The sequence below is a fragment of the Salarias fasciatus genome, chromosome 2 (genome assembly GCF_902148845.1).
Source record: "Salarias fasciatus chromosome 2, fSalaFa1.1, whole genome shotgun sequence".
In the NCBI taxonomy this organism is placed as follows: Eukaryota; Metazoa; Chordata; class Actinopteri; order Blenniiformes; family Blenniidae; genus Salarias; species Salarias fasciatus.
This window is the reverse complement of record NC_043746.1, coordinates 43868-188046: the sequence shown is the minus strand read 5'-3', so window position 1 is coordinate 188046 and position 144179 is coordinate 43868. Positions and strand designations below refer to the sequence as shown.

Here is a 144179-nt window from a genome sequence, read left to right as displayed (position 1 = left end):
AGTGGGAGGACCGCCGAGCTGCTCTAGAAGAGACAGCCGCTCCACAAAACTCAGTTTTTCACGTCCAAATGAAGAACAGGGACCAGGAGTGGCAGACCCGTTGGCCTGCTGAAGTAGAGACAGTGGCACCAGGAATGTCAACTCTGAATGTGAAGGACTCAAAGGAGTGGAAAGACCGCTGGAATGCTCTAAAAGAGACTGAGACTGAACTAAAGTCAGCTCAGAATGTGTATGTGAAGGATGCCATGGAGGAGTGGAAGGCCCTCTGGGCTCTGCAAGAAAAGTGGTTACACGAAAATCAGCTCGGCATGTGAAGGACACCGTCAAGGAATGGGAGGACTGCTGGGTTGCTCGGCAAAAGAAAATCGCTACATGAAATTCAGCTCAGGATGTGAAGGACTCTGTCAAGGAGAGGAAGGATCGGTGGACTGCTCCACAAGACAGGGCCGCTGCATGGAAGTCAACACTGCATGCGCATAAAACAGATCCCAACAAGGAGTGGGAGGATCACTGGGCTCCACGAACAGAGATACTGTTTGCAAAAAACTCAGCTCTGGATCGGAACAATTTGCCAAAGAGTGGGAAGATGGCTGGGCTGCTCAAGAGGAGACAGTGGCTGCACGAAAGTCAGCTCTGCACCTGCAAGTGAAGGACTCTGTCAAAGAGAGGGAAGACCGCTGGGCTGCTCATGAAGAGAAGGTGGTTGCACAAAACTCAGCTCAGTGTTGTCAGGACTCTGGCAAGTAGTGGGAGGCCAGCTGGGCTGCTCAAAAGGAGACAGCAGCTGCATGAAAATCAGCCTGGCATGTACATATGAGGCTTCCGATAAGGAGTGGAAGGATCAGTGGGCCGCTCAAGAGGAGAAGGTGGCTGCCCAAAAGTCAGCTCTGCATGTGCACATTAAGGACTCCACCAAAGAGAGGGAGGATCACTGGGCTGCTCAAAAAGAGACAGCAGCTGCACGACAATCAGCTCTGCATGTGTGTTCGAAAGACTCCACCAAGAGGTGGGAGGATCGTTGGCCCAAGAAGGGCGGCTCAATGATCCTCGAGGAGAAAGCACAAAAGATGGGTTGGTGGTAGTGGATTGGCCTTCTTGCCTCACAGCAAGAAGGTCCTGGGTTCAAGTACTGGCCGGGGCTCGGGCTTTGCTTGTTCTCCCCGTGTGCACGTGGGTTCCCTCCGGGTTCTCCTGCTTCCTCCCACGGTCCAAAAACATGCATGTCAGGTCAACTGGTCACTCTAAATTGCCCCTAGGTGTGAATGTGAACGTGAATGGTTGTATGTCTATCTGTGTTAGCCCTGCGACAGACTGGCGACCTGTCCAGGGTGGACCCTAGAAGACAAAATTCAGGTTCCAGCAAATGACAGTGATGAGATATTAACAGAAAGAGACTCAGACTCAATGTTCCTCAAAGCCACTGATGAAAAAGAAATAACTGTTAAGAAATGTAGAAACAGAACCTCCAACGACTGTGATGGAATTGATATGTTAGTAATAAAAAAGTCATTCTGGGTATTTCTAAACCTTTAACTCATATCTTCAATCTCTCATTTCAAACAGGAAAATGTCCAAATAAAATGAAAACAGCAAAGTTATCTTCTGTACAAAAACAGTGACAGACACCACTTCACAAACTGCAGACCTGTTTGATTCTCCCACAATTCTCTAAAATCCTCCAATTTATTTTTTTATAATAGATTACATAAATCCATAGAAAAATTCAAGTTGCTCTCAGACGGTCAGTATGGATTGAGAGATAACCGGCAGCGCCACTGGCTTTAACTGAAATCAGTGAAGAAATTACAAATTCTGTAGACAATAAAAAACTCGCAGCAGGAGTTTTCATTGGTCTGAAAAAAGTCACTCGATGCTATAAATCATGACATATTAATCAGTGGAGCCGGCTAAGGCCCGGCCACCAGGCGCTCGCTTGCGAGCCCCAAGCCCAGGCCTGGCTCCAGGGTGGGGCCCTGGCTGCGTCATACCGGGCCACGTCACGACCTTTGTTCTTTTTCTACTCATAGGGGGTTTTGAACTACTCTCAGTCTGGCCCGTCACCCAGGACCTGTTTGCCATGGGAGACCCTACTGGGGGGCATAAAGCCCCCCGGCAACAGAGCTCCTGGGATCATGCGGCCTCTCAAACTCCCCCACCACGTTAAAGTGGCAGTTCTAGGGGGAGCTATACAGAAGTGTGTTTTTCAATTTAACCACTCTGCTATTCAGCTCATCGTGTGAATTCTCCTGTGTGCTGCACTTTCACTGTTGCAACAAAGCAATGTCCCCACTGAGGGACGAATAAATACTTTATCTTATCTTCTACTGTGAAATCAAAGTATATTTTGTCTGGAGTACCTCCTTTCTGGGTGATATGATTGATAAACAGAGTCCAGCTCTGCATGTTGGAGAGAGACGGTGTGTTCTCCAGCATCTGGCGTCACTGTCAGTTCTTGTTAATCAGAAACTGGAGGAGGGCTTTCAGGGGAGGAATCTAAGAAAAACATGGATTATCTTTCTCTGGTTGGGGTGGGTTCATTCTTTCAGGTTTCATTTCAGGTTGACAACCTGCAAAAATCATACAATTTTAAAGTGAAATCAGTTTATAGGAGCTTTATGCAGGATCTTAGTAAATCAGGTCCACAGTTTACGATACACACAATAAAAGATCTAACATGGCCAAATGACCCTCATTTCTATTCACACACACTCACACACTCTTCTAAGTGTTGCAGCACAGATTGTTGAAAACTGCTGACTGTTCTTCTAAACACTGTTTTCCCGAAAGTGTTTCTGGCTCAGTAGTGTGTCACACACACGCACGCACGCACGCACGCACACGTTTACGGTTGCATTTCCTTCCATGACAGATGAAGCCACTGACACAGATTACAGGGATTATGCCGACAGCCGTCGCTCTGACCGAGGCGGAGGCGGTAAAAACACTGCCGAGCCCAACGAGTCCAAACGCTTCCATTTCCACACACTGTGGGGACTTTGGTTTGGTTCCGGCAGCAACGGAACCCTCAAGCTGAGGAAGGTTTCTGAAACTAAATGGTTTGAGGATGAATTCACGTCTGATGTCTGGAACCAACCTGGATCTGCCGCTTCATCTGAAGACCAGATGGACTAAATACTTCACTAGTCACTAAAAAAGCCTTTCAGTTTGACAGAAAACATAGCCTCGCTCCACAAAACATCCCCTGGAACAATCTCATCAGTCATGTGAAGTTTTCCTGCAGCTCATTTCAGAAAATCATCGGCTTGGTGGCAGAAGTCCCAACAGGGTCCTCACAGACTCCCCTGATGGAACGGCGGCCATCCTGGACTTACTGTCAGGACAAACCAACGTCAACTCCTGTTTCACTCGGAGGCTCGTGTTTTCTTTTCAGCGGGCGGGAGTTTAGAGCAGGCCGGCTCATATTTAAAGGGAAACAGCAGAGGCTGGTTTGTCAAAGTGTCCTATCGGTCTCATGCTGAGCTACACACTGAGAAAGTTTTGAAAGAGTGTGTGTGTGTGTGTGTGTGTGTGTGTGTGAGAGCATGTGTGTCCGTCGCTGCCATCCTCCCTCACAGCCTCCATCACCTCAACAGCCGTGGAAATTGAACCTGCAGTCGGGGTTTAGTCATCGATTTACAGTTTGGACAAAGTGCCAAAGGTACAGACTGCCAAGAAAATATACACTCATCAGCAGCTCCGGCGCCAGCAGAGAGTTAGAAGGAAGCCGCTGTCTGGTGTCGGCACAGCGTGTGCACCGACGTAGAAAAGTAACTTTATACGACGCACAGCCATTCCAGAGGATTCCAGCCTATGGGTAGAGCATGCACACACACAACACACACAACACACACATGACTTCTTTTATTGTTTCATGCTTCTGATTTGTGCTCTGGGCTTCATGTTCAACAACCCAGTGAGTAAAGCTTCATGTATTGACGTACAGAACATGAATGTCAAGTTTATTGAAACATAATTTCCTGAAGTTCAATCGGCCTCTTGTGGTACTGTGCGTGAGGAAAACATTAATGCACCTTGTTGATTGAGAAAACTGTCTGGAGAAGCCACCGTGCCAGCCGACACTTGAAAAGGCCGTATGACACATGACTGAACTGGCCTCAGCTGTTCTGTTGATACCAGAGGCAGAGAAGAGACCAGAACCTTGTGTTCGACATGAGCAGCGTTCCATCTGCACCACACACTCACAGCATCCACATTTCTGTCCAGGTGTGGACAGGTTGCTGCAGTACCACAAGTAGCCATGAGGGGGCAGCGCTGAGATCAGAACGAACTAATGGAAAAAGTGTGAAAAACGTTTTGACAACAACTCCCAAGGTGGAACTTTTTAAATCTGCGATGACTCGGTCTGCCCAGAAACAGGAAGACACATCTTGCCTGAAACGCTGCTGCTGCCCATGAGCACTACGGTCACAAATACTTATTCTGCACGTGTATGAGTGGACGAGCAATAACAGCGATGGTGGCGGCCTCCAGACTGTTATGACTGCCAGATTTCACTGTCCATCCAGGAGAACATCTGTGAACTTGCCGTTGTTCATGTTTAAAGCTGTTCTTCTCTTGTGAGTATTGGTAACAGCACCCACTAGTGGCCCAACATGAAAACTACACTGTGAGCAGATATTGCTTTCAAAACACTGCAGTGTATGCGTGAAACTTTTCCAAAACAAACACGTGAAAATGATGCATTTTCACTGTAGATGTCATGTAAACAGGGACTGAGGCTCCTTCCTCCCTTCTTTATACTTTACATTTACTTCCTCTTTCTTCTTGTTTTTTTTTTTTTTTTTTTTTTTTTTTTTTTTTGTCCAGTATGAGCAGCGCCCTCTAGTGGATTAAAGTACTCATTCTATTTTATTCAGCTTCTAAGTGGTGGTGCTGACACCTACTGCAGGGTGCTTACGTTTCTGGATGAAGGAGCCTTCACTGGGACTCTGAGTTCTTTCCTACCGGTCTCAGTTCACGTGTCTTCAGCTTTCAGAGACCAGAGCTGCGTCACCTCAGTGCTGGTGAGAGACCATTAGCCTTGAAGCTAGCACAGAGGGCGCTAAATCAACTCACTGCATCCAGGTCAAACCAGATCTGCTGCTTCACTGTAGCATCGTCACAATGGAGTGCTGTGATTGGACGTGATCCCGTGTCTTTGGACTGAGCTAATGGTGAAGTGGAGATCTGTGTGCAGCCATGCAGAGACAGCGGTTCGATCCCCGTAGCGGAGCAAACCCAATCAGAATGTTGGCAAATGAACTCATTAGTTTGGCTTCTATCCATTTTAATCTAATTGTGGAATGTTCCTCACTTCAGAGCAGACTGTGGCACGTTTCTCCTCTCCCACATGTAAAGAAAACATCTTATTGGTTATGGCGTTGCATAAAGAAGCTCATAGAAGCTACCATCTGGCTTCCCCGGATATCTGCATAAGATTTGCTGAAGGTCACAACAAGGTGACGCAGGTATATTTTAAACGGTAAACAGATCCAGACCTGGCTTCCCTCCTGCACCTCTCGTTATATGGCTTCATAATAAGATCATGTGGAGTTTAGGGCTGCAGCCTGGCCGGCTGAACGCTCTCTCACTGCTGCGAGTGTGAGCCCGGCGTGGGTTTATTACTCACCTTACGTAGTGGGGAAGTGCAGCAGGTTATTGAGACTGCAGCGCCGGGCTCGGCGGGTTCAGGAAGGTTTGTTCATGTCAACAGAAACATCAGCTCAGCCCCTCTGGGCTGCGGCTCTGAGTTTTCCTGCTGCTGTTCTGAACTAAAAAAAATAAATAAAATAAACCAGACACAGATCTAATCAACGTGGGACTGTGTGTGTGTGTGTGGGGACTGGCATCAATCCTCTCTCAACACGTGTGAACACTGTTATCGGTGGCATTTTCACGAGGTCCGGGCGACCATTAATTTACAGCCATAACGCCACAAAGACGCTGGTTCAACGCCACGGCGATAAAAAGCAGATTAACGAGGGACAAGTGGCTCCAGGGGGTGAATCCATGAATCTACTGCCGCAGGTGAACGGATGAACCCACTGTGACTGGGAACTGCATGAATGAATGAATGAATGAATTAATTAATTAATTAAACTTTATTATCCCACATGGGGAATTTGTCTTGGGCATGGTAGTGCAAAGCTGCAAACACACATTTAGTGACACAAAACAACAACGCAACATTACAGAAGAGACATGATATATACAATAAAACAATACAATTAAAATAGATGAAAGGTAAGAAAAAGTGCAGACTTGTACAAAGTGCAAATATGTGTGCGTGCAAATAATTATGGACGGGGGAGCGGCGGGAAGAGAAAGAGTGGGCGAGGCTGGGCAGGGGATCCACATCTGAAGGCCTCCCTCCTGCTCCGCAAACTGGGAGCAACCCAGGGGGAGATGTACAGGATCCAGAACCCTCTCCATACAGGGAGGGTAGGGGTTGGGGGTCAGGGTAGTGGATCCACAGCTGAGAGGCCTCCCCACTACCCTAGACAAGGAGTGGAGGAAGACTGGGCTGAGCTGATTTGTTTGTTGAGCAGAGTAATGGAGGTAGGCACGAAAGAGAGCTTAAAGCGGTTGTATTTACATCTGCTCGCTCTGTAGCGCCTCCCTGAGGGCAGCAGGTCGTACTCCGAAAACAGGATGTGAGAAGGGTCAGCTGAGATTTTAGAGGCTTGCCTGACCACAACCTCCTCATACAGGAGCTGGAGCGGTTGGGAGTCTGAGTTCTCCACTAGCTTTAGTGCTGTTGTTACAATTCTGTGTAACTTGGTCTCACTTTGGACGGTCAGGGAGCCGTACCACACTGCCATGCCATATCTTACAACGCTCGCAAAAACTGCACTGTCGAATATGGCCCTGATCTCTGCACACACACCAAACAGACAAAGTCTTCTAAGGAAGTGCAGTCTTTGAGCTAGTCTGCTGCACAGATCATCAACATGTTCACTCCAGCTCAGGTTGTTAGACGCCATCAAGCCCAAGTATTTATATGAAGACACTTGTTCTATGGGCGTGTTGTTGATGGTTACAGGGTCGTGAGTCATGACGCCCCGAGGGTCAAAGATCATTTCTTTTGTTTTCTTCGTATTTAACAGTAGGTAATGATCATCGCACCAGGATTTAAAGGTGTCTATCTCCCTGAAATACACGCTGGGGTCAGCCTTTGTGTCTAACAGGGAGAGAACGATGGTGTCGTCGGAGAACTTAATAATGTGGTTGCAGGGGTGGGTGCTCTTGCACTCATTAGTATAGAGTGTAAAAAGAATTGGAGAGCTAACACAGCCGTGCGGAACACCAGTATTCCTCTGTTTTGGAGTCGAGAGTGAACCATTTACAAGAACCTGCTGAGAACGGTTTGTTAAAAATGAATAAAACCATTTCACAGTTACAGGATTTACTTTCAAGTCGATTAATTTCTGTATGGCCACGTTTGGCTGAATTGTGTCAAAGGCAGAGCTAAAATCTGCAAATAACACTCTGGCGTAGGCTTGGGGGTGCTCAAGGTGTTTGTTAATCAGATGTGTGACTGTAATTACCACATCCTCAGTGCTACGACCCTGCCTATATGCGAACTGTAGTGGGTCCAGACAACTGTCAACCTCTGATTTGAGCGAGCTGACCACAATTTTTTCGAAGCATTTCATTATTATTGAAGTTAACGCCACCGGTCTGTAGTCACCATTTGTAACAGGACATGCAACTTTAGGCACAGGCACTATTATAGATTTTTTCCAGAGCTGTGGTACAGTGTGGCAGTTGTATGACCTTTGAAAAATGGGGCACCAAGCCTGAGCCAGTTCAGCTGAACAGTTTCTAATCAGGGAAGCAGATAATCCATCCGGTCCTGCAGACTTGCTTTTGCAGACTTTACCAAAAACTGACTGCACCTGATGCTGGTTGATTTGAAGTTCATTTTGTTCATAGTGTGAAAGGGAGTCCAAGATTTCTATGCCCTGCTGAGAGCAGCTGTAAGCCTCGAACCTCAGAAAAAAGTCATTTAGTTCATTTGCGCGTGATTCATTGTCCAGAGTTACGAGTTGCTTCTTGCTGGGAGCCATATTGGTGATGTTTTTCATATGGTCCCATAGGCGCTTGTTGTCAGCAGCTCTGTAACTGTAGCATGAGAGCAGGGAAGACCATGAATGGAAGAAACAATCACCGAGGAACAAGGTGGGAGATGAGGGTAAATATGAGGGGTGGTGAAGGATGAATTGATGAATTCAGAGATGAAAACATGAATGGATGACGAACGTTAAGGAGTTGAGGAATGACAATGAGCTTCAGGTTGAAGGATTGGACATGATTTCAATGATGATGAATGAATTAAAGGTGAAGGATGAGGAGAGATGATGAATGGATGATCTGACACATGGGAGAGGGAGTAAGGGATGAAGATGAAGACATGAATCCAGGAAAAAATATGAACTCAGGCATGAAAAAGAAGGAAAGACCATGAATAGATGATACAAGGAAGGGGATGAGGATGAATGGATGAACAAAATGATGAATGTTGATGGAGAGTAAATGAATCAAATGGACAGATGATGTAGATGAAGACATGAGGACAGTGAATGGATGACAGTAGAGGAGAGGACGAGCAGATCTATTAGGAACTGAACGGCCAACGAGAAACAAGTGAGTGAGGTGAAGGTGTGAATCAAGAGCTATCAGAAGGTAAAAGATGGTGAGTGGATGAACTGAGGGACTGGAAGACAAAGTGAGGATGAAAGCACACACACACACACACACACACACAAACACCCCACTCTGAGGGAAACACACTCTGGTGTGTTGTGAGTGAGGACGGCGGCCGGCTGCAGGGGTGGGTCTGGAGCTGGAGGCTCAGGGAGCAGCCAGCTCATCTCTTCTCTGGCATTTCACAATAATTACTAAAAAAACTAATTAGTGGCCATTTAGAGGACGGCTCTATATTTAGACGGCGTTTGCCTCATTTACTGTTTCTTTTTTTTTACTCGGGGGAACTGGTGCACACTGCAGGGCTGCTCTTCTTCTGCATGCTCCTGCTGATGGCTTTCACAGCAGTGCCCCCTGGTGGCAGGGCGGCCGAACTGCAGCCGAGACGCCGGAGCGCAGAGCGAAGCTTCCTTCCATCTGAGGGAAATCTGCTCGGCAACATGGCGCCCTCACTCCGAGAGGCTCGATATCCTCCCTCCCCGCATCTCCCTGCGTCTCACCCAGGTTCTCACCCCTGTTGTCACCCAGGTTCTCACCTGGGTTATACTGCCCTGGCAGCACTAAGCTAGACAGCTAGCTAACATCCAAACGTGACTCCAATCACCACACAAGGATGGACTTTCAGGTTCTTCACTGAAGTTGCCATGGACATATATGATGATCAGAAGAATGGAGCAGTACACATGACATTCCACACAAATGAAAAGCACATTTACATAACTGCAGCAACACATCAAACATATAGAGACCTAGCCTCGTGAACCAGCCCCGCCCACTCCACATCCACATTTAGATTTAGTAGCTGGGGGGTCTGGGGACAAGCCAATACCAACTCCGTGCAGGGGGTTGGTTCCTCCTTTGACTGACAGCACACTTCAGTCAATCAGCGCTTCAAAACAAACAGGTCATCAAAATGCGTTAGCAAAATGCGTTAGGGGCAGGTAGGTGACGTGTGATGTGGTAAGTGACGCACTTCCTGTGAGATGGCAGATTCAAACTAAGCGTGCTGACAGATTCATTTGTTTACTGAATTTCACTAACTCGGCTCTAAAATGTTGTAGAAGTAGAGAAATTAGTGTGTTTTAGGTTCACCCTGGAGCACAGTGAAGAGGATTCGACCAGCCTGACAGAGTACATAGATCGCTGCTTCGACCGGATCGTCATGGGGAAGCCGAATCAAACATCCACCCCCTCTACTTCCTCGTCTAAAGCCAAGAGACAGCGGGAGGAATCGTCTGGAGCTATTTCTCCACCTGCGAACGACTCGACGGACGTTCTTATCTCCATAGATAAGAAACTTTCCAGCCTCGATGCTCGCCTGAACCTGTTGGAAATCCTCCACAAGGAGTTCCAGGCTGTGCGCGAGTCGCTGGAATTCAGCCAGCAGCAGGTCGAGGCGCTGGCGGCGGAGAACGTCAGCCTCAGAGAATCGGTGAAGACCCTCACGGAGGGGATGACCCGACTGTCAGAGGAAAACAAGAAGATTAAAGAAACGGTGATGGATCTCCAGGCCAGGAGCATGAGGGACAACTGAGTGTTCTCTGGAATCCCGGAGCAGACGGAGGAGGACCCCGAGGCGACGGTGAAAAGTTTCATCAGAACGCAGCTGAAGCTCCCGGAGGAAGCGGTGAAAAACATCTCCTTCCACAGGATCCACCGCCTGGGAGGGAGAAGACCCGGCGAGTCCAGACCCAGACCCATCGTGGCCAAATTCGTCAACTTCAAACAGAAGGAGCAGGTGAAGAGCCAGGGCCGGCAGCTGAAGGGAACCCACTACGGCGTGAATGATCAATTCCCCAAGGAGATCCTGGATCGGCGCAGAGTTCTGTTCCCGATCAGGAAAAAATCCATCTCGGAGGGCTCCCGCGCCGTCATCGCCGTGGATAAATTATTCATCAACGGCCAGCTGTTCCGTGACCCAAACATCACTCCGTGGCTCTACTGATCTCAGGTGCTGCATTCTCACTATCCCATAATCACTCTGTAAATATTGATACATAAAACAGGAATAAATTAATTAATAGTAAGTCACTGCCCGTCTCCACTGCACTGCTCACCCTGGATGTGTTTTTTAAGCATTTGTTTCTTTTTTCACTCTCACTTTTTTCTCTCTTCACCCTTTTTCACTCTCACCCTCTCACGCTTCACTGTAGCTGCACCCGTTACCATAGTAACCCGACACGCGGGGCGCACCGGGACATCGGCTTATTGACACACATCACTGTACAGGTTCACGCGCACTCTAAGCATGTTGATAGACAGATTCAGATTCACACTCAGCTGACATGCAGGGTGCACACCAGGAAACAACGGGCTCCATTCAGACACCAGGTTTAGTGAAATGCATGTAACACTCATAGCTGTCTAGTCATGAACACTCTCAGTTTCGTTTCCTGGAATATCCGTGGGGCTGGTACAAGGGAAAAGAGATTAAAAATTACCCATCGGCTTCAGGAGTTGCAGGCAGACATTGTCTTATTACAGGAAACTCATCTAACAAACTCATCAGTAGATCTTCTCCGATCAGCAGTTTCCACAGGTGTACTCAGCCTGTTACAATTCCAGGCAAAGAGGAGTAGCAACTCTTATCAGTAGAAGGTTAAACTTCTCTACTGACAGTTCAATCATAGATCCAGAAGGCAGATTTGTTATTATCACATTATCTATCCAGAATGTTAAATTCTGCATTGCTAACGTGTATGGACCTAATGTTGACGATCCCTCCTTCTTTCACTCCCTCTTCTCCTCACTGGATGATCACTCAGGTCACACATTGATTATAGGAGGGGATTTCAACATGGTTTCTGACCCACAGCTGGACAGACTGAGTACCACAGGAAGCCAGCGACTCTGGCAATCCTCAGAAACTGTGAAACAGTACATGAAGGATTCTGGTCTTTGCGATGCCTGGCGCTCTCACCACCCCACTGCAAGAGAATACACATTCTTCTCTTCAGTTCACCATTCCTACTCTAGATTAGATTATTTCTTAACTAGCAGCACACTGATGAATGACATCTCAGAAATCAAAATTCATCCCATCATCATAAGTGATCATGCACCAGTTTCATTTACTCTCAGAAATAAGAAGAATAAACCACCAACGAGAAACTGGAGATTTAATACATCATTACTTAAAGATCCAGAGTTTATTAGCTATCTAACCAGAGAATGGTCTATATATTTAGAAAATAACGACTTGCCAGATACTTCAGCATGTGTTCTTTGGGAGGCAGGGAAAGCGGTGATGAGGGGAAAAATAATTTCCTTCTCCTCACACAAGAAAAAGAAAGAAGCTTCAAGAACTTTAGAATTGGAATTAAGAATTAAATCGCTGGAGGAGGCTTATCATGTCTCCCCACAAGAGAACATACTGAAGGATATAAGGGAAGCTAAACTTGAACTGAATGAAATTTTAGATAAAAAAAACACAATTCCTGGTCCAACGACTCCGTTTAGAGAACTTTGAGCATAGTAATAAATCTGGAAGATTCCTGGTGAATCAGTTAAAACAAACAAGGAGAAAAACAGGATTTCAGCTGTTAAAGACTCAGAAGGAAACATCAGCCATGACCCAGACCAGATCAATAATATCTTTAGAGATTTCTATCAAGGATTATACCGATCACAAATAGACACAACAGATGAGGAAATTAATACTTTTTTTAATGATATTAACCTTCCAAAACTGAAAGATGAAAATAGAATAGTGTTGGATTCTCCTCTCTCAGTGGATGAACTCCATAAATCTCTGCAGGATATGCCCAACAATAAAGCTCCAGGTCCAGATGGCTATCCAGCAGAATTCTATAAAGAATTCTGGACCATGTTGGCTCCCACTTTTCATAAAATGGTAATGGAAATAAAAAATAAACGAACAGTACCCTCAAATATGAACTTAGCCAAAATAACTTTAACACTTAAACCAGGGAAAGACCCCACACTTCCGTCCAGTTATCGTCCTATTTCATTAATAAATGTAGATCTTAAAATAATCAGCAAAGCCCTGTCCAGGAGAATAGAAAAGATAACCCCGCTCATAATACATCCTGACCAAACAGGGTTCATTAAAGGTAGACATTCATCCACTAACATGCGCAGATTAGTTAATATAATAGATTACTCTACAATACATTATCTAGAATCCATAATTATCTCTTTAGATGCCGAAAAAGCTTTTGATCAAGTAAACTGGAAATTTCTATTTGGATTACAATCTTCTATAACAACCCAGCTGCATGTGTGAAGACTAACGAGCAGACTTCTCCAAGCTTCTGTCTGCAGCGAGGAACCAGACAGGGCTGTCCACTCTCTCCCTCACTGTTTGCCATCTTTATCGAACCTCTGGCAGCTGCTATAAGACAAAATAAAGACATCAGAGGGATCCTGGCTAACAATAAGATAGAACATAAAAGAAGTCTTTATGCAGATGATGTATTGCTTTTCCTGCAGAACTCTCCATTTTCTATCTCCCAGACAATCACACTTATTGACAAATTTTCACTAATATCAGACTATTCTATCAACTGGTCCAAGACTACAGCCATGCCTATAAACTGTGATTTACAAAGTATACCCAATGCTACAATCCAGTCTGGAAACATGAGATATTTAGGCATAAACATTTCTCCAAGGATATCAGAACTTTCAAAACTAAATTATGTTCCGTTACTGAAATCAATAGAGGATGACCTCTTACAGTGGAGACGCTTACTTATATCTCTTATGGGGAGGGTTGCCACCATTAAAATGATGACTTTACCTAAGGTTAACTATTTATTTTCAATGATACCAACCAAACCATCGTCTGGCTGCTTCAAATCACTGGACCCATACATATCTAAATTTCTCTGTAAAAATAAACCATCAAATAAACCATCATGTATCAATCAGTTTAAAGACGTTACAAAAGACTAAAGACAGAGGTGGACTAGACTTGCTTAACTTCAGTAATTACTTCATAGCCAGCTAGCTGCAATATATCTCCAAATGGCTTAAACCTAACAACTTAGATGAGCCATGGCTGGATGTAGAGCAAGCATTATGTGAGGATCTAGTCATCTCTGACATCAGTCCCACCATCAAATCCCATCGGTGTTTTAAAAGTGTCAACATCAGTTCCTCTTTAATGGCTTGGTGGGACTTTCTAAAGCTAACCAAATCTTCTCTGATCCCGTGTAAACTCACACCCATCTGGAACAACCCGGACATCCTGCAAAACAAAAAGATGATAAACTTCACTCAGTGGAGAAATAAAGGAATCAGCCAGCTTGAACATATCATTGAAAACGGCAACTTTCTATCATTCAATACTCTCATCTCACAATATGGAATCAGCAGCACAGCATTTTTAGAATATCATCAACTTAAATCTATCATAGGTAAAAAGTATACCTTTAATCAATTGCAGGGACAGCTACCTCTCGGGGTCGAAGAATTCTTAAACCTCAGTTCCCCAAAGTTGCTATCAAAGATATATAAAATATTATCAAAGGTAGAAGATAAAATCTTCCTTCCGACCTTAAAATGGGAGGCTGACTTATCTAACAACTTTGACCAAAATGCGTGGTCACAAATATGTTTAAATACTTTCAAAACGACAAAGAATTCAAATATACAACTAATACAATTCAAAATTCTGCATAGAATTCATTACACAGGACGAAGGATGTTCCAGATGGGTCTATCACAATCTGATATCTGTTCACATTGCAATGATAACATGACTGACAACTACCTCCATGCCTTGTGGTCCTGCACACCAGTGCAGAGGTTCTGGCTTCAGGTGTGTGAAGACCTGTCAACATGGTTCACTGCAATATCCCTGCAACTCCCACACTGTGCCTTTTAGGTGATCTGGGTGAAATTAACATGTCAATAAACTCTGTCTACATGGTTCTCACCATCTTGTGCATCGCAAAGAAAACTATCCTTGTAAATTGGAAATCCAGAAATAATCTGAGTAACAGGCAGTTTAAAAGAGTCTTTTATTAGATCATATTAGCTTGGAGACGATGTCTGTCTGTTCAGAGGACCAATCAGCTGAATCTGGTTCCCTCTGGTCCCCTGTGATCAGCTCCATCACTTCATGTCAGGGGAAGATGAGGGCCTCTCCTCTTTGAGGGTCGGTTGTTGGTGGGGGGGGCCTGATGGCTGCGGGTGGTTGGCGCTGTCTTGGGGTCGGGATCTGGGGGCTGCTTCGCTGGGGGCTGTCTTCGTGTTTGGTTTGGATTGGGGGAGGGTGGGGGGGGGGCGCCGGTTATTGGGGCTGTCTGGCGGCGGTGGGGCGGGGGCTCCGGGGGGCCGGGGTCGGTGGGTGCCGGTTCATGTTCGGGTGGCCGGGGTGTCCTGGGCGGGTGTGGCTGGGGGCCCTGGGCCCTGGTGCCTGTCCCCTTCGATTGGGGTGTGGGGGTCGGCCTGGCTGGGGGGGCGGTCAGCTCGGGCGTGCTGCCGCGGCCTGGGTCGGTGCATTCCCTGGGGTCTGGTTGCTGCCCCTGAATCCAGGGCATCGGGGTGGGTCGTTGTGGTGGTGGGGGACAGGGTGGTGGTGGTGGCGGACGGGGGGGTGGGGTGGATGGGGGGTAGATAGGGTGGTGGTGGTGGTGGTGGGCTGTGGGGTTTAGGGGGTTGGGGAAGGTGAGTGGGTGTGTACGTGTATATGTGTATATTGTGTGGGTGTGTATGTGTGAGTATGTATGTATGTATGTATGAGTGGGTATGTATGTATGTGTATGTGAGTGTGTGGGTGTGTATCTGGATATGTATGTATATGTGTGTGACTGTGTATGTGTAAGTGTGTATGTATGTGTGGGTATGTTTCTGTGAGCATGTCTGTATGTGTGGTTGTATATGTGTGGGTGATTGGAGGTATGTATGTGAGGAGAGAGTGTGGTGCCCTGTGGGGGGTGGCTCTGGTGGGCCTGGGGGCGGTGGGCCCTGGGTCTGGGTCCTTCCGCTGCCCCCTGTCTGTCCTCACCTCCACTCCTCCTGATGCATGATGGGTGTGCGCTTCTTGGGTCGGTGGTTCTCTGGCTATGGTCTCTGTCCGCTCTGATCCTGGGGGGGGGTGGCACTCCTGGCCCTGTCCTTCATCCGGGGGTTCCTGGGTGACGGGGGTGCTGCAGCATCCCCGGACCCCCCTCTCCCCCCGCTCTCATGCACACACACGTAGGGCTTTGGGAGGCGGGCTTATCAAGTTGGGTGTGGTGGAGGGTGGAGGGGGCCGTCTAAGTGGCCTCAATCACTGCACCCTTCGGTGGCTCGCCTCTCAGTCTTAATTGCACTTCGTCATCTAACACGACCAAATACATACAAACACACACATCGGGGGGTCTTGGCGCGCCGTGTCGGGGGTGGGGCTGTTCAGGTAGATGGGACTGCTCGTTTGGCCTCACTCGCGGCACGGTGTGGTTACTGCCCCTCAATTTTAATCGCAAAAAAACATATACTCCATCAACACTCACGTGCCGGGGGGGGGGGGGGGGGGGGGGGGGGGGGGGCAATGGGGTCTTCTGCGCCCCCATTTCCGGATTCCTTCTGGTGGGGGGGGGGCTGTTGTTTTCCCCACAGGTCTGGGGTTTGGACCGGCTGTGGTTTGGGGGGTGCATACCTGTCTGCAGCGGTGGGTTTGGGGGTGGGGGGGCGGCGGTTGTGGGTGGCGGGGGGGCCTGGATGTGGGGTTCGGTGTTCCCTTGCCTTCTGGGGGGTCTCCCACAGGACATGACGGTTGGATGACGCGGGAATGTGAGTGTGTTTGGGGTAGGGTTGACTGTGTGTGTGTGTGTGTGTGTGTGTGTGTGTGTGTGTGTGTGCGCGCGTGTGTGTGTGTGCATGCGTGTGGGTGTGTCAGTTTGAGTGAGTGGGTGTGAGTGTTGGGTTGGGGAGGGGGGGAGTGAGGTGGGAGAGGACAGGGTGGGAGGGGTGGGTCGGGGGGTGGACGGGGGGGTGTGATGCCCTGGATCTCGGGGGGCGCTGTGGGGTGTACTGGCCTGGGGTGGGTAGCCGCCAGTGTGGGCCGGTTCTCCCGGGTGGGTCATGGTCATATATATATATATATATATATATATATATATATATATATATATATATATATATATATACACATATATATGTATGGTTCTGTCAGTTTTTGTGTTGGTTGTCGGCTCTGTTTTGGTGTGTCTAGATTTGGGGTTTGGGACTGTTCTTGGCTGCGTGTAGTGTGTCGACAACACTCTTTTGCATTTGTACATAGGTTGTGCCCCCCGCCCGCCCCCCCGTTCTCCCTCTCTTTATCTCTCTCTCTTTTCTGTCTCTCGCTCTCTGAGCGTTTCCGTCCCGGTCCTGTCCTCAGCCATGCCAGATGCCAGCTTTAAATAAAGGCAGCAGCAGGAGGAGATTCAGTCTTGTCCTGCTGCTAACATTAAAATCTGTTCAGATAGTAAAAGGCTACAATCATACAATATTGCATGCCCCAACTGCCGAACAGGACAAGGGAAAAAAAAAATGTGTTAGCTTCTCTAAGAGTTAGCTTTAGCTCTTTAGCTGTAGCTTTTCTACACGCAAAGACTCATGAAAACGTCTTTTCCTGTCAGAACCTCTCCAGGCCAGACTCTGGCTCTTGCTTGATTGTTGTAATACTTGGTGTTTTGGCTGTAACTTTACTTATTGCCGCTTTCAGACGATGGTTAAAGTCCGTAATCTCCACTATGCTCAGTGATGACATCACTTCTGGTTTAGCCGCCGGAATTCGCCAAAAAAAACTGAGAACAAAAAGTGGCAACGCTGATTGGCTCAGCGCCGCATTCTCTCTCTATCGGCTTGTCCCCAGACCCCCCCCCCCCCAGCTACTAAATCCATATGTGGATGTGGAGTGGGCGGGGCTGGTTCACGAGGATGTAGTGTTCTGATAAATAATACAGTCTATCGCGAGACTAGAGTAGTGACACTCGCGAGATTAGAAGAGGCAATCCAGAAACATGTATGAGCCGAGTAAAAATGTGTTGAATAAAGACCATCAAAAATGAATATTCCGTTTCCGTGGGTGATTCCTAACACACCACAGAGGCTAATAGAGACCTACTGGTTTGTACAGAGAACTGCAGTAATGTTTGCTAACAGTAACAGAACACGTGCAATATAACAAAGAATAACACCACAATTATCTGCCCATTGCTTGCAAGATACTGCAGAAGCATACTAGAAGCTTTATCACAAAAACGTTTTCAGCAGCTTGGCGTGTCCCTGGTATATGGGCTGTGCATTAAGCTAGCAGAAATGAAACTTAGCTGCAGAGCTGGAACAGAAAAGCAATGTGAAGAGCCCTCACTCTGATGCTATTTTCGGAAACAAACAAAATGAGTGCTTACTCGGACGCTTTTTTCTAGACCAAATCCGCCATTTGGTAAACTGCAAAACTGTCTTTTTAAAGGCAGCACCCGGGTTTTGCTTCAGTCCTGCAGAACGTGGCTGCATGCAGCTCAGTGATGCCTCAGACCTGCTGAAGGCAGAGCTGGCTTCACACACCGCCGAGACACTGGACTGTTTTATCATGAGGTGGAGGGAGAGCGTGGAAATACCCCTTCCCTCTTATGAAATCCCCTTGTTCTAACGGAGGCAACATGACGGAGGGAAAAGAAAGAGAAGAATAGAAGCAGAGGGAAAGATACAGTACAGAGGACACAGCAGGAAGGCAACGAAGGGCAGAAGAAGGCAGAGTTACACACGCTTTATCTTCAGTAGCTCTGAAACAGGGGTGTCAAACATAAGGCCAGGGGGCCCAATCCAGACCGCAAGAGGCTCCAATCCAGTCCAACAAACCACCAAGCCAATAACAAAACCCGAAGAAAACACATTACACAGCACTGAGACCTGAGCTGAGATGTCGGTGCTGCCATGGAACAATCTTAAAAGGATACTTCAACGTTTTGGCAAATTGGCCCATTTAGCGCAATTCCTTAGTCATTTTGAACAGCATACTTACTGTTTTTTTGTGAGGGCGAGCTGTTGTTTATTCAGAGGCTTGTCGGGGAAGGTTTTTGGGATGGACACAATGAAAGTGGGCGGTATTTTTGCTTCCCCTCGTCAAACTCATCAAATACACAATCCAACAACCCCAAAACACTTTGGTGGACACGTTATAATCCACACATTCACTACGCTGTGGAACACCAACAAATAATATTGCAGCGTTACGACACTGAAGCAAATACTGGGAACTACTTTTTCTTTTGAAATCACTACGCCCAGACGCCATGTTTAGTAAGTAGTTCCGTCTTAGCAATCTTCGCATAAACAACTCAATCTGGTAATTTTGCATTATTATTTCACAGCGTAGTGAATGTGCGGATTATAACGTGTCCACCAAAGTGTTTTGGGGTTGTTGGATTGTGTATTTGATGAGTTTGACGAGGGCAACCAAAAATACCGCCCACTTCCATTGTGTCCGTCCTGAAAATAATAAATAATAATGCACTGGTTTCATAGAGCGCTTTTCTGGACACTCAAAGACGCTTTACATTGCATTATTCATTCTCTCCATACTGGGTGGTGGTAAGCTACTGCTGTAGCCACAGCTGCCCTGGGCAGACTGATGGAAGCGAGGCTGCCAATCTGCGCCATCGGCCCCTCCAACCACCACCAACCATTCACTCTCACTACTTTCATACTTAGGCAAGGTGGGTGAAGTGTCTTGCCCAAGGACACAACGACAGTTTTACGCCTGCGGGAGCGAAGATCGAACCGCCAACCTTCCAGTTATAAGACAACTGGCTCTACCGACTGAGCTACTGTCGCCCCTTCCCCGACTCGCCTCTGGATAAACAACAGCTTGCGCTCACAAAAACAGTAAGTAGGGCTGCACGATTAACCGACACCTCATCTAAATTGAGGTTTTAACTGCTGCGGTAACCGAACCGCACAGGGCCGAGGCTTTTCGAGGCATTTGAGTGACAGACCTATCCGCCAATCAAAACGTTCAAGTCTCGCGTTCCGGGCCACCGGCCAATCAGAAATTACAACAGGAAGCAAGTATGTATGCACTGCACTGCTGCAGCTAACTAGCGTCAGGTTGCTAACAACAAACCCAGCAGTGTGCTCTGCGGTGTCGTGAGGAGCAAAAAGTTTGCAGTACGACTCGATCACGGTGTGAAAATGGCTGAGATGACAGCAGGAGAGGGGGCGGAGCCACTGGTGTCAGAAAGAACTGTAGTTCAGCTGTTTGGACTTTGGGTTTGAAAAAAACGATGTGGAAACAGACGTAGATTGTGTCGCTGTGCAGAAACCAGATCCAGAGGAAACACGTCTAATTTGTACCAACACCTGAAGACTCACCACTACACATTATAGAAACGTGGACAAGTCGTAGGTTATTCTCTCTCTCACCCGATCGCCCGACAGCTCCAGCCTTCATCCAGCATGTGGATGCGCTCATCTTTCTCCATGAAAACATTGAAAACATGAAGCGCAAGCTCAAGAATGTGAGGGAATATAACCCAGAGTAGGATTACTAAACTGATTGGGATCTAAGAATATTACAGCAATTAGGATTGAATTTTTTTTACCGTTTATCTTCAGAGGCTGGCGAGTTCTTTTTTTTTTTTTTTTCACGAGATGAAGTTGGTTTCACAGTGGTGCCAATTTGCGGTTCTGGTTTTTAATTTCCATTTATTTCACGTTGAAAACTGTTGTCTAAGTAATGTTCTGTGAAACATGCAAGCAAGACCAGTACTGAATTACAATTTGGACAGCATTGGGTTTTGATTATTTTGTTATTTCATTAAAACAACGCACCATTTTTTTTTTTTTTTTATTTCAAATATGTTGCAGACACGTGGTGGCGTCTCGGCTGCCACTGCCTGAAGCTTTGTCAATTTAGTTTACATTAGGTTATTTTATGTGTCAACTTGAGCAAGGCCATGTAAAAGTAACAATAATTTTTTTCGACCATAATTTTAGCTGTTTTTTGCATTTGAAAGACTAAAATGTGAAAATCGCAAATCAAATCGCAATTGCATTATTGGTCAGAAAAATCGCAATTAGGTTTTTTTGTCAAAATCGTGCAGCCCTAACAGTAAGTATGCTGTTCGAAATGACTAAGGACTTGCGCTAAATGGGCCAATTTGCCAAAATGTTGAAGTATCCCTTTAAAGGTGCATTAAGGAGTTTTTCAACTTTAAAAATACTCATTTTCCAACATAAATATGTTACGCATTTTTAATGATGTGTACAATGTGCCCTGACATTGCAAGCACCACTAACAGCGCTAAATTATCACTTGAAAGTTGCAGTGCCGGTCCGGCACCAGAATTTTTTTGGGGAGAATTTGAGATGATGTGATGTAATGCGCGCTGCCGCTGACCTGATATCCAGTTTCGTTTTGTCCGCCATTACTCCACCAGATGCTTAGTGAGCAATAACTGAGCAGGATCTTCCAGAAAGTAAGAACAGACTGGCTTCTAGCACTGCCACAGCTCCACACAGACCCCACCAGGTAAAAGAAACTTACATTTTACTGGAGCGCTACTAAAAGAGTGAGGAAGGAGTTCCCCTCTTCCGTGCATGCGAGCCACAGGCAGGAGTTTTTCACTAAGCTGCATTACGCCCAAGGCCTGCAGGGGCCGCTGTTTCGCATAAAACGTGCAAACTCCTTAATGCACCTTTAAGCTAGCAGCAGCCCTGAAACCCTGCTGTCAAAATGCTCGATGCCACAGCTGGAGGAGAGGGGTTTTTGGCTTTTCACTGTAAATTGTTTGGTTCTATAGACATATCAACATTTTCTTCATCTATACTCTGCACCACAACAAAGAAACATTTAAGTTTAAATTTAAAGGTGATCATGACTCTATTTTACTGGTCCGGCTCACTAAGATGAAATTGGGCCACTTGAGGGCCCTGATTAGAATGTTTGACTCCTCTGCTCTAAATGGATGAAAACACAGGTCCCGATGTGACAGCTGGATCGCCACGTATCAGTTCAGCCTTTCATTTTTTTGAAGGGACACAAAAATATCAATCCTCACCTCCTGAGGGGCAAATGCTGACAGAAGACAACCGGCACAAGGATGCGTGGGAGTTCAGCCAAGAGGACGAACTGCATGTCTCTGATTTTAATCATGCATGGATTCTATTTTTTCACCTTGAAATTCACCCAGTTGTGATCAATACCTGGTTTGAATGTGCTTGAAATCACATCACCCTGCTACGACCTGTGAAGCGAGTCTCCATTAGCTTCTGGAGAAGAGGTGGGACAGCCAGTTGGACGGCTTACATTTGCAAAGAAACGATACGTATGGCTCACCACGCATGAAGGAACCATCCTTAAAACATTAGATCCTGTTCTTAAACAGAGCTGAGAATGAAGCTTACATTGGAACACGTTGCTTTTATCAGCACTTCCTGGTTAGATTTCCTAACAGCAGCAGGTGAAGTCGGTGCAGCGCTGGCTTCAGGCCCTGTGGCAGACGTGCGGTCTTCCTGATGGCAGCCGCTGAATGGTTGAATATTCTCCCCAAATGTCCCGTTTTCAAGATGCTAGAAGGCTTCCTTCAATATGACCCGAGTGGTGAGCCTCAGATTCATCCCTTCACACTTCCTCCTGGTGAACTGATTACCCTGCATGGTGCTGTGCTGCGGTCATCTCCCAGAAGGTCCCCGGTTTGATTCCGTGTGTTTTCTGCAGGTACTTCGGTTTCTTCACACAGTCTAAGAAGTGGAACTCTTTGCTTGATGGGTTGTTGGTACGACGCCTTACATCTAAAACATGAACCTCTGCCGAAGAAAGAAATGGATTCAGACAACCCTGGCGCACATCTCTCATCGACGACAGGGACATTTGACACCAGCATCATTGGAGGAGGAGTTTTCTTACAACGTGAAACTTTGCTGAAGAGAAATGTCTTTTCACTCATCACTTCAACTGAGTCTTGAAGTCGTTTTCCCTTTTTAAAGTTTCGACTTCATCAAGCATTTGAAACTAATCTTGAATTCAAAACATTTTCAGCTGAAGAGAATGTTTAGTTGTACTTTTCTGAGTGTGAACTGTTCCAACTGTAGCACAGAAATACGATTACAAAACACTGATACTGTGGATAATATTCAACATTACATAACTTCCATCTAGCTGACGGCGTTTCAGTTCCTGAGGTACGCTCAACTCTTTACCAGGAAGTCATTTTGCTCTTTAACGTTCCCCATCATGAACAACCCTGTTCTGAAGACAAGGCTGGACTCAGAGGAGGAACGAAGACGCGTTTCAAGAGCTTCACACCTGGATTGGTTGGATGTCAAAACTGATTTTCTTTCAGAGAATTACCCAAAACGACAGGGGAGGATCCAGAACAGGCGACTGATGGTACCTACTGAAATTACATTTCTTACTGCCTTAAACCATCTAGACAAAACATTTTTACATCTGTATATATTATAATATATATTTCACACAATTCTTACCATTGTTCCTAATTTTATCTTTTCTTCAATCAAAAAAAGTAGAATTCTATTCAAAACTAGGAGTGTAGATTTAGTAATAACTGCATCTCGTGTTTGGAGGACAGTGAAAACAGAGCAGGTCATTTCAAATTAAAGGACAGAAAGTCTAATAGTTACATAAAACCAGCAATAAATGGGTTTGGGAGCAGAGAAAAAGTAAAATGTATTATTAATTTATTGATTTACTGGTATCCTTTTGTTCTTATTCTATATAAACAAATATATTTTATGTCTTTTATACGCAGAATGAAACTCAGAGATTCAGATAAAAAAAAAAAAAACAGTAACATTTAAAAACTGCTCAGTATTGATGGAGTGGATGGTTTAAAGTACACCAGAAGAAATCACAAAAAAAAATCACACACTAAAAACTCTGAACGCCAAGAAAGGTCGATAAAACACCAGGGACGTTTCTGAATAGCAGCAGATTTCTTTTTCTAACCGTCTTAAAGCACCAAACACTGAGTCTGTAACACACAGGAAGTCACACAAACCCAGAAACCCATCTCCAGAAAGCGCTCCAGAAAACACGACGGTCTCCACATTCTGCCAGTCGTTTCTTCAGACAGAGAAAAGTCTCCAGATGCAGCTGAACTTCAGCAGCGCCCCCTGTGTTCATCTGTAGTATTACCACTGCCTGGTCCACTTCTCATCACCGTCTCTCTCCTCCTTGGTTCTGGACTCGTTCCTTCGCTCTCACATGTTCTTCCTCCCTCTCTCTCCACCCCCCACCCTCCTCTTCCTCCTCCACCCTCCTCTCTCCTCCTCTTCCTCCTCCACCCTCCCCTCTCCTCCTCCACCCTCCTCTCTCCTCCACCCTCCTCTCTCCACCCTCCCCTCTCCTCCTCTTCCTCCTCCACCCTCCCCTCTCCTCCTCCACCCTCCTCTCTCCTCCACCCTCCTCTCTCCACCCTCCCCTCTCCTCCTCTTTCTCCTCCACCCTCCTCTCTCCTCCACCCTCCTCTCTCCCCCCTCCCCTCTCCTCCTCTTCCTCCTCCACCCTCCCCTCTCCTCCTCCACCCTCCTCTCTCCTCCACCCTCCTCTCTCCACCCTCCCCTCTCCTCCTCTTCCTCCTCCACCCTCCCCTCTCCTCCTCTTCCTCCTCCACCCTCCCCTCTCCTCCTCCACCCTCCTCTCTCCTCCACCCTCCTCTCTCCACCCTCCCCTCTCCTCCTCTTCCTCCTCCACCCTCCTCGGTGACAGGTGGAGCAGTATCAGACGAGGATCTCGCAGCTCCGTCTGTCTTCCTGCTGAAGTGTCCGTCTCTTCCCATCCATCACAGTCTTTTAAAGAGCTCATCATGTCCACTTCAGGGTGTCCCTGCCGGCCGTCCTCCCCGTCTCCTGCTTGGTGTTCTCTCCGCCTTCCAGAACAGTGAGACGGTCTAAACCTCCTCGCTGCTCGAGTCAAGCGTGACCTGGTTCCCAGGATGAGGACCGGGCTGTAATCCAGAGGCTGTTAGCGCCGTGACCGCCGGGCCGGGCCGGGCCGGGCCGGGCCGGGCCGGGCCGGGCCGGGCTGCTCAGATGGTCTCCGGTGAAGCTTTAACACAGCTCACCATGTTTTAGAACATTTTCACTTTGCTGGATTAAGATAAACACATTGATTGGTCATTGGCGGCGACATTGCAGCCGCATGTCGATCAGCTCCTGTGCTCCAGGTAGAATGACAGTTTAAACTGTAATGAGCTGTTTGGTGATGTGGTGCTAAGTATAGTGGATACATATATTAAATAAATAATAGTTATTTGACAGCATTTATAAAGAGCTAAAAAAACAGAAATCAAAAAAGTGAAGAGTTCATCTTTTTTTCAAACAGCATCCACTACAAATTGATTCTCTTCATTTTATTATGTTTTTATTATCATTAGGTTTTCATTGTCATTCATGTAAAATGCAATATTTTATTGTATTTTTTCTGTCATGTATGAATGAGAAATACTTTTTTACATCCTGTTCACTCAGCTTCATTACTGATTTACCTTTATTCAGTCAGATTTGAACTGACTGCATATCTTTAGTATTTTTACTTCTTTATTTTTACTGCTTGATCTGATTTCGTGTCAAAAGGAAGAAAGAAGGACGGAGGAGGTGTTTTAAATTTCATTTTCTTCACAAGAAAAATTAGACTGGATGAATACAGCATCTACCAGTTGGCACAAATGGAGTAATTTTCCACAGAAATAAGAATAGGCTGGATATCTGTCAGTGTCGTGATCTCATTTCCTGCTCCATGTAGTCAGTCCTGTATTAAACATCCAGCCTCGACACTCCAACCGCCAGACTCCACCTCCTACTCCATCACGGCTCCACCACTCTCCTCCACCTCCCCATGTGTCCACACATCAAAGGTTTCACTGGGTTCCCAACAAGTGAGGCGACATGAAACCCTGCCAGCAGAAGCGATCCCTGGCAGCGGCGAGCGCGGCGGGGGTCTGGGGATCAGGCCCCGTCCCGCCGTGCAGCCGTCAGAGCCAGGCGCCCCGCGGGGGATCGCTCCACTCCGAACCAGCCTCCAGCTCACTGCAGACCACATTACACCCCTCTTCCCCCTGGTTGTCACTCCTCCACGGGGAAGGCAGACATCCTGACAGGATTACCTTACACGCTAAAGCTCCGCACGCTGACCCACAATGCACTTCCCAACAAGAGAAAGCAGGATTTAGCTTCTGTCGAGTTTACTCTCCACGTGTTGGCTAAGCTGACGGAGGCTTCCTGCTGATACGCACGCCGCCTGAGCGCCTTGAACTCGTCTCTACTTCTGAACTTGTGAAAATAAAGAGCAGCCCTGCGATGAGCTGCTGGTGGCCTGTGGGAGATGCAGCCTCTTCCTGATAGCTGGTTATCAGCTCCGCGGCTCGTTAGCGGCCCGGCTGTCTCCGACTCCATCAGGCTGTCAGAAGTGTGTTCGCTGCTGATTAAAGAAAACTGCTAATCTGTCTTAGCTGTACTGCTAATAGTTTGCTCCTCATGTCAGGAGGAAGCAGGAAGACAGTGAACTCAATGTTATATGTTAATATATAATCCTCCAAAAGTAGCTCCTGCTTTTTCCTTTTGGGAAAAGTTCACTAGTGTCCTCAGGATCGTGTGCCATCAGATTACAATTACATATACAGATTTATAAAGGAAAAATTGCCTTGTAAACCTTGTTTCATGCATAAAAAAACTCAATTCTCCCTTTGAGCCAGCTAAATGTGTTTTTATTAGTTTGAAAATAGGAATCTAAATGCGTACAATTGTTGGTAAAGCAATGATTTAATCACCCAGGTATTACATAGACTGTATATCTTTGTTCATTTTTCTACATTTCTACAGCTGTTATTGGCTGAACTTAGATGTAAATGGGGAAAAGATCAACATAATATCCAACATACAAATGTGAGGAAGTGGAAACGCTCAAGTCTTAATCAAATGTAATCAATAAGCAGCATCAGCAGCTGAGAGCTCTGTGCAGAACATCGTGGCTTCATGCACCAACTAAATTACCATTTTGGTTCAGTTAAACTATGAAGTAATGATTTAGTTTTTCAAAAAAATTGGTTTCTGTTTTCAGTCTTCAGCAGTTGAGAACTCATGCACCCGTCTTCATGAACTGGCAAAAATGACCTCGTTCAAAATGTTTCATGCAAAACAATTTTGCAAATAAGAAAGTTTTAATGAATTCAAAACATAGCTGATGCAAACTGTGAGCAAGAAGGGAGGAACTGGGAAACTGGGGCGAGGCAGGCAGGTCTACCGCTCCTGTCCGGCTCAGAAACCTGCAGGCTGACCCGGGACTGCAGCACAAAAGGCAGGTTTTCATCTACAGGAGCCTGATGGGCATTCTGAGGAGTTCTGTGAGGAGAAGCTTTGGAAACCCAGAGGACAGCAGCCGACAGAGGAGGAGACAGAGCAAGTCTGGGGCTGGACTGAAGAGGAAGAAAGTAAATATGGGAACCGAAAGCTGCTCCGTCTCTCACCTCATCGACGCCATCGCCACGTCGGCCAGATCTACGTCTCCAACAGAGGAAACACTCAATGCTTTACTGGTCCTCTTAATCTAAACGGATCCTGTCCACAGTCAACATTAGCGCCTCCTGCTGGAAGAGAGGGGCACCATGGTGTGGCGTCCGAGGAACAGCCTGGATCAGGAGTGCAGGACTAGAACAGTGAGACATTCCAGAAAAGGAGAACAGTTGTTGAAATCAGATAAAACCAGGGAGAGCAGCTGCTCTCACACCGGGGGTCGAACCCCCAAAGTAGTGAAGAGAATTTATTTCATCTACGGACTTTCAATGAGCTGAAAGGTTCTGAGCCGACAAGCGGTGAAGAAACTTCTCTTCAGTGATCTGCCAAACATTCAAAATGGCCGACAACCGCTCCCCTGAACACTGGCTGGACGAGAACAGACAACCACGTCTGATTAATGGAGCAGAGACCAGGTCAAGACCGAGACTTTCAGGGACCGGGACCGAGTCTTAAGCCTGGTCTTCAGGACTACAACACTAGTTCTTGTTGGAACAAATCAAGCGTTACTTGAAGGCAGCTAGCAGCCTGATGCTAATTGTTACATAAAATTATTCTGATGACTTTATCGAGGACTTGAACACACGATCCAACAACTGACTACAGCAAGACACATTTTTAACTGAAGCAATGAAGACACAGTTTGTACAGAATGCGGTATGCGCCTGAGAAGCAGGAGAACCTCTCCAACCACCAATAAAACAAGCTGGATGAGCTGGAACCGTCACTGTGGGTCTGATGAGGCTGCAGCCATTACTGTGTGAAGCCAGTGTGGAGATGCTGAAGCCGCTGGAGGAGAGAGATCACACGGCTTTATTCCATGGCTGCTGAGAGGGTCTGGAGGAACGTCCTGAAATATTCAGGGTCTGCATTCGATACCTCGCCTGCTGAAACGAGCGTAAGCAATCAAAAGATGATGACTCTGTGGAGAACGAACGCCTGGGTCTGTACATACCGTCTGGAACATGCAAAGAGTGAATCAAACCAGAGGGTCTATTCCTGCACCGTGGAGACGGATGCATGATATTACACTGACAGCTGCAGTTTACAGGAAACCTGCAGCAGAACCAGTGTTTCTCTTTTCAGATTCCACCAATCAGCAGCACCGGGGGACAGAGTCCTGTGAGCAGGTTTCAGTGCTCATGTTTCCATCAACTCTTTAAACAGCAGCTAATTCTCCAGGCAGCCGGGACGTCTCATCGCAGCCTGTTGTCACCATTATCTCGCAGCGCTCACTTCAGTTTTGTTGTGGAATTATCCGTGTGAACCGGGAGCGCCCGATCATTCCGGTGGAGCTCGTCAGGTTATTTGATCATGTTTTTGTTTTTAATGCTATTCGATGAATCCCAGGAAACACAAACGGATCAGGGCAGCTGTGGGGTCCTCAAGCCGGCCCAGGACCCAAGAGGAGTGTTCAAACCTGCTCCTCTGTTCAGGATAATAATGCTTTAATCATTCTAATGTGTCAACTCCAAGAACAGATCTGACTTGCTTCCATTAAAAAAGATCATATTGTGGAAATTTTAAGCTCAACCACTGATCTTTCATCAACCACTTTATCCAGTTGAGGGAGTTGATTCCAGTGAAGGAGAATACAATGGGAGGGTTGCATAGGACTTTCAATTCCTTTAACGCCAAATAAAAGTTGATTCTGCTTTAAAAAGACCATGTAAACACCTAATGCTGAATGAAATCTTCACTACAGATCAAACTTAATGTTAAACTTAACGGCTTAAAGTGGCCGGTTGATTCTCATCCTGAAGTGGAATTATGTGTAAATTCAACATGTAAACCTTCTGTCCTGCCTCAGCTTTATTCTAGCCATTATTCAAGAAAACACTCTGCCTCCATCTGCACGTGAATGTGGGGGAAAGCAACTTTTCTGAATGCTGCTACTCCAGATGTGCTCCGCGGCCGTAGTAAATCCTTCCAATCCTTCCTCCAGTGCTGTGGCTCCCAGTCCATTCTGCTGGGACTCAGATTCGGAGCTGACAGTCAGCTGCAATACCGATCCGACTGGAACATATGTCCCAAAAAATGTCTCTGTACTCCTGGTATTAATTCAAGCTTAAACTGCAGTGTATTTTTCTGGGCATACTTGTGTGTGTGGCCGTTTCATTATAAACAAACAACAGCACCCACTACTGGCCTCACATGAAATCTTGACTGTTCACTCAGCGTTTCTGCCACTCGAGTGTAAACGGACGTGGTTTTACGCTCAACACACAGACGGACAGCGGGAAAGCCTTCTGTCAGTCTGCTGTCTGCTTCATTTCCGTCAGGAGAGAGAAGCTCCGCAGGATTTGTGTGAAACTTCTTCAAAAAGCAAAGCTGAGAACAAAATGCAATGAAAGATTATCCTACCAGAACAAAGTTACTGTTCAGGACATAAATACTTATTTAGGTATTTCTGAACCTGTCTGGAGCTGAACAGGCTGCAGAGATGGAGAGAATGGCTGGATGTGTGGACGGACAGAGGGACGGTACAGTGTACTGCCCTCTACTCCATCGACAACATTTGAATGACTTTTTTTACAAATAGCCACAAAAACCAAAGGACGGCTGATAATATATTGAAAAAATTTAAATTAATGACATTTATTACACTAGCTAGTTGAAACAAATGCAATGAAAAGACGCTGACGCTTTAGAAGTACATGCTGCACTTAATCTCTTCTTTATTATTATGATGAAAAGAACGTTCCACTGAGAATAAACTCTGCATGAAGCGTCACGATCAACATCCCTGTGAAGTAAGGAGTGAAGACCGGGACGTCTGCGTGAGACACGAGCAAGTAAAATAACTAACACTTGTCCTCTTGCAAAAACTCAGCATTCTGGTTACAGCCATTAATTTTGTATGAGAAAGCGAGCGAGTAAAATGAGCAGCGGGAGGTTTGTGATGAAGGATTCTGTGTGTAACCTCATCTTCCTCCTCCTTGTTTCCCTTCCTCTGTTCTCTGTGGTCAAACCACAGGAGACCAGCCGAGGCGGAGAAAACTCCGGCGCAGGGCTTTTCCTCCCGTCACTCGCTCGCTCAGAGAAACGACTCTAATTGGATTTTTGGGAGAGAGAGAGAGACAGCGAGAGAGAGAGAGAGAGAGAGAGAGAGAGAGAGCGATGGATGGATGATAGATGACTCAGAAGGTTTCAGTTGAACATTAGTGAGAACTGGAACTGGCAGAGAAAGACGGTATTTTCTGACACCAAACTGATTTTGTTTTTTTGCGACCAGCTTCATCAGACATCTGCTTCCTCACGTCTTCTTTTAAACTAATCTCTACCACCTCAATTCCCTCAGCTTTCTTTTTCATTTGATGAGCAGAATTTACTCCAGCAAACAGACCTAATAAGTAACTAGATTCAGACCACATCATCTATTTCCACAAACAACTTTGTCTCAGTAAAAGAACTCTATTAGAAAATGCATCCATTCTGTTTGCTTCTTTTATTTATTTACTGCTTGTGATGGGATTTTTCTGTATGAGGCTGTTACAGCTGTTTCACCTCTTCCCTGTAGGTCACTACTGTCATGTTGTCCAAAAACTTCACCGAAGCTGTTATTGGATGAAAAGCAGGGACCCTGGCATGCAGCCCTGAGGGACCCCGGCACGCTCTCTGTAAACAAACATATTTTTCAAAAAGTTTCGATGGAAATGGACATTTCTGAAAGAGAAATACACAAAATGATGCGATTTGAAGCATGATTATGCAAATAGGGTCCGATGGACATGGATGTCTACCTACGTTAAAGCTGGTGTCCAGAGTTTCCGTTCGTTTCCAATGTATGAATCATTTTTTAAGAGCTTCAATGTGTCAGTCTGGTTCGATACTATAATATAATATTAGCATAAAGCAATATAAAAATTTATTTATGAGCCCCACCTTCGTCTCATAGACCCCCATGTTATCCGAAAAAGCGCCGGTCAGCTTCAGCCAATAGATTTCGAGCTTCCGCATTCTCGCGCTGTCAATCAAAGTGTGGAGCAGCCAGAGAGCACGGCGCTCGCCCAGCAGAGGAGAGTTAGCTCTGCAGCAGATATATCCACTGTCTGCTGAACATCCACCGTAAACAGCTGAACATGGAGGATGCTGTAGGACTCGGAGGCTCTCATTTTCACCCGACAGATAATAGCGTGCACAATTAAAGGGGCGTGGCTTGGTCGCTCATGAAAGCAGAGGGAGGGGGAACCTGAGACTTTGGATTAAAAAAATCTCTCTCTTTCAGAACTCCAGACACAAGCTTTAATAAACTTGATCTAGGTCAGGGGTGTGCAACCTGCGGCTCTGGAACCACATGTGGCTCTTCAGCCCCTCTGTAGCGGCTCCATAAAGCCTTCACCTCATGATACGTGAATAAACATTTACCTTATTTTTAACTTATTTTATGATTTGTCACTCTTGGTTCAAAAGGGATTCAAAAAAGGCTCAAGTAAAATTCTAAAAAAATAGCAAAACCCCAAGAAATTGGGGGAAAAATGATAAAACAGCCAAAAAAACCCTGAAATATCTCAAATTTCTAACATAACAAAATGGAATATGGCAGGAAAGAAAAAACACAGGAAACTGTTTAAAAAGAGGTGAAATGGCAAAAACAGCTAACATTTCTAAACTGTCAACAAAAAGCTTAAAAAGGGAACAAAATTGTTGAAACCAGGTACAGAAATAGGTTCAATGTAACAACATGTTCACTTTTTTGAACTGTAGTTAAAACTTCATGGATGCATCATAAGATATATTTTTGCTTGTTCATCAAAACCAAGAACGAAGCTTCCTGAGCTGCATTCGCCTCATTTTAAGGTTAAATGTTCTTTATGGCTCCAGAACTACTTGAGCCCTGGTCTAGGTGGATGTGGTCCCAGGAGCGGTTCAATACCGGAGTTACTGTCCACAAACATCATGGAGCATCTTCTGGGAACCTGATGACTGTCAGCAGACTGATGAGGTTAAAGCTTCAGGAAATAACGCATGAGATGTGACCCCAGACCAGTCTTTCAAATCTCTACACCACCACCACCGGCGAGAGTGTCGTGAACACACTGTTTCCACAGCAGCCACATTCGTCAGGTCGGTGCTCTTCTCAGTGACAGTGTGACGACGTGAAAGGCTCCGCAGTGACTTCAGCTTCTGGCCCGGCTGTGCTTGGTGTCCTTGGCTTTCAGAACCAGGATCGGCACATAAAACACTGCAGGGTAGGGCATTAACAACTTCAATTTTTTTCAAGTCGACTTATCCGTCAATAAAGTCGAGGTCGAGTCGACAAGTCGTGATGACGTCATCACATTGATGGTGGGGGGGGGGGGGGGGGGGGGGGACAACACGGACACAGCTGTCCAGCAACAAGCAACTTGCATTAAAGTTCACTGCAACGTAGCCATGTAGATTTTAACCCGAACAAGGCTAACACCGTGAGTTTTCTTTAACATTTAAAGCAGCAGCAGCCAAGACTGACAAGACACTGTGCGTGTCTGCATCATGTTTTGAAAAAAAAAATTGCGTGCGTTGTCTTAATGAAATAAATACCAAAATAATCAAAAACCAATGGCTGCCAAATTATAATTCAATATTGGTTTTGCTTGCATGGTTCACAGAACATTGGTTAGACAACAGTTTTAATGTGAAATAAATGGAAATTATACTTCAGAACCGCAAATAGGCATCAATCAGAAACCAACTTCAGCCTGCATCGTGTCAATGAAATAAATAAAGAAATCAAAACCCAGTGGCTGTCAGAATTATAATTCAATACTGGTCTTTATAATTCAATACTGGTCTTACTTGCATACTTCACAGAACATTACTTAGAAAACAGTTTTCAATGTGAAATAAATGGAAATTAAATACTTCAGAACCACAAATAGGCATCAATGAGAAACTAACTTCAGCTTGAAATAAAAATAAAGAAAATAGAACTCACCAGCCTCTAAAGATAAAGGGTAAAAAAATTATCCTTATTGTTGTAATATCCTTAGATCACCATCAGTTGAATCCTACTCTGGGTCACCTTCCCTCACATTCTTGGGCTGCGCTGCATGTTTTCCTGGACAGAGATGGAGACTTGCGCTCTGTCTGGAGATCAGGTGAGAGAAAGAATCACCTACGACTTTTCGACTCGTCCAAATGTACGTCAACTCGTGCAACGGAAGTCGACATTTCTGTTTATGGCCTACTGCAGGGTGACCGGGCAGCGCTCACTGGCGCTCTGCATGTGGACGGACACCAATAAAGAAACGTCAAATAAACAAAAGAGCAGCAGATGTTTAACAGAATAATAACTACAGTCACAGGAAACACACACACACACGTATACAAGCATGCATGTACACTCTCACACACAAACACACTCATCCCTATCGCTGACACAACCACTCACACACACACACACACACACACAGTGTATGAATGTATACACACATACTCTATCTGCTTTCTCGTGTTTAATTCCGTCTGTGAGGCTTCTGTAGGGCACAACACCAACTGTTACTCTGAGCGGACATCCAGCATGGCGGAGAGGAGAGCCACTCTTCCTTCTGAAAGTCAGCGATTTGTACGGCCTGCAGAGAAATCATGTACAACAGAACCACCGTTCTGGCTGCGTTCCGTCTCCAGTCCGGAATCACCGACCGGAGCCCACCGCCTGCAGTGCCTCTGCAGTCTGCTGGAGGAGGTTGCCAGATCTGTCACTATCCCCCGTAAACATTATGGAACCCGTCTAACTCAATAGAAAGCAGCCCAAACTGCCATCTCGGTTGAAAATGCAGGTTAAAACCGTATTTGTATAAAAAAAAAAAACACGTCATCAACACATAATCATTTCATCAACCCGTCCGACGTGTTCAGTACAGAAGCTTGATTTGGCAGAAACCCGCCCAATCTGGCAACACAGAGCCGCTCCGGTCAAACAGCTGTATTCCACAGAACAGCCAAGAATCTAAACACAGCTCCAAAAAATGAAGAATGCAAGCAGCAAGAGGCAAACCACACGCAGCAGTCAGGAAAATAATATACAGTATTGGACTCACCAGGCTGATTTTCACAGGAGTACAGTCCTCCGGTTTTCTGACTGGAGGCAAAAACCACAGGAGCTCAGGTCCGCTCTCCGTCCAGAATCTCACTCCACCACTCTTCTGCACGTTCATCTGCTAATGTCACTATGACTGGCTCTGATGAGTCTGTTGTGGATGAAAGCTCGAGAGCGGGAGATTGGATCTGGTCAGACATGAATTTTGTGACCCGGAAAAGCTCCTGGAAAACCGTGAGAAGCAGGACAAACTGTTCACCAACAAGACTGACCGTCCGGCGGCGTTTAAAAACAAATGTGTTCATGTTTTGACCGGCTTACTGCCGTTAACTTAATCACGGGTGACTATGAGCCGCCAATACAAACTACTGCCAGGTTAGCTAAGGCGCTCACATGAGTGACGTGCTACGTAGCAAGACCCCATTTATCCCAGGACCCCAGAGTGAAGCTCAGCTGTCTTCGCAGATGCCTGTCTGAATGCCGTTACATGCGCCGCAGTGGCGCTGTTGGATTTAAAACTTTTTTTTTCTTGGTTGGCTTATGGTAGGGCTAATACAATTCTTGGTGGGGCTTTAGCCCAACCAAGCCCCACCCTGGCGCTGCCCCCCCAGCACCCCTACTTCCTGCGGTAATGGATGTTTGGCTCTGGAGGAAAAACCCAGACCCCATCGCTGTGAGGTGAACCTGCGAACCACTGCACCACTGTGACCACAGCAGAGTCCAGGAAACTCTTCCAACCCGGGCCAACCTGATCTCAACAGAGAATAATTCAAACAGTGAACAAATTACTTAGAAATCAGGGCTGTCAAGAGATTATTTTTAATTGTGATTAATCTCAGGCTTTCCAGAGTTAACTGCACTTTGAATTGCACATTTAAAATTCTGCTGTTTTGCATTCCAAGGCCATTTTCAGCCAATAACGTAAAGCACTCATCAGTCCAAACAAGCTGAATTTAAATTAATTGTTGAAATTTCAGCATCTACAACTTAGCAGCTGATTTCTTACCAGACCATTCTCATTGGGAACTGAACACAGAGGAGGAATTTCCTTTTAGGTCTTGGTTGATTCTATTTCAAAATAAAGTGCTATTTAGGCCAAATCAATAAAAATGTCTACGTTAAAGCTATAGTGCATAACTTCGGTCGCCCTCTAGCGGAATTCTGTGTTCTTACAACAATAAAGCCGGCGTTTCCATATGACGTACGCCCAGCTGTACTCTGGAAAAGAGTTTGGTGGGGTGGGGTGGGGGGGTGGGGGGGGTGGGGGGGCAGCGTGTGGTGTCGCTGCTAACGGCTAGCGGTGCTAACGCTGCCGGTGTTCGACTGTCGGAGAGTTTTCTTTTCCTCCTCTCCGTTGCACAACAATACGCTGCACAATTTAGCGCGGGCGGCGCCCGGACTGAAAAGGTCTGGCAGAAACCCTGATAGCATGTCACTTCCTCGGTCTGCCTGAGACTGTGAGCTGAGCCTGTTGCTATGAGACCTTCCCGTCCTCCCCCTCCCTTCTTGTTGTGACGGAAAATGCATAATTTCCTCCGCGCCAGCGCGGGAATGTCGCCAGTCAACACGCAAAGCAATAATTATATACTGTATATTGAACAATCCCGCGACATGTTAGAGGAGCCGATCGGCTTAATTTGCATTTTGTCATCTCCAGTAGTAGTGGCTTGGCTAAAACGGACGTTCATAGACATTTAAAAGTTACGCACTATAGCTTTAAAAATACAGTTTCCAAACTGAAGACAATAATATCAATTATGCGATTAATTGTGATGTAAAAATGTATCTTCTGAAATCCCTGCATTAATCAATCATGATTAATATGATTCACTCAGACAGCCATAATATAAATATTAACAAATCCAAGAGTCAGCCAGACCGGGGATGTAGAAACAAGGTGAAAGTTGTGAAAACAGCATTGAAAAACTCTCAAAAACAGACCAATGGCTTCATTAGCAGAGGGATTTTCCCATTTTCACATTAAAGCGCTGCTGTCACGCCGGGCAGGTACTGAACAACATCTGACAAAGTATTCAGCTTCTCACAAGCCCCACATAGAAAAACTGCAGCTGCAGCAGAGGAAACACATTTTCCAGGTGCAGCGCTCGTGTTGTCCATCATGGAGAGTCTTCATCTTCCCGCTCCTCCCCCTCTGCTGTCTCCGTCTCCACTGTAACCGCTGCCAATCCTTTCTAATGAGGACAGGGTATCCATGGCGACCGGCGGCCCCAGGTACAATCGATCGACGACGGTCCGCGCACGCTGCCGCCGCTCTGTTCATTTGCGCAGTCCGTCTTTCAAGTCAAGTCAAGGCAAGTGTATTTATAGGGCGCCGTTACCAAACAGGTGTGCGGCGGTCTGCTCGGCGGCAAACAGAAGACCCGCCGCCAGTCGAAGGCGGGATAATTAATGAAAGATCAAATGTGAGCGAGATGAGTTCAGTGCAGTCTGGCCGCTGAGGCGTCACTGAATACTAACACAGCAGGGTCTGTGTGTGTGTGTGTGTGTGTGTGTGTGTGGACAACGATCCGATAATATAACCGTTTCTATGGTGGATCGTAATGCAGACACAGGCGATTCCGCATCGATGAAGCAATAAAGTCAAATATAACTCAGTAGTGTTTCTTCACTTCCAGCGGCTCTTTCGGCGCCCTGCAGTGTGAAGGATCACATCGAACAGCCAGCTGGAGTGTTTCCAGGAAGCGTCACCCGGCCGAGCCCGCTGGATGTCCCCCGTTCCCGTCCATCACCCGGCGTGACGTGACGAGAGGCAGCGGTTTGTTCTGTTTGCTCTCCACATCTGTCTGTGAAATCTTCCTGAGAGACGCCAAGTTAAACTCCGGCCGCCCCTCTCCGCCCGCCTGATGGACCCGGAGCTCAGTTCCACGCCATCTGCACTCCGATTAGCAAACGGCTCTCCAAGCCGTCCATGTGGAGGCCCGGCGCTGCGCTTCCAGCTGCCTCTTGCTTCACGAACTGATCTGTCAGTGGGTTTGGTTTGTCTCATCGATCGGTTTCTGCTCTTTAACCGCCCTGACAGGAACGCCTCGGCCGTCTGCAGCCTCCAGTCAGAGTCCGTTCCGGCAGTTTAGAGGCAGGGTCAGAGGGAGCGGACCAGCAGGACCTGGTGGTTCCTGGAGTCGGCTCACACACACCACAGGTGCTTTAAGGTGGACTTCCAGCACCGTCATCGTCTCTCAGAAACACTCAAACCTTCAGCAGCAGCCTCTTTTCCAGTGAAACTCTGCTACATGTCGAACACTCCAGACTTCCTCTGACTGTGAGGCACCGAATGAGGCTGAAGGTCAGCCTCTTCATCAGGACACACCCACCAAACCTCATTCACTAAGCTCAGGTCTGGCGGTCTATCAGATGATGGTGGAACCTCTCCTTTAAAGGTGTAATCCAGGATGTTCTATTTGCTTTGAGTTCCGGGTGGATCATCAAATAACTGGTGGGTCTGTTTGTCAATCATTCTGACGAGCTGCTTTCGTCAAGCCGTTGTGTGCTCGCTCCCAATAAGGTTTAAGGATCGACCAATTATCGGCCTGGCCGATAATATCGGCCGATATTGGCCATTTTTCATCGGCATCGGCCTTTTTTTCCACCAATATCTGATAAAACATTTTTTTACCGTGTTTTCCGCACTATAAGGCGCAACTAAAAGCCTCAAATTTTCTCAAAGCCCAACAGTCTGTCTTATATTGCCTGTCTTATATTGCGCCTTTTTTGCAGAAAATACGGTAGTAAAGACCACCCGGCTGTCAGTCCGTTGTCTTGACTACGGTTCCCATAATGCATTGCGATGTGATCACATGAGCAAACAACTTCTTCTTGCTTGTAGCTAAGCTAGCCAGTTCAAACAGAAAAGGCAAACGGGAAGCTTCAGGTAGATTCTCCACCTCTGACCCGTCAGTCACCATCCAGTCCCCCGACCGGAGAGCACGGCGCGCGGCTGCACAGCGGTCCGACGCGAAGAGCGGCCGGATGCCGGCGGACAGCCCGCTCGCCGCGATGCCGGGAGCTGTCGGCCGTCGGAGGATTACAGTCAAGTCGGCCCCAAGCCAAGTCGAGCCCGACCAACTGGGCCCCAGGCGTCTTCTGTCACGCTCTCACGCCACACATTGAAAACTGAAAAAAAATTACTGGTAAATGTGTCTGGTGCGCCGCTGCTGTGGAACCGGGAGGAATCAAACAAGCCTGTCACTTACCTACCGGTATGTTTTTTTTTCAGTTTTCAATGTGTGGCGTGAGTGCCTGACAATAGACGCGTGAGGCCGGGTTAGTCGAGGTGACTTGACTGGTTACCGTGCCAAAAACAGACTGCCTGCCGAAAAATGACTGCCCTCGACAGGGACGCGCATCGATTAGTGAAAACATTGATTTTAACGTATTTTTTTAGTGTTACAGTAGACTACAACTTTAGTTCAGCCAGGATTCTCCATTTTTTATTTTATTCTTTCTTTATTCCTACAGTACACGGACATACAGGGGACAGAATCCAAGAAAATGAAGGACAGAGTTGTGTTATCAGCAGCGACAGATAGCTGAATATTGGCGTTTTGGGGAAGTTATGGATGAGATGTGACTGCATTATTGTAAGTGAGTGTGTGTGTGTGTGTGTGTGTGTGTGTGTGTGTGTGTGTGTGTGTGATAAATATAATTACATGTATCAGATAGTAATAATAATAATAATAATAATAATAATAATAATAATAATAATAATAAAATAATCACAAAATTACAATCTGAACAAAAACAAAAGGCCTGAGTATAATGAATGTAGATGAAGTGTTTTCCACTGAGCACATCACATCTCTCTTCACTAAGTCACTCCTCTGGGCTGTGGAACAAAGCCCCGCCCACAGCTACATTTTGACGCCAAAATGTTCATTTTTACTGCAAATGAATATCGGTTTGACTTATCGCACAGCAAAAAAAGGGCTGTATTCAGGAGTACCCAGGAAGAGGATACGGCTGGTATACAGGTCCTGTGCCAGCAAAAGGCTGCAGACAGCCACTTTCAGGAGTCTGCCTTGCTAGGTGTGACTTGGTCTTTCTTATGCTGATCAATGTCAGCAGGGGGCTGTGTGGTGGATCCTTCCTCTCTTTGTCTCATCAACAGGTCCACTTCATTTACAAAAACAAGCACCAAAAGCAGAGATAGTTTAATTCACTTGAAGATATATGCATTTTTTTTTTTTTTTTTTGGGGGGGGGGGGTTCCAAGACTTACAAGCATTTCAACATTTCAAATATCTTTAAAAATGTATACCAATATAAATGTTTTTTTTTATTTCAGTTCTACAAAATTAAAATTGCCATTGGGTCCAATTTCTCACTCTATGTTGATCACTGAGTTCAATACTTCATACACTCTCCCAAAATTAAAAGAGCAATATCACTTAATTTTATTGGACTTTGGAGTAAAATGGCTTAAACGTGGTATGTTTCAGGATCATCACACTGTCTAGAATCCATACATACTTAGTTGTATTTGAAGATGTCTCCTAAAATTTAAATTCGAACTTGTTTTATGGTTTTATGTAAGGGTTACAGCCAGTTACAGTCCTGCTGCAGCCCTGTTTGAGTTCTGTTCCAAGGAAGTATTCCAGAAAAATCTGACAATGTTTTCCTATTGTAACTTTAAATTTACATGCTCTGCACATACTAGCCCTCAGCCTTATGTTAGATATAAATATCTATATTAAAACTAAAGTGGGCTATCAGTAAATTGACTTAGCGAAGGGGAGGGGAAGGGGGGCTTGGAGATGCAGGCACTTTGTTTTGCAAATGCTCTGGAATGGGAGGTGTGGTGGGGGAGCCACACAAATTTCTCTGAAAGCCGCTAACTCTTAATGTAATGTGTGTGTGTGTGTGTGTGTGTGTGTGAGTGAAGGAAAGAAAAAAGAAGTTCACTTATTCATCATTCTATCCAAGGAATTGATGCTTACACGTTGAATTTCAGTTAATTGTTATTTGTTTTATACTGATAAAGTTATCTTTCATAAGAAATATATATTTTTGTAAGTTTGATGTGTTTAAAAGTGGAAAGTATTATTTTGTACCTTTATTGGAATTTTTGTACGGTCATGTTTTATTTAAAGGATTTATGGCCTGTGGTGAATTTAACTAAAATGAATGAATGTGGCCTGTCCTACAGGTCAGGGTTTTTTTTTTTTCCAGTGATAGAGAAGATTTGATTCAGTGACGCTTGATGCCGAGAGAGAGAGAGAGAGAGAGAGAGAGAGAGAGAGAGAGAGAGTGAGAGAGAGAGAGAGAGAGAGAGAGAGAGAGAGAGAGAGAGAGAGAGGGCATCAACGATACCAGAAGTCGACGTGAGAGGACACCAGTGCTGAATACCAGGCGGCTTTTCAGAAAATGCTGAATTGATGGATCCAAGGAACCCGAAGGCGAGCCGGAATTCAAAGGGAATTCAAAAGGAATTCAACTGAACATACCTCCCACACTGCGGTGTGGTTCCACACTGGCACCATTTCTGTAAGTGGCCTTTGAGAGCTATACGGTGATTCTTTTATTATTTAAGCAACTTTACTACATGTTCAGTATTTAACATTCTCTCATTCTTCTTTCTCAGGAAGCTGTGAGGAGGCTCCACAAGGCCCAACAGGATGCCAGCAAATGTTATGATGCACATTTAAGGTGTGATCACAAATTTGTGTTTGGGTAATATTAAATTCTGAAAGTGTTGTTTCAGCTGAGCCAGTCAGCAGTCAGCAGGCCATTCCCTCCTCCTAATCACAGGCTCCATCTGTTTTCCAGTGTGTCTTCACCCCACAATTCTAAGGTGACCACCTTTCTGGCACAGGACGTTTCATTGGCCACCCAGACGTGGAGCCTGAGGAGGTGAGTTAAATTGTCTGATGCCACTAAAACTAAACTAGGAAGGAACATAAGTTTTCCTCCTTATCTACTGAGCTGTTCTAATATATGTGACCAATTTCATTATTAATTGAACTCTTTCCTCTTTAGCCTGCTGCAAAACCTATTTTGAGACACTCCGGCTAACTTTCAGGAGCCGAGATGATCCTCCTGAGGAGAAGGGGAGGCGCAGGGTTTCTGCAGCAACTAAACAGGAGGAGTAAGTGAAGACTGCATCTGTCCATGCTTTTCTTTGACCCAATCTAATTTGCTCAGTGCTAAAATGTCCATTTTCTCTGCTCTTTGGCAGCTTTTCAAAACCAAAGGTGGCGTCGTCCGTGGCGACGAAGAGGGCGTATGGGAAGTGGCATCCATTGACCTCACGTCAGAGGAGGAGGACGCCATCTTGGATGACAAGCCTGTGTGGGTCCGGCTTCCACCTCGAAGCAAAGTTGTCAGCGCTGTGTGCTGCGCTGCAGAATAGACTGGAGGCCGATACAGAATAAGCGGCCGACCATCACCAGAGAGCTGCCTGCAGAGCAGCACAGGAGTGACCTGTTGGTGGCTCTGCGCTGTGGGACAAATTGTGCATACTTTGTATTTTTTTTTTTTTTTTGTTCACTGCAGCACAGTCAGTAAACAGTAAATTGTTTTAATATTGTTTTTTTTCCATTGTGTTTTTATGCATTGTACTGTAATGATGCACATTTGTATACAGTGGGGTTTTTTTTTTACCACAAAATAAACATTTATGCTCTGATAATGTGTCATTCTTATTTATGATATAGTGTATAAGAGTACATGAATTATAACTACATTAAATCATTTATGATGAATTAAACTATAATAAAGTTAATATATGCAAATCAAACAAATCCCCCTACATATTTGACCAATGGCGGTAGGGCCAGTGAGGGCGAAACAACCAATCAGATGTAAGAATAAGGCCCAAGGTGTGAGATGCTAATGCCCCCCTGCAAGAAACCGGGGGATTATTCTCCATGGCAACTGACCATTGTGGAGCTCAAGAGGTGTGAACATTTCACACCTTTTCAAGGCTGTATGCGAGTCCTAAAAATGGTACGTATTCAGGCATACTCAGGCTCCTGCATTACAGCTGAGATACGCCTGATTACAACTTCATATGCCTGAATACAGGAGGGGTGTTGCTGTAATCAGGGCTGAATACAGGTCTTTTCAAGCAGTGTCGGTTATTGCTTTCTATAAGTACCAATAATCGGCATCGGCCCTAAAAAAGCCATATCGGTCGGTCCTTAATAAGGTATTGCACACTCATTCAGAGTGTTTATGCAGCCGGTGAGCTTCGGTTTCAGCCAGTACTTACCGATGGCGAGTCTGACATAATGAAACTGTAACTGTTTCGGAAAACAAGCTTTATGAGCGAGGCCGATCGCAGAAACTGTAAACAGAGTCGTGTACGGCTGGAGAAGAGGAGGTCGCCCTTGTACGCTTCCGCCATTCTAGGCGTTTCCTGGGAGAAGCAGGAGAGCCGGGCGGATGGCCTGGCGCATGGGCGTTTTTCAAAAAGTGAGTAACAGACGTTTGGCTTCTGTTTTTTCGAGAAAATCCTGTATTACACCTTTAACAAAACGTTCTCCTGCATTACAACCTGGTTCTTCTGTGGAAACGGACTGAATTTGACTTTGAGGAGAGAAAAGCTTCACTCTGTTGTTTATCTCCGGGGTTCTCTCTCCTCGGCTCATCCTTTGTCTCTCTCAGTCTCCTGCCTGCTAATCTCTCTCCTCCCATCTCTCCAACTCTTGTTCTTGCTCTCTGAGCTTGAAAATGTTTTTTTTTTCCCCTTTTTTTCCCCACACTGAGGAGAAAAGCGAGCAAAGCATGATTACTGATTTTCTGCTTGGTGGCATCTTATTGGAAACCAAGCAGTTATAATTAGAGAGCTGATAATGGCTTCAAATGTTTATCTGTCCCTGGAAAACACACACACACACACACGCACGCGCACACACACACACACACACACACACACACACACACACACACTCTTAACTAATAAAGTGAAGGGCAGTGAAGTACATGTATTTGTATGATTAGCAAATCTTTTCACATCATGTTGTTGTTGTTGTGTTTTTTGTTGTTTTTTTCCATCGCCTCATTTCCACGTCCGTTTTCTCCCTCACACACTATTGTTAATTTAGGGAACTGTTTTTAGCTGGAAAGACAACTAACCCTTTTTATTGAAGGGAAAATGCATAAACTTTTTAATAATCATGTCTGTCATGATTTTTTTTCCTTCTACAAGCTTGATAACACACTGCTTAAGGAGTGATGAGAGAAAAGGAGAGAGCTCTGGGGCGATCGACGGGTGTCTCCATTACGCGCATAGTAGATGATGAACGTGAATGAAACATAGGTTTGTTTTAATATATCTGATAAACTTAGTTTATTAACACTGTGCCGACTTTCTGAATGGATGAATCTGGCTAAAATAACAGTTTACAGGATGCAGAGACTCTGATGATCCACCGCTGTCCATCTCATCCTCACACTAACAAAACAGAAAATCAAATTAAAAACAAATGTAACCACCAGCACCATTCAGTGTGACTGCTGATACATTTCATAATATTTGATGGAGAGATTGTAGTGATGATGACAATGGTGACGATAATGAAAATGATGACTATTGCAGTGATGATGTTTGCAGTACACTCTAAAAAGTGTTACATGCAGTTGTTCATTTAAACTAATAACTGCCACTTAAAATGTGATAAAGTTATTGATTTGATTGTGAAAACCATTTATTTTGTATTTAAAGACATCAATTTTGATTTATTCTGAACTAAATATACGTTCAAAGGATCGAAAACAAAGTTTTTGATTTCCTTCAAATTATTATTTTTTCTTCATGTCCTGCATGTAATATATTCGGTTTCAGTCAAACGTGACTTGCGCATGCGCATTGAAAACTGCACATTCGGGACAGCGCCATGACATCGTGCCATGTGCCCGTCGTCGACAGCTTCTGAGAAGAAACGTAAGTAAAGCAGTTGCTGAAGATTAAAGTTTTCGTGTTTTGTGTTGTTAAAATTGCAAAGAGCACAATTTAAGCTGACGAGCAAGCTACCGTTGATGGTGGCTAGCGAGCAAGCTGCTGTTAGCCGGCATGAATTTAGCTGGCAGTAGCTGATAGCTAGCTTGTTAGCTAGCATTTACCGGTAACGTTATGCCCAGTGGGCAGATAATGAAGTCAGCCTCCAGTTTTTTGTCTTAATAAGTTACTGTGCGGGAGAGCCGTTGTGAGCTGGGTAGCAGTTGTTAGCGGCGGATGCTAACCGCTAACGCTAGCCCCAGTAAGCATGGAGTTAGCTCTGTACAAAGGCTCTCATACTTGTTCCCACTCGAGGCTTTAAGTGGATATTGTCGTCTGAGGGTCCAGCGCTTCACTAGGACTGTATTTATTTTTCTTTGCGGCATTGTCACTGAGAGACAGAGAGACATGGGGACGTGCTAGCACTCGCTAACATCCAGTACAGCTCGTGGGGCTTCAACTGCCCTACAAAGCAAAAAGGAGGTAAACCTACAGAGTGTAGAATTGAGAAAAAAAGACTGTAAAGTTATCCTGTCGTCCAGCATAAGTAGGTGTAGGTAGATTATTGCATATGTCAATTTTGTTACTTTATATTTCCCTATTCTTTGTATGTATTGATTCTCATATTTAATATGAAAATTTACCCATATTTTAGTTACTGTATTATCTGCATTTCTGTATTTTCTTCGCAGAGTTGTGATATTTTATTTTGTGTTCTTTCAGAACCACAAGATCGCTCTTTTCGTTTCTGTCAGTTGGCTGTAGCCTACATCTTCGATATCCAACCTGAACAGGTAATATCTTGCATCTACACTGCACATCCTACACATAATCTTTTTGACCATTTCTCAAATCACCATGACTACTTGACTCTCGCTCATCTATACATTTTAATCGCAGCAGACGGACTACTTTATTTATTTATTTATTTACTTATTTTTAGTTCTGTTGATTGAACAAACACAGATCAGTATATCATCTGTAAGGGAATTCACTATTATTTTCTTTTGTGTTCACAGTTATTAGATGTGGAAATGCAAAGGCTGCAGCCTGTCATTTTCAGATCGAGCTGAGCTACTAAAGCATTATCGCACTGACCACCAGTTTCACGGTAGGTCTCGCCCTTACCCATGCATCCATGCAAGTTGTCCCTGTTCGTCCAAGACATGGAATGGTCTTCAGAAACACCTTACTAGGAGTCATCCTTCTCAGACATCCACACCCAAGCTCTCTTCATTCAAGTGCTACGTTTGTGACTACAATCAGCTTTCCACGGAGTATGACTTTTTTCTTCATATCAATCAACATTTGAAAAAAAACGAGATAGAGCTGGGAATTCAAAAACGTTCCTGTTCTCCACATTCCATAGTCATGCTTTTTCACTATCCCTGCAGGATGCTGATGCCGATATCAGAAGGGAGTGTGTCCTCAAACTTCTCATCATCTATCTGGGAGAATGTGTTGAAGACCTGATCAAAGAATACATGGTATGTTCAAATCTGTTCTCTCCACAATAAGATGCAACTTTTATAATCCTGGGGGAAGCTTGACTGCTCTGCCTTTGGATGTGGTGGTTAATCATGAATTGTTCACTTACACATTTTGTTCTAAATTTTACCTCAGATGTCCGAGAAAGATGAAGCCGAGCAAGAGCTGAGGAGGACCACCATGGCGGTCTTCGTATTAAGAGAGAGCTCGAGCCTTCTACAACAGCCCAAAGAAAGTAGGATCATCATCGATGGTGTGGAAGTCCTCAGTGAGTTGCCTGCTGTGGCAACAGGAGTGGTCATGCTTTTTGGACTCTGTTATGCTCTCAACATGGAATATCCACAGGGGTTCAGGTTCACCTTTGAGGCTCTTCAGAAGATCCTGATGGAGCTTGGTTCAAACAAGATGAGCTCCAAGATTCGCAAACTGAATGTTGAACTCCACACTGCACAGTAGTGTGGCATGTGTACACATGCTTGTGTGTGTTTCTGGCATCCAGTGTGTACATCTTTGCCTGTGTGTGTGCGAGCCAAAACTTTACAAGGGGTAGAACCTCGGGGGCACTTTGTTGCACCTAGCCATGGGTGCTATAGCCATTTAAGGCTAATATTGTTGGGCTTTAAGTGACTGTTTTGAATTTGTTAGTTTGTGGGTCAGCACTGCATTCAGAAAGCAGTATTTCATTTGATTTCATTTAATTACAGTTCAGATTGTATAGAGCCTGTGTATCGGCCTGTTACCACGTGTTTTTGCCCTGGTTCATTTGCTTGGTAGACAGCCCTTTTTTTTCTGACTTGCATTTCTTAAAAGTCATTAATGTCTGTGCTGAAAGAATTGCAGCAGAAGTTCATATCGTATCTTTATAAAGACTGCCCATTTAAAGGGGGAATTCTAGTTAAAACAGTCTGTTTTCTTATGCTACAGGATTTAGCATACTCCCCTGCTCTCATGGCCCTGTCCTGCTCTCTGTCCTCTCTCCTGCCTCTCATCCTCTCCATCTTTTGCTCTGTTCCCCTCTCCACTCTCCTGGATCCCTTCGTCCTATCTTCTCCTGGCCTGACCAACCTAAGAAATCAAAAATAGTCTTATGGTTTAAGTGAATGATTGGCATGAAAAATAAAAGGTATCAAGACCTGAAAATTGCATTCTGCATGGCTATACAAGTTGTAATGATTGCACATACAAATAAAAACAAGAGTAACTTTGCGTCTGGATGTGATCCCAGACATTACATGGAAATGACAATATCAAAACAGATCTCGCCCTTTAAGGGACTATCTGTGTTTCATTTAAGTTTCAGTCGTCTCCACATTTTTCCATCTTCTCATTCTCTCTTCTCCCCTCCCTACCCCCTCTCCTCTCATCCATTTGTTTCTCTTCCTTTCCATTGTTCTCCTTTCCCCTCTTCTCTCTCCATCCTCACCTCATCTCTGTGATTCATGTTGCCAAATGTTAAATGTGTTACATATGGCTTGTTGAAGATTAATAAATATATTTTGAGTAATCTGTTGACAGTGTGTGTTTTTTTAGAGGTTAAGATGGTTAATACAAATTATTTTTTAAGTCAGATAAAATGTGAGAAATATAGTTTGGTGATACATAAATTAATGAACTGGTGTGAATGTAAACATGTTAATTCAGTTGCAAGTGAATAAATTAGCTTGGTTCAATTTCAATTTTATAATTTGGTTCAGAAACTAAAATGTTAAAAAATAATTTGGATCAAGTCAAAAAAATAAGTTTGGTTCAAGGGAAGTATTATTGTTTACGTCAACATAAAATAATCAGGTCTTAAGAAGTCACTAAAATTAGTTTCTGTGAAGCTAAATATTTTAGATGTGATATCTGGACATCATTTTTTTTAGTTTAAGTGGGGTTATACTTTTTTCAGTGTAATATGGACAACTGTAGAAAATTGAAATGTGCTTTCTTTTTGTATATGTTGTAGTTATTATAAAAACATATAGTAATAGTTGTTATGTATAATAGTATTTGTAAATATAAGCTGTAATAATAGGTATGTAGTGTTTAGATTAAGAAAAAAAATCTCTACTTAACACAGCTGACTGAAACTTGTGGTGCGTTCACACCGGATGCGAATAGCGCGGCGCGATTGGCCCCTGGTCGGCTGCATGTGCATTTTGTGACCCAACAGCGGCTGCCGCTGAATTCGCGTCTCTGTTGCCGGCGGTCTGCTTAATTGCTTGATAAACCCGACGTTGTCGTCGCGAGTCCAGGCGACGTGTCTGGATTCATAATATTTTGCAGAGGCGTTCAGAGTGTGGTGAGTTTCACCGTTTACTCCAGGAGCTGCGCCGGGATGAAGGACGCTTTCAGCGGGACTTCCGTCTCTCCCGGTCCAGTTTGACGAGCTGCTGTCCCGCATCGGCGCTCGCATCCCGTACCAGGACACCAACTACAGGCGCTCTATTCCACCTGATGAGCGCCTTTCCATCTGTCTGCGGTACGTGTGCTAAACCAGGACTAAACCACATCATTAATTGCTTTGAAATACAGTTCAGACGTCAAAGTACAAATTTAACCGTTCACTACATGAAAAATCCTAATTCTGCTCTTAATACGTTCATATTTGAGCCTTTTGATGTGTCTTTTGTCAAAAATCGGATTCCTTTCAACTGAGAAATTTCCTGTGTTGTGTTTAATTTTTTTTTTTCTGAAAAATGTGCTTTTAACACAAATAGTTTATATAAAAATAAATCAAATCATATAGCTGTTGTTGGTAATTCGAGGGGAAAAATTGGAAAGGTCCAAATACCTAAATATTACTTAATTGCAGGGATGTGTTTGTAAAATTGTCAATTTCAAATGTTATAACTTCAAGATGAAAAAAATGCAAGATCCCACGCCCAACAAAAAATGAAAATAAAGAAGAGAAGAAAAGAAAAAGAAAGGGAAACGGGCAAAATAATCTCATCCATCAAGCACCTCTATAGTAACAGCGGGAATGTGTAGTTTATGTACAGATATGCTGGCTGCTGCTTTTTAACAAACTATTTACAGCTTCCGACACGGACGTCCCTTTAAACTCAATAAATACAAATATATTTATTATATAGATATATCATTTGTGCAGCCGTCTGGACAGGATCTGGTGTTTGTGGTCATCTAATTTTAAACTGATAGCGGATGCAGAGCGCAGGGGTGGAGTTTTTAATCTACTGCACCGTTCCTCAGTCTGTCTACTGAGTCAAACCGTTGTGAGAAAAAAGTACATCACATGAGGACGGAAGCGTGAGAACGAAAACCAGCAGCCAGGTCTAAACCAGGGTCTAAACCAGGGTCTAAACCAGGGTCTAAACCAGGTCTAAACCAGGGTCTAAACCAGGTCTAATCCAGGTCTCAGTTGCTTTTCATTTTACAGGCCCAAGATGAAACATATGTTATTATTTCTATCAGTTTGTTGTAATGAATCTGTTGTTTACTCTCAGGTTCCTCTCCACTGGTGACTCCTACCGGACCATCGCTGACAGCTTCAGGGTGGGGGTCTCCACTGTCTCCACCATCGTCCCAGATGTGGCGGCAGCCATCTGGGACGATGGTGGAGGAGTCCATGGCTGTGCCTGGAGCTGAGGAGTGGAGGTCCATTGCAGAGGAGTTGGAGGTGCGGTGGAACTTCCCTCTGTGCTGTGGCGCTCTGGATGGGAAGCATGTCAAAATAAAGGCACCTCCCAACTCAGGGTCGCTCTTTTACAACTACAAGGGGGGATACTCCATAGTCCTCCTCGCTGTAGTGGACGCCCATTACAGATTCAGAGTCACTGATGTTGGAGGGTACGGCAGATCGAGTGATGGAGGGACCCTGGCCAGCTCTGCCTTTGGTCAGGCTCTGCGTGAGGGCTCACTGGATCTGCCTGGTGACCGGCCCATACCTGGAGCTGAACACAGAGGACCCCAGCCACATGGCTTTGTTGCAGATGAGGCCTTTCCGCTGCACAGGAATTTAATGCGCCCCTTCCCTGGACGTGGCGACCTTTCCCGTGAGCAGCACATCTTCAATTACCGTCTCTCCCGGGCCAGGCTGGTGGTGGAGGACGCTTTCGGGGTTTGGTCTGCACAGTGGAGGATGTTTCGCCGTGAACTGGAGGTCCTCCCTGAAGTTGTGGAGAAGTGCGTGAAGGCCACATGTGTTCTCCACAACTTCATGAGGATGCGTGGGCCAACACCTGCTTTGAGGAGAGCTCCAGCACAAGAGGAAGAACCACTCCCAGGTGTGAGGCGGGTGGGAGCCAACAATTCCACCAGAGAGGCGATGGAAACGAGGGAGGTGTTCATGGCCCACTTCAGTGAGGAGGGATCTGTGCCGTGGCAGCCAGCGGAGTAGTCGGTCCTCCACACGACTGACCCACAACGGTTCTTTTAAGAGCCACTGTCAAGTGCGTGTAGGTTTTGTGCAGAATCCCCACTTGAAAGGATGTCCCCCAACTGAAGCACGCAGGACTCCACTCGTTGCCTTTTTAGTTTATTTTATTGCAGTTGCAGCGTTAGTTTTAATGGCAGGGTTAGGCGTTAGGTGGAAAAACCTCAAAAGAAAACAAAGGGAATACAATATCAGTACTTGAATACAGACACAAAATTTTATCATTCTTGTTTTTAGCTTCAATGCCTTTTAACAAGTACATTTCAAACCCTTACATTAATTAATATTTTACCAAAACACATTTTAGCATTTTAAACAATAAATCAATAAATTCCTAAATAATTTCTATTCCCACTCTCTTTAGAACTGCAAAATATAAATCATTACATCTTAATCTTTATTTCTTCTCTTTTTATGCAATAACCAATCCATTAATTTTTTACAAAATAAATAAACACAATCCGCAGCAACTCCAGTGTCCAATCTTCACTGAAGCAACCTCAAAATGTCCCAGCGCGCCTGGACGCTGAATCACCAGCGCTCCTGAACGCATCACAGAGCCACACTTCTCCCACACGGCCTGGTCACAATCTTCCTGTGAAATGTATTGTGTGTGTTGTTATTGTCTTCTAATGTGGTGTCGGCTCGTGTTCGAATGCATTTGAGAGTGTGTTTGGACAGCCAATGGCTTACTGAAACAACAACATGCATTTATTTCTGCATGTTTCATTGATCATCTTCGCCAAGACGATTTGATGTAAGGTTTTTTGTAGGAAAAAGGGCGTTATATCTGGTCAAAACAAGATTGTTTGAATTTTAGGAGCTTCATTTTCAAAGGAAATCAGAAATATATTGAAATACTGTGATGTTTTTTGATAATGGATGTGATTACTTTTATTTTGCAGGTTGTTTCGTGCAAATTCGAGCTGTGGGGGCCGAGCTGTGTTCCGCGAAGCTGGAAGCTCAACTCGTTCTATATTTCTCTATTTCAGCTGATTTTTGACTTAATGGAGACTTATTTTTTTAAATAAGCACAATATAAGCCAAGGCCATGTCTAAAATATATCTATTATGGTATTGGATCAGTTTCTGACCAAAAATAGCATCAGCAATATACTATCTATGAAGTTACAAAGGCTGAACTAATATAGTATCTCCATGTACAGAATTTCCGGTCGTGTCCGTACCCCTATCCAGTTCCTCATTCCTACTATGTATTTGGCTTGAGCTGAATGTTCTATTTTATATACCTGGGTAGCACTATTTGAATGATGATATGTTGTGGATATAGTGCACACAATTAATATTACAACAGCTGCAAATGGGATCTGTAGTTTGCAATTGTAGTGTCCGTACCCCATGTAGTGTCCATACCCTCGCATTTTGTTATTCCACTTAGAAGTTGAAATTCTTGATATTATTGGAACATGTGAGCATGTTGAAAAGGGGTGTATTTATTTACAACTCTCAAGACAACATATTTGCCTAAAAGTACATCTTTTACCCACAGAAAACTTTGAATTCCAAAATTCTTCTTTTTGAATAACTCGCATAATGCTACGGGAAAATTCTCATTTGGTAAATTTGGTAATGGTAATTGCCAGATAATTTAAACAACAATTTCAGTTACTTTATGTTATTTCACTGCACTACCAGTTAGAGGTCGACCGATTCATCGGATTGGCCGATTCATCGGCCCGATTGAGCTTTGGAGCGTGATGTCACAAAAAAGGGGCAAAGCCATTTTTAATGTTTATCCGCCATTTTGAAGGGGTACTACAAACGCGCTGCAGTGCAAACCCATTAGAAGTTGGAAAAGTAATGACAAAAATGGTTCGAAACTGCTGTGTTGCTGGTTGTAAGGCTCACTGGCATGACCGGAAGGGCAAAAAAATAGATAATGGGCTCTCTTTTTTTGGTTTTCCCGCTTGGAAGCACCGTATTATGTTACTAAAAGGCAGCGGCTTGCCTGGATTGCTGCTGTTAGACGTGTGGACATAAAGTTCGATGTCATCCCAAGATATCTCTTGATATGTTCCACACATTTTCATTCTGGTAAGTTCTTGGTATTGGTAATGAATAAGTTACTCTGTCATAAATTACTCTGTCAGTTAAACAAGCTACGCTAAGACTAGCACATGGCTAACTAATTATTCTAAACAAAGCCCTCCTGCTGCCACTCCCCATCCTGGCAGTCCGACTGACATTTTAGTGAGTTTTTCCACAATCATAGCATCACCTTTCAGGTGGAGGTGAATCAGGAGGAGCTCTTTGGAAGAATTAAAACGGGAATTAAAGGAGAAAAGGGAAACGCTGTCTGGAGGAAGCTGCAGCAGCGATGAACAGCGTCATCTGGACGAACGGACCGACTGAGGTCTGAACAGATTATAGATCCGTTAATTTAACCCTGATGTTACAAATAATGAGGCTGACTCATGTTACACAGCTCAGAGTTTTATTGTTTCGTTTAATTATGTCTCAGAGCCAGACAGCGGCACCGTGGCCAGGTCTGCTCCCCACAGCGGGACGGTCCCACCGAGACACACCCAGCACCGGACCGGTCCCGAGCAGGACCCCGGACCGAACAGGACACAGGACCGAGTGGACCCGGGACTCAGGCCACAGAGGGCGGCGCGTGCCACCTGCTGTCGGTGCAGCTTAAATTAAAGAATAGAAGTCTTAATAAAATGTTTGACTAAACGTCCTCTGTCTGTATTTTATCTCCCTTTAGCTGTTACGTTATTTTCTGGGCTGCTGGCTTCACACCACTGAGTAAATTAATAATTTGCTACACTTTAGAGTTTATTTACATTTCAGTAGCGGTTCTTCAGGTTCTGTCTCCTCGGTCCAGCCAGTCCAGGCTCTGCTGGTTTCCACGTCGGCTCCTCTCCTGGCGCAGGTGCATCAAAAGTAACTCTATCTATCACCCAGTGCAATATTGTCTAAAACTGCCAAAATAAAGTCCCATCTTTTCGGGGCTAAACAGCAGTGGGTCTGAAGCTGCTCCGCAGCAGCGTGTGCGTCTTTGCGCACTGTTAAAACAGCTGCTCTCCGTGGCAGGATGGACTCAGCGAAGTTATTGAAAGTTAAAAATCCTTCATTAATACCACAAGAGGGGGTATTGCTAGATGTTCTGTAAGGGCATTATTTTATTTTTTATTCTTTCACTTTTTAATCTGCACTGATTATGTGCTGCTTCTGCTTTACGGCGTGTTTGAGATGTGCTTTTCACGCTCCGCCAGGTTTTTTTCTGCACTACACCGTAAATCCACACTGAGTCAAACTTGCGTACACGATGTCAGACCTGTCCTGAGATGTCGTAAGAACGAGGTATCCTAATTGTGCATCCGGACGCAATCGGTCGCGGTAGCAACTCTTTTCTTTTGCATTTTCAAGTGTTGTCATAGTTGGTTTTGATTTCTCTACCCCTTCAAAATGACGCCGTCGTCCCATAATGCATTGCGCGGTGACGTCGGTTCCAAAGCTCAATAGGACGTTTTACAAACTTCTGAGTGTCAAGATTTCAGAAATAATGCAGTTGTTGTTGTTCATTTGATACAAATCAGTTAAGAAACATACATTACAGCAATCCAGCAATGTGCAAATTGTATGTGCAGACATTTATATTAAGTTTGCAGAAAAGATAATTTATTTTCCACATATTTCATCACATTTGCACGTTATAGAGTCTTTTGTGGTCATTTGATGGGCAATAAAGCAGAGTTCTGTTCGTACAGTATATTTTACTAAATTAAACAAACAACTGAGTTTATTAAGTTGTAGTGATGCTCTTCATCTGTTTTAAGTCTTGTTATGCTATCCAGGTCACGCTAATGCAGAGTCCATACCCCATTTTACCTCGACATCTTTAACTGATCACCATTTTACTACCAAATAAGATTACTGGATGAATGTTTTTGCATCTGATTTCTCGAAAACTGTAGTATAGTGAAAATAAAAAGTGGCACAGTTTGTTGAGGCTGAATTTTTTAGTCTGCTGTCCACCTGGAGTCAATGTTGATTGTGACCAGGCCGACAGTAATCAGTGAACAGACATGGCGGCGCTTACCGGCTGTTCTTCAGGTATCTTTTTTGACCGTGTTGGGGAGATCGCCTGCACGATCGCTTTGAGGTAAGTACATAACTCTTCAGGCTATTTTGGCTCGGGCTGCTCGCGCTGTTGAGCCACCCGTGTTCCTTCCTCATCTGGGCTCACCGTGCTCTGTCTAATAAGGTCCAGGTGCTCAGGAGGCTCCGCCAGCTGACTCACGCCGGGAACGCACTGGACGCGGAAGCACCCGCGCTTTGCTGTTCGCACTGGAGGTGTATCTGCTGCCTGCGCTCTCCGCACCGGCCACACATCGGCTGCACTCGGCTGGATTCATCTGCTCTCGGTTTTCACGTTTGTTCCCTGTTCCCTCTGTCTCGCTCTGACAGTGTGGATGTGTGTGTTTTAGTGACCTGTGGAGAGACTTTTTCTCCTCCTGTCCTCTTTTTTTCTGCATCACGTGAATGTCTGTCGCTGTGTGTGTGTGTATGTGTGTGTGTGTGTGTGTGTGTGTGTGTGTGTGTGTGCGTGCGGTTGTTTAATTGGGTGCGTACGTGTGTATGTCTGTTTGTGTGTCCATATCTCTTGTGATTAGACCCAAGTGACAAATTATCGACGGACGAGCAGCACCGTCCGTAACTAATCGTCATTTCATTTATTTTATTTTGAAAATTGACCGGATTCTCTTGCCTTTTCTGTTTCTGACTTCCTGTCTGGTCCGATCAGCTTGATCCAGCTTGACATATGGCGCTCCCGGCGCTCGCGGCTCGCGTGAAAAATAGAACGAAGTGGAGCGGGCGCTGCAGAGCGCGAGCCGCACCGAACGCGCCGGTCAGATAGGTTAACATGGGAGGCGATCAGAAGCGCCGTCGTAACGGCCCGAACGCACTGGACGCGGTAGCGCCGCGCACGGCGCTTCTGATCGCCTCCCATGTTAACCTATCTGACCGGCCGCACCGGACGCTGCGGCTCGCGCTCTGCAGCGTCCGCTCCGCTTCGCCGGGAGCGCCATATGTCAAGCTAGATCAAGCAGATCGGACCAGACAGGAAGTCGGAAACAGAAAAGGCAAGAGAATCCGGTCAATTTTCAAAATAAAATAAATGAAATGACGATTAGTTACGGACGGTGCTGCTCGTCCGTCTATAATTTGTCATTTGGGTCTAATCACAAGAGATATGGACACACAAACAGACATACACACGTACGCACCCAATTAAACAACCGCACACACACACACACACACACACACACACACACACACACACACACACACACAGCGACAGACATTCACGTGATGCAGAAAAAAAGAGGAAAGGAGGAGAAAAAGTCTCTCCACAGGTCATCAAAACACACACATCCACACTGGCAGAGCGAGACAGAGGGAACAAACGTGAAAACCGAGAGCTGACGAATCCAGCCGAGTGCAGCCGATGTGTGGCCGGCGCGGAGAGCGCAGGCAGCAGATACGCCTCCAGTGCGAACAGCCAAGCGCCGGCGTGGAGACGTGCGCGTCCAGTGCGTTCCCGGCGTTAGTGACTTCGGACAGGATGAGGGAAAGTGGGGTGAAAAGCAGCTCGACTCCAACCAAACAGCCACCCAAAAGAAATAAAGAGCAGTCAGTCTGTCTGTCTGTTTATTGCTGTCTGACTTTAAAAATGTATATTCACTAATTAATATTTGACATAGAAAGCTATAATGTCATGTTTTCTAAGCACATGGTTATGCTGTATGTACTTTTGTTCTTTTCACATGTCCCTTCCTTTTTGCAGGTAATCTTGAAGCCCTCTGAGGCAACTGTTGTTGTGATACTGGGCTATACAAAAATAAAATTGAAATTGAATTACTGACTCTGCTGCTATCTTCAAGGTCATCACATCATAAGGTGAAATTAATAAAACATATTCACAACAACTTTACCTTTTGTCCATCCTTCCTTTGAGTTTAAAAGATTAGTATTTTGAAAGGTAAACCTTTTAAACCAGCCATAAAAATACTGTTCTTGAAGTACCAAACCAAGTCTTGATACAAAAGAATATTTAATTTGAATTATTATTACACAGAAAACTATTTACATATTTAAACATGGGGCAGGAATGAAAAGGAGCTTGCTTGGAGGAGGTGCGGTGGAAAAAATGAAGGACACGTAAAGAAGTCTTTCCCCTCCAGCAAAAGATGTCACCACGTTTGGTAAAAAATTACTCTGAAGGCTCCAATTGTTCCAAATTCAGCGTTACAGTGCTGTTCTCATAAAGTATTTTGTGAATTTGAAATTTGACAAAATCTTTGATTTGAGGTGGCACTTTTTGCAGGAGAGGCCCCAAAGAAAGCAGGAAGTGGTCATCAGGTGTTGTTGGACCAGACAATCGCGCCTCCCTGCTGGCCCTCAGTTCCTCCATGATCCGGCATTCATACTCGGACGGCCCTGGAGAGAACTGGGGCCTCCTTCTTCGCCTCTTCTTAGGTGGGCCTTAAAAAAACAAAGCAATGAAAATGTTAAAAGCAGAAACAAGCTTCACAAAAATATGAAATAAACAATAAACCAGCACACATTCTGTTTATAAAGTTATTAAGGACTAATTTTTTAGGAAATCACAAGCAACATCAAGAAGGCAGTTGAGAAGTTTGGTAAAATACCTAAATTCAAGTAACGAAACATTTCATTGGATGCATGCTCACCTGCAGCTGCAGCAGCAGGGTCAGCCAGCACAGAGGTGGAAGCAGCAGCAGCAGCGGGGGACTCTGGGCCCGGTAGCGGGGGACTCTGGGACTCTGGGCCAGGCAGCGGGGGACTCTGGGCCAGGCAGCGGGGGACTCTGGGACTCTGGGCCAGGCAGCGGGGGACTCTGGGACTCTGGGCCAGGCAGCGGGGGACTCCTCTGGGCCAGGCAGCGGGGGACTCTGGGCCAGGCAGCGGGGGACTCCTCTGGGCCAGGCAGCGGGGGACTCTGGGACTCTGGGCCAGGCAGCGGGGGACTCTGGGACTCTGGGCCAGGCAGCGGGGGACTCTGGGACTCTGGGCCAGGCAGCGGGGGACTCTGGGCCAGGCAGCGGGGGACTCTGGGACTCTGGGCCCGGCAGCGGGGGACTCTGGGCCAGGCAGCGGGGGACTCTGGGCCCGGCAGCGGGGGACTCTGGGCCAGGCAGCGGGGGACTCTGGGACTCTGGGCCAGGCAGCGGGGGACTCTGGGACTCTGGGCCAGGCAGCGGGGGACTCCTCTGGGCCAGGCAGCGGGGGACTCTGGGCCAGGCAGCGGGGGACTCCTCTGGGCCAGGCAGCGGGGGACTCTGGGACTCTGGGCCAGGCAGCGGGGGACTCTGGGACTCTGGGCCAGGCAGCGGGGGACTCTGGGACTCTGGGCCAGGCAGCGGGGGACTCTGGGCCAGGCAGCGGGGGACTCTGGGACTCTGGGCCCGGCAGCGGGGGACTCTGGGCCAGGCAGCGGGGGACTCTGGGCCCGGCAGCGGGGGACTCTGGGCCAGGCAGCGGGGGACTCTGGGACTCTGGGCCAGGCAGCGGGGGACTCTGGGCCAGGCAGCGGGGGACTCTGGGACTCTGGGCCAGGCAGCGGGGGACTCCTCTGGGCCAGGCAGCGGGGGACTCTGGGACTCTGGGCCAGGCAGCGGGGGACTCTGGGCCAGGCAGCGGGGGACTCTGGGCCTCTGGGCCCGGCAGCGGGGGACTCTGGGCCAGGCAGCGGGGGACTCTGGGACTCTGGGCCAGGCAGCGGGGGACTCCTCTGGGCCAGGCAGCGGGGGACTCTGGGCCAGGCAGCGGGGGACTCCTCTGGGCCAGGCAGCGGGGGACTCTGGGACTCTGGGCCAGGCAGCGGGGGACTCTGGGCCTCTGGGCCAGGCAGCGGGGGACTCTGGGACTCTGGGCCAGGCAGCGGGGGACTCTGGGCCAGGCAGCGGGGGACTCTGGGACTCTGGGCCCGGCAGCGGGGGACTCTGGGCCAGGCAGCGGGGGACTCTGGGCCAGGCAGCGGGGGACTCCGGGCCCGGCAGCGGGGGACTCTGGGCCAGGCAGCGGGGGACTCTGGGCCCGGCAGCGGGGGACTCTGGGCCAGGCAGCGGGGGACTCTGGGCCCGGCAGCGGGGGACTCTGGGCCAGGCAGCGGGGGACTCTGGGACTCTGGGCCAGGCAGCGGGGGACTCTGGGCCAGGCAGCGGGGGACTCTGGGACTCTGGGCCAGGCAGCGGGGGACTCCTCTGGGCCAGGCAGCGGGGGACTCTGGGACTCTGGGCCAGGCAGCGGGGGACTCTGGGCCAGGCAGCGGGGGACTCTGGGACTCTGGGCCCGGCAGCGGGGGACTCTGGGCCAGGCAGCGGGGGACTCTGGGACTCTGGGCCAGGCAGCGGGGGACTCCTCTGGGCCAGGCAGCGGGGGACTCTGGGCCAGGCAGCGGGGGACTCCTCTGGGCCAGGCAGCGGGGGACTCTGGGACTCTGGGCCAGGCAGCGGGGGACTCTGGGACTCTGGGCCAGGCAGCGGGGGACTCTGGGACTCTGGGCCAGGGAGCGGGGGACTCTGGGCCAGGCAGCGGGGGACTCTGGGACTCTGGGCCCGGCAGCGGGGGACTCTGGGCCAGGCAGCGGGGGACTCTGGGCCAGGCAGCGGGGGACTCTGGGCCCGGCAGCGGGGGACTCTGGGCCAGGCAGCGGGGGACTCTGGGCCCGGCAGCGGGGGACTCTGGGCCAGGCAGCGGGGGACTCCTCTGGGCCAGGCAGCGGGGGACTCTGGGACTCTGGGCCAGGCAGCGGGGGACTCTGGGACTCTGGGCCCGGCAGCGGGGGACTCTGGGCCAGGCAGGGCGTCAGGCTCAGTGTCTGATTCTGTTAACAAAAGGTAAAATGATTTCACCCAACATGCAATGTGCACTTCTATACTTAAATTACTAAAATTACTGCTATACTACTACTATCATCAATAATTAATTAAAAATAATAACATCAATAATAATAAAGACAGAAATAATAATAATTCCGACAATTATTATTAAAAAAGACAGCAAACTGGGCAGACAAAGCATTTTTTTTCTCTACCATTTCAAATGTGCTCTTTTTCCTTGTCATCACCACCGACCTGCACCTGACAGCCCTGCTGCTGCTGCTGCTGCTGCTGCTGCTGCTGCTGCTGCTGCTGCTGCTGCTGCTTCCTGCTGCTGCTGCTGCTGCTGCTGCTGCTGCTGCTGCTGCTGCTTCCTGCTGCTGCTGCTGCTGCTGCTTCCTGCTGCTGCTGCTGCTGCTGCTACTGCTGCTGCTGCTGCTGCTGCTTCCTGCTGCTGCTGCTGCTGCTGCTACTGCTGCTGCTGCTGCTGCTTCCTGCTGCTGCTGCTGCTGCTGCTGCTGCTGCTGCTGCTGCTGCTTCCTGCTGCTGCTGCTGCTGCTGCTTCCTGCTGTGGCTGCTGCTGCTGCTGCTGCTGCTGGTGCTTCCTGCTGCTGCTGCTGCTGCTTCCTGCTGCTGCTGCTGCTGCTGCTGCTGCTTCCTGCTGCTGCTGCTGCTTCCTGCTGCTGCTGCTGCTGCTGCTGCTGCTGCTGCTGCTGCTGCTTCCTGCTGCTGCTGCTGCTGCTGCTGCTTCCTGCTGCTGCTGCCGCTGCTCCTGCTGCTGCTGCTGCTGCTGCTTCCTGCGGCTCTGGACTGCACCCTGCTGCCTGGTCTCCCTCGGCCCCTCCCTGGGACATGTTGCCCGATGTTTCCCGGGGGGTGATGAAGGGCTCGGGGAAAGACAGGACAGCAGGTCCTTCCACCTCTGTGCTGACTCTGCTGCTGCACCGCTTCTCCTCCTGTCTCTCTCCTTCCTGCTCTCTTTGGTGGACGTGTCCCTCAGGTTTTTCCAGCGCGTTTTGCAAACTTCAGCTGAATAAACAAACATTGACTAGTGAACGGAGAACGAGCAGTAGCATTGTAGCTAACATTGTGCTAACCAGATTTCAGTATCTACACATATTTACAAGGCGCACTCATGTAAAAAGTGAACAAAACTTAACCGGGTACCCGACCTCCTCACTAATCTTCCTCCAAGCAAGCTCCTTTTTATTCCTGTCCCGATAAAAATATGATGAAGGAGCTCAGGGCGAGCGCAGACCGCTGTTATCAGTTTCTCATCCATTTCTGGCGTTTCCCGGGGCTCCGGTACGTCATAAACAACGTCATATAGAGCGGCTCTGTGATTGGTTCGCCGCTCGCGAATTCGCTCAAAAGTTCAACATTCCCAACTTTGAGCGGCGCGAGTAGAGCGGTTTGCGCGGCCGCTGCGTGGTTCGCGCAAGTAGAATTCGCTGAATTCGCGCCGCGTGACTGCTCGCCGCTTCCTGGCCGTGCAAAAATCAAAAATTTTTATGTAAATCGGCCGCTCTCGCCACACTATTCGCGTCCGGTGTGAACGCAGCATTACGCTGAATGTGCAAGGGGTGGGGGTTTATAAGCTTGTCTTCTTCCCACTCCTTTTCGAGGTACAGACAAGAAATCTTTCTATAACACACTTCTTCAGTGTTTCCCCTAGGATTGGCCCCTTGGGGGGGGTTGTTAGGGTTAGGGCGTCGGTCGTTGTCGCCATCGTACAAAAACTGGAAATAAGGAATTTGAGTCATAATATGTTTTAATCACAATATAACATATATACATAATACAGAAAAAAAGTAACAAAATAAATTAAAATAATTTTTTTTTCTCTCTTTAAGTTTCATCGCGGGTCCCACTTCCCTTCGTTGTTTTATCATTTTTCACACTCCGACACGATTGAGAACAACAACAACATGGCCCCGCTATACGGTCATAATTCCCTCATGGCGCGCGTCACTTGTCATCAGAGGTGGTTTTTCTTCTGCTTCTTCATTTTATGGCTGAAATAACTCTATATTTTGGCCGTAGTTTGTTGTAGAAAGTAAAACATGAGATGCGCCACTGCAAACTAGTGTTTGTGTGTGTGTTGACTGTGGGGGGGGGGGGCAGTGTGACTGTTTACAAGACGGAGGGAGGGGGGAGTGGACACAGTGGAGTGCTGCAGCGAGTGCCGACGCTCTGGACGCGGAAGCGCCGTGCTCTCCGCGAACGTCTTGGCGCCGGCGCTTGGCTGTTCGCACTGGAGGCGTGTCTGCTGCCTGCGCTCTCCGCGCTGGTCACACATCGACGGCACTCGGCTGGATCCGTCTGCTCTCGGTTTTCACATTTAAAGAGCATTTTAAACAAAACAAATGGCGCTCTCGACGCTCGGAGCGGGCACGCTGTAGAGCGCGAGCCACGGCGCGCGGCGCGCAGCGCACCCCTGTGCGTTGTGTGCGGTCAGTCAGACAGGTTAACATGGGAGGCGATCAGAAACTCCGTGCGCAGCGCTTCCACATCCAGTGCGATCAGGACAGCATGTGGAGCGGTCTTTATGCAGGAAAACTAAAGTTTGCGTGTAATAAAGTAACAATTATTTTAATTTAACTTGACCTTCTAGCGGGGGCAGGGGGTGCCGTTGGGAGGGGCGGGGCGCCCCCCTATATAATGGTAGGGGAAACACTGCTTCTTGCTCTAATGCTAATAACTTATGTTTCTGAAGAAATTTTGGAAATAGTACTGTACAGTTTGTTTGTTTTCTTGTTTTTTTTTTGGTTTACCAAATGTGGCTCTTTTGTATGGAATATTGTACAGTATATTTTTAATTTATTTTGTATTTTTGCATCTCGAAATAAATTAATTCATTCATTCATTCATTCAAAATACAGGTTAATGAATAAATACAGTGACATAATTGACAAGGCCAGTAACATAAAAAACACACAATAATAAATAAATGTCCTACCTTATTTATAGATGAATTCCATCCTACGGGCCTTCTTGGTAAACGCCGCGATGATTTTGTCACAGAAGCTTTCATCCGACTTGATCTTCTGAAGCATCCTCCGTTCAATAGACATGATGGCAAGGCCAGACAATCTCTGCTGTCCCATGGCATTGCGCCGATACGTCTTGATCCGTTTTAGTCCAGAGAATGTTCTTTCTACTGAGGCAGTGGTGGATGGCAGAGTGAGGAACAGTTCACATAGTTTGAAGAGTTGAGGCATGGCATCACACAGGCCATTTGAGTGCATGAAACGGGTTAATTCTGAGGCGTTTGCTTTTTCAGATCAGGAGAGTCAAATGCGCTGTCTGGAAAAGCCTGATCATACTGATGGAATCTGGAGAAGTCCAGGAGACCCAGAAATGCCATCTTATCCGAAGATGAAAGACGCCGTTGCATTTGGGAATCAATCATGTCCAGCACTTTGAAATAAAGTTCTTTATATTCCGTCTTCATGTCATCTGCCCCTCTGCACCTCTTTGCTGGGTTCTCAGGTTCTGAGACCAGAGCAAAAACATGTTCAAATTCCCCTCTCTGTCTTTGCAACTGTTCTGTTGTCTCTTCATTTGATTTACACAATAGCCAATATCAAAGCCTTTGGTTTGCAGGATGTTGAAAAGCATATCTGTGTGTGAAAAAACATCGGAAAAAAGCTGCAGGAGAAATACGACTTTGGGGTCCTTTAAATATTGCAGAAAGCCTCCTGTTGAAGGAATGGACCTCTCTTTCCAGTCCAACGGGCTGTTTCTGATGTCACTGAACAGTTTGATTTAGGGATGAGCTGAATACTCGTTTTAAATGAGTACTCGTTACGGATAATGCATTTTTTCCGAATCCGAGTACAGCCCGAGCATTGTCCGTCATTATTCGTCCTCGTGCTGATGGGAGATCCTCATTGGTCCTTCATTCTTCTCCTGCTCCACCGAGACGACAGGATCCTGGTGAGAGAAGCCAGTCGGAGCTGATAAATTAAAAATGCGGTATTTTATTTTTTTGGAGCTGCATTGTGCCTGAGGAAAACCTTATAAGGTTGAAACGTCGGGCGATTGTGCACGCTCGGGGTTTTTTTTTCGGGGGTTTTTAAGTTTCGTTTTCCCTCGCGTTTTTTTTTTTTCCTTTTTTCTCTTCTTTTTCATAATAATTTGGGCTTGTGCTCCACTGGGAGGCTGTGATCTGTGGGAGAGAGATGATAGCTGGACCGAGGTCCACGTCCTGGTCATGTCCATGGCACTGCAGCCGCAGACATGACCAGGAAGCTCAGCAGGGGGGATGAGAGGTTTCCCTGGACGCCGGGGAGATTCCGGTGGGGGTCATGGGGGGAGGCATTCATACAATTAAAATATTCATGTTCTGACTCAATAAAAAATACTTGTTCTGTAAATAGTTCCTTTACTATTGTGACCAAAAATATTCAAATTTTATTTCTGAGGCTTTTGTGTGAATAAATAATCATTTATATAACTTTAAAAATATTCATGTTCTGACTAAAATTAAAAAAAAAAATCTGTACATTGTATCACTGAGACTGTTCTGTAAATAGTTTACAAATGAAGAATCAATATAGCAACTTCTGAGCAATCCATATCAATTTCAGACTTAAAATAGTGTACTAATTTCTGCCCCAGCCCGTTTCCAGTTAAACCACGCCCACTTCCGGTTTAGACCACGCCCCCTCTGAGTACAGATAAGGATACAGATCATTTGGATGGGTAAACAGATACAGATACAGATACAGATACAGATAGTGGTGTACCCGCTCATCCCTAGTTCGATTAGTACTTCGTGGTTATCCTTTGTTGTGTTCACTAACTTCGGCGTGTAATTCCACCTAGTTGGGGCAGCTCGGGGAATCACCTCTTCACAATGACATCGGGAGATTTGGTGCGCTTTGCAGAGGTGGCAAAAAATGACGCCAGACCATTTAAAGTTGAAAAAAAAAAACCCTTGCTGTCTTTGATAGTGCTGCACGCTTGTGACAGCACCAAATTAAAAATGTGGGCAGTACAGTGCACGAAAAAGCAAGACGGGTATCGGTCCCTCACCTTGGCCGGACATCACTGCGGCCCCGTCATATGTTTGACCTACAAGCTTGTCACCACATTGCATTTCCTCTACAGAGTCAAAAACATGCTCTGTGAGGGCCGCTGCTGTTCTGTCAGCACTAACATCAGAAAAGCCGACAAATCTCTCCTCCACCTCTCCCTCTTTGGTGACATATCTCCAGACAGTAGAAAGCTGGGCGAAGTTGGACACATCAGTCATCTCATCAAGAAGTATAGCTACAATCCGTGCATCTTTGATTTCAGATTTTATCTCATTCAACACCACAGTAGCCACAGCCTCAATCAAATCATTCTGAATGTGGCTTGGCATGCCAGAGAACACAGTACATGACTCCAAATGATGGGCAAGCCTCTCGTCATATTTCCGTAGTAGATTAATAAGTTCAATGTACGAGGGGGTACCGGAAAGAACCCGGACTGTGTTTCTAAAATTAAAACAAGAATGATTTCAGAGTTGTGGTTGTTCAATCTCGCTACAGCATGGTCTTGGGCAGATCTCTGCAAAGTATTGTCTCACAAAGTTCCACAGGGAAAGCACACACAGCGCCGACGTCAACACAGCAGGACCCCCTTCTTCAGAAAAGCACAAAATGGCGGAACACATCACAAAACGCAATCAGCGCGCAAGCTTCAGATTTTGTTTTCTGCTGGGAAAAACAACATCAGAAACACTCACCCTGGTCCAGGAGGCGTATAAAGACGGTGTCCTGGGGAGAACGCAGGTTTCTGAATGGGATGGGCACTTTAAAAGGGGGCAAATGTCCATTGAAGATCAGCCCCGCTCCGGACGACCCGCATCCTCACGCACGCAGGAAAAGATCCGCGAGGTGGAAGCCGTGGTCCTGGCTGATGGGCGAAGGACGATCGAGGAGGTGTCCACCTTGATTGGGGTTCCGTGGAGTTCCTGTCAGGAGATCCTGTCCCAGGATTTGGGCTTGCGGCGGGTCGCAGCGAAGATGGTTCAGGGCGTCCTCACTCCGGAGCAGGAGGCGGCCGGCGTGGATGTGTGCCGGGAAATCCTCCAGCACACTGAAGAGGATCCTGGGCTGCTGCGCAAAGTCATCACGGTGGATGAGACCTGGCGTCACGCCTACGATCCCGAGACGAAGCAGCGGACAAGCCAGCGGCGACACCCGGACTCCCCTCGGCCGAAAAAAGCGCGCCAGTCCCGGACAGCAGTAAAAGCCATGCTGATCTGCTTTTTCGATGCAAAAGGGGTCGTCCACAGCGAGTTTGTGCCACCTGGGCAGTCTGTTAATCAGGACCACTGCACCAGGTCCTGAGGGGCTCCGAGAAGCAATGAGGCAGAAGCGTCCGGAGCTTTGGCGGGATGGCGAGTGGAGGCTGCACCACGATAACACACCGGCGCACCGGGCCCTGCGCGTAATGCAGTTCCTCGAGAAAAACGAGATGATCCTGCTGCCTCATCCGCCCTATTCTCCGGACTTAGCACCGTGTGATTTTTTTTTCTTTTCCCAAGAATGAAGAAAGAGCTGAAGGGGCGGAGATTTGAAGATGTCGAGGAGGTTAAACAAAAATCGAAAGACGCACTGAACGGGATCAATACGCACAAGTTTTCAAACGCCTTTGAAAGCTGGAAAACACGGATGCAACGGTGTATTCAAACCAGCGGGGATTACTTTGAAGGCAACAGCTTTGAGTAATTGTTAAAATAAAACAAACAAAACGTTATGACAGGTGTCCGTTTTTTTTCAGTTCTCCCTCGTAGTTACCACGGTTGTCTGATCCTTCCCCTTCTGAGTGCCCTCGAAAGGCCTGCTCCTGTACTCCAAGGTAGACAACGATGTCCACAAGCCTCTTCAACACGTCCTGGTTCGTTTTTACCCGCGCATTGTGCTGCTCTGTGGCGAGTCGCAGTCCCTCATTCAGCTGATGATCAATCTGTGTGTTTCCAAACGTCTGCAGTTTTACCACACAAAGTATGTGTGGAGATGCGCGCTCATGCCTGCTCATAGCAGTGTGAAGGTTGTTCAGATCATCATAACCTGTCGTAGACCAGACTGTGTTCCGTGGAAAAAAGGAGACATGGCCAACAGAACAGTTTGCTAACCTGTGGACAGCCAGCTAGCTTTTCATATGTGCTAGCTTGAAAGTGACGGACAAAATTCTTTACCATTTTTGTGATGACGACATCAGGAGTAGGTCGACCACTTGAAATTATTTCCCTCTTTTCTTCAAAAGTTCTCTGGGAAAACGGCACTGAATGGAAAGACTGAATTGTATTGATTTCACTCATTTTGACTTGGCTACTACAAGGCAGTGAAGTTAGGTTATGAAGTGAATCCAGTTATGAGCATGCGTGTTGGCAGATAAGCTGCTTCACTGACAGCTTTTTTGCCATTCAAAATGCTCACGTACAGTAAACACAGCCTCAAGCACGGAGACTACTCAATATCGCAGTGCGCATGCGCGAAACAAGCTGTCAGCTTTTTGCAAACTAAACGGGACAGATAAGGCAGGAATTTCAGACCAAAACAGTAGAACAAAGGTATTATAGAACACACTGACAGACGAATATTTTCAATTATTTTATTGAAGGGCTTGGCCATGCACTGCATTTATAGCTTGTTATAATAAGAATAACAGTGCATTGGTTTTATGTAGCGCTTTTCTGGACACTCAAAGACACTTTACATTGCATTATTCATTCACTCCATACTGGGTGGAGCTAAGCTGCTGCTGTAGCCACAGCTGCCCTGGGGCAGACTGACGCCATCAGCCCCTCCCACCACGACCAACCATTCACTCTCACAACTTTCATACTTAGGCAAGGTGGGTGAAGTGTTTTGCCCAAGGACACAACGACAGTTTCACGCCTGTTGGAGTGGGGATCGAACCACCAACCTTCCGGTTATAAGACGACCCACTCTACCAACTGAGCTACTGTCGCACAAGACAAGATTTTCACTTCACTTTTAAGAAAACTAAAATGACAAAATATGACTGGAAAAAACCCGCCGCTGAGGACGCCTGCTGCTGCCTGAAGGTGGTGGCGGCAGTGGCACGGAGATCAGACTAATGTGAGGTGAAATGCGCATCAAGGCGCTCAGTGGCCACAGGATCATGTCACCTTCAGGTGTGTGGACCCACAGTCCCGCTTCCGTCAGTCTGCCCCAGGGCAGCTGTGGCTACAGTAGTAGCTTACCACCACCCAGTATGGTGTGAAAGGGTTAATGTGATATTACAGTGTGAAGCGCTTTGGGCTCTGTCAAGCAGGGTAAAAAGCGCTATACAAGTGTAGTCCATTTACCATCTACCATTTACCACACCGCTTCACTGTGACAGGAGCAGAGACCATCCTGGATCCAGGAGCAGAGACCATCCTGGATCCAGGAGCAGGGACCATCCTGGACCCAGGAGCAGGGACCATCCTGGATCCAGAAGCAGGGACCATCCTGGATCCAGGAGCAGGGACCATTCTGGATCAGCTGCACTGAGAGGAGCGCTCAAAAAATATGAACCCATTAACTGTGAGGTTGTTTTTCTCAGCTGTTACTTATGCAGAAGGCAAAGTGAACTGGAAGCATCAGGAAAGCCGTTAAGATGAAACAGAAGCAGCTTTAAGTCGGTGTTTTGCTTTTTATTGCTTGATTTTAACTTTTTGCCCTTCAGTGTGTAAAATGATGAATGTCAGTTTCATTTAGGAGGCATGATGGGAAATGATGGGTTGATAACTGGAGGCGATTCTCTCTGGAATTGAAGATTTTGTGACATTATGAATAAAGACATAACCATCTCCCTTTAGACCTGCCACCTTAACGTGGTGGGGGAGTTTGAGAGCCCGTGTGATCCCAGGAGCTCTGTTGCCGGGGGGCTTTATGCCCCCTAGTAGGGTCTCCCATGGCAAACAGGTCCTGGGTGACGGGCCAGACTGAGAGCAGTTCAAAACCCCCTATGAGTAGAAAAAGAACAAAGGTCGTGAGGTCGCCCGGTATGGCGCAGCTGGGGCCCCACCCCGGAGCCAGGCCTGGGGTTGGGGCTCGTGAGCAAGCGCCTGGTGGCTGGGTCTTTGCCCACGGGGCCCAGCCGGGCTCAGCCCGAAGGGGCGACGTGGGCCTGACCTCCGGTGGACCCACCACCCGCCGAGGGAACCGTTGGGGCCAGGTGCAGTGTGGATTGGGTGGCAGCCGATAGCAGGGTGCCTAGCGACCTGATCCTCAGACACAGAGACTGGCTCTAGGGACATGGAATGTCACCTCGTTGGGCGGGGAAGGAGCCCGAGCTTGTGAGGGAGGTTGAGAGGTACCGGCTGGATATGGTCGGGCTCACCTCCACACACAGCCTGGGCTCTGGAACCCAACCTCTCGAGAAGGGCTGGACTCTCCACTTCTCTGGCGTTGCCCGCGGTGAGAGGCGGTGGGCTGGTGTGCATTTGCTTGTAGCCCCACAGCTCAGCCACCATGTGTTAGAGTTCACTCCAGTGAACCAGAGGATCTGGTCCCTGGTCCCTCGGGTCGGGGACAGGTGCCTCACTGTTGTTTCGGCCTATGGGCCGAACAGCAGTGCAGAGTACCCGGCCTTCTTGGAGTCCCTGGGAGGGGTGCTGGACAGAGCTCCATCTAGGGACTCCATTGTTCTACTGGGGGACTTCAACGCCCACATGGGCAGCAACGGTGAGACCTGGAAGGGGGTGATTGGATCGCACGGCCTCCCCGATCTGAACCCGAGTGGTGTTCTGTTATTGGACTTCTGTGCTAGTCACAGTTTGTCCAGAATAAACACCATGCTCGAGCACAGGGGGGTCCATAAGTGCACTTGGCACCAGGACACCCTAGGTCAGAGGTCGATGATCGACTTTGTTGTCGTGTCATCTGACCTCCGGCCGCGTGTCGTGGACACTCGGGTGAAGAGAGGAGCAGAGCTGTGGACTGATCAACACCTGGTGGTGAGTTGGATTCTCTGGCGGAGGAGGAAAGCGGACAGACTTGGAAGACCCAAACGTATTGTGAGGGTCTGCTGGGAACGTCTGGTGGAACCCTCTGTCAGCAGGGTTTTCAACTCCCACCTCCGGGAGAGCTTCTCTCATGTCCCGAGGGAGGCTGGGGACATTGAGTCCCAGTGGACCATGTTCTCCATGTTCTCCACCTCCATTGTCGAAGCAGCTGCCCGGAGCTGTGGTCGTAAGGTCTCCGGTGCCTGTCGTGGCGACAACCCCCGAACCCGGTGGTGGACACAGGAAGTAAGGGTTGCCGTCCAGCTGAAGAAGGAGTCCTATCGAGCCCTGTTGGCTCATGGGACTCCAGAAGCAGCTGACGGGTACCGGCAGGCCAAGCGAACTGCAGCCCGAGTGGTTGTGGAGGCAAAAACTCGGGTCTGGGAGGAGTTCGGGAGGTTAGGGTTAGGAGGACTATCGGTCGGCCTTGAAGAAATTCTGTCAAACCGTCTGGCACCTCAGGAGGGGAAAGCAGGTCTCCACCAACACTGTTTACAGTGGAGGAGGAGCTGCTGACCTCAACTGGGGATATTGTTGGACGGTGGAAGGAATACTTCGAGGACCTCCTCAATCCCGTTGCCACGTCTTCCGTGGAGGAAGCAGAGGCTGAGGTCTCAGAGGTGGACTGAGGTCTCAGAGGTGGACTTGTCCATCACCCAAGCTGAAGTCACCAAGGTGGTCGGTAAGCTCCTCGGTGGCAAGGCACCGGGGGTGGACGAGATTCGCCCCGAGTACCTTAGGTCTGTGGATGTGCAGGGACTGTCTTGGTTGACACGTCTCTGCAACATCGCGTGGCGGTCGGGGACGGTGCCTCTGGATTGGCAGACCGGGGTGGTGGTCCCCCTGTTTAAAAAGGGGGACCGGAGGGTGTGCTCCAACTATAGGGGGATCACACTCCTCAGCCTCCCCGGGTACTGGAGAGGAGGATCCGACCGATAGTCGAACCTCGGATTTAGGAGTAACAATGCGGTTTTTTGTCCTGGTCGTGGAACAGTGGACCAGCTCTATACCCTCCATAGGGTGCTCGAGGGTTCGTGGGAGTTTGCCCAACCAGTTCACATGTGTTTTGTGGACTTGGAGAAGGCATTCGACCGTGTCCCTCGTGGTGTCTTGTGGGGGGTGCTCCGGGAATACGGAGTCCGGGGCCCCTTGTTAAGGGCCGTCCGGTCTCTGTATGGCCGGAGTAGGAGTCTGGTCCGCATTGCCGGCAGTAAGTTGGACTTGTTCCTGGTGCATCTTAGACTCTGGCAGGGCTGCCTTTTGTCACCGGTTCTGTTCATCATTTTTATGGACAGAATTTCTAGGTGCAGCCAGGGGCCGGAGGGGGTCCGGTTCAGGGAACCACAAGATTTCATCTCTGCTCTTTGCAGATGATGTTGTCCTGTTAGCTTCATCAAACCCGGACCTACAGCATGCACTGGGGCGGTTCACAGCCGAGTGTGAAGCGACAGGGATGAGGATCAGCACCTCCAAATCCGAGGCCATGGTCCTCGACCAGAGGAAGGTGGCTTGCCCACTCCAGGTCGGTGGAGAGACTCTGGCCCAGGCGGAGGAGTTTAAGTATCTTGGGGTCTTGTTCACAGTGGGGGACGGATGGAGGTGGGATTGACAGGCGGATCGGTGCAGCGGCTGCAGTGATCAGTCGTTGTTGTGTTGAAGAAGGAGCTGAGCCAAAAGGCGAAGCTCTCGATTTACCGGTCAATCTACGTTCCCACCCTTACCTACAGTCATGAGCTTTGGGTCATGACCGAAAGGACAAGATCCCGGATAACAAACGACCGAAATGAACTTCCTCCAGCCCCCCGCTGGACTCCCTTAGAGACAGGGTGAGGAGCTCAGTCACCAGGGAGGAGCTCAGAGTAGAGCCACTACTCCTCCACATCGAGAGGAGCCAGCTGAGGTGGCTCGGGCATCTGGTTAGGATGCCTCCTGGACGCCTCCCTGGGGAGGTGTTCCGGGCATGTCCCACTGGGAGGAGACCCCGGGGAAGACCAGGACATAATGGAGAGTCTATGTCTCTCGGCTGGCCTGGGAACGCCTTGGGATCCTCCCAGAGGAGCTGGAGGAAGTGTCTGAGGACAGGAAGTCTGGGCATCCCTGCTGAGACTGCTGCCCCCGCGACCCGGCCCGGATAAGCGGTAGACAATGGATGGTATGAGATGGATGGACATAACCATCAACAGATTTTGCCAAACACAAAATAAACTCCAGAATTATCAGTAATTACAACTATCAAGTATTAATTTGCAAAATCAGAAAGAAAGTTGACTATAAAAGAATAAAACAGCAGTGAAATCCCATCAGAAGCTTCTGGTAATATGCAGCGAAACGCATTATATTGTCTTTTAATTAATTTTATCTGTTTGCTTTCATGATGTTGTGAAGAGTCTGTCTGTGCTTCCATGAGTTTTAAGTTATTTAAAGACTTAGTGGAGCTTTGTGTGCTGCGACGTTTTCTTTGACACACACTATCAGTTTAGAACTTCCATTTTGGTTCATATGTTGAGGTTTGTGGATTTTATCCTGTTTGGGCTGGAAACTGTCAGATCTGGCAACCCCGGTGGTCAATACTCTCAGGTCACTGCTGGAATGTTCTGACCGTCTGACCAGGCCTCTCTGTGTGGAGTCTGTTCTTCCTGTACACTTTCACATTTTTGCTGCAATGTTTTGAAAACTGTTGATGGGTGGAAAAACTGTGAAAAACTAGTGCCTGTAGGGCCACTAGTGGGCGCTGTTTTATGAGGAAACCACACACACACACACAGAACAGTGCTGTATGAGTGTGATTGTTGGTGACTCTCAGCTCTAAAACTGCCAGGACCAGGAGAGTCTGCCCTGGAAGTCACGACGCTTGGGAGGAAAACTCTCTTCTTTTATATAGATTTTTATATATTTATAAGACTTACCCTTTAAAAGAGACATCTCTATAAGTCTGGGAGGAAGAAACTGACCTTTACACAGAGTTTATTCATGTACTGATCAATCAGAATATTTAAACTACAAAATAATTTAGCGCTTGGTATTTACTCTATACACAAACAGCTTTGTTAAAACATGAATTTACTCCAATCATGCCTCCCTGCATTGTTCTGAAATGGATTTTTAAATGAAGAGTTTAACATTTATGAAAGCTGAAGCTCGGATTAACTGCAATGTCGGAAATTTCCCCTTGGAGGTGTAAAGTAGCCCACAATTAAGAATTCAACTCGACATGTGAACTTTCCAAATGTAAAAATATATAGACACACACACACACACACACACACACACACACCACCTAGAAAAGGTTCCTCTGCTGTCCCTGCTGAGAAACAACCTTTTCTGCACCATCTTGCATTAATGGGATGGAGAGTTTAACATTGACTTTAATGTTATCAGGAAGAGAGGGGAGGTGAGTCATAGACATCATACAGTGGATGCCTCGCTGAGGGTGGAGAGGCGTGCCTAAAGCGCCACCATCTTCCCGAGGTGGAGGAGCCGCAGCAGTGCATCTGTGGAGGCAAGAGGCTTTCTTTCATCTTAAAATGGAATTATTCACTGAATTTTCTGCGGATTTCCAAACGTTTTGATTTGTTAAAAGCATCACACGTGTGGCTCTGACACAGGATGATTGGATGATTTATAAAAGTCGGTTTTACCATTCAAATACACATTCTAGTTCATGTTTTCAGCAGACATTTGTCTGCTGAAACTGGAGAAGATGCCACACTTCTGTCCCGCTTATGGCTGCTCTAATGAGCGGACCCTTCAAACCAGAGCGTGTGGAATTACTTTTCACAGGTAATGTGTCCGTGAAGAATACCCTGGAGTGAGCTTTTTGTTAAACAGTGAAACAAACCCAGGCAGGAAGGACTGAATCCCTCTGCTCTGTGTCCTGGTTCTTTCCATAATAAAATGGCTCCCTTTACGTCACTCCACTTGTTGCACAGCTGCTTACTCGTGGAATAACTAATCTGAGACCTTATTTTGGCTACAGTGCAATAATATTCCATCTATGACCTGAATTACCGTATTGGCTCGAATATAAGACAATGTTTTTTTCCAGAAACTGCATCCTCAAAAGTGGGGTCGTGTTATAATTGCGGACTTACGGTAGATGGTCAATACGCATCCGCGCCGCTAGATGGAGCCAAAGTATCACTGAGCAGAGAGCGAGTGGAGCGATGAAATGAGATCAAATGATCTGATGAAAAATGGTGGATCATCTGGAACAAAGGGGCTGAACGCTGGACGACTGAGCAAACAACAGAGGCGAAGTGATGAGACCAACTTTAAACTGATGGTGATCAACGCAGCAGAGTCATCAAACTACTGCCAAGCCGCCAGGAGGTCTGGTGTAGCAGAGTGCTTCGTTCGTATTAGAGAGCACAGAAAAAATGCCTACAGATGCTAACGCTATGAGAAAAGCTTTCCATGGTCCCGAGAGCGACGCTTCAGAGAGATTGATAGAAGGGTGAGTGAAATGTCACAGAAAAACGGAAAGACAGAATGCCCATCACCAGAGCCTGATTCAGCTAAAGGAACTGGAAATTTATTTACATCATTTATGCAGTTTTGACCCCTTGAGGCTTCTTGTTTGTTGCTTATTGTTTCTTATTTTGAGAAAGAGAATATATTTTTTCATTTTCTATCTCGTGAAATGTTATCTTAGTTGTGAGTTTTTGAGTTTATAATAATTGTATAGTAAAAAGTTGTTTTATGAGTGACCTTACTGTCTTCAGCATTTTTTTTTTTTTTCACAAAATGATGTTTGAAAAATAGGGGTCGTGTTATAATCGGAGTCGTCTTATATTCGGGCCAAAACGGTAAAAGAGACCTAATACATCAGTGATTTACCAGTCAGAAGATTAATGATATGATGTGATTTTGTACAGGTATTGTGTAGATAACTTTAATATGAGGGGTGACAGTTCTTTTTGAGATAAGAAAATAATTTATTCAATTTAAAAGCGCCTTTCACAACACCCAAGGACGCTGAACATTAAAACACCGAGAAAAATTAAAAGCAGTTTTAACAACATAAACTTAAGGCAACAACATTGAATGGTGAGTGCGACTATGAGCCATTGTTGAAGTAGGACTGTCTGAAGAGGTGAGTTTTGAGTCGGGATTTAAACAGTGGCAGGAAGTCAATGGTGCGGAGGTCGGGAGGGAGAGCGTTCCAGAGCTGGGGAGCAGAGCGACTGAATGCTCTGTGCCCCATGGAGACGAGGCGGGCAGGGGGAACATAAAGCTGGAGGCTGGAGGAAGAGCGGAGTGAACGGACAGGAGTGGCGATGCGGAGGAGGTCAGATATGTAAGGTGGGGCCAGGTTATGGAGTGCTTTGAATGTAATGAGAAGTGTCTTATAGTTAATTCTCTGTTTTATTGGAAGCCAGTGGAGTTGTTGTAAGATGGGGGTGATGTGATGAATGACGGGAGTCCGGGTAATGAGGCGAGCTGCAGAGTTTTGGAGGAGCTGCAGTTTCTGGAGGGAGTTGTTGGGGATACCAAGGAGAAGTGCATTGCAGTAATCAATCCGGGAGGTGACAAGGCTGTGGACGAGGATGGCAGTGGTTTGAGAAGTGAGGAAGGGTCGGAGACGAGAAATGTTGCGCAGGTGAAAGTATGCAGACCGAGTAATATTACTGATGTGGGAGTGGTAAGAGAGTGTACTATCAAGGATGACACCCAAGCTCTTGACCTGGGGGGAGGGAGGGACAGTCCAGTTGTGGATGGAAATGGAAAAACTGTTGGATTTGGAGAGAGTGGAGGGGGTGCCTACAAGGAGGACTTCGGGTTTAGAACTATTTAGTTTCAGGAAATTGAGAGTGAACCAGGAGTGAATTTCTTGTAGGCAGAGGGAGAGGGAGGCTGGAGGGAGTGATGAGATGGCTGGTAGAGAGGGAGAGCTGGGTGTCGTCCGCGTAGCAGTGGAAATTTATATTGTGTCTACGGAAGATGTGACCAAGTGGGAGAATGTAAATGATGAAGAGAAGGGGACCCAGGACAGAACCCTGGGGCACGCCGGCAGAGACAGAGAAGGTGTTGGACTTATGAGATTTGAGTTGGATGAATTGTGTGCGGTCAGAAAGATAGGAAGTGAACCAAGCGAGGGGTATTTGGGAGATGCCAATGGATGAAAGTCTGAGAAGCAGAGTGCTATGAGAAATGGTGTCGAATGCTGCTGAGAGATCAAGGAGGATGAGAATGGAAAGTAAACCAGAGTCTGCGGCTAAAAGGAGGTCGTTGGTGATTTTGAGGAGGGCTGTTTCAGTACTGTGTAGGGGACAGAAACCGGATTGAAACTGCTCGTAGATGTCATTGGTGATGAGATGATTGTGGAGTTGAGAGGCTACAGATTTTTCAAGGATTTTGGAGAGGAAGGGTAAGTTGGAAATAGGACGAAAGTTATTGAAATTCGATGGGTCCAAGCCGGGTTTTTTTCAGAATAGGGGTCACAGTAGCGGTTTTGAATGAGTGAGGGACAGTGCCAGAAATAAGAGAGGAATGAATGATGTTGGTGATGAGGGGAGCAAGTGAAGATAAGCAGGTTTTTACAAGAACTGGAGGGAGGGGGTCCAGCTGGCAGGTGGAGGGTTTGGCCTTAAGAATGAATTCAGAAATGACTTGAACTGAGGGGAGGACAAAGCTAGAAAATGGGGTTACGATGGGCAAGATGGGGATCGTAGAGACTCCAGAGACTGTACCACATGCAGACAATTGCTGGTGGATATCAGAGATTTTGGAAACAAAAAAAGACATAAGGGAGTTACAGAAATCAGTAGATTGCATGTGCTGGGGGAGAGAGTCAGGGGGTTTTGTGATGTTGTTGAGAAGAGAGAACAGGGTTTTTGAGTTGTGTTGATTGGAGTGAATTAGACCAGAGTAGTGAGGAAATATGGTCCTTATAAAGCATGACATGATTATTGTACATTTCTTTGTGTATAGTGAGTCCAGTTTTGTTGTACAGCCGTTTCAGCTGTCGACCTCGGGATTTGAGTTGACGGAGGGCAGGGGTGAACCAGGGTGCAGAGTGGGAGAAAGAGACGGATCTGGTTTTTAGTGGAGCATGACTGTTCAGGAGTGTATGGAGGCTGTTGTTGTAGTGGGAGACCAGATCGTCAGGTGAGCTACTGACAAGTGTGTTTGGGAACTTATTAATGTCTGAAGAGAAGGTGTCAACATTTATGTTTTTGATATTGCGGAATGATATGGTACGAGGGAGGATAACTTTGGATAAAGAGAGGCTAGTATTGAAAGTAATTAACATGTGATCAGAATATGGCAGCGTGTGAGGCGTAAAGTCAGAAGGAGTGATCCCAGAGCAGCAGACTGAATCCAGAGTATGACCTTTACAGTGGGTTGGGAAGTTAATGTATTGCTGCAAACCAAAACTTTCTAAACAAGATGAAAAATCTTTAGAAAGGGGATTAGTGGTATTGTCCATATGAATATTGAAATCACCAAGGATAATTGTATTTTGAGACAGAGATGAGAAGTGAGTAAGTAGGTGAGAAAAGTCATTCAAAAAGTCCTTATTATATTTTGGCGGGCGGTAGACGGTAGCCACAATTACAGGAGAGGGTCCAGGGAGCAGTGAGGCAGAGTACTGGAAGGAGGAGAACCCCGGAGCAGCAGGTACCGGCGCCACTTTCCAGCTCTGGCGGTGTAACATGGCGAGACCTCCGCCCCGCCCACACGTGCGGGGTTGACAGATGTAAACAAACCCCGGCGGCGCGGATTCATTCAGAGAGGCAAAGTCATTTGGCTGCTGCCAAGTTTCAGTTAGGCACAAGAAATCAAGCTTTCGGTCCACAAGGACATCACGGATGAGATGCTCCTTGCTGCTGAGAGAGCGGATGTTGAGGAGACCGAAGTTGACAGTGGTGGAGAAGCTCTTGGCCGTGGAGTTAGCTGACTTAGCTAAGCTAGTCAGGACGCTGTGGTCAACATCCCGACCAGCGTAATGGGACGGACGGCGAAAGGTGGACCAGAGTGATTTTATTGGATGAGAGTCATTGTACTGGAACTTACGGCGTGATCCACGGTGAGTGTATCTCCGTCGGGGCTGGAAGGCGATGTCCGGCGGGATATCAAGCCCAGGTGGTGGCCGCAGAATGAAGACGTGGTGCCGAAGTTTTAAAAGTTCGGCAGCAGAGTACAGGAGGAGAGCATTTGTTTGGGGCCGGGACACGTATGACACCAGGAGCCAGATGACAGCAAACCATCTCGTTAATTGATAGATCCACATCGCTTCTCAGGAGGAGAATACGAGGGCGCCAGGGGTCCGAGGTAAGCCACAGGTCACAGGTCCAGAAAGGCCACAGATAACAGCCGAAGCCACAAGTCGATCACGACATTCAATACTGTGCGATCACAGTTTTATCTTGTTTAGTTTACCGGTGAGCAGCGGCAGCAAGAGCGCGCCAGCGTTCACTCAACCGGAACCGGAGGAAAAGAGTAAGATCTTTTTGAGTAACACTGTAAAAAATGACTGTGAAATTCACAGTAAGTTACTGTTTATCTGTGAAGTTAGTCACTTTGATTAAAAAAAAGTAAAATACTGTATAATAAGCAGTAATTTGCAAAATACCGTATATATCACGGTAGTAAACACAATACTGTATAGATTTACAGCAGACTAAGGTCTACTGTAGTAATTCACAACGACCATAATTTTACTGTGAAATTCACAACAATTTATTGGAATTTACAGTAACATGCCAGGGTCCTGATGAGGGTGTGGAAACACGAGCACATCACCCCCATCCTTCACACCCACCACTGTCTCCACGGCGACGCCCCCACTTATCTCACAGACCTGATCACACCTCACACCTTCACCAGGACCCGGTCCTGGTGAAAAAAAAAAAAAAAAAATGACCCGGTCAGGCCAGCAGCACCGTCTGCTCCCCCCAGGACCTGGCTCAAGACCATAGGAGACCGAGCCTTCCAGGCCGCTGCTCCCCGTCTGTGGAACGCTCTCCCAGACCACCTCAGGGCCCCTCAGACGGTGGAAGCCTTTAAGAAAGACCTCAAAACCCATCTTTTTAGAAAAGCCTACTGCTAGACAGTGATGTTTTTATCTTTTATCTTTGTTTTTTGTTTTTTTTTGACTGATGTATTGTAGTGTATTTTATCTCGTTCTTTTGTCTGTAGCACTCTGAGACTTGGAATCAAGTGTGAAGTGCGTTATAAATAAAATGTATTATTATTATTATTATTATTATTATATCATATTATTATTATTATTATTATTATTATTATTATTTACTGTAGGGAATAGCAGTAACTTGTACAGTACTGTAAAAGTTAACAGTAACTATTGCAGTACTGGAGAAATTGACAATAATACACCTGAATTTACAGTAACATTATTTACAGCAGGGAATAGCAGTAACCTGTACATTACTGTAAAAGTTCACAGTAACCATTACAGTACTGGAGAAATTCACAATGTATTGTGTAATACAGATACCTCAAACAGTTAAGTACTGTAAAAATTCACAGCAGTTTACTGTGTAGCCTGCTCTGGGGATTCATAGTAATAATTAAAACTTAATTTACTGTGACAAAAGGTACTTTTTGACATATTAATTTGACAAATGGAAAACTCTCAAACTCTGACTTCGGGAGCTGATATGCTACAATAATGTGTTCATCATGGGGGTCCAGCCATGCATTGCGCAAAATCACGGAGTCGCAACATCTTGGTAAGTGTTAAAGGTCATGGGGGTCGACCAACTCACACACGCTTTGAGATATAAATATGAAATTTAAGTTTGTTGCTTATTAGACGGTCCTCTACCAGGATATTGTGGTCCCGTTGTGACACGATCCCCAGGGGTCTACTTGGCTTTGTGAAGATCCTACAGAGTTGGGTATTGGGGTGATGGACAGGGGTCTCATCACAAGCTTGTAGGTAAAGTTTCAAACGATTTGGTCTGTTTGTGTGGAAACGGCGGCCCCAGGAAGACCAATGCACGCGGCCATTTGAAGCCACGCCTCTCTAAAAGTAGGGGCCTGAATGCGACCAAATGCATGTCTATGCACTCATCTCGGGCCCCCAAACAACATATTCGATTTTCAGACCTGTGTGACTTTTGGAAATATGTTTTGCCCGTGCAGGCTTTTCTGACTCAGAGGGTCTACGGTCATGAGTCTGAGAGCTTCTGATTTTTTGGATTTCAAATGGCCAAATAAGAAAACCACTGGGAACTGGGATATCATTCCACTGGATTATTGTGCAGTGAACCCTGAGAATCATCTGACCCGAGTTTTTGGACTGTGGGGTCAAAGGTTTCTGCATGGCAGACAAAATGCAATTTTTTTTTTTTTTTTTTTTTCCCTTGTCCTGTTCGGTAGCTGGGGCGTGCAATATTGTATGATTGTAGCCTTTTACTATCCAAACAGATTTTAATATTAGCAGCAGGATGAGACTGAGTCTCCTCCTGCTGCTGCCTTTATTTAAAGCTGGCATCCGGCATGGCTACCGGACAGGACCGGGACGGAAACGCTCAGAGAGCAGGGACAGAAAGAGAGAGAGATAAAGAGAGGGAGAACGGAAGGGGGGGGGGGGGGGGCGGCACAACCTATGTACAAAGTCACAATACAAAACAGTGTTGTCGACGCACCACACGCAACCTAGAACAATCCCAAACCCCCAATCTAGACAACACCAAAACAGAGCCGACAACCAACACAGAAAATTACAGAACCATACATACATTTTTTTTTTTTTTTTTTTTTTTTCCCCTTTTTTTTCCAAACCATATTAGTGAACAGACCAGGCCACAAAAATAAAAGGAGGTGTAGGGGAGGAGGGAAATGCAAGGACACCACAAACCGTATTTTTTTTTTTTTTTTTTTTTTTTTTTTTGAATATAGCTAGTCGTAACTAGTAGTAAACTAGGGGCGTGCATCAAGAGAGGTCTGCTACAGATCACCATTAGTCTAACCACCACAAGAAGACAAGGTAACCCAGTATGTAAAGAGTGATTAAAGATCAACGTGATCATGTGAATATGATGGTGACAGTGATGGTGATAGTGATCATGCATATATGACCTCTGACCTCTGAGAAGGCCAGAAGCAGGCCAGAGAGGCCCTCAGAGCCCAGACAGCCGGCGGACATCACAGAGCCCGGATCCAAGCCGCCCCCCCAGGCAGACGCCCACGCTCCGGTCCAGAAACGGGGCAGAGGAAAGCCCCGGCCGGGGACCCCGGCAGTCCCGGGGCCCGGGCCCCGCGGAGCCACGACCGGCAGGAGCCGGTCCACCCCGGGCGCCGGACGCCCGGGGCGGGCAGGGCCGAGAGCCCGAGGCCCAAGAGCCCAGGAGCCAACCCCCCACCCAGGCGAAGGGCTATGACCCACCCGGGAGAACCAGCCCACACGGGCGGCTACCCACCCCGGGCCAGTACACCCCCCAGTGCTCCGGCCACGCACCCCGAGATCCAGGGCATCACCCCCCCCCACCCCACCCCCCCCCCCCACCCCACCCCCCCCCCCACCCCACCCCACCCCACCCCACCCCACCCCACCACCCCCACCCGGAACCCACCCCCCCGCCCGTCCCCCGCCCGGCCCACCCCTCCCACCCCCTGTCCTCTCCCGCCTCACTCCCCCCCGCCCCAACCCAACACTCATACCCACTCACTCATACTGACACACACACATGCACACACGCACACACACAACCACTCATCCCTAAACCAAACGCACACACACACACATAGACACACACACACACACACACACACACACACACACACACACACACAGACACACACACACACACACACACACGCACACATGCACACACGCACACACGCACACACACACACACACACAGTCCATCCTACCCCAAACACACTCACATTCCCGCGTCATCCAACTGTCACATCCTGTGGGAGACACCCCCGGAAGGCAAGGGAACACCGAACCCCACATCCAGAACCCCCCGCCACCCACAAATGCAATTTTTTTGAAATCTTAATTTGAACTAGACAAATCCCTCACGCGGAAATCGTGGGAGGGGCTCGGGCCAGGCACCCGGACTCATCACGTGACACGAAAGGCCTGAAAAGAGGTCAATAAAAGGTCAATTTGGTCATTTGCAGGTCCAAAAGAGAGTTTAGTAAATGAAAATTGTTACCCCCATTTTATTTATTTATTTACTTATTTATTTTCTAAGGTCACTTTCCTATTGATAAAAGTCTGTTAATATGTATTCAGCTCTAATGTAGCGCAGCATATGTTTGGCCAGCAGGGGGCGCTCGGTACTTTGCGCATCAGTACCTGACATTGCAGAAGAAGTCAGTGTGCTACTGCAGAGTTGGACCACAGACCGAGTGCTGATGATATTTTCCTCTTTTGCAGGTAAGCTGGCTTGTAAAGTATATAGAAGTAGTAGACAACAGTTGGGGGAGATCTTAAGTGCCTTGGAGTGTAGTGGATGTCAAGTTGGAAGCTGAATTTAAAACATTTTGAGTTGTTGAAGGCAACTTGCCACGTTTTGCATGCAAGATGGCGGATGTGTAGTCTGTAATCGTGGTAATGAGCCATTGAACCATTCCATGTCCGTTTTAAGGTCTTGTGACAAAAGTGAGTTACTGAATGATACATATAACTTTTGTTTAGCATGAGTTTATGCCCAGAACTTATATTAAACAGAGTGAATGTGTCATGTCATGAGAAGTGTGTGTAAAATTAGTTATTGTAGTAAGAAAGCTGTGTTAAAGGTATATATGTGGTCCAATATTAGTGCTAGTTCAGTGGTTAAGCTGTGTTGAAAGTCCATATTGTTCACACATGTATCTGGATTGAAGAGGTACTGGTATTTCATCAGTGATAAGAGAAAGTGTTAAAATGATTGGTGTGTATTTCATAAGGTAAAAACCGATTTACAGTTAAAAGCATTGATTTCAAATAGGTTGAGTATGATAAATACAGTTCATAAGAGCAATTGAATAAGAGAATGAAACAGAAGAACAAGGGTTCAAAGCACTATAACACTGTGATTTGAGTTGATTATGAGTTTTAACCAAAATGACAGAGGCTACAAGTTTGGGAAAGCCAAAATGACACAGGCTACAAGTTTGGAAAAGTCAAAATGACAGAGGCTACAAGTTTGGAAAAGTCATGGTAATACTGAGAAATCAAGCATGTGTGCATTTTGTTGTTGAGCTGTATCAGTCAGTGCATGTTTTGGATCTTGGTGTACACTTTCTACAAAACAGTTATGTTCATTTTGAGTGTGTGTCTGTGGACAGTCTAGCAGACTACTGTCCACTGGCCACATGGAAGTTTGGTCTCAACTTGATTGCTTTGCACCATTCAGTGTGTTACAGGTAAAATACTTCATGGACTTCACTGAGGATGCTATGTAGAGTGCTCTACCACAGCTTCAGAGGGAGAAGGTGCAAGCAGTGGTTCGCGAGTTGGAAACTACCTAGGGTGTGGAAGGACCAGATGACCTTCAGTTTATTAAAGAGGCAGACATCAGTCATCTACTATCACCCATTCAGTGCAGAGGACTGATAAATTCTTTCAGAAGTGGTAAGCGTTCTCATTTGCATGTTAATGTTTATTGCAATTGTATCTTGATGATAATTGCTCAATTAAAATGAAAAATATAGGAATGAGACATTATTAAGTATTGTATTTTTTGTGCTTATGTCAATTTATTCTGCAGATCCAAAAAGTCCAACGCCGACCACCTCTTCACTTGTTTCTTTCCCTAGTTCTGTCTTCCACCACTAGGTCCTTCTCAGATGAGCCTTCCTCCAGTCACTTCACCAGTCCACATGGACACAGCAATTGAGTGGACGGATTTCAAGTGCAATGGGACAAAATGAGGCCCTCTCTCAAAAGATCCGTTGATGCTCGTAATTGTCCGGAGCCATCAGATCGCCAACACATGGTGAAAGTCATTGCCACTGTTTTACTGTTATTAAGGATAATATGGTTAGGAATAATGTAACACTGTGTATGTTTACACGTTCTATTTGTGGCAGTGTAGATTGTATTTTTTTTTATGTTCTGGTTACGTTATCTCTGGATACTTCTATCCACTGTTTAATATTATATAAGGTCTTTGTGTATATGGACTACACAAATGTTCACTGCAAGCGAAAATAATGTTTTGCTGGTTTACAACATGTTCCAAACATTGATTGTGATCATACTTTTCTGTAATGTGTGATGTATGGATGTATATGTATCATAAACTGAATGTCCATTTTGTAGTTATGCGTAAAATATAAATAACTTGGAAAATATATATTTTTGTTGCCCCAATTTAATCAGTTACATCATAACAAGAATTGTAAGAGCAGTTTCAATATTAGTATTATAACTTTAAATTTGCCTAAGTATTACGATTTTTAGTATGGACAGTTAAAATACAATTCTTGAATGAATGAATGAATTTATTTCGAGATACAAAAATACAAAATTAAAAAAAAAACAGTTGTTGGATGTTATTATTTTATTTATAAGTAATTAACAATAACCCTAATGTAAAAAAATCATTAACATTGTTTTGATTTACAGTTTGACAGTACTGTTACATAAAATGCAGTAAGGTGTACAGTTACTGTATTTAATCTTAAAGTTACAACAATATTACTTTAATATAAATAACAATACATAAAATTAACTGTTATATTTCAAAGTTACAAAGATACTATTATAATAAAAAAAAATACAGTAAATTTTATTTACTGTGTTCAGTTTTACATCTACAACACCTTGTTTTTACAGTAACTTATTTGTCAATTGTTGCCAGTTAATTACTGTATTTTTTTTTACAATAGTTTACTTGTCAATTGCTGCCAGTTTATTACTGTGGATTTCACAGTTGGTTCGTTACAGTGAAGATTTGACCGCTTTAGAGATGGAGTCGAACCCTCTGTCTTTAAATTCTCATCTCAATTGCAAAAGATGTGTGCGATTTGACTAAATAATTAATAATTAATGTCTATGACTAATATAGCGGTTATCATTTTTAAAACAACTTAATATCACACTTTTCTAAACTGTCTGCATATTTAGGAGTACAGTACACTCCCTAGTGCTTAACTAAAAATCAAATGTTTCTTACATTTTAGCAAGTATCACCCAGGGTTTCCGTTATCTGGTAATTACCGGACTTTGACCGGTATAATCTGCCTAAGTCCGACATATTTTAACACCACCGGTCAAAATGTCCAGTGAAAAATATTCCGTCCAAGCTCAATTTTTATTTGAATCTTCCCTCCAAGCAAAAATTGAATTCAAAAAGGCAAATTCCACCTCATTTTTTTTAAAAAACAACAACAATAAAACACAGAATTTTATCTTTTATTAATAAGCCTGGTCTATGCGGAAAAAACTTTTTTTTTTTCAGGCGGAACTAAACTTGTAGCAGTGTTTCATTACTCCGACAAAGCGCGCAGCACAACAACAATACAGTGGGAGAGACATGTGGAAACAGGCGAAATCTAAAGACTTTTTTACTAAATAAATAATAATTCAGAGGTAAAAGGGTTCGAGCCCTGTAGAGCCAGATGTCATGTCGCTGTCCAGGTGCCGATCCTGCTGTCATTCCTGGGCAGCTGTCCGGGACGCCACTGTCTGACTCCTTGTTACTCAGTGACACAGTGCAGGTTTTATAATCAGTTTCTGTAAACAGTCCACTCAGGTTGTCACACAACTTTACGTTGAAGTCAGAACAAATGTTTCTAGGACCAAATTATTTACGTTTTTAAATGGCTTTGTCACGTAGAGTGACAAAGATTACATCAATTGAAAATACACCCCTACTTAATAACAGGAATAGATTTTTTACAGGCTTGCTTTGCAGGTGAGTAGACTTTATATATATATATATATATATATATATATACATATATATATGTATATATTAGGGCTGTTGCGGTAAACCGGTATTGACGATAATCGTGGTAATAAAAAATGAAATTTCAATATCGTGCTCATGCAAATGCGCACATGATAATATCGTAAAGAGGATCTAGAGCCACTTGAAACGTGTATTTTCAAAATCCGCTCCTGTTCTTCCGCCCTGCTTCGTCTCCCTCCTGCAGCACCCCCACCTTTCCCCCTCTCCTCAAATGTAAACACAGCAGAGCAGCGGTAGCGGCTCGGCTCCTAGCTAGCGTGGCTCCCAGTTAGCGAGCGTCACGAGTGAACTAAACATGTCGGTGGTGGCCGACAACGACAGCGAGACGCTCTATCCTAACCCGAAAAAAGTGTGTTTAGCAGCACTGACTGCACGTTGACGCAAGCCGGGTAGTAGTGGGGCCCCATTAGGTAGGTTCCAGACGTGTCATTGTAATGTGTCCGGGGGGTTTCAAGTTGTGTCGCTGATATCCGCCGTCTTCTCCGCCAGCCCCCTTCTAGCCACTTACCGGTGAGTACTCGGAAAAGGGCCCCATGCGGGGGATTTTCGACACGTTGTCGTTGCAGCGTCTAGTTTAGCACTTTAAATCTGTCATTGAAATTGACTGATGTCAGCCGTTCCCCCGGGCCCCCTTCAGCTCGGGGCCCTAGCCAGTAGCGACGCCTCTGCTGGAGAGAAGCAGCTGCTGCTCATTCCGCCTCCGATTTAAACAAACAAACAAAAGTTCTCGGCAGTGTGGTGGTGGTACAGGAGTTCACCCCAACAGGGTCCGAGGGTTTTCATAACCCACCAACCCTACGTAAATGACGCCTCTGCTGTGGATCCTCTGTTAATCAGTTCATCAGATTTTAATTAGTTGAGTGTAACTACACTTTTTGTGTGCAGTTGTACAGTCACAGTTCTCATATTGTTTCAACACCTCATTTGACAGGTATTCTGAATGTAATTCATCTGGGAAAAGAGATAAAACAAACAAAAATAAAATTAAAGATGAATCTAAATGTTTGTACCATTATTAGTTAAATTTTTGCTGATATTGTGATAATATCGTTATCGTGATATTTTTTGCCCACGATAATCGTCAAGAGAAAATTTGATATCGTGACAGCCCTAATATATATATATATATATATATATATATATATATATATATATATATATATGTGTGTGTGTGTGTGTCCTGATCTTTGGGCAGATTTTTTTAAAATAAATTCCCCTAATTTAGTCCGCATGAAATTTGACAGGCGAGGGCGGGGTCCTTTCAAAAGTAACCCCCGCCCCAAAGACAATATTTGACCGGGAAATCAAACGCTTGTCCTGTAAATTGAAAACCTGCCGGTCACGTTGTCCGGTGCCATCTTTTTTATAGCGGAAACCCTGGTTCCACCAAGGACTACGCAAGCTTCAGGGAAAGCTGAGGGGAGCCTGCCTCAGCATTTAAATTAAAGGGACTTAAAGCGATACTTCAACATTTTGGCAAATTGGCCCATTTAGGGCAATTCCCTAGTCATTTAGAACAGCGTACTTACTTTTTTTGTGAGGGCGAGCTGTTGTTTATTCAGCGGTGGGTCCGAGGAGAGCTTCACGGCAGACAAATTGAAGTGGATGGTACAGTTGCTTCCCTCGTCAAACTCATCAAATACACAATCCAACAACCCCAAAAACACTCGAGTGGACACGTTATAATCTGCACATTCACTACGCTGTGAAACACCAACAAATAATATTGTAGCGTTACGACACTGAAGCAAATACTGGGAACTACTTTTTCTTATGAGATCACTACGCCCAGACGCCATGTTTAGTAAGTAGTTCCGTCTTAGCAATCTTCACAAAAAACACTCAATCTCGGAATTTTGCATTAATATATCACAGCATAGTGAATGTGCGGATTATAACATGTCCACCAAAGTGTTTTGGGGTTAGGGATAGGTTAACAGGGGTGCCGATTCAAAACTCGGTGCGCGGCGCGTCCTGTGTGAACCAGGCGTGAGGCTTTTACAGACTGTCTTCACAGCACTGCACCAGGGATGCAGTGTTGGAGTCCGCGTCCACGGCAGCCATGTTCTTCCTGTTCGGCAACCCGCGTACAGCGTCAATTTACATCACATCCCCACGATTGCGAGGGAAATTTGGACCCCGAACTGCAACAAATTATTTGGCGCACAGCCTGTATAAGGCAACAGACAGATACGCGGATTGGCCTGTTATTTTAGGTTTTTAATGCTTCACGACCTGTTAGCACTGAATAAACTGGAAATGCATGTGCAGTTTTTCACAAATCTGACCTTTAGTCCCTTTAAGCTGACTCTCAGCCTAATGTTTAAAGTGTTTGCATGTAGGCCTGTCCGGGATACCGGTTTGTACCGAATACTGGCTTTTATTTTCATTATGATATGAATTTTTCATATACCGCAATACCGGTGAACAGCCCAAACGACATCCGGAGCGTGAGCGGTGGTAAAGTGTTTCAGCAGGGACCCATTTCACTGCTGCACACCAACAACACAGCGTGCTGTTGGCTGCCGGCGAGAGCTCACAGTGAAGCACGCTGTTTACCCCGAGGAACTGATAGCAGAAAGAGGAGCCACGTCTGTGGTTTGGAAGTTCTTCGGCTTTAAAAGGTCGGACGTGGACCAAACAACTATCTTTAGCAAATGCTGTCGAGCAGAAGTGGTAGTCGGCGGTGCTAACACTAGCAATTAGCTTCACCACCTTAGCCGAAAACACGTTTTAGAGTACCAGGAATGTCATTAACTAAGATCCACAGCCTCCACATCCACAGCTCAACCTGCAAGTAGCAGTCAGTAGTGATGGCAATCCAAAGCTTTCTGAAGCAACAAAGCTTTCAACACAATTGTATCTAAAAAAGGTTCATTACTCGAAGCTTTTCAAATCAGAGCCCAACAAGGACCTCTAGTGGTGAAAGTCAGGGAAAGCATCTCATGTGTCAGAGCTGAATGAATGTGTGTGATGCATGAGCGAGTAATTACATTTTTTAAATTATTGAATGATTTGTCCACATCACTAAAACCTAGTATAGCTAATATTTTGATGTCAGCATTTCAATTGTTCATAGGCCAACTTGAATAAAGATATGTGTCCAGCATTGCATAATTTTCTTCTGACAGAATGGATTTGTTCTTGGAATTTTGAAGACAGATAATGATTGAAATTCTTGACGGAATATAAGTGGCTGTATAAAGGAAAGGTAGACAGAGAAAAAAATGATAATAGGTGTGTGTAACTAGTGTAAAATCTGGTGAAAGAGATGATGGTGTTTGTAAATATTGGGAAAATATGATATGATGAAAGAAGGGGCAGACATTATAAGTTATTCTTCTTTCTCCTCCTTTTTCATTCATTCTTGTATTATTTTCTTTTATGTATATTTTTTGTTACCTTTTTAATGAAAATAAAAAAATAAATTAAAGAATAAAAATAAAGATGAAATGATGATGAAAAAGCAGAGTATTCATATGCATGACTGAATGTGTTTGAAGTGACCAGGACATTTGCTGTGTCTCACATGACAAGTCAGCAGCAAGCTGACTTATTTGAGACACCGCAATTATTTAGGTACCATGAGAGATAGTGGAAGTGAATTGACGTTGGCAGATGCTGAACACAAACTAAACACTGGACCTAGAAAAATAAATTACAAATGAGGGATGTTTTTTAAAGAAGGGAGGTCTGACAAAACAAGACTTTACATATGACATATTGTTGCAACTTGCAACCAACCACCCTCAATGTATTTCAAAGTCTAAACAAAATGAAAAAAATGTAGGCATAACACGTTTGCGCGAATGCCAACCTTGTTGGGTGAAATGAAATCAAATCAAAGTGTTCCCAAACTTCAGAACGTCCTCTTTTTGCCACATGCTCCATATCAAATCTCTATTCGCTGTCTCTCACTCTCTCTCCACTCACAAACCGCCTCCACAACCCACAAACAGCTGCAGCGCGTTTCAAAGCTGTGAAGCAGCGGCTGAAGCGTCACGTGGGTGTGCGCGAACGAAGCTTCAGACATCACGGATCACATGATTATCAGGAAACGAATCAAGCTCAGATACAAAGCTCCACTGAGAAGAGGTTCATTTGTTCAACACATGCTTCGAAGCTTCGGTGTCACGGGTAACATCACTAGCAGTCAGACGTCCACTCAAGATGCGTTTGTTAAAGGGGCTGCATATGAGAAAAAAAAAAAAACAACAACAAGCTGCTGGTCAAGATGACGATCGCAATCATGCAATCTGGACATGAAAAAAAATGATACAGTCCATATGACAGTAAAATGGGCGATTTAAAGCCAATCAACTACAGTAATTATTTTATTATTAGAAGAAAATGTGTGTAACAACACTCTTGCATAAAAAAAAAAATACCGTCAAATACCGTGAAACTGGTACGAATTTAAAAAAAAAACCGTGATATGAAATTCTTGCCATACCGCCCAGTAGGGCTGAACGATATGGGCAAAATTTCATATCTCGATATCCATGCCAGATATCTCGATATCGATACAATACATTACAATGGATTCAGTGAAAGTTAAGCATTTTTCAGAAAAATAAAAACATAATACAAAAGGACGTAAAAAAATGCAGTTTTATTTATGAGAACTCACTGCCACGACCACCAAACTGGTATGTGCAGATTCTGCACCTGCCCTCTGCCATCAGCTGTCAACCAGTAAACGAGGTTTGTGGTTGGCTGGCCTTACCTGTGCATGGGCGAGCTGACACGCAGGGCAAGCAGGGGAAATCTTGAGATCGTTAATTTTGAGAAACTAATGTCCTGAATGTTCAGATCATGATATCGATAAAATAACGATTAGGGATGAGCCGAATACTCGTTTTAACGAGTACTTGTTACAGATAATGCATTTTTTCCGAATCCGAGTACAGCCCGAGCATTGTCTGTCATTATTCGTCCTCGTGCTGATGGGAGATCCTCATTGGTCCTTCATTCTGCTCCTGCTCCACCGAGACGACAGGATCCTTGTGAGAGAAGCCAATCGGAGCTGATAAATTAAAAATGCGGTATTTTATTTCTTTGTAGCTGCATTGTGCCTGAGGAAAACCTTATAAGGTTGAAACGTCGGGCGATTGTGCATGTTTTTTTTTCGGGGGTTTTTAAGTTTCGTTTTCCCTCGCGGTTTATTTTTTCTTTTTTCTCTTCTTTTTCATAATAATTTGGGCTTGTGCTCCACTGGGATGCTGTGATCTGTGGGAGAGAGATGATAACTGGACCGAGGTCCACGTCCCGGTCATTTCCTGGCACTGCAGCCGCGGACATGACCAGGAAGCTCAGCAGGGGGGATGAGAGGTTTCCCTGGACGCCGGGGAGATTCCGGTGGGGATCGTGGGGGGAGGCATTCATACAATTAAAATATTCATGTTCTGACTCAATAAAAAATATTTGTTCTGAAAATAGCTCCTTTACTATTGTGACCTAAAATATTAAAATTTTATTTCTGAGGCTTTTGTGTGAATAAATAATCATTTATATAACTTTAAAAATATTCATGTTTTGACTAAAATAAAAACACAAACAAAAATCTGTACATTGTATCATTGAGACTGTTATGTAAATAGTTTTCCAATGAATAATCAATATAGCAACTTCTGAGCAATCCATATCAATTTCAGACTTAAAACAGTGCACCAATTTCTGCCCCAGCCCGTTTCCAGTTAAACCACGCCCACTTCCGGTTTAGACCACGCCCCCTCCGAGTACAGATACGGATACAGATAATTTGGATGGGTAAACAGATACAGATACAGATAGTGGTGTACTCGCTCATCCCTATTAACGATATATCGTTCAGCCCTACCGCCCAGCCCTATTTGCATGTAATATTTAAGTCATAACTCAACTTTTTTGATAGAGCAAACTGAAACCAACCAACGTGCTCCACTAAATGGATATTAAAAAAGTAATACAATAAAAAATAACGTGCATAGAACAGGCACTTATAGTCAAGAGAGCATAAATCTTATGAAAACCTCTACCACGGTTAATAATGCATTGGTTTTATATAGTGCTTTTCTGGACACTCAAAGACGCTTTACATTGCATTATTCATTCTCTCCATACTGGGTGGTGGTAAGCTACTGCTATAGCCACAGCTGCCCTGGGGCAGACTGACGGAAGCGAGGCTGCCAGTCTGCACCATTGGCCCCTCCAACCACCACCAACCATTCACTCTCACAACTTCCATACATGGCTGCTCTCTGACACTCATGTCAGACACTCAGAAACTCCGCAGCATGCTTTAAAACAAGCTGCAGTTGTTGTTGAATATGCATCCCTGGCGCTCATACGAAGGCTCCGGCAGTGGCAGCGGGAGATGAGACGAAGAACACAGACCAGCTACATCTGTGAGTCATGACTTGAAACATTACTCAATATTTCCATCTCTCTTTCTGCCAGGACCACAATTACGCTGTGCCTCCTTCTGCCACTGCTTTAAAGGTCCGACTCAATGGATCTCTGAGAGCGGAGAGTCTGGAGTACAGGGGAGGAACAGCCTGATCCGGAGCAAAGGGCCAAGAAAAATGTCCATGTTCCTCTTGAGGATTTGAAGGAGAAGAACCTCATAAATGAAGAGTAGAGAGACAGGCTTGACCTCTATTCCGGTAAAATTAAAATACTACTTTACATATTTTACGTAGGTGGCCTACTTAATATTTACACTCTGTGTTAGACTAATTTGTTCTGCTTACTTATTTTCAGAGCTTCCTATAGACCTCTTGAAAAAAAAGGCCATGAGTGCGTCAAAAAACAGAGAATTTGCCTTCACACTACACCTTCACAGTCCAAAGGCTTATGGTTACTTGAGAGAGTCTCAACTTCTTCCTCTCCCACACCCCCACACATCGCAACGGTATTGTCCATGTTCCTGATTGTTGGATACAATATCTGCTTTAGTTTACTATGTTTTTGTTTTATTCTTCACGACTTATACAGTATCAGCAGCAGTTAAGATGATTCTAAATTCCAAGAGTGAGATGGTGAAGCAAAAATTAGATTTAGATTTATGATAGAAGTCTCTATTCATGTGTTAATTTAGAAACCTCTTCAGTTATGTAATATAAAACCAGGCAGCAACAAAAAAGTCCAATGGGTAATTAAAGCAAATTGATATTTTCTGCACTTAATTCGAGGATAATCCCAAACACTGTAAATATAACCTTGGGCACATTTTTCACAACTCTTGAACAGTATCAGCAGAAGACAAGATGATTTTGAATTCCAGGAGTGAAATGGTGAATCAATTGGATTTATGAGCGAAGTCTCTTTCCATATGTTAATTTCGGAGCCTCTCAGTTATATGATATATAACCAAACAACAATAAATAGATCTAAGAGGTAATTAAAGCAAGTTCATATATTCTAAACTTAATTCGAGGTTAGTCCCAACAACACTACAGTTAAATAATATTATCTGAACACACATTTACGCTCAACAATGTCCCATCAGTCTTTAAGTCTTTATAATAAACTAACGAAAAAAAGAGAGCGAGAAAAAAAAAAAAAACTTCTTTGGCAGAATTGTGAGCATGAAAATTCATCTGGCTGCAGTCTCAGTTTTATCGCTCACCAGTGACTGTCAACTCATGCTGTGTGTTAGCTTAGTTCATCTTGGCCACCCATGCGTTAGCCGTTGCACTAATCTCATTTGGGCTCTTGCTGATATTTAGCCACGAAAGCGGTGGCTTCATCAAGGGATGAAAACCTCTTTCTGTCTCCGTTCTCCAACGCGATCTGCAGGCGGGCTGGGAAGAGAAGAGCTGGCTGGAGAGTGAGGTTGTAGAGGTCAGACATCACTGCTCGGTACTTAGCTCGTTCCTCAGCGACTTCTGGTGTGTAATCCTCAAAGATCTGGACCGGTGACCCACGATACTGGAGTTTCCCTCATCTCTTGCGGGCTTCTCGGATGATCAGCTCTTTGATCTGATAGCGATGAAGACGAAGTATTACCGGTCTAGGCCGTGAGCCGGGTTGCGGTTTAACAATGAGCGCCCTGTGTGCACGGTCCAACCCAGGAGAGGACTGGAGGATCTGATTGCCAAATACTTCAACCTGGAGATCGGCGAAGAAGCTTGTAGTTCTGGATCCTTCGATTGACTCTGGTAGGCCGATTATCCTAATGTTGTTTCTGCGGCTATGGCTCTCAAGATCCATAGCCTTAGCCGTTAGCTTTGCGTTGCTATTAGTTAGCATCACGCACCTCTCCTCCAGAGCTTGAATTCGCTGTTCTTGTTGCTCGATGTGGGATTCCAGTGAGTCCATTCGCTGATCATGTTCTGTCATAGTTGACTGCATTTTGTCAAGTCTTGATTCCAGGACAGCGAATGTTACTTTGAAGTCGGCTGAGATACTCGCTCTGTGCTCCTCTAGCATGTTAGCAATGCTAGCCAGCGTAACGCTGTTGCCCTCCGGATAGGAGTCCGGTTCAGTCTTTTTTGACGATTTGCTTGATTTTGACATTTCTCCAGAGTGAGTAGGTTCTGCTGCTGACTGTCCTGTTCACACTCTGATGGGGATCTTAAGAAAAGGTGAATTCTTAGATTGATCGCCGCAGGAGCTCGAGATACCGCTGCTTTCACATGATGACCCGAAACTGGAAGCCCAAATTTCATTAATTTCTGACCAACTAATAATTTTACTCCCCATACAGATTTTTTTTATTCTGTAGGGGGTGCTGTAATGCCAATTGTCAAAATTTCACTGTTAGTGTGTCCAGGTAGGAAAGGTCACAAAGTGTTTAAGATTTGGTTTGTATTGGAGTCATTATGCAGGAATGACAGCCACTTATCACACTCAAAAAATGGCAAAATTTGACATCAACTTTGTGGCGTTGCTATGCGGAAAGTGTGAACTAAAGATATATGATTTGGATGACTTTTAATTATCTACTTGTGTAGATGGTGTGCACGAAATTTCAGCTCATTTGGAGAAGCGCGCGATCAAAACAAACATTTTGTACGACGTCCTGGAAAACAGTGACTCAGCATTTTTTAAAATTCAATCCCAGATAGCTGCTTTCCTGCTTTTCTAAGGGCGGGGTCATAATAATATGTTTTGTTTGTCCCAACCAGGAGCAAGTGTATACCGAATTTTGTGGCTGTACGACAAAGTTTATTGCGTACCCCCTCCCATTGACGCAATGCATTTTGATTTTTGCAGGTGGCGCTGTAGAGCCATTTTTTAAATTCCAATATTGAAACACATAATTAAAAACAAATTTTCACCGGAACTGAATTTGGTGCAAAATTTGGTGAGTTTTCGAGCATGTTCAGGGGGTCAAATTCCAGTTTATAGAGCAGAAGAAGAAGAAGAAGAAGAAGAAGATTAAAGCCGCAAGCGGTGTCAAAAGGCCCTTGCCCGCTGCTTACCTGACCCACCTCGTCAAAAAGTGTTTAAGATTTGGTTTGGATTGGAGTCATTATGTAGGAATGACAGCCATTTATCATGCACCAAAAAGGTGAGGTGAGGAATAACCTGAGAGCGGTGAACCCCAGAAAAGCTGCTGGTCCTGATGGGATCCCTGGGGCAGTGATCAAGGCATGTGCAGACCAACTGACAGAGGTACTCACCAGACTTTTCAATCTCTCTCTGACACATGCCACTGTCCCCACATGTCTGAAGGCCTCCATTATTGTCCCCATCCCCAAAAAACCGGTCATAGCCAACCTAAATGATTACAGACCCATCGCTCTGACGTCTGTAGTCATGAAGTGCTTCGAGCGATCAGTCTCCCAGCATATTAGAGACTGCCTCCCCCCCTCGCTCGACCCTCACCAGTTTGCCTACAGGCCAAACAGGTCTACTGAGGATGCCATCGCCATCACACTCCACACAGCGCTGACCCAGTCCCCCTCCTCACCTGTCACTGGATTAAAAACTTCCTGACTGGACGCCCACAGTCTGTGAGACTCGGTCCCCACCACTCATCCACAATCACACTCAGCACTGGTTCCCCCCCAGGCTGTGTTCTGAGCCCTCTTCTGTACGCCCTGTACACCCACGACTGCTCTCCCACCCACCCAACCAACCGCATCATCAAGTATGCGGATGACACCACTGTGGTCGGACTCATCCGAGGCGAGGACGAGACAGCGTACAGGGCCGAGGTGGAGGAGCTCTCACGCTGGTGCTCAGTAAATAACCTGACCCTGAATGTCCTAAAAACTAAAGAACTGATCATGGACTTCAGGAGGACGAGACAGGTCCACACACCCCTCCTCATAAATGGAGAACAGGTGGAGACTGTCACCATCTTCAGGTTTCTGGGCTCCACATCTCCGCAGACCACTCCTGGTCTGACAACATCAGAGCCATGGTCAAAAAGGCACAGCAGCGGCTACATTTCCTCCGTGTGCTCAGGAAGAACAACCTGAGCACAAAGCTGCTGCTGGCCTTCTATCACTCCTCTGTGGAGAGCGTACTAACGTACTGTCTGAGTGTGTGGTATGCAGGCTCCACAGTTGGGGACAGGAAGGCGGTGCAGAGGGTCATAAACACTGCCCAAAAGATCATCGGCTGCACCCTGCCCACGCTGGAGCACATCTCCACATCCTGCTGCCTCAGGAGGACTAAAGCCATCACAGGAGACCCTGCACACCCTGCCCACTCCCTGTTTGATCTTCTGCCCTCTGGCAGACGCTACAGGTCAATAAAATCACACACCAGCAGACTGACAAACAGCTTCTTCCCCTGGGCCATACGCATTGCAAACACCCACGGACACAGAAACGCACACTCACTTATGAACAGACTCCCATAACCCCCCCCCCATGGACTAAATCACCCAACTATCTCCTTGCACTTTAAGAGTTTGTGCCTCATGTAGCATGATCACCACTCTGTTACACTGTTATTTATTACTCTTGCATCTTGTGGATGCGTTATGCAATTATATCTGCCCTTGTATTTTTTCTGTTGTTACCTAATGTCTGTGTTGTTTTCTGTTTTGTCTCTGATGTCTTTCCTAAGTTTTCTTGTCCTTGACTTTTTAATCGAGGTGAATTGTAGCTTTATATGAGCTCCCATGTAATTTCGTTGTACCCCCCGTGCAATGACAATAAAGTCTATTCTATTCTATTCTTCTATTCTATTCTACCAAAAAGGGCAAAATTTGGCATCAAATTTGTGGTGTTGCCACACGGAAACCGTGAACTTAAGATTTATGATTTGGATAACTTTTTATTGTCTACCTGTATAGATGGTGTCCACCAAATTTCAGCTCATTTGGAGAAACATGCGATCAAAATGAACATTTTGTACGACATCATGGAAAACAGTCAAAACAGGAGGTTTTTCACTTGGGCCCATTAGAATAACATTGGGAACTTCAGCCATCGCCACGGCAACACCGTTAAAATTACAACATGGTTACCATTTGCTTTTTTGATGGGGACCACATGAAGGAATAGTCACCCAAATTTCATTCATTTCTGACAAACTAATAATTTTACACCCCATACAAATTTTATTTTGATTCTGTAGGGGGCGCTGTAATGCAGATTATCAAAATTTCACTGTCAATGTGTCCAGATAGGAAGGGTCATTAAGTGTTTAAGATTTGGTTGAGATTGGATTTGTTATGTCCGAATGGCAGCCATTTACCACAGTAAAAAAATGACAAAATTTGACATAAAATTTGCAGCATTGCCACACGTAAACCGTGATCTGAAGATTTGTGATTTGGATAACTTTCAATTGTCTACTTGTGTAGATGGTGTCCACCAAATTTCAGCTCATTTGGAGAAGCGCGTGATCAAAACGAACATTTTGTATGACGTCCTGGAAAACAGTGACTCAGCATTTTTTAAAATTCAATCCCAGATAGCTGCTTCCCTGCTGTTTTGAGGATGGGGTCATAATAATATTTTTTGTTTGTCCCAACGAGGCGCATGTGTATACCGAATTTTGTGGATGTATGACAAGGTGTATTGCGGACCCCCTCCCATTGACGCAATGCATTTTTATATGTGCAGGTGGCGCTGTAGAACCATTTTTTTACATTCCAAAATTGAGACACATATTAAAAAAAAAAATGTTTTCGCTGGAACTGAATTTTGTGCAAAATTTGGTGAGTTTTCGAGCATGTTTAGGGGGTCAAAGAGCAGAAAAAGAAGAAGAAGAAGAAGAAAGAAAGAAAAAGAAGGAAAGAAAGAAAGAATAATATTTTTTGCAAAACAATATGCGATTTTTTTTCCGCCATTATTTCGCCCACATGTTATATATTTTCAGAAAGGTCTCGACAAGCCCAACGCGTCTGTGAGGTGTTTGAGAGTGTGATTGTCTGTGGTCGAGCGCTATGTGCTCAACAAGTCATGTTTGTGTGTGAGAGTGTGTGTGTGTTTTTGGGTTTGTCGATGTGTGTGTGAGTAGCTGACGTTGTGTGTTTATCTGGACATGTTGGCCTACTTCTGGTCGAGCGCTGTGCGCTCGACTTGTCATTTTGTACGTTTGAGTGTGTAAAAGGCCTTGGTCGAGCGCATAGCGCTCAACTAGTCGTTGTCTGTGTTGCAGAAACAATAGGCCCTTCGCCCTTGGCAGGCCAGGGGCGAAGGGCCTAAATATTTCTTGCAAAAACAATATGCGATTTTTTTTTTTCCGCCGTTATTTTGCCCACATGTTATATATTTTCGGAAAGGTCTCGAGAACCCCTACACGTCTGTGAGGTGTTTGAGAGTGTGAATGCCTGTGGTCGACAAGTCATGTTTGTGTGTGTGTGTGTATGTGTGAGTGCATGTCGGTGTGTGTGTTTGGACATGTTGGCCTATGTCTGTGGTCGAGCGCTGCGCACTCGACTTGTCATTTTTGTGTGTTTCGAGTGTGTGAAAGGCCTTTGGTCGACTCGTCGTTGTCTGTGTTACAGAAACAATAGGCCCTTCGCCCTTGGCTGGCCAGGGGCGAAGGGCCTAATGATACATATAGCGTTATTGATATGACAGGCATGATTTATAATAGATTCAAATAATAGCAATGGATTAATAGCTATGATAGATTAATAGATAACAGTTGTTGAAAATATAATAGTGGTGATTAAATTATAATAACAAGAGCAGCATTAACTATCATAGTTATAATAGAAATATAACAATTATCATATACAACATATCAATTAAGAGATCAAATACAATCAAATATTAAAATTCACTGACCTGGTTCACTTTCTAACAGCACAAATCATGTACAAAGCAAACAATAATCTACTTCCTGAAAATATTAAAATAATGTTTTTTAACAGAGAGGGGGGTTATAATCTGAGGGGGAAGTTTAACTTCAAATACCAGCGAGCACGTACAACATTAAAAAGTTTTTGTGTTTCAGTCAGTGGAGTAAGGTCATGGAACAGGTTGGGGGTGGAGCTCAAGCAATGTCCAACCATGACCCAGTTTAAAAAGCGGTACAAAAACATGGTTTTCACGAGGTACAGGGAGGAAGAAGGCTTATAACAGCTGTGTGTTTTCACAAATTATTTTTGTCTGTCTTTTTTTTCTTTATTTTTTTGCTTGGCTTCTTTTTTTTCTTTTTTTTCTTTATCTATTTTCTTTTGGGGTTTTTTGTTTTATTCAGTTAATGTCTATTTAATCTGTGACTATGTTTATTTACCTTGTTAATTTTTTTTAAGTTAATATTGATTATGTAAATAGACGTTCAGGACACTAATTGTTAGTGGAGAGGGGGTAGGTGTAAATAAGCTTATGCTTCTTCCTACCCCTTTTCGGACATGTCGGACTCTATTAATTTGTTGGATTATTAATATTGTTTTTTTTTTCTCTCTTTTTTTTTTCTACGTATATCTCAGTTTATTTATTGCATTATTGATGACATGTTTGAAATAAATAAATAAATCAAATCAAATCAAATCAAAAACAATACAGGAAAAGCTATTCTTTCAAAAGAAAAATTGAATCATCCTATATGTTTTTTTGTCTTTTTGTTGTATTTATTTGTCTCCTTTGTGTTTGACATTTGCAACTTACAACCTTTTTGAATACATGTTGAAAACTGGTTGACGTAGGATCACTTTCATAGTGAAAACATGTAATTCCTCGTGTGCTGTTGGAGCCACGTCCACCTCTCTAAGATGACCGCCATGCTCCAGTCCGCGGCAGCATCAATGCGGCGTCTACGTATACGACGTCTGAGTTGGGGCCACACTCTGCCTCTGCAGCCCCCAAAACTTAACCTTGCCGGCAAGCTGAATTCTTGCGGTATTTGTTCTCACACACCACGAGAATCACTCTTGTACCGACCGCTCCAGCCTTATGTGTTCGGGATCAGATTTTTTCCGGCCGGACCAATTACGCTCGGATTTTTTCGGTCAGACCAATCACGCGTCGTTTAGGGCGGGACATCAAGCTTTGATGGAAGCAGGAAGTGACGGACTGCTAATAATATTAGCATGGCTAGCGAAAACAATGGATGTCCTGGCAGCGATTAAATCTGTTTTGGATGAATCCTCTATTGCGTCTTTGAAAAACAATCAGCAGGAGGTTTTTTCTTTGCAGAGATTGGCTGAATCTAAACATGGTTAGGCGGGCGCACTGTGTCCTTCCATCCAATGAACGCAAAGAATTCCACAGCAAGTCCCTCCTTCCCTGAACAGATTCACTGAGTGAAATCCCAGATTGACATGTGAAGCAATTCGTTGCTGCTCATGTCAAGCTGGCTTTTGCCAGGTTACCCAAAACTGACACCAAAGCAGATAAATGCATGGTTCTCTCATCTTTTCATTGCAAGAAAAGACATTAACAGCACTGGAGATGCAACAAAGAGAACTGGAAGTCTCTCAGTGTTTTGTGCTACTTCAGTCAGTTCAATATCTACAATATACCAACAGCAAATTCAGCAGGATGGAGGAGGAGATGGACGATGACAGGTTTTAACTACACAGTTTTCAGCGTATCAGCCGTTTCTATAGAAACACGAATCAGCGTTTTCACTTGAAACATGTAAACGGCGACTAAGGCTGCGAGCACTTTTCCCTTCAGCCTGTTAAATCCACCAGGACTGAATCTATAACAGAGAACACACACACACACACACACACAGGATTTGCTAAATAATAAATGGGTTTGATATTGTCGCAAAGGTACAAAGGACATTTCCTCTGACCGTAGTCGCTGCTGAGTCAGCACTGTTCTTTAGAGCGCGCGTGTGTGTGTGTGTGTGTGTGTGTGTGTGTGTGTGTGTGTGTGTGTGTGTAATCAGACTCATGCAGATTCAGTGAAAAAGTGCCTCTGCAAAGAAAATGTCTCCTAAAAAAAGACCCAAAAAGCCGTTTCCAGCCTCAGGTTACTTCAAACTGAAAAATTATCTTTGCGAACGTTTTCCCAAACTTTACACTAAATAACTTATTTTCACAGCATGCGGTGTTGAAGTTGTTTGCTAATTAAATGATTACCTTGCATTACAGTGATTGTCCATCCACTGAAGATGTGCAGGAGAACCATTAAAGCTAGGGTCAATGATCTTGGAAAACTAGCATGTAGCACGAATGTAGCATCTCCCCAAGGGCAAAGGGATTTGATTGGTTTCTTAAGAGCGGTCCGCGCGATACGATTGGTCGGAGTTTTTACACTCCTGTGGCCGCTACAGTGGTCAGATTTTTTCCGCATTTCTTTCCGTCCACATAATGAATTGACTTCTCCCAGGGGGCAAGAAGCATTTCACTCAGTATGACGAAAAATGCTTTTGGACAACATCGTCTACCGTAACTTTAAGTGCATTGCACCATTTCAGAAAAGTATCCCCTATGAAGTTTGATGGTTTTCACCTTCAAATGGGTTTTTTCACTGAAACTGCTCACATGAACGTCCTTCGGGACATCCTCAGTGCTGTGGTTTGACCTAAATCCTTGGTTTTCATTTGCTGAGATTAGGGATGCACGATATGGAAAATTTTAACAGATACGGATAACCGATAATTAACTACTTCGCATGGTCGATACCGATAACCGATAAATTCAGATTTTTATATTCAATATAATCTTAAAATAATCTGAAGTTTGGATACCAAGGAGAATAAAAACATAAAAGATGCAGTGATTAAAAAAGTAATACTTTAGTAGCTCTGGCCCAACTATAACAGCTATCAACACTACATACTCTTCACATGTTCATTTATTTTTTGTGAAAATATCAGTCACAATGAGTAACAGAGTATTTTTTCAAAACAAAAATAAATGAAAATAAAATCTCCTGTAATTGTTAACACATACTGTCAAACTTCTGAAAACTCAGTGTATCAAATATAATGACATCAAATCTCAACTTCAGCAAAAACTGCATCCTTTAAGAAAAGGGTTTCACAGAACTGAGACTGGTTTGTCTGCAGTGAAATATTTTTTAACTATGAAATAAATTAAATGCATTGATATGTCAGCCTCAAATCTAAAAACTGGGGGTGTCAACATTTACAATTTTTTCTTCGCGTGACGTCAGATTTATCTTTTTCTATTGCAGTTGTGCTGAATGACCACAAGATGGCTCTGTCTCCTTTGAAATACACTACCTCATAATTCCATTAAATCAAAGATATTCCACTAGTTATCAGACTAAAGGGACGTTTCAACTGTTAGCTTGATGGTATGTTCACTAAGTGTCTTGTCACGTCTTTAATTTGTTGTATATAAAATCCCTCATGCCAGCTTGTGAAACACTAGCGTTAGTTCACTAGCTAGCGTTAGCTTGTTAGCTAAGGTTAGCTCGTTAGCTAGCGTTAGCTCGTTATCTAGCGTTAGCATCGATGCTAGCTGCAGCGTCTCTCGTTCCAGCTTGTTGGGGTGTTTCCATGGCGACTGGTCTCTCCTAGATCTCATGCTGCTGTTGTAAACCAGCTTAGTCTGACACAGCCTACAGTAGGTTTTATTTTGAAAAGCTGCCACTCTGCACCCTGCTCGTTGTCAGCTGCATTCACTCACGGAGTCAACTTGAATGCAACACTGGCTGTGGCAGCTTTTGGAAGCACGGAGGGGTGCAAAAACCCTTCTCCTCCTAGCAGTCAAGATGCAGGGCAGCAGTGAACCCGCAGAACAAACCTGCGCTGCAGTTGTCATCTCCTCTAGCCAGAAGTTAAAGAAGTTAAAGAAGCACGCCGGCAAGCCATTTTACTGAACCCATTAATTTATCAGTTTAATTTATCGGATTAAATTAAATTATCGGATCGATAAAAATGATGTCATTTTTGCCCCAAATCGGCCAACAATTTATCGGACTGATAATTACCGTGCATCCCTAGCTGAGATAAATGCAGCTAAAACAACAACAGTATTTCCTGTTAGCGTTGTTCATTCACTCCTGGTAGGTGTGTTGGTCCTACATGTACATGCTGACAGGAAAACTGTGTAGATTTTCAGGAGTGGACTCTCAGCTTCATGCTATTTTCCTTTACAGCCTTTCAGCCTTTGCCTCGTCCTGACCGATAAAACCAGGAGCAGGTTGGAGAGTCGGCCCTGCCCAATCATCCGTGAGAGTGAATTCAGTTTTATCAGGAACTCTGCATTGTCATTATCTGTGGTGTATGTGAGTGTTTTCCCGTGGCTGTAGGGTCACGTTACACTCTGCTGCCTGTCAATCACCAGGCGGCCTCGGCACTGAAGTTGATAGCGGCTGAAAAGATGACAGATTTCACTCAGTGCGGTCATCCATCACTTTATAGTACCTGGACATCGACACCGAGAAGCGCTCTGCTACACCAATATCACGGTGGTTGTGGTGGTTATTGGCCAAGAGCACCAGACTACTGCCCTCAGACTGTAGGTGCTAGGCTAAAGAGCAACGGGAAAATGGTCCAAAAGAAAAGATCTGGGTGGAGAGAAGAGCAAGAAAAGAAGGATTTCACAGGATGAGGTGGAACAATGTGGAAGACATGTGGGAGAGTTCCTGAAGACCAAACAGAGCAGAAAAATGTGCGACCAGGCATTTATCGAACACACAACACATCAAATAGTTTGACTCTAAACTAGGAAATGTTGTTGGATTTGTCATCATTTTCATAATTTACCAACTTTTGCTTGTCTGCCTTTTAAAAACTGATTTTGAATGATGAAGATACTGACTCCTTCCTTCATCTGAGATCAGGAGGTTAGAAAAAAGCAACATTCATGGTGCTGATAAACATACTGATATGACCCGCTGATGCCTGTCAGCGCTGTGTTCTGCTTCGTAAAAACGGCGCCCAGAGAGCTGCACGCTGTCCCTCGGGGAGATAAATGAGTTACTGCAGTGTCTGGGTTTCTCTCCTGCACTGCGTGCAGCGTTTTGTTATTTCCTCTTCCTGTCTGGCAGCAGAGAGCCAAGATGGAAACGAGCCGGTGATTGTTCTGTGATTTTAATCCCCTGAAGTTATGTACCACACACACACATTCACACACACACACACACACACAGCCGAGCTGCTGATTGCACTGCAGCGTGCAGATGGATTGACCCTGATATCAGCGCAGACAGGACGGAGAGTGGGAGGTTTTACAGGCGGAGGTGAGACTCCTGCTCGGTGTGGATGCAGCAGGATCTGTGGTCTCATTAGTCTGCAGTGTAAGAATAAGGAAGTGTCAGTGTTCAAAAGGGCCTGTTAATCTGGTAGTGTCTGTTGTGGTCCACTAGAGGGCAGCCCAACATGGTCACAAAAACAAATCCTTGCTGCTACTAGCAATGTACAGACTGACTGTTATCCGCACAGAAGAGTTTGTGTTCATGACAGAAGTTATTTTGTGACTTTGGTTAGTTTGTTTAGTATCTCTGGAGTTGATTTGTTGCCCTTTCACAGCAGCCTTGTAAAATCTGGATTTTAGACCAAATCAGGACTTTCTGGGGAGGTTCTCATCGTTTATGCATGTTTGAACGCTCCCCTGAACTCAGATCCAGATCTTTCAGGCGAACCCTGGACCCGGGTCTCGATGCGGAGCAGGTAGCTGCAGTGAGAGGACGTCATTTGGAGCTCAATGCATTTGAATAGCAGAATAAACAAAACCAAAGGCGCGAGTCAGAAGAAGCAGACGCATAAAGAAAGAGAACTGGCCTGGGCAAGCATGGAGGGGTTAGGAAGTGCAGGCGCTCACTGATAGATGGTTCAAAGACTATAAATCACATTTGTTTGTGGTAAGCAGTTAGCTGCCAACTGCTAGCCGGCAACTGGAGTGGGACTTCGTTTTGGTCTGTACCAATCAAATGAGCCGGATTTCTTCTTCTGCGTGTGTGCTCAGTGTTAAAGTGGACCTATTATGCTATTTTTCAGTCACGTCACATAGGTCACAGAAGCACAAAAACATAGTATATAAGTTTGTTTGCCCCAAATTGATCCTATGTTCGGAGTTTGAGCGGTCTAAAAAGTGGCTCTGAGGAGCCCTCCTCCAAACAGCCTGATTTTCAATCAATCAATCAATCAATCAATTTATTTTTGTATAGCCCAGTATCACAACAACAGTTGCCTCAGAGGGCTTCAAGATGTTACATTTGTCGGTAAAAGTAAAAACAGTGAATAAGTATAATGGTAATATGTCAATATTTACAGTAACGAGACAGAACGAAGCAACCACCGCCTTCGACCCTCACATCCGGCAAGAAAAAACTCCAAAAACCCAGTGGGAAAAGAAGAAATCTTGGGGAGAACCACAGTATGGAGGGATCCCTCTCCCAGGGACGGACAGCTTTGGCAACAGCTAGCATGAGACAATAAGAAGTAAAGCCTAGGACTATGTTGAGGACAGTCCGTTGGACGGTCCAGCACAAGAACCACGGATCCCAGCAGTAGAACCGAAGCCAGTCCACGGGCAGGACCGACAGGGGTGTCCTCCCGGTCCGGACGGAGCTTGTTCATAGGCCTTCGTAATAGTGGAGTCAGCAACTGAAACTGACTCACATTTTCACAGCCTACTTTACGGGATGCACTTGAACGCATCTGGCCACTACCACTCTCTCCCACACGGGGGGGAGGCACACAATCAGAGGCACGTCTGATCGACCGTTTCAGCTTAAAGGTATAATGGACGATGTTTTAGCCAATGAATGGCGTGATGATAGCGTCAACTATTGGTCCTCCGACATGTCAATCACGCTAGAGGAATGCTTGCGTCATGCCGTCAAGCGCGCTCGTAGGAGCAGCAGAGCAGGTAGGATGGTCTGGCACGTGCGCGTTTTCAAAAAGCGAGTAACAGACGTTTGGCTTCGACTTTTTTGAGAAAATCGTCCATTATACCTTTAGGTTTCAGTTTAATTTTCAAAAATGTGGTGTAGCGAGACAAGGAGGAAAAATATAGTTTTCAAATTTGAACGTCTTAATGAGACTACGACAACACATTTTACTATAACCACCTATCTGGGGCCCCCCAAAGGCTGGATCCTCTTCCGGGGGGAAATGGTGTTCCTCTTGTTGACGTCATCTTTTATTTCAATCAATCAATCTTGTTTATTACAAAATTACAAATTTACAAATTGCAAATTGCAAAATGACAATGTCACATAGAGACATACAGTAATTTGAGAAACAATCATTTTGTAACTAGGGACACCCTTGGAAGCAGACTAGTGCTTATTGGCGGGGCCCTATAACATTAAGATCGGAGAATTTTGCATTGAACACAGAAAATCACATACAACCTACAGTTACCTAAGCTATTGCCTACCCTACACTAATCCTACCTGCACATGGCAACAATACAACACACATCAATATATTATTGCATACAGAATACTCATGGGTTTCAGAGGACATAAATAAGCCGTCAGCTCATCGGGGTTCCATTATATTTTTGAAGGAGATTAAGTTTAAGTTTCTTTTTGAAAATGGGCAAAGACCTAGACATTTTAAGGTCTTCACTCAGCTCATTCCAAATCTGTGGACCCTTACATGTTATACTAAAACTAGTGCATTTCAACTTCCTATTTTTACCCTTTAACAGTGATTTACCCCTTGTGTTATAGTCATGAGAGGGGGTAGAAATAGGAATTAACTGACAGAGTTTAACATTGAGTCTATACACGACATTATACATGGTACATGCATTGTGAAATAAGTTGCACTCAGTGAGTTTCAGAAGCTGATGTTTATAGAAGAGAGGGTCCGATGGACAGTTATACTTAGCCCAAGAAATGGCTCTTATAGCCTTCTTTTGTAGAACTTGCAATTTTAGGAGGTGACTTGGGTAAATCAAGAGGAAGATTTCAGAATTGTGTGTTTGAGTGTATATTTCCTTAAAAGTGGAGTGCGCAATTGAGGGAGGTGACTGAATTTTTCACTTCTGGGGGATCATACAGAGGCTCTGGGAGGCAATATGACTGTAAAGACACCTTTTTAAAGTGAATTTCATAATATGACTCCTTTAATTTTGAGCAACAGCACCCCCAAATGAGCATCTGCTGAAACTGTCTGTGCGTTTGGTCCCTCAATGGTCCACTCAGAAATGTTGTGTGTACAAAAGCTGAACCAAAGGAAGCTTTAAATCCCCCGCACCTAAATACACAGAGTATCGGTAATAAAGAGTTTCATTGGTGCCTGTTCAGCTGCTCCAGCCAGGCTTACACCCTCAATGACCCGGCCACGCGGTTGAAGTATGAGTCATGGTGTCAGGAGTTCAACAGCTTGCCCACTCCACGAGGTACTGAGAATAAGCTGATGTCAGACCTCTCCAGCACTCAACTACTGTGCGCCACAGAGCAGAAAGTCCTCCCAAGCCACCAAGTAACATCCCTAGCAAGCCAAAGCAGCAGTCAGACGGTGCTTACTGTGACAACCGTGCCCATCATCTGAGTCAGTGTCTGGAAATCATCAAGCTAAGCCAAGAACAACTGACTGACTGGATCAAGGACAGCAAGAGGTGCTGGCTCTGCGCCCAGTCCCATCAGGTAACACAGTGCACCCTCAAGAAGCCATGTGGTTTGTGTCGGAGTCACCACCTGCCCCAGCTCCTGCCCCTGCTGCCCAGGAAGGTGAGGATTCCACCAGTGCTCCGTACCGGGATCATCCCACAGAGAGAGGTAGAGTCCTGTTGAAGGTTGTTCCAGTCATGCTTCACCACAATGGTGAAGCTCTGAGTGCTCATGCTGTATTGGACAATGGGTCAGAAAAGACATGCTGCTGCCTGCGGCTGCTCAACCTCCAGTGAATCTCAGAAATAATTCCCCTTCGCACCATCAGACAAGATGTGCAAACTCTCCATGGTGTTTGTGTTTTGTTTGACATCTCCCCTGGTGGCTGACCCAAGCTGAAGTTCAGAGTCAACAATGCCTTCACCACCAGCTGCATCGATCTAGCAGAGCACAGTTACCCAGCTGAGTTGATTCAACAGAAGTATAGGCATCTCTGAGGCCTCCACTCCAGTCCTTCAAGAAGGTCAAACCTGTGCTACTCATTTACAGCGACCACCCTCACCTTGTAACGCCAACCAAAGCCAGGTGTCTTGGTCCCCCGGGTGGCCCCGCGGCAATGCACACCAGGTTAGGTTGAACACTACAGGGCCCCTCCAGCCTCATCTGCTCATCCTCCTTGTCACAACAGTGCCTCTTCACCACCATCACCACCCCACAAGTCAGTGAGCTACTGACACATGTTATGGCAGGCAGATGTTATTCCAGCCAAGAAAGACAAGGCTCCGGGTAACACGCTCGAGAGAAGATAATTACACCGTTGACCTGCTTGACCTGAAGACAGTTCGTGTAGAGGTAGAAGATCTTCACCGTTACGCCACCCCTCTTTCCCGCCGCAAAAACATGCCAACCCTCAATGCTACCCTCGCTGCTGTTCTGCTCAGTCTGAGAGGTATAGAGACACCTCCGAAAAGATCCAGAGCAAGCAAAGACCTACAGTGCTGAGATAGAGAAGCTCGTCCAGGCTGGTTCTGTGGTGAAGTTGTTTCCCTCCAAGGTCATCAGAGCAGATGAGTCACGGTATATCCCACCCCACCTTGTTAGCCATCACGACAAACATCGTCTTGTGTTCAACTGTTCATTCCAGTTTCAGGGCCAAACCCTCCATGAGAAGCTTCTCCCTGGTCCGACCTTGGGGGCATCCCTTCTCGGTGTTCCCTCTTAGCTTTCGAGAGCATGCAGTGGTAGTCAGTGGCAACATTAAGTGCATGTTCAACCAGACACACCTTCTTCATGAGGATTGGTCCCTTCTGTGCTTTGCGTGGTGTGATCTGCACCCCGAACAACCTGTTGCAGTCTTAAAGTGGCAAGTTCTCCCCTTTAGCACAACTTGTAGCTCGTGTTATGCGACCTATGCTCTACAGTGCCACACAAGGGACGACGCTCAAGCTGATGAACAACTCCGTCACTCTGTGGAACAGTGCTTTTACATTGAGAACCTTCTCCAGAGTGTGCCCACTCCGGTAGAAGCTCGGGACTTGGTCGACAAGTTAAGAGTCCTCTTGTCTTCTGCTGGGTTTGTCCATCAGTGGGCTACCAACGATTCCAGAAAAAAGAATCTACTACATTATATGTCAAACGAAAGATTTATGGCCCCCCAATAAACCCCTCCCCTCGCCATTTGTGGACCATTTGTCCACCATATGTCCACTGCGCATTTGTCCCCCCCCCCCCCCCCCCCCCCCAAACTTCCTTCCGTCGGAGGTCTTTTGAAGTTTTTACGACGGGTTAGGTGTTGACACATCTGAAGGGATGAGTAGGAGCCAGACAGTCGGTTAGAGGGGGGTGAATTTAAATTGAGATGGCGGAGAAGTGTGTCATGAAGAGGTTATATTACAAGCCGAGTCATCCTGGTAGTTTCGGCGGGGTAGAGCGGCTTCATAAAGCGGTTCAAGATGAGACGGGAAAGAAAGTTAGGGTGGAAGATGTGAAAGACTTTTTATCATCTCAAGACACCTATACTCTGCATAAACCGGCTAGGGTACATTTTCCAAGGAACAGAGTTTTTGTTACAAGACCTCTCAAACGGTTTCAGGCAGACCTTTGCGATATGCGAGCGTTAGCGGATGAAAATGATGGGTATAGTTATTTACTCACGGTCATCGATGTGTTTTCCAAATTAGCGTACGTGCGAGCTTTGAGAAAGAAGACTGCGGCGGAGGTGATGTCTGCCTTTGAATCCGTCTTTCGCGAGAGCAAGACGCCTGAAAAACTACAGACTGATGCAGGAAGAGAATTTTTCAACAAAAGTTTCAAGATTCTGATGAGGAAACACAACATCGTACATTTTGCCACAGCCAGTGATCTAAAAGCCTGCGTGGTTGAAAGATTTAACCGAACGTTAAAGACCAGAATGTGGAGATATTTCACTGCTAAGAACACTAGACGGTACGTGGAAGTCCTGCCAGACTTAGTAAAAAGCTATAATAACACTCACCACAGCAGTATAAAAATGTGCCCGGTTGATGTGCTGAAGGGCCTTCAAGTGTTTCACAATTTGTACGGTACTCCTACACCACGAGATAAGAGAAAACAAAAATAAAGGCAGGATTTAAGGAGGGCGATGTTGTCAGAATATCCAAGTTGCGAGAGGCCTTCGATAAAAAATACGAATAGTGATTCACGAACAAAGTATTTACGGTGTCAGAATGCATTCCGCGTACTCCACCGGTATACGAACTCAAAGATTATGACAGCGAAGCGATCGAAGGTTCATTCTATGAGCCGGAGCTGCAGAAAGTGAAAAAAGACTCATTAACATTTTTCAATCATACAATTTTCAAACAGGCTGTTAGATATTACATTTTACTACAAACAGATATGTCCGGGTGTCTGTAGCACTTTAGGTGGTTATATGACCTTTTTAAAGCTCTCCAGAGGTGAACCTAAAAATTATGATCTAAAAAAGAAACTCAGGTTTCATCTTAACATAGAAAGCAAATAATCAAAAGTGCTACTATCTGTGACCTGAAGATAACCAAATCTGCTCCTAACTTGAAATTTTAAGTTACTGCTCTCAAAACTTTGAAACATGTAGCGTCCTTTGTGATAAGCATCGTGAAATTCTCTGATGTTTCCCAGTTAACGTGATCACTGGAAAACCTTCACATCCACCCAAGTTCTAATATATAGATCTGAAAATACAACTCAAAAGGAGGGAAGGTTTTTAAAAAAGTGTATAAAATACAAGAAAAGGTATAAATGAATAGTAAAATCATTCAAAGACAGAGTCTCATTCTAAATATTCAAAATAAAGCCACACAAACTTAATCAGGAAGCGTAGACACGCGCTTGAATAAAAACAGAATAACTGGTTGATAATTTTCACAAACTCAAATTCAATTTTCTGTATAAGAGACAATAATGATGTTGTCGATGTACGCCAAACAAAACCGAGTCAACAGGTAATGTCAGCTTTGAAAGCTGCTGTCTCACAGCTGCAGCATAGACGGTTGGACTGTCCAAAAAAAAAAAAAACAAAAAAAAACAACGTTAATCTTGTAAAGCGATATTGTTGGTCACAGAAGGTGAAACTAAACAAATCCTATGTATTCCTGTGTACAGCAGAACACAAATACACAACTGTGTACCATTTCGCTCTGGCTGCTACTGATACTAAGATAGCATTAACATCTGGTACAACCGGAGTTAAAGGAATGACGCTGACATTTATTTATTTTTCCTGTGCAAATCTGTACTTCTTTGTTCCTGGTTTCAAAAATGGGGTTTATTGGGGTGTTGTTTGGAGACAGACATGACACTCCTCGTTTCAGCATTGTTTGAACCACTGGTCTGATCCCCAGTTCTTTTTCCTTTGATAAGGACTACTGTTTAACACAAACAGGATATTTCGCATAGTTAATTGTTGCTTGATAAGGTTCCACAGCCAGCAATCCTACATGATTTGCAAATACAGATTTTCTTCCCCTTTCTAACAAATCCACAGAAACATTACCAAAGAACAAAATATGACAACCCCTTGTAAGAGCAGCATTATATAAGAACAAAGAAAGAACAAAATAAAGTGCTTAGTTTAAGAAACAAATACAATCATCAGCTTTACATACCTTCTCCTGTAGCAATTTCTTTTCTGAACAGTCTCAACCAGTTGCACAAGAAACAGAATTTCAACTCAATATACATTTTCTCACTCTTTTTCTACTCTGACAGACAGTAATCACTCCATGCTGCAGTTTGCGCCGCTGTTTTAGATGGTGTAAAGATTAGTTGTGCGTCAACTCTTGCCTGTATCTTCTTGATAGCACTCCCTACATATAACATGACTCTGTTGCTCATCTGATACTTTAAAACTGAACCATCTCCGAATTACTGAGCCACTGTTGTTTTTTTTTTTTTTTACTGAATGGGGTTTTTATTGGGGTGTTGTTTGGAGACACACAATGACTCCTCGTGTCAGCAGTGTTTGAACCACTGGTCTGACCCCATTTCTTTTTCCATTTGATCAGGGATACTGTTTTAACAAACAGGATATTCCGCATAGTTAATTGTTGCTTGATAAGGTTCCATACCCAGCAGTCCTACATGATCTGCGTGCTGCGTCCATAATTTAGATGGAACAGACGCTCAAACTGACAGAGGTTGTAACAACACATCCAGCTGAATGAACTTCTGCTTTCATTGTATTTTGCAGGATTTTAATGAACAAAAATGTAAAGTGTCCTCATCATACGACCAAACAATAACATTTTAGTTGCTATCTTCATCATCTGGTTGTCTATGAAGAAACTGGTAACAAATGTCAAGCATTTTAGTCCCAGTGATCACTTGTAACTGCACTTTGAAGTTTTTACGATGGGTCAGGTGTTGAGGAGATGAGCACGAGCAAGACAGACGGATAGAGGGGGGTGAATTTATATTGTACTGAGAAAAGCGTGCCATGAAGAAAGTTAGGGTGGAAGATGTGAAAGATTTTTTTTATCATCTCAAGACACCTGTACTCTGCATAAACCGGCCAGGGTACATTTTCCAAGGAACAGAGTTTTTGTTACAAGACCTCTCAAACAGTTTCAGGCAGACCTTTGCGATAGGAAGACGGGCTCACCTTTCCTCCTCTCCTCTCTTTCATCCTCTGGTTGTCTATGAAGAAACTGGTAACAAATGTCAAGCATTTTAGTCACTGACCCAATGATCATTTGTAACTGCACAGATGAATGGTTCAATGTTTCCGTGCACATCTTTTAATAATAACATCAGTCCCTCTGGAGAGAGAGAGAGACAAACAGTATTTGTGGACTTTCTACTCTGTCTGAGAATGGTTTATCTACTGGTCTGCTTGACAGGATGCTAATGTTCTGATTCCCTCTATTGTGAACAGTCAAGTCACCACATCAACATTTAGAAAAACAGAGGCTGCTTTCTGCCAAACAGGGAAATACTGTCCTACCATCTGATGTATGTTTGGAATGTTTTACTGTTACTCACTCTGGAGCACAAATTCTATATAATCTTAATTTTGATAGCATATCTTTTTCCTAAATCACAAACACATGTTGAAATTTCCAGCCATCTCTCTCGACCGGTAACAGTTTTGACAGCGGTTCTCTTGGTGGGACACCAGAAACGCTGACAGTTTGAACAGTGTCATTACTTCATGGACAGTATATCTCCTGCTGACGAATACAAGAGAAAAATGCACCTACATTTCCGAGAAACTTTTTTGGTTTCCCTTTAATGTTTAAACAAATCTTTGGTATTTTCTACCGCTGTATTTGAAACTTGTGCCTGAATAACAATCATTATTATTATTATTTGATCACCGTCAGCGTCCCAGTTCTGTCGGCCGCTTCATTGTGTAGAAGTTTTTCTCCACAGAAAGGAAACTGCTCTCTGTTCTGGTGTAATGTTTGTCTTTGGTACTTGTTGAGTTTTGGCCTTGATTCAACACTTGTGGCACTCCGGTGGGTCTAGCTACTTTAGCTTCATCTCTTTTTTTTCCTTTGCTCACAGTCTCTGGTAATGGCATGCATCATTGAGGTTTCTTCACCCTTGCCAGTGTTTGATCATTAGTATTATTATAATAACGTCGGCCCCTAAATCGTCGTTGATTTGGTCTCATCCTGTCTCGTCCTCATCCTCTGAAGCCTGGTTGTGTTGATACAAACGGTCTATACTCTCCCAGAGTTGTGTATTGTACAGCATGAATGTTAGCTTTTTCTTTTTTTTTTTTTTTTTTGGATTTGCAAACAATCCAGTTGCATCTAATTCTCTATTCCTTTTCCGTAATCCCACAGGACTCATTGAAAACACGTCTGGGGCTGCTAATTCTTTAAAGTATCAGCATCCTGTGTTCCCAGTCCATTAATGATCATTGACACAAAGAAAGGTTCGGCTTTATGCGACACTTTTAATTTGACCATTTCTTTCCAACATTTAAGAAATCTTTCTGCATATTCAGACACCTGTTCATCAGTCCGTTTCATCTGCTAAAGTAAGAAGCTTTTCCATAACTTTGTCATGTATCGTTCACCATAAAGTCCACTCATTTGAGAACAGGAATTCCAGAGCAGTTTCTCAGCATGATCTATTTGCACAGGGGGGTTACTGACTCCATCGTAAGAATAAAGATTGCTTCACTAAGGAGCAGGAAATGGCTGTAGTACAGGCCTGCAAGAATGCCCCGGAATACAACTGGCCCCAAAAACAGCAACACGGGTCGATACTCAGATGCTTTAAAGAACATTCTGTGACAAGACACGGAACGAGGGAATCTAATCTAACTTATTTCTTTCATCCGTTTGTCAACTTCTCTGATTGACCTGACCGTACTAAATACACATTGGGAAAAAAACTCTGTGGAAAACCACAAAAGCGTCAATTGACGCAAACACATGGCTTTAGCACCTCTGCATGGTGAGGCTGTAAGGCCTTATTTGTACTCACTTCCAGAATCAGCACCTGTAGCGAGCTTCAAACACTCACAGCCAGACCGAGCGTCTCTCCAGGCCTGATGTGCTTCTCACCTCCAGAGAATCATCGTCAGAGTCCAAGTTCCTTCAACTTCCTTAAATCAGACACAAAATACGCGTCTCTCTGCTTTTCTTCACCTAGACAGGACGCCACACTGTCAAATGACTTCCTCAGATCAGAACACACACACACACTTACGGTTGGGTCGTAAACGGTTCGGCAGATGAGGTCAGAACACACACACACACACACACACACCCTCCCCCATGCTGACTCAGTGGAGGTGGGGGAAAGGAGAAAAAAATAAAAACGCTGAAGTCCTGTGGGCCCTCCTCTCGCCCTCCCTATAGAAGGGGCTCTATTTATACGCGTCGTTAAATACATCAAGCCCGTGTTGGATCAGTCCAATTAACAAATACAGATTTTGGAAGAAAAAAAAAATGGCTCAGGAAAGAATTCACATACCGATCATCCGGGACACACCGATCGTGGTGTACGAAGAGACGCCGATCATCCCGAATGCGCCCAAGAAGCATGTGATGCATCTGCTTCGGACCCAGCTCCGTCCATCGGAATCGTTGAAGGAAGAATGGCCGCTGAAACCGTACGGACGGCGTGGTGCATGGGGCTACGTGTTCAAATATACGACGGGGGAGCTTTGCCTCTATCAGCGAGGCGAGGGTGAAAAGCAGGGAGCTGTACCTTCTATAGCGATGCTGAACTCCAACGACTGGGGTGTACTGTATCACATGATTGTTCGACATTTTCGGGCAAACCCTGATGAAGGTGGCGCAAAGCCCGTCGATCCAACGCTGACACCAGGTCGACCTCTGAAGCGTGAGTCCGTGGAGGGTGATGCACAAACAGGGTCTCCTTCTTGGAAAAAAAAAGTGCTTTACAGCATTGCGTGGCAGTCCAGAGCGGGTGTTTCAGGCACTATGTGCTTTCGCGCCTGCATTTGTTGCTACGAAGGGAAAAAAGGCTCGGAGGAGTTTTTTTTGGAGACCTTTAACACCAGCTGCGGCGTATTCCACACATTGCTAAAAGTCCCGCTGGTCGCATGGAAGGAAAGGTTTGGAGGACCGGACGATAAAATCGGCTCACTTTTTCGCAGCTGCTGCTACTGGAAAGATCTTCTAGCGGTTAAAAAAAACCTGTTTCCTTCGGCCTCCATTCAATCCTCCAGCTTTTAGTTCACCACGTCCACGATCCTACCAGTTTTTCTGCTTAACCCCGCCCCACGGACCTTCCTGCCACCCGTACACATTATAAAGACTGCGATCGATCATTCCACATCAAGAAGATATGGAGAACGTCAGGAGTATCCGTAGAACCAGCTCTCGCGTCCTCATCGATCCGCTGTGGAGCAGAACTCCGTTAGTGGAGTACCCGATCAACATGTTCGCGGATGAATCGTCGAATTTGATCTCACCCGTTTCCCCGGACCCTGACTCTCAGCCTGGTCCCTCTCAATCGCTGTACACCATTCCCGAGACCTGTGACCCGGATCCAGGGTCCCTGGGAGATGATGAGGATCGAAGCAGGGAGGTGAGCGCTGACGACGGAGACCTTCAAGTGGATGAATCCCAAATCCCCGAGGATTTTGTGGAGCCGGAACCAGCATCTTCGCCTCCTGACACTCCAGAGGTTGAGGAATCCGAGGATGAGCTGGACGGGTGGATGCCCTCGGCCATCATCAAAACCGTCAAAACAGCGGTCGTCCATCTGCTGGACATTGTGACTCACAAGTACCGGGAAGAGCTTTGCTACGGATGTCAGATCAGACATCCGAATGAGAAACAGCATCCTTGTTTACAGCAGGTGGACGAATATTTCTATCAAACTCACTTTTGCCGTCTGATGGAAAAACTGTGTACCGACCGTTTCATTCCTGCTATTCAATGTTTGTTATTCATGCGCAACATTAAAATCGACGATGTGCGAGTCAAAACTGTGGCAGAGACTTTGCTGAGAGAGATGAGATCCAAAGAAAAGTTTGTGGAAACTTTTGCAGATGTGTACGACAATCTGATCGGGCTGGATGTTGTGAAAATTGGTGAGCTTGGAATTGTGAAAGAATGCTGGAATGAGAACTGAGGCAGGCCTGGAGCTGTCCTGATGTGTTCAGTATTGTTTTTCCATCTAATATTATTTTTAGTTTTGCATGTCATAATTTCTTTGTAGCAGGGCATACTATTCTTAATTTTAAAGAAACTTTAAGTTGTGTGTTCTTGTACCTTTTCAGTTTCATGTCCGTCATGAGACAGGTTAGTTTTACCCTATTGATGATGTGTTGTTGCAATAGTAATCCTTCTTCCCTCCTACTTGGTAGAAAAAATTGCTTTGTGCGTGTTTTTTTAAATAAAACAACAACAAAACAAAACAAAACAAAAAAAAAATGAATCTGGTTTCTTTCAGTGTTTCTGAAAAAACATGACTGACAAAATGGTGGTTGAAAAAAGCATTCTACCCCCCTTCATCGACCTGCCCTCATCTGCCGAACCGTTTACGACCCAACCGTAAGTGTGTGTGTGTGTTCTGATCTGAGGAAGTCATTTGACAGTGTGGCGTCCTGTCTAGGTGAAGAAAAGCAGAGAGACGCGTATTTTGTGTCTGATTTAAGGAAGTTGAAGGAACTTGGACGCTGACGATGATTCTCTGGAGGTGAGAAGCACATCAGGCCTGTAGAGACGCTCGGTCTGGCTGTGAGTGTTTGAAGCTCGCTACAGGTGCTGATTCTGGAAGTGAGTACAAATACGGCCTTACAGCCTCACCATGCAGAGGTGCTAAAGCCATGTGTTTGCGTCAATTGACGCTTTTGTGGTTTTCCACAGAGTTTTTTTCCCAATGTGTATTTAGTACGGTCAGGTCAATCAGAGAAGTTGACAAACGGATGAAAGAAATAAGTTAGATTAGATTCCCTCGTTCCGTGTCTTCTCACAGAATGTTCTTTAAAGCATCTGAGTATCGACCCGTGTTGCTGTTTTTGGGGCCAGTTGTATTCCGGGGCATTCTTGCAGGCCTGTACTACAACCATTTCCTGCTCCTTAGTGAAGCAATCTTTATTCTTACGATGGAGTCAGTAACCCCCCTGTGCAAATAGATCATGCTGAGAAACTGCCCTGGAATTCCTGTTCTCAAATGAGTGGACTTTATGGTGAACGATACATGACAAAGTTATGGAAAAGCTTCTTACTTTAGCAGATGAAACGGACTGATGAACAGGTGTCTGAATATGCAGAAAGATTTCTTAAATGTTGGAAAGAAATGGTCAAATTAAAAGTGTCGCATAAAGCCGAACCTTTCTTTGTGTCAATGATCATTAATGGACTGGGAACACAGGATGCTGATACTTTAAAGAATTAGCAGCCCCAGACGTGTTTTCAATGAGTCCTGTGGGATTACGGAAAAGGAATAGAGAATTAGATGCAACTGGATTGTTTGCAAAAAAAAAAAAAAAAGAAAAAGCTAACATTCATGCTGTACAATACACAACTCTGGGAGAGTATAGACCGTTTGTATCAACACAACCAGGCTTCAGAGGATGAGGACGAGACAGGATGAGACCAAATCAACGACGATTTAGGGGCCGACGTTATTATAATAATACTAATGATCAAACACTGGCAAGGGTGAAGAAACCTCAATGATGCATGCCATTACCAGAGACTGTGAGCAAAGGAAAAAAAAGAGATGAAGCTAAAGTAGCTAGACCCACCGGAGTGCCACAAGTGTTGAATCAAGGCCAAAACTCAACAAGTACCAAAGACAAACATTACACCAGAACAGAGAGCAGTTTCCTTTCTGTGGAGAAAAACTTCTACACAATGAAGCGGCCGACAGAACTGGGACGCTGACGGTGATCAAATAATAATAATAATGATGGTTATTCAGGCACAAGTTTCAAATACAGCGGTAGAAAATACCAAAGATTTGTTTAAACATTAAAGGGAAACCAAAAAAGTTTCTCGGAAATGTAGGTGCATTTTTCTCTTGTATTCGTCAGCAGGAGATATACTGTCCATGAAGTAATGACACTGTTCAAACTGTCAGCGTTTCTGGTGTCCCACCAAGAGAACCGCTGTCAAAACTGTTACCGGTCGAGAGAGATGGCTGGAAATTTCAACATGTGTTTGTGATTTAGGAAAAAGATATGCTATCAAAATTAAGATTATATAGAATTTGTGCTCCAGAGTGAGTAACAGTAAAACATTCCAAACATACATCAGATGGTAGGACAGTATTTCCCTGTTTGGCAGAAAGCAGCCTCTGTTTTTCTAAATGTTGATGTGGTGACTTGACTGTTCACAATAGAGGGAATCAGAACATTAGCATCCTGTCAAGCAGACCAGTAGATAAACCATTCTCAGACAGAGTAGAAAGTCCACAAATACTGTTTGTCTCTCTCTCTCTCCAGAGGGACTGATGTTATTATTAAAAGATGTGCACGGAAACATTGAACCATTCATCTGTGCAGTTACAAATGATCATTGGGTCAGTGACTAAAATGCTTGACATTTGTTACCAGTTTCTTCATAGACAACCAGAGGATGAAAGAGAGGAGAGGAGGAAAGGTGAGCCCGTCTTCCTATCGCAAAGGTCTGCCTGAAACTGTTTGAGAGGTCTTGTAACAAAAACTCTGTTCCTTGGAAAATGTACCCTGGCCGGTTTATGCAGAGTACAGGTGTCTTGAGATGATAAAAAAAATCTTTCACATCTTCCACCCTAACTTTCTTCATGGCACGCTTTTCTCAGTACAATATAAATTCACCCCCCTCTATCCGTCTGTCTTGCTCGTGCTCATCTCCTCAACACCTGACCCATCGTAAAAACTTCAAAGTGCAGTTACAAGTGATCACTGGGACTAAAATGCTTGACATTTGTTACCAGTTTCTTCATAGACAACCAGATGATGAAGATAGCAACTAAAATGTTATTGTTTGGTCGTATGATGAGGACACTTTACATTTTTGTTCATTAAAATCCTGCAAAATACAATGAAAGCAGAAGTTCATTCAGCTGGATGTGTTGTTACAACCTCTGTCAGTTTGAGCGTCTGTTCCATCTAAATTATGGACGCAGCACGCAGATCATGTAGGACTGCTGGGTATGGAACCTTATCAAGCAACAATTAACTATGCGGAATATCCTGTTTGTTAAAACAGTATCCCTGATCAAATGGAAAAAGAAATGGGGTCAGACCAGTGGTTCAAACACTGCTGACACGAGGAGTCATTGTGTGTCTCCAAACAACACCCCAATAAAAACCCCATTCAGTAAAAAAAAAAAAAAACAACAGTGGCTCAGTAATTCGGAGATGGTTCAGTTTTAAAGTATCAGATGAGCAACAGAGTCATGTTATATGTAGGGAGTGCTATAAACCAGATACAGGCAAGAGTTGACGCACAACTAATCTTTACACCATCTAAAACAGCGGCGCAAACTGCAGCATGGAGTGATTACTGTCTGTCAGAGTAGAAAAAGAGTGAGAAAATGTATATTGAGTTGAAATTCTGTTTCTTGTGCAACTGGTTGAGACTGTTCAGAAAAGAAATTGCTACAGGAGAAGGTATGTAAAGCTGATGATTGTATTTGTTTCTTAAACTAAGCACTTTATTTTGTTCTTTCTTTGTTCTTATATAATGCTGCTCTTACAAGGGGTTGTCATATTTTGTTCTTTGGTAATGTTTCTGTGGATTTGTTAGAAAGGGGAAGAAAATCTGTATTTGCAAATCATGTAGGATTGCTGGCTGTGGAACCTTATCAAGCAACAATTAACTATGCGAAATATCCTGTTTGTGTTAAACAGTAGTCCTTATCAAAGGAAAAAGAACTGGGGATCAGACCAGTGGTTCAAACAATGCTGAAACGAGGAGTGTCATGTCTGTCTCCAAACAACACCCCAATAAACCCCATTTTTGAAACCAGGAACAAAGAAGTACAGATTTGCACAGGAAAAATAAATAAATGTCAGCGTCATTCCTTTAACTCCGGTTGTACCAGATGTTAATGCTATCTTAGTATCAGTAGCAGCCAGAGCGAAATGGTACACAGTTGTGTATTTGTGTTCTGCTGTACACAGGAATACATAGGATTTGTTTAGTTTCACCTTCTGTGACCAACAATATCGCTTTACAAGATTAACGTTGTTTTTTTTTGTTTTTTTTTTTTTTTGGACAGTCCAACCATCTACGCTGCAGCTGTGAGACAGCAGCTTTCAAAGCTGACATTACCTGTTGACTCGGTTTTGTTTGGCGTACATCGACAACATCATTATTGTCTCTTATACAGAAAATTGAATTTGAGTTTGTGAAAATTATCAACCAGTTATTCTGTTTTTATTCAAGCGCGTGTCTACGCTTCCTGATTAAGTTTGTGTGGCTTTATTTTGAATATTTAGAATGAGACTCTGTCTTTGAATGATTTTACTATTCATTTATACCTTTTCTTGTATTTTATACACTTTTTTAAAAACCTTCCCTCCTTTTGAGTTGTATTTTCAGATCTATATATTAGAACTTGGGTGGATGTGAAGGTTTTCCAGTGATCACGTTAACTGGGAAACATCAGAGAATTTCACGATGCTTATCACAAAGGACGCTACATGTTTCAAAGTTTTGAGAGCAGTAACTTAAAATTTCAAGTTAGGAGCAGATTTGGTTATCTTCAGGTCACAGATAGTAGCACTTTTGATTATTTGCTTTCTATGTTAAGATGAAACCTGAGTTTCTTTTTTAGATCATAATTTTTAGGTTCACCTCTGGAGAGCTTTAAAAAGGTCATATAACCACCTAAAGTGCTACAGACACCCGGACATATCTGTTTGTAGTAAAATGTAATATCTAACAGCCTGTTTGAAAATTGTATGATTGAAAAATGTTAATGAGTCTTTTTTCACTTTCTGCAGCTCCGGCTCATAGAATGAACCTTCGATCGCTTCGCTGTCATAATCTTTGAGTTCGTATACCGGTGGAGTACGCGGAATGCATTCTGACACCGTAAATACTTTGTTCGTGAATCACTATTCGTATTTTTTATCGAAGGCCTCTCGCAACTTGGATATTCTGACAACATCGCCCTCCTTAAATCCTGCCTTTATTTTTGTTTTCTCTTATCTCGTGGTGTAGGAGTACCGTACAAATTGTGAAACACTTGAAGGCCCTTCAGCACATCAACCGGGCACATTTTTATACTGCTGTGGTGAGTGTTATTATAGCTTTTTACTAAGTCTGGCAGGACTTCCACGTACCGTCTAGTGTTCTTAGCAGTGAAATATCTCCACATTCTGGTCTTTAACGTTCGGTTAAATCTTTCAACCACGCAGGCTTTTAGATCACTGGCTGTGGCAAAATGTACGATGTTGTGTTTCCTCATCAGAATCTTGAAACTTTTGTTGAAAAATTCTCTTCCTGCATCAGTCTGTAGTTTTTCAGGCGTCTTGCTCTCGCGAAAGACGGATTCAAAGGCAGACATCACCTCCGCCGCAGTCTTCTTTCTCAAAGCTCGCACGTACGCTAATTTGGAAAACACATCGATGACCGTGAGTAAATAACTATACCCATCATTTTCATCCGCTAACGCTCGCATATCGCAAAGGTCTGCCTGAAACCGTTTGAGAGGTCTTGTAACAAAAACTCTGTTCCTTGGAAAATGTACCCTAGCCAGTTTATGCAGAGTATAGGTGTCTTGAGATGATAAAAAGTCTTTCACATCTTCCACCCTAACTTTCTTTCCCGTCTCATCTTGAACCGCTTTATGAAGCCGCTCTACCCCGCCGAAACTACCAGGATGACTCGGCTTGTAATATAACCTCTTCATGACACACTTCTCCGCCATCTCAATTTAAATTCACCCCCCTCTAACCGACTGTCTGGCTCCTACTCATCCCTTCAGATGTGTCAACACCTAACCCGTCGTAAAAACTTCAAAAGACCTCCGACGGAAGGAAGTTTGGGGGGGGGGGGGGGGGGGGGGGAACAAATGCGCAGTGGACATATGGTGGACAAATGGTCCACAAATGGCGAGGGGAGGGGTTTATTGGGGGGCCATAAATCTTTCGTTTGACATATAATGTAGTAGATTCTTTTTTTTCCAGCACTATTAGTTTCCTCTCTGCAGACCTCACATCCACCAGTACAGCATTCTGGCTTACTGAAGACCAGGCTGACTCTTCTGAACCAACTCTGGGCTTTAGCTGCCATTTGCCTAACCGGCACATTAGACTACAAGCACTGCCCTGTCAGCTGCAGTGCTCCAAGAAAAACAAAAAGTTCTTGCAAGCCTGTATGCCCATTTAGGCTTCATCCTGCCTTCACCACCCAGGCCAAGATGCTTGTGAGGTGCCTTTGGGACCAACAGAGAGGCTGGGATGACCCCTAGCTAACACCAGAGCTATTACAGCAGTGGAAGGCCTGAGAAGAAGACTTGGGGCGAATCCCAATTCTCTGCTTAATCCTCAATCTTACTCCTCATTCCTCAAAATGTGCGCTCCCGTGAAGTTAAGTGTTGTCCCATTCCTAAACAAGTTGAGGAAAGGAGAGAGACTAAGGGGCGTTATCTTCCTGAATTTTGAGATTCTACGAGATCTACCTTCCCACTGCGCAAAAAGACGTTGAATCAACGTCTATTTAAGGTCATTGTTGGACGTCCCAGCAGGGTACCCACAAGGTGCAGAACGTTACGCCAGATGGCGTCTTTTTTTTACGTAATTTCGACGTCGGGTATCGACTTCACCTTGACCTCGAGACAAGGGCCAAAAAAAGTGGGGAAAATATAAATTAAGTTGACCAAAGTCTAACCACTGAGTTTGTAGTCCAACCTTCCGTCTTATTCTCTGTCATTTCAGCATTTCATTGCAGATGGGTGACACACGAGATTTGAACTCACGACTCACTGTCCCACGATCCTCAGCCTTACATGTTGAACTGTTAATTTATTGAATGAATAATCTGTAAACGGGAGGGTGACCACTAGTTTGCAGAAAATTATTTATCCTGCAGTGCAATACACACGAAACATGGAGGGTTATCTGATGGACAACAACCCGCATCAGATGTGGAGGGGCATCCAGGCCCTAACCAACTACAAAGGTAACCCCCCTTCTACATCCTCCAGCAGCAACAGCAGCACACTGGCAGAGGAGCTAAACAGTTTCTTTGCTCGGTTCGAGACCACCAACTCCTCCCATCAGCAGTCACTGACCCCTCTCCCCCCCGGTTCCAGCATTCCTCCTCTCTCTCTCCAGGAGCATGAGGTGAGGAATAACCTGAGAGCGGTGAACCCCAGAAAAGCTGTTGGTCCTGATGGGATCCCTGGGGCAGTGATCAAGGCATGCGCAGACCAACTGACAGAGGTACTCACCAGACTTTTCAATCTCTCTCTGACACATGCCACTGTCCCCACATGTCTGAAGGCCTCCACTATCGTCCCCATCCCCAAAAAACCGGTCATAGCCAACCTAAATGATTACAGACCCATCGCTCTGACGTCTGTAGTCATGAAGTGCTTCGAGCGATCAGTCTCCCAGCATATCAGAGACTGCCTCCCTCCCTCGCTCGACCCTCACCAGTTTGCCTACAGGCCAAACAGGTCTGCAGAGGATGCCATCGCCATCACGCTCCACACAGCGCTGAGCCACCTGGAGAACAAGAACAGCTACATGAGGATGCTCTTCGTGGACTATAGCTCAGCATTTAACACCATCATCCCAGACATCCTCACCACCAAACTGCTCAAACTACAAATCCCCCTCCTCACCTGTCACTGGATTAAAAACTTCCTGACTGGACGCCCACAGTCTGTGAGACTCGGTCCCCACCACTCATCCACAATCACACTCAGCACTGATTCCCCCCCAGGCTGTGTTCTGAGCCCTCCTCTGTACGCCCTGTACACCCAAGACTACTCTACCACCCACCCAACCAACCGCATCATCAAGTATGCGGATGACACCACTGTGGTCGGACTCATCCGAGGCGAGGACGAGACAGCGTCCAGGGCTGAGGTGGAGGAGCTCTCACGCTGGTGCTCAGTAAATAACCTGACCCTGAATGTCCAAAAAACTAAAGAACTGATCATGGACTTCAGGAGGACTAGACAGGTCCAAACACCCCTCCTTATAAATGGAGAACAGGTGGAGACTGTCACCACCTTCAGGTTTCTGGGCTCCACATCTCCGCAGACCACTCCTGGTCTGACAACATCAGAGCCTTGGTCAAAAAGGCACAGCAGGGGCTACATTTCCTCCGTGTGCTCAGGAAGAACAACCTGAGCACAAAGCTGCTGCTGGCCTTCTGTCCTCCTCTGTGGAGAGCGTACTAACATACTGTCTGAGTGTGTGGTATGCAGGCTCCACAGTTGAGGACAGGAAGGCGGTGCAGAGGGTCATAAACACTGCCCAAAAGATCATCGGCTGCACCCTGCCCACGCTGGAGCACATCTCCACATCCTGCTGCCTCAGGAGGACCAAAGCTATCACGGGAGACCCTGCACACCCTGCCCACTCCCTGTTTGATCTTCTGCCCTCTGGTAGACGCTACAGGTCAATAAAATCACACACCAGCAGACTGACAAACAGCTTCTTCCCCTGGGCCATACGCATTGCAAACACCCACGGATACAGAAACACACACTCACTTATGAACAGTCTCCCATAACCCCCCCCCCCATGGACTAAATCACCCAACTATCTCCTCGCACTTTAAGAGTTTGTGCCTCATGTAGCATGATCACCACTCTGTTACACTGTTATTTATTACTCTTGCATCTTGTGGATGCGCCTATGCAAATTATACTTGCCCTTGTATTTTTTCTGTTGTTACCAAATGCCTGTGTTGTTTTCTGTTCTGTCCCTGATGTTTTTCCTAAGTTTTCTTGTCCTTGCCATTTTAATCGAGGTGAATTGTAGCTTTATATGAGTTCCCATGTAATTTCGTTGTACCCCCCCATGCAATGACAATAAAGTCTATTCATTCAAAGTGGGGGTTTAAAAAATGTTTTTGTGTTTCTCCAAAGTTGACAATTTGAAATTACGTACTAAATTTAACCGCTTGGGCAGCTCTTTTATTAGACATAATTCTATCTTTAGGAGACAATGAAAACAAACAGACTCAAAGAAAAAGAAATACAAGGCGGGGTTAACATTCACATGAACACTTTTCCAATGGTAAATTATTATTATTTATACTGCTTACTATGCATAAAGTCCCATTGCAGAAGGTGACATGCTTGCCAAGGTTATTTTCCTATTACTTCATTTGAATCAATCACCAGCAGATACTAACTCGAAATGCATAAAGACGGCATCCAACCTGCTGACAAGCCAAAATTCAGAGGTACAGGAAACTACGATCACAATCCAATTCTTTTTAAACAGATTTTATTGCAAAAACTTCACAGTACTCAAAATACCGGACCAGTGACGAATCTGCAGCTAACTCTTCCTCCCATCCGCTGTGCCAGCATGCTATGGTGCTGATTGCCCGTAAAAGGGCCTGTGACCGGCCAGTCCAAGGTGGATCCAGACTACCGTCGGTCCACAAAACAGGAATCAGGGTTCCCCGACCACTGCTGGACTAGCGATCAAGGGAAAAACACTTAATTAGCCTGACAGCAGTGTCTCCAGCTCCGTGGCTTTCGCAGTAAAGTGTACGCATCTGACACACCTCCACTTCCGGTTTCACTCAGTCAAGTTAATATACACTATGGCAGCCAATAAGTGAACACCGATACAGAACTTCCTGTCTGTCACCCTTCAAATTAAAACAAAAATAAAATACATCAAAACCCATTTCATACATAATACGCCATTCATCATCTCTTCAGATAGTAAACATTTTTAATCAAGGAACATAAAGTTTCCCCGACTTTCAAATGTTCAACCACATGTAGACGTCGACATTGGGTCCTAATTTAGACGTCCAGATCTTCAACGTCATCTAGACGTTGAAATTGGCGTTGAAATTGGCGTTGACGTTCAAATACCTCACCTATTTTGGACGTCCAAAATAGGTCTATAATTGGTCTTGGACGGACGGACGCAATATGGACATGATCTGGACGTCCATACGACGTCCAATGTTTAAGGGGTTGGAGGTAAGGATAACCCAGAATGCTTGTTAATAGTTTGTTTTGCTGTTATTTTATTCATAAAAAAATTTGTATATTACTTTGGGAGTAATTGTATTAAGTTTCTATCACAGATAATATTTACAACGGCTATTAGAAAGAAATTAAGAAAATTCATTTGAATGCATTTATTAACAAGGTCACACATGAATGAATGAATGAATGAATGAATGAATGAATGAATGAATTTATTTCGAACATGCAAAGGAAAATGGAAAATAGGTTATCACCAAAAACAAAAACAAACACATGCATAATAAAATTAAAAGAAAACGAAGACTGCATCAACGCCCTACATGTGTTACAGATCTGCATGTTCGAAAAGGAGTAGGAAGAAGTTAAAACTTATTTAATCCTACCCCTTATATCCACACCCCCTACAGTGATATTATAACTTAACACACATACACACTCCCCCATACACATCCATATATATATATATATATATATATATATATATATATATATATACACATACATACATACATATGCTTACATACATACATACATGGACACACACACATATGTATATACACAGTCATACACATTTGTTTGCTTGTTTGTTTATTCTTAATTGGCTTTCATTACCGCCCTGGGTCAAACTGCTGTTCTTCATCCCTATATTTATTTAAAAGTTGTGTTTTTAATATTCTTTTAAATATGCCTATGGTTTTACTTTTCTTTAATTCATCTGCTAAACTGTTCCATATTTTAACTCCTGATATTGACAAACACATACTTTTAAGTGTTGTTCTGGCATGATGTATTTTAAAGTTCAGCTCCCCTCTTAAACTATAACCTCCTTCTCTTTCCGTAAACAGATTTCTTATGTTGTCTGGAAGTAAATTATTTCTCGCTTTGAATATTATTTGTGATGTTTTAAACTGGATCATATCTTGAAGTTTCAGAGTTTGTAATTCTAGAAAAAATCTGTTTGTGTGGTCTCTGAATCCTGCTTTATGGATGAATCTGATGGCCCTTTTCTGCATTTTAATCAGTGTTTGGAGATGACTTTTATATGTGTTTCCCCATACCTCTAGGCAGTATGACAAGTATGGCAAAGTTAATGCAAAATATAAGATATAAAGTGCTCTCTGGCTGAAAATTTGCCTTGTTTTTCTCAGGACGGCAATGCTCCGTGCCAACTTCCTCTGAACGTATTTGATATGTGGCTTCCAGCAGATTTTGTGGTCTAGAATTACACCAAGGAATTTGATTTCATTAACTCTTTCTATGTTAACATTGTCAACATTTAATTTTACATTTACATTTATACTTCTATGTCCAAATAACATAAAATTTGTTTTGTTCAGATTTAAAGACAGCTTATTTGCTTTAAACCATCTATTAACATTATTCATTTCCGTTGTAATTACCTCCAAAAGCTGCTGTAATTCCACATCACAGTAAAAAATATTTGTGTCATCTGCAAATAACACAAATTTTAATACCTTGGACACACGGCAAATGTCATTTATGTACATTATAAATAGTTTTGGTCCCAAGACTGATCCTTGAGGGACCCCACAAGTAATGTCCATAAGATTCGATGTAGTCTGATTAATATGTACAAATTGTTGACGGTTTTGTATATAGCTCTTCAACCAATGCAAAACATGACCTCGGATACCATATTTCTCTAATTTTCTTATTAGTATATCGTGATTAACTGTATCAAATGCTTTCTTGAGATATAAGAACACTCCCAGTGCGTACTTCTTTGTGTCAATAGAATCTGTTATTTCTTCTACCAGTTCTATAAGGGCCATTGTTGTTGATCTATTGTTTCTGAAACCATACTATCAGTTAGCAACTTGTATTTCTCAACAAACCCATCAAATCGTTTTATGAATAATTTCTCTAGTATTTTGGAAAACTGGGAGAGTATTGAAATTGGTCTGTAATTACTGAAGTTATGTTTGTCGCCTTCTTTGAATATCGGAATAACTTTTTCAATTTTCATCTTATGTGGGAATATTCCTTTTTGGAAAGACAGGTTGAAAACATACGTTAGTGGTTTTGCAATACCATCAATGACTTTCTTCACAGTTACCATGTCAATATCATCCCCGTCTGCACTGTTTTTTTTTTTTGTTTTTTTTTTTTTCCCTTGTCCTGTTCGGCAGCTGGGGCGTGCAATATTGTATGATTGTAGCCTTTTACTATCCGAACAGATTTTGATATTAGCAGCAGGACGAGACTGAGTCTCCTCCTGCTGCTGCCTTTATTTAAAGCTGGCATCCGGCATGGCTGCCGGACAGGACCGGGACGGAAACGCTCAGAGAGCAGGGACAGAAAGAGAGAGAGATAAAGAGAGGGAGAAAGGAAGGGGGGGGGCACAACCTATGTACAAAGTCACAATACAAAACAGTGTTGTCGACGCACCACACGCAACCTAGAACAATCCCAAACCCCCATTCTAGACAACACCAAAACAGAGCCGACAACCAACACAGAAAATTACAGAACCATACATACATTTTATTTTTTTCTTCTTTTTTTCCGAACCATATTAGTGAACAGACCAGGCCACAAAAATAAAAGGAGGTGTAGGGGAGGAAGGAAATGCAAGGACACCACAAACCGTGTTTTTTTTTTTTTTTTTTTTTTTTGAATATAGCTAGTCGTAACTAGTAGTAAACTAGGGGCGTGCATCAAGAGAGGTCTGCTACAGATCACCATTATTCTAACCACCACAAGAAGACAAGGTAACCCAGTATGTAAAGAGTGATTAAAGATCAACGTGATCATGTGAATATGATGGTGACAGTGATGGTGATAGTGATCATGCATATATGACCTCTGACCTCTGAGAAGGCCAGAAGCAGGCCAGAGAGGCCCTCAGAGCCCAGACAGCCGGCGGACATCACAGAGCCCGGATCCAAGCCGCCCCCCCAGGCAGACGCCCACGCTCCGGTCCAGAAACGGGGCAGAGGAAAGCCCCGGCCGGGGACCCCGGCAGTCCCGGGGCCCGGGCCCCGCGGAGCCACGACCGGCAGGAGCCGGTCCACCCCGGGCGCCGGACGCCCGGGGCGGGCAGGGCCGAGAGCCCAAGGCCCAAGAGCCCAGGAGCCAACCCCCCACCCAGGCGGAGGGCCATGACCCACCCGGGAGAACCAGCCCACACGGGCGGCTACCCACCCCGGGCCGGTACACCCCCCAGCGCTCCGGCCAGGCACCCCGAGATCCAGGGCATCACCCCCCCCTCCCCCCCCCCACCCCACGACCCCCACCCGGAACCCACCCCCCCGTCCACCGCCCGGCCCACCCCTCCCACCCCCTGTCCTCTCCCGCCTCACTCCCCCCCGCCCCAACTCAACACTCATACCCACTCACTCATACTGACACACACACATGCACACACGCACACACACAACCACTCATCCCCAAACCAAACGCACACACACTCACATTCCAACACACTCACACCCTCTCACGCACACGCTAACAAGCTCGCACACGCACACACACACACACACACACACACACACACACACACACACACACACACACAGTCCATCCTACCCCAAACACATTCACATTCCCGCATCATCCAACTGTCACATCCTGTGGGAGACACCCCCGGAAGGCAAGGGAACACCGAACCCCACATCCAGGACCCCCCGCCACCCACAACTGCCGCCCCCACCCCCCCACCCCCCCGCTGCAGACAGGTATGCACCCCCCTGAGCCTGCAGCCCCCCAAACCACAGCCGCTCCAAACCCCCGGCCTGTGGGGAAAAAAACAGCCCCCCCCCGCCCCACCCCCCACCAGAAGGAATCTGGAAACGGGGGCGCAGAAGACCCCATTGCCCTCCCTCCCCCCCCCCCTCCGTCTCGTGAGTGTTGATGGAGTATATGTTGTTTGCGATTAAAATTTGAGGGTCAGTAACCACACCGTGCCGCGAGTGAGGCCAAACGAGCAGTCTCATCCACCTGAACAGCCCCACCCCCGACACAGCGCGCCAAGACCCCCCGACGTGTGTGTTTGTATGTATTTGGTCGTGTTAGATGACTAAGTGCAATTAAGACTGAGAGGCGAGCCACCGAAGCGTGCAGTGATTGGGGCCACTTAGATGGCCCCCTCCACCACACCCAACTTGATAAGCCCGCCTCCCAAAGCCCTACGTGTGTGTGCATGAGAGCGGGGGGAGAGGGGGGTCCGGGGATGCCGCAGCACCCCCGTCACCCAGGAGCCCCCCGATGAAGGACAGGGCCAGGAGCGCCACCCGCCGCCCCCCCAGGACCAGGGCGGACAGCGACCATGGCCAGAGAGCCACCGACCCAAGAAGCACACACCCATCATGCATCAGGAGGAGTGAAGGTGAGGACAGACAGGGGGCAGCAGAAGGACCCAGACCCAGGGCCCACCGCCCCCAGGCCCACTGGGGCCACCCCCCACAGGACACCGCACTCTCTCATACATAGCTCCAATCGCCCACACATATACACACACACGTACAGACATACATACATACTTACAGATACACACCCTCACACACATACATACCCCGCTCACAGATACATACCCACACACACATACACACTTACACATACATAGTCACACACATGCACATACATATCCAGATACACACCCACACACTCACATACACCTACATAAATACCCACACATACAAAAACATATATACATACTCACACATACACACCCACACACATATACACATACACGTACACGCACCTTCCCCAACCCCCTAACCCCCACAGCCCACCACCCCCCTATCTACCCCCCCATCCACCCCGCCCCGTCCCCCACCACCCACCCACCTCCCCCGCCACCCCCCACCCATCCACCCCACCCCCCTGTCCCCCACCACCACAACCACCCACCCCGATGCCCTGGATTCCGGGGCAGCAACCAGACACCAGGGCGTGCACCGACCCAGGCCGCGGCAGCACGCCCGAGCCGACCGGCCCCCCCAGCCAGGTCGACCCCCTCACCCTCACGGAAGGAGAGAGCCCCCAGGCACCAGGGCCCAGGGCCCCCAGCCACACCCGCCCCAGGACACCCCGGCCACCCGTACATGAACCGGCACCTGCCGACCCCGGCCCCCCGGGGCCCCCGCCCCACCGCCGCCAGACAGCCCCAACAACCGGCGGCCCCCCCACCCCCAATCCAAACCAAACACGAAGACAGCCCCCAGCGAAGCAGCCCAGATCCCGACCCCAAGACAGTGCCAACCACCTGCAGCCATCAGGCCCCCCCCACCAACCACCGACCCTCAAAGAGGAGAGGCCCTCATCTTCCCCTGACATGAAGTGATGGAGCTGATCACAGGGGACCAGAGGGAACCAGATTCAGCTGATTGGTCCTCTGAACAGACAGACATCATCTCCAATCTGATATGATCTAATAGAAGATTCTTAAACTGCCTGTTACTCAGATTATTTCTGGATTTCCAATTTACAAGGATAGTTTTCTTTGCGATGCACAAGATGGTGAGAACCATGTAGACAGAGTTTATCGACATGTTAATTTCACCCAGATCACCTAAAAGGCACAGTGTGGGAGTTGCAGGGATATTGCATGTGAACCATGTTGACAGGTCTTCACACACGTGAAGCCAGAACCTCTGCACTGGTGTGCAGGACCACAAGGCATGGAGGGAGCTGTCAGTCATGTTATCATTTCAATGTGAACAGATATCAGATTGTGATAGACCCATCTGGAACATCCTTCGTCCTGTGTAATGAATTCTATGCAGAATTTTGAATTGTATTAGTTTTATATTTGAATTCTTTGTCGTTTTGAAAGTATTTAAACATATTTGTGACCACGCATTTTGGTCAAAGTTGTTAGATAAGTCAGCCTCCCATTTTAAGGTCGGAAGGAAGATTTTATCTTCTACCTTTGATAATATTTTATATATCTTTGATAGCAACTTTGGGGAACTGAGGTTTAAGAATTCTTCGACCCCGAGAGGTAGCTGTCCCTGCAATTGATTAAAGGTATACTTTTTGCCTATGATAGATTTAAGTTGATGATATTCTAAAAATGCTGTGCTGCTGATTCCATATTGTGAGATGAGAGTATTGAATGATAGAAAGTTGCCATTTTCAATTATATGTTCAAGCTGGCTGATTCCTTTATTTCTCCACTGAGTGAAGTTTATCATCTTTTTGTTTTGCAGGATGTCCGGGTTGTTCCAGATGGGTGTGAGTTTACACGGGATCAGAGAAGATTTGGTTAGCTTTAGAAAGTCCCACCAAGCCATTAAAGAGGAACTGATGTTTACACTTCTAAAACACCGATGGGATTTGATGGTGGGACTGATGAATGGCAGGTCAGAGATGACTAGATCCTCACATAATGCTTGCTCTACATCCAGCCATGGCTCATCTAAATTGTTCGGTTTAAGCCATTTGGAGATATATTGCAGCTTTCTGGCTATGAAGTAATTACTGAAGTTAGGCAAGTCTAGTCCACCTCTGTCTTTAGTCTGTTGTAGCGTCTTTAAACTGATACGTGATGGTTTATTTTTCCAGAGAAATTTAGATATGTATGAGTCCAGTGATTTGAACCAGCCAGACGATGGTTTGGTTGGTATCATTGAAAATAAATATTTAACCTTAGGTAAAGTCATCATTTTAATGGTGGCAACCCTCCCCATAAGAGATATAGGTAAGCGTCTCCACCGTAAGAGGTCATCCTCTGTTGATTTCAGTAACGGAACATAATTTAGTTTTAAAAGTTCTGATATCCTTGGAGAAATGTTTATGCCTAAATATCTAATGTTTCCAGACTGGATTGTAGCATTGGGTATACTTTGTAAATCACAGTTTATAGGCATGGCTGTAGTCTTAGACCAGTTGATAGAATAGTCAGATATTAGTGAAAATTTGTCAATAAGTGTGATTGTCTGGGAGATAGAAGATGGAGAGTTCTGCAGGAAAAGCAATACATCATCTGCATAAAGACTTATTTTATGTTCTATCTTATTGTTAGCCAGGATCCCTCTGATGTCTTTATTTTGTCTTATAGCAGCTGCCAGAGGTTTGATAAAGATGGCAAACAGTGAGGAGAGAGTGGACAGCCCTGTCTGGTTCCTCGCTGCAGACAGAAGCTTGGAGAAGTCTGCTCGTTAGTCTTTACACATGCAGCTGGGTTGTTATATAAGATTTTAATCCAATCTATGAAAGACGTTCCAAACCCAAATTTGGTTAATATTCCAAATAGAAATTTCCAATTTACTCGATCAAAAGCTTTTTCAGCATCTAAAGAGATAATTATGGATTCCAGATTGTGTATTGTAGAGTAATCTATTATATTAATTAATCTGCGCATGTTAGTGGATGAATGTCTACCTTTAATGAACCCTGTTTGGTCAGGATGTATTATGAGCGGGGTTATCTTTTCTATTCTCCTGGACAGGGCTTTGCTGATTATTTTGAGATCTACATTTATTAATGAAATAGGACGATAACTGGACGGAAGTGTGGGGTCTTTCCCTGGTTTAAGTATTAAAGTTATTTTGGCTAAGTTCATATTTGAGGGTACTGTTCATTTATTTTTTATTTTCATTTCCATTTTATGAAAAGTGGGAGCCAACATGGTCCAGAATTCTTTATAGAATTCTGCTGGATAGCCATCTGGACCTGGAGCTTTATTGTTGGGCATATCCTGCAGAGATTTATGGAGTTCATCCACTGAAAGAGGAGAATCCAACACTATTCTATTTTCATCTTTCAGTTTTGGAAGGTTAATATCATTAAAAAAAGTATTAATTTCCTCATCTGTTGTGTCTATTTGTGATCGGTATAATCCTTGATAGAAATCTCTAAAGATATTATTGATCTTGTCTGGGTCATGGCTGATGTTTCCTTCTGAGTCTTTAACAGCTGAAATCGTGTTTTTCTCCTTGTTTGTTTTTAACTGATTCGCCAGGAATCTTCCAGATTTATTACTATGCTCAAAGTTCTCTAAACGGAGTCGTTGAATCAGGAATTGAGTTTTTTTATCAAGAATTTCATTCAGTTCAAGTTTAGCTTTCCTTATATCCTTCAGTATGTTCTCTTGTGGGAGACATGATAAGCCTCCTCCAGCGATTTAATTCTTAATTCCAATTCTAAAGTTCTTGAAGCTTCTTTCTGTTTCTTGTGTGAGGAGAAGGAAATTATTTTTCCCCTCATCACTGCTTTCCCTGCCTCCCAAAGAACACATGCTGAAGTATCTGGCAAGTCATTATTTTCTAAATATATAGACCATTCTCTTGTTAGATAGCTAATAAACTCTGGATCTTTAAGTAATGATGTATTAAATCTCCAGTTTCTAGTTGGTGGTTTATTCTTCTTATTTCTGAGAGTAAATGAAACTGGTGCATGATCACTTATGACGATGGGATGAATTTTGATTTCTGAGATGTCATTCATCAGTGTGCTGCTAGTTAAGAAATAATCTAATCTAGAGTAGGAATGGTGAACTGAAGAGAAGAATGTGTATTCTCTTGCAGTGGGGTGGTGAGAGCGCCAGGCATCGCAAAGACCAAAATCCTTCATGTACTGTTTCACAGTTTCTGAGGATTGCCAGAGTCGCTGGCTTCCTGTGGTACTCAGTCTGTCCAGCTGTGGGTCAGAAACCATGTTGAAATCCCCTCCTATAATCAATGTGTGACCTGAGTGATCATCCAGTGAGGAGAAGAGGGAGTGAAAGAAGGAGGGGTCATCAACATTAGGTCCATACAGGTTAGCAATGCAGAATTTAACATTCTGGATAGATAATGTGATAATAACAAATCTGCCTTCTGGATCTATGATTGAACTGTCAGTAGAGAAGTTTAACCTTCTACTGATAAGAGTTGCTACTCCTCTTTGCCTGGAATTGTAACAGGCTGAGTACACCTGTGGAAACTGTGTTGATCGGAGAAGATCTACTGATGAGTTTGTTAGATGAGTTTCCTGTAATAAGACAATGTCTGCCTGCAACTCCTGAAGCCGATGGGTAATTTTTAATCTCTTTTCCCTTGTACCAGCCCCACGGATATTCCAGGAAACGAAACTGAGAGTGTTCATGACTAGACAGCTATGAGTGTTACATGCATTTCACTAAACCTGGTGTCTGAATGGAGCCCGTTGTTTACTGGTGTGCACCCTGCATGTCAGCTGAGTGTGAATCTGAATCTGTCTATCAACATGCTTAGAGTGCGCGTGAACCTGTACAGTGATGTGTGTCAATAAGACGATGTCCCGGTGCGCCCCGCGTGTCGGGTTACTATGGTAACGGGTGCAGCTACAGTGAAGCGTGAGAGGGTGAGAGTGAAAAAGGGTGAAGAGAGAAAAAAGTGAGAGTGAAAAAAGAAACAAATGCTTAAAAAAACACATCCAGGGTGAGCAGTGCAGTGGAGACGGGCAGTGGCTTACTATTAATTAATTTATGGCTGTTTTATGTATCAATATTACGGAGTGATTATGGGACAGTGAGAATGCAGCACCTGAGATCAGTAGAGCCACGGAGTGATGTTTGGGTCACGGAACAGCTGGCCGTTGATGAATAATTTATCCAGGGCGATGACGGCGCGGGAGCCCTCCGAGATGGATTTTTTCCTGATCGGGAACAGAACTCTGCGCCGATCCAGGATCTCCTTGGGGAATTGATCATTCACGCCGTAGTGGGTTCCCTTCAGCTGCCGGCCCTGGCTCTTCACCTGCTCCTTCTGTTTGAAGTTAACGAATTTGGCCACGATGGGTCTGGGTCTGGACTCGCCGGGTCTTTTCCCTCCCAGGCGGTGGATCCTGTGGAAGGAGATGTTTTTCACCGCTTCCTCCGGGAGCTTCAGCTGCGTTCTGATGAAACTTTTCACCGTCGCCTCGGGGTCCTCCTCCGTCTGCTCCGGGATTCCAGAGAACACTAAGTTGTCCCTCATGCTCCTGGCCTGGAGATCGATCACCGTTTCTTTAATCTTCTTGTTTTCCTCTGACAGTCGGGTCATCCCCTCCGTGAGGGTCTTCACCGACTCTCTGAGGCTGACGTTCTCCGCCGCGAGCGCCTCGACCTGCTGCTGGCTGAATTCCAGCGACTCGCGCACAGCCTGGAACTCCTTGTGGAGGATTTCCAACAGGTTCAGGCGAGCGTCGAGGCTGGAAAGTTTCTTATCTATGGAGATAAGAACGTCCGTGGAGTCGTTCGCAGGTGGAGAAATAGCTCCAGACGATTCCTCCCGCTGTCTCTTGGCTTTAGACAAGGAAGTAGAGGGGGTGGATGTTTGATTCGGCTTCCCCATGACGATCCGGTCGAAGCAGCGATCTATGTACTCTGTCAGGCTGGTCGAATCCTCTTCACTGTGCTCCAGGGTGAACCTAAAACACACTAATTTCTCTACTTCTACGACTTTTTAGAGCCGAGTTAGTGAAATTCAGTAAACAAATGAATCTGTCAGCGCGCTTAGTTTGAATCTGCCGTCTCACAGGAAGTGCGTCACTTACCACATCACACGTCACCTACCTGCCTTCCCATACAAATTAACTTTAATTGCTGATGTGATGGAGTGTCTTACTATTGAAATTTCCCATACAAATTTCAATAGTAAGACACTCCATCACATCAGCAATTAAAGTTGTCATGCTTTCAACTTTTTTAAAGTGCAAGTCTCTATCAATGAACAGACCAACCCCACCTCCCTTTTTATTTGTTCTATCCAAATGAAGGAATTCATAGCCATTTAATTCGAAATCTCCGGTCTTTTCAGGGGTTATCCATGTCTCGGATACAGCTATTACACTGAACGGTCTTTTAAACTGTCTAAGATATTCCTTGATGGCTTCAAAGTTTGAATATAAACTTCTACTATTGAAATGAATCATTGTTATACTATCTTCAAGCTTTACATTTGTGACAAATTGATCATCTGTGTAATATGTGCAGTCATGTGTCAGTTTGTTAAATATATTTTTGTCTGGGTCAATGTTATTTTCGTGATCCATTATCCAGTGGTCTGAGTCTCCATAGGTTGTAGTATGTATACTTTCAAAGATGTCAAAATATACTCTTTACTTAACATGATCCAATATCGTTGGTGACCGTCACTGATCTCGCAGATCAAGGCATTACTGATATTTTTGTAGTTCGACTAGCTCTCTAATAACTAAAACTTTTGCTTGTTCTGGAGTGCCGTTTAGCTTGATGAATACTTTACAATTTGACGTCCATGTTGATTGTATTTTTTTCTGCTTCCTTAGCAGCCGAGCCTGCCGTGCAATGTCTGCATTTTTCTTAATGAGGTGCTCATTGATATAAACATTTGTCCCTTTCAGCTTTCGTCCCTGTTTAAGGAGTTCTTTCTTTTGTTTCCTGTTGACAAATCAAATGATTATGGCAGGTTTCTCATTTCTATTTCTCCTTGGGAGAAGGTGACACCCCTCTATATCCCTGCTCTCCACATTGATATCCCTGCTTTGAAAGAAGGCAAGAACCTGGCACTCTAAGGAGAGGAGCTCTTGCGCAGGTGGTTCGCCATCTGCTGCTGTTGCCCTCGCATATGAAAGGTGTGTAGTTTCTAATCCATTGACTATTACATCATTTATTCTGGAGTACTGCTCTAGGTCTGACATCCGGGATTCCAAGGCTGCAATTTTGTTGTCTTTTTCCTCGTTTTGCCTTCTAAGGTCTTTGATTTCACCCATTAAGTCCATAATCATTTTCTGCTGTTTAGAGATTGTTGATATTTCATCCGACATGAAGTTTAGTGACTTCTTTATCTCCTCCATTTCCTCATCATTGACGGTACTTCTTTTCGGTGGCATCTTGCAGACAACTCACCAGAGTTGGAGCTTGAGCTTGACCTGGTGACTGGCGCCAGACCCTAGGCTGGCTGATGCCGAGCTGCTGTAGTTGTTGCTCGTATGGCGGTGATCGTTGGCGATGATCTGACAAGCCCCGTTAGCGTCCCTGGCTAGCGGCGGCTAGCAGCAGCTAACAGCGGCTAACAGCAGTGGAGTACCCGCTGGTGATCCGCGGAGCGTGAGCAGTGATCCGGGAGGCCCGTAAGCGTCCCAGGCTAGCGGCGGTGGTGTACCGGCAGGTGACGGCAGTGATCCGGCAAGCCACATCGGTGTCCCAGGCTAGCTGCGGTGGTGTACCGGCAGGTGACGGCGGTGATCCGGGGAGCGTCTTCCAGGTCGGCGTAGCTCCCTTGGCGCGAAACGTGAAGCTGCTGTAAGAGAAGAGGAGAGGAGAGCACCCTCAGGCCTTCTCCCACAGAGTCGGGGATGAACGACAAGCACACGGGTGACCTTGGTGTTCACTTTCCTTTACTTATCTTTTCACTGAGCGTTGACTGTATCTCTCCTCATGAGCCCGTCTCCGTCTCTCCTCGTCTGAAGTGATCCCACATGCAAAATGTTAAACATTTCTAATGCAGGGCACATTACTTATAGTTATAAAGGGCGTTGTTATTAATCATTGACCAAAATTATTACTGCTGCTCTTCCACTTCCGGCTTTCTTCTACCCTCTTGCACAGTGCTGCCCCCTGTGGTCCAAGGATGTAACTGTCTTTAAGGGTTGTCCCATTTCCAAGTGACGTTACATTCCTGAACACTTGTTTTTAGGAGGCACTTAATTTGAGATTGAGGATCAAGGTTGAGGAGTGAGGATTATGCAGAGAATTGGGATTGGGCCTCGCAGTTTTTCTCTTGAGTCAGAAGTAGCCAGAAATTTGGAAACACTGCAAGTATGTGATGATTCTAGAGATGAAAGAATCTACATTTTTTCACTTCCAATCCTGTCACCTGAATTTGGTGGCTATCAGCTGATACTGGTACTATCTCGATACCAGAGCTCTGTTTGCTTTCATATCATTATTGTTGATTTAGTGAGGCTGTAATAAGTTCCTCTCTGCAGGTAAGTATGGAATGTACAAAAACACAAATGTATATCTCAAAAGGCAACTTGAGGTATTAGTTCAGGACAGAAAGTCAAAAAACAGAAACTCCTGTTTAGAGGAATGATCCCAAACTTAAATTGAGTATGTAACCGAAAAGGTTTAAAGACTGTTAATATTCAATCAGTTCAACACCAATGCACATGAAGGGTAAACTTCTGTAACACTACTCCTCTCCACATTAAAAACAAAGTTCATATCAATCATGAATTAGATGTAGTAAGTGCAGCGCTTCTTCAACTCCAATGACAATTGGAAAGCCAAACGATTCTCTGTTTCAAACCAAAATGTTATAACCTCTGAAAACAAAAGCTGCACACTGTCACCCTCTGATGCTCACTGGCTCCTAATGCTAAACAAGAAATCAAAAGAACCAGCTGTCCAAACACTAAATAAGTTCAAAGTAATAAATGTGCACCTTTGAACAGTTTTAAGTTCTGGGCCCACAAATCATATACATCGGCTGCTGATTCAACAAAAGAGGATCAAAACAAACCCCTGTTGCAGGCAAAAGAGAGGCCGAGTACTCACACCATCAGAAGAGTCCATTCAGTGTCTTTGATTTCACCTCCAGACAGTTTGCAGCTGAAGCAGGATGAGAACAGCAGGAGAGACGGTCACTGCGGGGATCCAGCTGGTTTGCTCGTTGCCAGAGGAGCTGCCAGGCTTTCCCGGGTCACCTGGAGCGCAATCTGGGCTCCTCCACGGTCCTCCGTGGCTAGCCGATGCAGTTAGCATAGCCTGCTAACTGATGGAACAGAAAGGTTCATCTTTAGTAGTCCGATAAGGTTCATTAGGCCTTTTTTTGTATTCATGGTTTGGATTCGTATACACAGGCCAGAGGTTATTTTGCCTACCTTGACATGTTTCGGCTGCCAAGCTGCAGCCTTCCTCAGAAGTGTCACGTGATGTTGTCTGGTCGGCTGATTTATACAGGTTTTGGTGCCAGCTTCCTACTGGGTGCAGTAGGACGACAGCGCCATCTGCAATCCGACTTCTTCAGAACTGTGTCCCAGGTATGGGAAAGTTGATACGCCCCCTCTGCCCGGTTCACAGTCTGGGGGGCGCGTTTCCAGATCTCGATGGCCTCCCTGATCCAGCGGTGGTACTTGTTGCTTTCCGTGCCGATGATCTGGGCATGGTCCCAGTCCATGAGGTGGTTTTGCACCTTGCAGTGTTCGGAAATGGCAGACTTTAGCTGTTCCTGCTCTGCCTGTCGTTTGGAGGAGTGTGTGCACGCTTTAGATGTTTCTTTTTCACATTCTGTGCGATGTTCTTTTGTCCTGACATTGAAGGCTCTGCCAGTCTCCCCGACGTAGGATTTGTTGCACGACAAACAAGGTATTTTGTAAATAATATTGCATTTGTGTTGTGGCTCTATTTTGTCCTTGGGATGTACTAGTAACTGCCGTAGTTTTGTGTGTGGTTTTACTGGGGTGCTGATGTTGTGCTTATTCATGGCCCGTTGTATTCTCTCTGTGATCCCTCTGATGTATGGAAGTGTCACCATGGCCCTGTTTGGTTTCTCAGTTTTAGTTGTTGTTCTCTTTTTTGTGTCTTTGTTTTGTTTTGCTTGTTGGCGGCCTTTGTTTATGGCCCACATCGGATAGTTGCACTTTCGTAGTGCTTTTATGATGTGTTGTTCCTCCTCTTTTCTGTCTTCTTCCTGTGTGATTAGTTTTGTGCGTTCGAAAAGGATTCTTACGACTGAAAGTTTGTGGTTAATGGGATGTTCTGACGTCCAAAGGAGGTATTGATCTGTGTGAGCGGGTTTCCGATATATGTGAATTTTAATGCTGCCATCTTCCAGGTGCTTTATGTCCAGGTCCAGGAAATGTATGGTGCTGTCTGTTTCCTCTTCGTGGGTGAACTTGATGTTTTTTGTGTCATCCAGTGTGTTGAGATGATCCGTGAGTTCTTGTGTATGTCCTTTCCTTGTTATTTCCAAAATGTCATCCACGTACCTCTTCCAGAGGGAAAGGCCGCAGTGTGGTGGTACTGTTTTGAGGGCCCGGGCTTCAAGGTCTTCCATGAAGAAGCCGCTCATTATGGCAGACAGCGGATCCCCCATTGCAAACCCCTCCTTCTGCCTGTAGATGGTACCCCGATACTGGAAGTAGGTGGAGGTGGAGACGAATTCCAGGAGCCTTGTGATGTCCTCGACCGTGAGTGGGGTCCTTCTTTTTAATGATTTGTCCTCCTTGAGGCGATTATGTATGATGTGTATTGTGACGTTTATGGGAGTTTTTGTGAATAAAGAAACCACATCATGTGAGATAAATATTTCATCTTTTTGAATTGTTATATCCTTCAGTTCCTGGGCCAATTGCTTGGCATTTTTATAGTGTTGGTCTGTGAGGCCAAGGAGTGGTTTTATGAGGTCAACCAGGGCTTTAGACAGATTGTATGTCACGGACCCGATGCTATCCACAATGGGTCTAAGCGGTGTTCCAGGTTTGTGTATCTTGGGGGTTCCATAAATTCTAGGGGTGATGCTTGCTGTGGGGATGAGATGATTGTATGTCTCCTTACTTATTTTTTCTTCATTGAGAAGGGGTTTGAGTAGTGATTTCAGGGACTTCTTTTTGTCTTCAGTTGGGTCTTTCTTTAGAATCTCATATGTATTGGAATCTTGTAGCATAGTATCCATTTGCTTTTCATAGTGCTCCGTGTTCATTATTACTGTGGCTCTCCCCTTGTCTGCTGGTAATATGGTGATGCTCTTGTCTTTGGTGAGTGTTTGTGCTGCTTTCACCTCCATCCATCCATCCATCCATCCATTTTCTACCGCTTATCCGGGGCCGGGTCGTGGGGGCAGCAGTCTCAGCAGAGATGCCCAGACTTCCCTGTCCCCAGACACTTCCTCCAGCTCCTCTGGGAGGATCCCAAGGCGTTCCCAGGCCAGCCGAGAGACATAGTCTCTCCAGCGTGTCCTGGGTCTTCCCCGGGGTCTCCTCCCAGTGGGACATGCCCGGAACACCTCCCTAGGGAGGCGTCCAGGAGGCATCCTAAACAGATGTCCGAGCCACCTCAGCTGGTTCCTCTCGATGTGGAGGAGTAGCGGCTCTACTCCGAGCTCCTCCCTGGTGACTGAGCTCCTCACCCTATCTCTAAGGGAGCGCCCAGCCACCCTACGGAGGAAGCTCATTTCGGCCGCTTGTATCCGGGATCTTGTCCTTTCGGTCATGACCCAAAGCTCATGACCATAGGTGAGGGTGGGAACGTAGATTGACCGGTAAATCGAGAGCTTCGCCTTTCGGCTCAGCTCCTTCTTCACCACGACGGACCGATACAACGACTGCATCACTGCAGCCGCTGCACCGATCCGCCTGTCAATCTCACGCTCCATCCGTCCCCCACTCGTGAACAAGACCCCAAGATACTTGAACTCCTCCACTTGGGCTAGGGTCTCTCCACCAACCTGGAGGGGGAAAGCCACCTTCCTCCGGTCGAGGACCATGGCCTCGGATTTGGAGGTGCTGATCCTCATCCCTGCCGCTTCACACTCGGCTGCGAACCGCCCCAGTGCATGCTGTAGGTCCGGGTTCGATGAAGCCAACAGGACAACATCATCTGCAAAAAGCAGAGATGAAATCCTGTGGTTCCCGAACCGGACCCCCTCCGGCCCCTGGCTGCACCTAGAAATTCTGTCCATGAAGATTATGAACAGAACCGGTGACAAAGGGCAGCCCTGCCGGAGTCCAACATGCACCGGGAACAGGTCCGACTTACTGCCGGCAATGCGGACCAGACTCCTACTCCGGTCATACAAAGACCGGACGGCCCTTAACAAGGGGCCCCGGACTCCGTATTCCCGGAGCACCCCCCACAAGACACCACGAGGGACACGGTCGAATGCCTTCTCCAAATCCACAAAACACATGTGGACTGGTTGGGCAAACTCCCACGAACCCTCGAGCACCCTATGGAGGGTATAGAGCTGGTCCACTGTTCCACGACCAGGACGAAAACCGCATTGTTCCTCCTGGATCCGAGGTTCGACTATCGGTCGGATCCTCCTCTCCAGTACCCTGGAATAGACTTTCCCGGGGAGGCTGAGGAGTGTAATCCCCCTATAGTTGGAGCACACCCTCCGGTCCCCCTTTTTAAACAGGGGGACCACCACCCCGGTCTGCCAATCCAGAGGCACCGTCCCCGACTGCCACGCGATGTTGCAGAGACGTGTCAACCAAGACAGTCCCTGCACATCCAGAGACTTAAGGTACTCAGGCCGAATCTCGTCCACCCCCGGTGCCTTGCCACCGAGGAGCTTGCCAACCACCTCAGTGACTTCAGCTTGGGTGATGGACGAGTCCACCTCTGAGACCTCAGCCTCTGCTTCCTCCACGGAAGACGTGGCGATGGGATTGAGGAGGTCCTCAAAGTATTCCTTCCACCGTCCGACAATATCCCCAGTTGAGGTCAGCAGCTCCCCACCTCCACTGTAAACAGTGTTGGCGGAGACCTGCTTTCCCCTCCTGAGGCGCCGGACGGTTTGCCAGAATTTCTTCGAGGCCGACCGATAGTCCTCCTCCATGGCCTCCCCGAACTCCTCCCAGACCCGAGTTTTTGCCTCCACAACTGCTCGGGCTGCAGTTCGCTTGGCCTGCCGGTACCCGTCAGCTGCTTCGGGAGTCCCATGAGCCAGCAAGGCTCGATAGGACTCCTTCTTCAGCTTGACAGCAGCCCTTACTTCCGGTGTCCACCACCGGGTTCGGGGGTTGCCGCCACGACAGGCACCGGAGACCTTACGACCACAGCTCCGAGCAGCTGCTTCGACAATGGAGGTGGAGAACATGGTCCACTCGGACTCAATGTCCCCAGCCTCCCTCGGGACATGAGAGAAGCTCTCCCGGAGGTGGGAGTTGAAAGCCATGCTGACAGAGGGTTCCGCCAGACGTTCCCAGCAGACCCTCACAACACGTTTGGGTCTGCCAAGTCTGTCCGGTTTCCTCCTCCGCCAGCGAATCCAACTCACCACCAGGTGGTGATCGGTCGACAGCTCTGCCCCTCTCCTCACCCGAGTGTCCAAAACACGCGGCCGGAGGTCAGATGACACGACAACAAAGTCGATCATCGACCTCCGACCTAGGGTGTCCTGGTGCCAAGTGCACTTATGGACACCCCTGTGCTTGAACATGGTGTTCGTTATGGACAAACTGTGACTAGCACAGAAGTCCAATAACAGAACACCACTCGGGTTCAGATCGGGGAGGCCTCCTCCTTAGTCATATTGGCTGGTGGTAGCTTTGCGGATTTTAAAATGCCTGCTATTTCGTTTCATAGTTCTGACTTTTTCCCCTGGTCTTCTATTGATTTGCACGCTATTTCAGTAGCTAAAATGTAATCGTCGTACGGAATTTTAGCGGGTGTGATGGCATAGTTCAGACCCCGGGCTAAAACGCTTTGCTCCGTGGTGGTTAAAGAGCGACTGGAGATGTTATGCACCCACTTCCTGGATGCTACGCCGTGCGTGTTACGTTCCCTGTCTTGCTTATTTTGGATTAGTGTTTCTAATTTCCTGACTTGGCGATGTTTGGCTTCTGCG

The 144179-nt window shown here is 45.5% G+C and overlaps 1 long non-coding RNA gene across 3 annotated transcripts; it reads left to right on the top strand.

The window, feature by feature from the left end:
• Positions 1-44549: 44549 nt before the first annotated feature.
• On the top strand, positions 44550-46309 carry LOC115400699 (uncharacterized). Of its 3 annotated transcripts, none has more exons than XR_003932819.1 (4): positions 44550-44946; positions 45172-45263; positions 45365-45639; positions 45776-46309. It is a non-coding gene; the product is annotated as an uncharacterized LOC115400699 (long non-coding RNA). The 3 variants fall into 3 exon arrangements; XR_003932818.1 differs by having other exon boundaries at positions 45172-45429; positions 45547-45639; XR_003932817.1 differs by having other exon boundaries at positions 45172-45639.
• Positions 46310-144179: the final 97870 nt, after the last annotated feature.